At 38.4% G+C, this 130,705-nt stretch overlaps 6 protein-coding genes and 1 long non-coding RNA gene across 7 annotated transcripts in view; 3 read left to right on the plus strand and 4 right to left on the minus strand.

The window, feature by feature from the left end:
* Positions 1-4,503, plus strand: part of LOC140238693 (arylsulfatase J-like) — a 13,637-nt gene extending 9,134 nt beyond the window's left edge. The window contains exons 3-7 of the mRNA XM_072318593.1: positions 1,018-1,220; positions 1,993-2,200; positions 2,826-3,084; positions 3,635-3,804; positions 4,229-4,503. Of these exons, the coding sequence (XP_072174694.1) occupies positions 1,018-1,220; positions 1,993-2,200; positions 2,826-3,084; positions 3,635-3,804; positions 4,229-4,503 (1,115 nt within the window). The remainder of the gene's footprint in view (positions 1-1,017; positions 1,221-1,992; positions 2,201-2,825; positions 3,085-3,634; positions 3,805-4,228) is intronic.
* Positions 4,504-6,527: 2,024 nt separating this feature from the next.
* Positions 6,528-15,360, plus strand: LOC140238694 (arylsulfatase J-like). The gene is made up of 7 exons (XM_072318594.1): positions 6,528-6,791; positions 8,126-8,312; positions 9,049-9,251; positions 12,010-12,217; positions 13,764-14,022; positions 14,510-14,679; positions 15,086-15,360. The coding sequence occupies exons 1-7, from the start codon at positions 6,528-6,530 to the stop codon at positions 15,358-15,360; spliced, it is 1,566 nt and encodes a 521-aa protein (XP_072174695.1).
* Positions 15,361-16,493: 1,133 nt separating this feature from the next.
* Positions 16,494-28,214, minus strand: LOC140239163 (prohibitin-2-like). Its single transcript, XM_072319048.1, has 7 exons — positions 28,015-28,214; positions 24,542-24,703; positions 23,064-23,248; positions 22,557-22,647; positions 21,106-21,248; positions 19,138-19,215; positions 16,494-17,833 (listed from the first exon to the last, which is right to left on the minus strand). Exons 1-7 carry the CDS (start codon positions 28,139-28,141, stop codon positions 17,729-17,731), a joined length of 891 nt encoding a protein of 296 aa, XP_072175149.1. The 5' UTR covers positions 28,142-28,214; the 3' UTR covers positions 16,494-17,728.
* Positions 28,215-32,809: 4,595 nt separating this feature from the next.
* LOC140238695 (heme-binding protein 2-like) lies at positions 32,810-37,765 on the minus strand. The gene is made up of 4 exons (XM_072318595.1): positions 37,622-37,765; positions 34,883-35,012; positions 34,065-34,245; positions 32,810-32,987 (listed from the first exon to the last, which is right to left on the minus strand). The coding sequence occupies exons 1-4, from the start codon at positions 37,763-37,765 to the stop codon at positions 32,810-32,812; spliced, it is 633 nt and encodes a 210-aa protein (XP_072174696.1).
* Positions 37,766-44,152: 6,387 nt separating this feature from the next.
* LOC140239304 (ubiquitin carboxyl-terminal hydrolase 5-like) lies at positions 44,153-71,549 on the minus strand. The gene is made up of 21 exons (XM_072319177.1): positions 71,448-71,549; positions 68,437-68,562; positions 67,282-67,336; positions 65,780-65,901; positions 62,082-62,176; positions 59,996-60,231; positions 58,684-58,778; positions 57,010-57,146; positions 55,950-56,006; positions 54,534-54,611; positions 53,573-53,657; positions 53,082-53,204; positions 52,428-52,581; positions 51,529-51,709; positions 49,933-50,021; positions 49,330-49,437; positions 48,787-48,930; positions 48,118-48,245; positions 46,835-46,961; positions 45,992-46,076; positions 44,153-45,423 (listed from the first exon to the last, which is right to left on the minus strand). Exons 1-21 carry the CDS (start codon positions 71,547-71,549, stop codon positions 45,336-45,338), a joined length of 2,415 nt encoding a protein of 804 aa, XP_072175278.1. The 3' UTR covers positions 44,153-45,335.
* A 223-nt stretch (positions 71,550-71,772) lies between these two features.
* Positions 71,773-85,748, plus strand: LOC140238943 (uncharacterized). Its single transcript, XM_072318837.1, has 4 exons — positions 71,773-71,906; positions 73,188-73,557; positions 73,911-74,258; positions 84,420-85,748. The coding sequence occupies exons 2-4, from the start codon at positions 73,215-73,217 to the stop codon at positions 84,749-84,751; spliced, it is 1,023 nt and encodes a 340-aa protein (XP_072174938.1). The 5' UTR covers positions 71,773-71,906; positions 73,188-73,214; the 3' UTR covers positions 84,752-85,748.
* A 25,669-nt stretch (positions 85,749-111,417) lies between these two features.
* Positions 111,418-115,882, minus strand: LOC140239274 (uncharacterized). The gene is made up of 4 exons (XR_011901965.1): positions 115,786-115,882; positions 113,622-113,776; positions 113,189-113,320; positions 111,418-112,354 (listed from the first exon to the last, which is right to left on the minus strand). It is a non-coding gene; the product is annotated as an uncharacterized lncRNA (long non-coding RNA).
* Positions 115,883-130,705: the final 14,823 nt, after the last annotated feature.

Raw genomic sequence — 130,705 nt, forward strand, 5'->3', positions numbered from 1 at the left:
ATAATATAATATATATATATATATAGTCTTATCAACATTCTCCCTTTGATAGTGAGTTGTCAACATCACATCACGATGTATGAGTCTTTTTTGTCCATTATTTTTGTCGCCCTGCTCTTGAAATTTTGTGGCAGCATGCATGGCTGGTATAGTATTCATTACTAGGATTGACCCCCATACGTAGTTTGATAATGTCAAGAAAATAAGGAGAAGAAGTGGAAAAAGAAGAAAGTGACGGTACCCTTATTTAGAATGAAATACACACTTATAGGCTTTTCATCATAGATACAATTGACGTACCAAGGTTAATAGGGGCCGTCGCCTACAACCTAAACACGGATGGACGTTCAACCCCGGGGCGTTCAACATACAAAACGTAAACTTAAAGAGAAGGAAATTTGTGTCGTCGTTGTTGTTCGAAGTGCATTCATCCCTAACGAATAACCAGGGATCGAGGTGATCTCCCTGGGATAACCTTGGTAGGGACTTGTTGCTGTGGCAGCACTTTACAAGGACAGTGGACACCATGCAAGTGCGATGGTCAAAGACGTTAAATGAATAAAAGGATAAATGAATGAATAAATAGATAAATAAATGAAAATTAGATAGATGAATAAATAAATAAATAATAACAAATACATGAATGAATAAATAAATAAATAGATAAATAAATAAATAGATAAATAAATAAATAAATAAATAAATAACTAAATAAATAGATAAATAAATAAATAAATAAATAAATAAATAAATAAATATATATGCTGGGCGCTCATGATATCCGACAGCATCTTCGCAAAGAGACTGAGAAGCAGAGGGGAAAATATTGACATCGAATAAAGAGCGGCAGAGGCCTAGGGCAGCCACAAGAGACGCAAAGAATCCGAAATTTGGTTTAATATAGTTATTGGTACCTGGAGAAATCGAGATAATGAATGATACATCTACGATGTTATTACTGGATGTTCAGATGAATTGTTGAATTAATTTGAACTTGTAACTACCAAAATGCGTCAGGGCTGCTGCTCGGTAGTGGCGACCATTTTTCCCACAACGTGACGCACAAAAACAACGCGAGGGGCAGGTGCGGTCACGACTTCACCGGCATGGATCTTCGCGACGGCGAGACCAACGTCCAGCCCGACTACGAAGGCGAGTACTCCACGAAGATCTTCACGGAGAGGGCCCAGGAGATCATTCGTAACCACAACGCCGATGAGGTGAGGAAATTTGTGTGTGTGTGTGTGTGTGTGTGCGTGAGCGAGAGAGAGAGAACGAGCATAAAGAACAGAAGAGAGAGTATATCTAAAGAGAAAGAGAAAAAAAATAGAGAGGAAGTGAGGAGAGAGAGTGGGAAAGAGGAAGGTAAGAGGAGAGACAGGATGGCAAAGAGAGAAGAAAGAGATATGGGAAGAAACAGGCACACACTTTCTGTGTGCGTTTGTGTGTGGGTAATGTGTGTGAGTAAGAGAAAAAAGCATACCAAAGCAAAAGAGAAAGTAATATATAAGGAGGAGAGCGACAGAAAGAAATGAGAGAGGGAGACGAAGAGAGTGTGAAATGTAGAAATAAAGACAGAAAAGATATCAAAGAGAGATAAGAGAGAGAAAGATTCAAATGAAAACCAGAGAAGTGTCCCCACGTGAGAGAGGGAGAGGGAGAGAGAGAGAAAGAGAGTTAAAGGATTTTAAGTAGTATACGCCTACTTTTTGTATCATCATTTGTTTCATCTACCTATTTATTAATCGATTTATTCACTCATTTATTTATCTATTTATATATATCTATTTATCTACAAGGTACATCTATCAATCTATCTGTTTATTTATCATTCTATCTAACTTTCTACCTATCTAGATCTATCTATAAATCTATCTATAGTATCTATTCATTCATTTTTACGAGTTGGGAAATCATGGAAGTTGATGGTGATGATGTTCTTCAGGATTTGAAGGTTTATCTTCTCTGTTGTCATTTTGATTTGGCCCGCAGTCCTTGTTCATGTATCTCGCCTACCAAGCCCCACACTTACCGATCCAGGTACCGGACTCGTACGCCTACCCGCGAAGAATCATCAGGAATGGGGATCGCCGGTACTACGCCGGTATGATGGCGTATTTGGACGAGTCGATCGGAAATCTTACGGACACTCTGGTATCGGAGGGACTCTGGAACGATACCGTCTTTGTGTTTACGTCAGGTGAGAATAGATCACGTGCTGGGATCTTACGCATTAACCAGTCGAGTTGAAAGCCACATTTCTCTGATTTGGAGCTGTAATTAACATTGTAACTACATCGTTTTGTCTGTGAAGTGCATGTTTTTACATAAAATTGAAATATTTAAAAGAATTTGAAACCGACTTCGTGCAGATCCAATGACTTGATCCAGTTTCGTGTAATTGACTGCACCACAATTTCCAGACAGAATGCGATGGCATAGGCAAGAGCATCATTCATATTGTTACGATTAAACATTGTACTATAGATGCCACCATGCAGTCCTAATGACAATATGTCCGTTGACGATACTTCAGATCATTTTTGAATGCAATGACTGAGCTGACTGTCTTCCATTGTTGAAGACACTTAACAACACAATATGAAGAGAGAATGTAAGAATCATACGACTACACCCAACTTTAGGCGATGCATTCTTTTCCATAAAAGTTTGATTTATGGGCAAAATATGAATAAGATTAAGTTTAGCGGTAAATCAAGCAGGATCCAAGCATGGGCGTGAAGAGTTTCCGCATTAATGAGAATGACATCCGGAATTTTGATGATTCTTCCGTTGTCACGTCATTGCCAAATGATCTCGCTCAGATAATGGGGGCGTCGGGGACAAAAATGCAGGTAGCAACTGGCCCCTGCGAGGCAGCAAGGGCAACTACTTCGAGGGAGGGATTCGCACTGTAGGCTTCATCACCAGTCCCTTGTTGCCTGCCAGCGTAAGGGGCACCACAAGCACAGCACTGATGCACGTGAGCGACTGGTTTCCAACACTACTCGAAGGCGTCGCTGGGGCAACCATAAATGAGACAGAGCTGCAGTTGGATGGCATTAATATGTGGGACACTATCAAGTATGTAAATATCTATACAGTTACTGTTTAACAAATTGGAATAATACAATATTTTCATGATCGACGTCACTAAGATTATTAGATCTTTTAGTGGCTAGAGTCAATTCAAAGGCATCGATTTTCTGTCGGGAACAACTGTGATTCAGTGGATAATACCACAGACTTTTGATTGTCAGGTCGCTGGTTCGAGTCCACAACCATCAGCGGTTGCGTCTATAAGAGTAAGGCATCTGATCCTCACCTCATTACCTATCCTCTGAAGGGTACAACTTAAAGCCGTTGGTCCCATTGTAGCTTGGTCATGGACATTAAGCGCTTCTTTTAAGACTGGCCTTTTAGAACAGAGTATTTCAAACACAATTAGGAGCCTACATGTACAAGTCATCAATAAGCTTTCAATATATTTGTCATGATACAATCTTCGGTAACAATTATTGTATGTATGAAATTTGAAGACATTTTAGTAGAATAATCTATGGGTCCTGCAAAGTGACTATAGGTGAACCCGTGCGACTACACCAATAAAATAGTTGACGAAATCTTCTTTCAGGAGTGGCACGTTGGGTAGTGATGACCGCGAGATCGTCTACAATATCGACCCGCTGATGCAGAGGCCAAGCTCGATCGACTCCAAGTACGACAACCAATCTCTCATCTTTGACGTGGGCATCCAAGCCGCCATCAGACGGGGGAACATGAAGCTGATCACCGGGTATCAGGGTAGGGAAAAAATGTGATGAAAACCACCAAAATACAAACAATAACACAAATAAAAGGACATGGAAGAATAGTCAAGCGTATTCCTTGTGGAATACGTGTCAATTAGAAAGACAAACAAGCAACCAAATCGTAAAAATCGTGTAGTTTGTAGTATTTTTTAGTTGAGGATAGACCAGACATACTGTATCTTTAATTCACCCACTGTGATAAAAGCCATTAATTCAACTTCCGTCTTTTCATTTCCATCCATCTGTTCGTAAACATGATTGTCTCTCATCTATCTATTCATTGTATTGTGTTTAAATATATACTAGTTTTTTCTTCTTTTTTACCTCTTCAGCTCTCTATGTCAATGCAAGCCGTTACTCGACCTGGATGTATATACATTATTTTCATCATCAGTTTTATGTTTTTGTATGTTCAGCGAGCACTGACTGGTATCCTCCGTTCGAATCCGGTTTGTCTGACGTAAGTGCCAACGACCCCGCGGGGAAAGCCGTCTGGTTGTTCAACATCACCGCCGACCCACTGGAGGAGAACGACCTCTCCAACTCGATGGGCGACGTGGTAGACGATCTCCTAGGCCGTCTGTGGGACTACTACGACAGCACCCGCTTCGTGCATCCCGTCAATGAGCGCAAGGACTGCGACTCGGACCCCGCCCTCCACGGTGGTCTCTGGACATGCTGGGAGTGCTAGGAGTTGTTGTTGTTGTTTTATAGAAAGAAAGAAGGAGATCTCCGGATGAACTTCAGGCTTTTACATTTGAACAACTATAAATTAGTTATACCGAGTACAAAGTTTCAGAACTTAAAGTGATTAGGTTGAGGAATAAGAATGTTTTCAAAATTTACAACAATATATTGCAATGAACAAGGATGATGACATGGCAGCCTCACCATAAGAATGCATGAGTTGGGCCTAAAGGAAGCAGAACGAAAGAAGATGACGTGCATAAATTCTACACAGGTGAACATGTTAAAGGGGAAGGCTAGTAACTGATCAGTGGGAATCAGTGGAAATGAGGGGAGATGATTGTTCCAATCCTTATGGGATTCATTCAAGAGTTCATTGTATATCTATTGTGTGAAAATGATTTGCTTCAGAATGGTCTCATATTCAAGTAATGTGCAGTTTAATGCTTCCAGGTTAGCGTCCCTGGTCAGTGACGGGGCATTAATCTGCACATTACTTGAATATGAGACCGTTCTGAAGCAAATCATTTTCACACAACAATAGATATACAATGAACTCTTGAATGAATCCCATAAGGATTTGAACAATCATCTCCCAGCATTTCCACTGATTCCCACTGATCAGTTACTAGCCTTCCCCTTTAAGCAAGTTGTATTGTAATAGAATTACAGTGCTACACTTCTGAAATACGTGAGGCTCCATATGTTATCAACACTGTTCAGTGTAATTTGTTTAAACATTTTTAGAGTATTGTATCTCTGCTCAAGGACCTCAATAAATTCCACAAATTTATACACGGATCTGTGTACTACATGATGTGAAATTATGAAAATCGTTTGGAATACCCCGTTAACCTCAATTCGCCCTTTTTAATTGCCTATACGGGATATTGATATTTCCCGTGCAGATTCTTCGAAGTCGTCAGATTTTTTTCACAGCACAATACCAATCTTTAGTCCTGTCAATTTATAGAAGAATGTAGAGAAATTGGTATAGGCCTACTTCCTAGTTCTATTTAAACAGGACATCAAATAAGCTATATGAAAATTCAGTCTCACATGTGCCTGTGAAAAATTGATATTAGTTGCATCCTTCTACCAGTATTTCTTTACTAATATCATAATCATGAGCTGAAATGTAATTCATTGCACACTACATGCATAATCAAAATGTGATGTATACAATGAAAGTGATAAATGGATTTGCCCGTCTGTGGATGAATACTTCAGTACTTTCCCTTTCCTTAAATAAAAAGGATTTACATCGTAAATCATTTCAATTCAATTCATTTCATTACGTCACTGGTGTCGGTAGACTCGTGATTGGCTAAAAAAAAAAAAGAAAGAAAATGGTATGGTTTTGGTTGAGACCTGGCTTCAGGTTGTGTGTGTGTGTGTGTGTGAGAGAGAGAGAGAGAGAGAGAGATAATGAGAAACCTCTTATGACATATGAAAGAGCATGCAATTCCCAAAGGAATCAATTTGATGAAAATTGTTTTTGAAATGGCTGATATAATATCAAAAACAAGCAATCCTAAATAAAGGTGGGACCCACCTTTTATTATAGGATCGCTATGTTTTACTTTACTTTTAGATGTCTCGGCCATTTCGAAACTGATTTTCGTCAAATAAAATCTAGATCCCTCTTAGAATGATATACTCTGTAAAATTTTCATAAGTGCTTTCTCAGTATCTTGCAGAAAAAGTTTCATGTAAATCCTCATTCCCACCAATACTATACCATCCCTTTAACCCCCAAACAAAACAAAACATAATCATAGGATGTCGAAGCAAATCTCAAACTCCCTTGCGGAAACTCTTAATAGCGTATAGTTTCTGCTTGCATACTTTACCAGTCCTATATCAATGCGTCCGCTATAGAGTCCAATCGTTATTTCCCACAGTAGTCCGTCACGCTGTCGGGTTTGCATGTTTTACATCTATTTATGAGACGGACTTGAAAACACTCTCGAATTGCCAGTCGTTGAAGTTAGTCAACAGTCGGCTGCAAGAATGATGCTACCGACGATGTCGACTTCCACCTGCTTTCGAGTAGCCGTAGTCGCTACCATCGCCTGCTTCGTCGCCGATGCCGCCCCGCCCTCGCCGCACATCGTATTCGTGATTGTCGATGATATGGGATTCAACGATGTTGGTTACCATAGCAACGAGTCGGAGATTGAGACTCCCGTCCTAGACGATCTAGCCGGTCGCGGAGTGAAGCTAGAGAATTACTATGTTGCCCCTTTGTGCACCCCTACACGAAGCATGTTATTGACCGGTCGATATTTGGTGAGGAAATGATTCTCCTTCATATTAGGACAATATACGTGGTATAATTATAATGAAAGGTGTAGTCTATACTCACCATTGTGTAGATAAATATAAGAGCAATGGTTCCATGAATCTTATAACGGTAATGTGCTGTCATTGCCTTCTGAATTCTTATTTCATCTTCCTCGCTATTCTACACCTCCATTGCTGAAGAGTTCAAGATATGACATGTCGGGATATGTAAGTAGGCCAAAGCCGGTAATTCATCAAAGCAAGGGGTGTAATAGTATAAGCGAAATCTCAGTTTATTACTTCCGCGAAGGAAGAAGGAGGTTAATTGGTTTGTCTGTTTACAAGGTAACTCGAAATGTTGTGAACGGATTTAAATGAAACTTGCAGGAAAAGTTGATAAGGACAAAACAGATGACTCAATGTTGGTAGTTATCGGGGAATTTTTCTTTGGATCTTTGATCTTTTTACAGATAGGGCCAATGAACTTGGAAGCTGATGACGTAAACAAAAGGCTTCTATATCGGGAATATCTGTATAGGCCTATACGTTTGTTTGTTTGTTTGTTTGTTTGTTTTGCTCGTTTATTTGTTTTGTTTTGTTTTGTTTTGTTTTGTTTTTTTCATTTGCACTGCATATGCCATGAGCCGGTATGGCAGCCGGCGCTCTCCGCAGAATTGATCACAGCATGCGACATTGTATATCAGTAAATTTGTTTTCCCGAGCTGCATTGCCCGTTATTGGTAACTAAGATCTTCGTCAGCTATTTTATGTACAGCTAGAAAGTTCGCGAGAACTGCAAAACTTTCATGGATGCATATAGTGAGCAAGTGTATACTCTGTCAGCATGGTCAGTGTGAGCTGTCTCGAAGCTGCCAAACTGACATTTTATCATATAAAACAGATATTCCGCAGTGTTATCTAATCATGACGTCTGGTTCCGGGGCCAACTGTCCGTCATGCGTTCTATCTATTTCTTTTGCGGTCAGGAAACAAAGCATTGATTAGCTTGATTAACAGCGTTTAATTTCTGTCACCCTTCCTCGCCCAATATTGGCCAATAAATGTAGAAACACTTCTCAAACATTACTCATCTAAATTTGAAAATGTATAGGGCCTAAGTATACCTTGCCGCCATTAATGTAACAGATATATTATGATACGGGAGTATCACGTAATATCTTTTATCAGTGTATCGTTACAATTGAGATAGAGATTATGATGAAGTGTATAGTACATCAATGATTTCAATATGTCAAAGTTAATGAAAACAGGCTGAAGATTCAACTTTGACAACGATTTAATGCTAACGGTGACTCGCTATACATTATTCCGTCTGCTAGATTCATAATGGTCAGCAGCACGGCGTAATCAAACCGGTCATGCCCAGGTGCCTTCCGCTGGACGATACCACATTGGCCGATAAATTGACCGAGGCGAACTATTCCACCCACATGGTAGGAAAATGGCATCTGGGTTTTTACAAGAAGGCATGCTGGCCGGTGAACAGGGGTTTCCAGTCATTTTTCGGTGAGGGCGCTCATTATTTTTTTCTCCCCTTTTTGAACTCCCAGAACATTCATTCATCGTTGTTATCACCGACGTCGATGTAGGGCAATTTGTAAATCAGTTGCAATAAAAACATTTCGACGGAAGAATTTCATAAATTTGACTAATTTACGCAGTACCCGCTACATGTCATAAGGATTAAAACCAACACTTGCTGTCGGGCGGAAACTCGTAGTGGAAATGGTGCGTGTCCGGAGGTACGCCCATGATTTCTTTTACCATGTTTACTACTAAAACACTGATCAATTCAGTGCTTATTTACGTCGATGTTAGGCAATTTGTCAATCAGTTGAAAGTAAAAACATGTATTCAAAAAAAAAAATGAGAACAGAAAAGGATTGATTTGATAGATAATGCATGGGGCGCCAAGTGTCGCATGAGATCTTTCGTTACGAAATCAGTCATTTCGTCGACGAAAATAATGACTGTATTTCGTAACGCATTTCGTCGACAAAATGACTTCATTTCGTAACGAAATGAACATTTCGTCGACGAATGAGTATCTTTTTGGGTAGAATGAGCGCTTTATAAGAGTCTCTCTATTATTCATTAATGACTGATTTCGTAACGAAAGAGACAATGCGACACTTGGCAATGCTTGGCGCCCCATAGTAATGTATAAATGACCCAATGTTCAGTATCATTATTGAACGTTCAGATGAATTGTTGAATGAATCTAAACTTATAATGATGTCAGGGCTGCTGCTCGGTAAAGGCGACCATTTTTCCCACAACATGGCGTATAAAAACACCGCGGGAGACAGCTGCGGTCGCGACTTCACCGGCATGGATCTTCGCGACGGCGAGACCAACGTCCAGCCCGACTTCGAAGGCGAGTACTCCACGAAGATCTTCACGGAGAGGGCCCAGGAGATTATTCGCAGTCACAACGCCGATGAGGTGAGGCAATTTGTGTGTGATGTTTATGTGTGTGCGTGTTTGAGCGAGAGAGAACGAGCAGGAAAAAAAAAAAAGAGAGTAGTGTAGGCCTATAAAGAGGAGAAAGACTGAAAGGAAGGGAGGAGACTTGGAAGTAGAGGGGGAAGGAAAGAAGAAGAGAAACAGAAATAAAGAGGAAGAGAGAAGAAATAGAGATGGAAAGAGTTGAGCACACATACATTACACACTCATCTCGATGTTTGTGGTTTTCTGTGTGTGATGTGAGCTATAAGAGAGAGAGAGAGAGAGATATAGTATATATATATATATATATATATATATATATATAGTATGTATATATATATATATATATATATATATATATATATATATATATATATATATATACATACACTCAACCAAAAATGTAAGTTCCCCCTAGCATTTTTGGATATATCTCAAAAAGTATTTTACCAATTTTCATAATTCAAACAGGAATGGATAGGGAATTTTATTACTCATAATATGAATGGCATATCATTGCCACCAGATATCATTATTGGTGTGGAAAAAAAATGCATTTTATGTCAAAATGCATGGGGAAAAAAAGTTGCACTTTAGTGATTTGCATTGTCACCCTTGATCGGCCACTTCTTGGCAAATCTTTGACCTCTTCATATTCCTGAAACTTTGCTCTAAGCTTCCTTATGGCATTGGGCGAAACCCCTAGTCTCCTGGCCACCTCCTTAACCGGAACCCCAGCTTCAAGTAAAGCTATAGCTCTCCCTCTTTTACAAATTTGCAGACGCGGCATGATGCAAAATGGCCATAAGCACATTTATGTGATCAACCCAAATTTGAATTAAAAAGCACATGGCTTCGACCAACATTTTCATGTTGAAAAGGTCTATTGTTTAAAAAGTATACATAACATCTGTTCAATAGGAAAGCATATTGTACCTAAAGAAATTCCTGAGAATTACATAACAATTTAAAAAGGTCATTTGCTCACTTGCATAGGAAATGTACACAGTATGCTTCATCATGTGTATTGATATAACCTTAAGTGCAACTTTTTTTCTCCATGCATTTTGACATAAAATGCTTTTTTTCACACCAATAATGATATCTGGTGGCAATGATATGTCATTCATGTTATGAGTAATAAAATTCCCAATCCGTTCCCGTTTGAATTATGAAAATCGGTAAAATACTTTTCGAGAAATATCTAAAAATGCTAGGGGGAACTTACTTTGGTTGAGTGTATATATACATATATGTATATATATATATATATATATATATATATATATATATATATATATATACAGGGCTCGACACTAACGGTGGCCCGGTGGCCGCCACCGGGGCCACCAAAAATGAAAGTCGGGCCACCAAATTTCAAAAAAGGGCAAATTTGGTGGCCCGCCTTGGGCCACCAAACTTTTTTGAAAAGTATGTCAATAAATTCGTAACTTTTTGCGCCGGAAATTACCAATAAATTTGTTTAAAGGATGGATGAAAAGGACTGAATGAGTGCCCGAGAGTGAGTGTTGCAAGTTTGTTGGAGTTTATTTAGGAGTAGATATGTCCAACTTCTAATTCTTACTATCATAAAACTTAAATATTTGACTAATTAAAAAGGACTTTTAATGTTTTTTATTGTTTCTTTTTTCGGGACACCAAATTTTTCTCTCGGGCCACCAAAAATTTGAAATTTAGGATTTTGGTGGCCCCATCGGGCCACCAAACAAAAAAGTTAGTGTCGAGCCATGATATATATATATATATATATATATATATATATATATATATATATATATATATACACACATGTAGTATAATTAAGAAGAGAAGGACGACAGAAAGAAATGCGAGAGATAGAGGAAAAGAGTATGAAAGTTAAAATATGAAGAGGGACAGAGAGGTCATGGCGATGAGAGAAAAAAGAGAGGTAGAAAGAGTTTAAAAGACCCAGAGAAGTTTCTTACTTTGTGTATGTGTGTGTGTGTGCGTTTGTGAGAGCGAGAGGTAGAAAAAAAAAAACTATGCGGAAAATGACAATGCCTATCTACAAGTTGTATTATCAATCTATCTATCTATCTATCTATCTATCTATCTATCTATCTATCTATCTATCTATCTATCTATCTATCTATCAATCTGAATATCTACATTTATCTGTATTTTTAAGAGCCGGAAAATTTTATAAGTTGATGATGATGATGATGATGATGAAGGTGATAATGAGGATGATGATGATGCTAGAGATGATGATGATGATGATGATGATGATGATGATGATGATGATGAAGATGATGATGGTGTTGATGAAGAAGAAGAAGAAGATGATGATGATGATGATGATGATGATGCTAGAGATGATGATGATGATGATGATGATGATGATGAAGATGATGATGGTGTTGATGAAGAAGAAGAAGAAGAAGATGATGATGATGATGATGAAGATGATGGTGGTGAAAATGATGATGAAGATGATGATGGTGTTGATGAAGAAGAAGAAGAAGATGATGATGATGAAGATGATGGTGATGAAAATGATGAGGAAGATAATGATGGTGATGGTGTTGATGAAGAAGAAGATAATGATGGAAATGATGGTGATAATGATGATGGAGATCATGGTGATAATAATGATGAGAAAGATAATGGTGAAGACGATAATGATGATGATGATGGTGATGGTATTGGTAAACACACACAAACACAAGAATGAAGGTTCATCTTCTCTGTTGTCATTTTGATTGGCTCGCAGTCCTTGTTCCTGTATCTTGCGTACCAAGCCCCGCACTTACCGATCCAGGTACCGGACTCTTACGCCTACCCTCGAAGCATCATCGAGAATGACGATCGCCGATACTACGCCGGTATGATGGCGTATTTGGATGAGTCGATCGGAAATCTCACGGACACCCTGGTATCGGAGGGACTCTGGAACGATACCGTCTTTGTGTTTACGTCAGGTGAGAATAGATCACGTGCTCGAATCTTACTTGGGAGCGCATTAACCAGTCTAATCGAAGAACCACATTCCTGTGATTTGGAGCTGTATGTATATTGTAATGGTCTATCAAATTTAATGCTTCATGAAGTAGAATAAAACTTTTTTCAAGTCGAGACCTATTTCTGGCTTTTTCGCTGATCACGCCATCATTGTTTATCACATTCACGGAATTACCAAATGCATTTATATCGCTTGATTTGCATCTGGCGAAACATTATGAGCTCAAAGTTCATGTTTCTACCTAAACTTGAAATTTAAAAGAACTTGAAACCAACTTCGTGCAGTTCCAATGAATCGATCCAGTTTCATGTAATTGTCTCCATCACAATTTCCAGACAGAATGCGATGGCTTAATAGACACTCGAGGAAACTCTCGACTTTCCGAGATCAAGTCATGGCCCGAATTCACGAAGGTGGTACAATCTTGTCTATGGTTTAAACCATGGACAAAGACCATGGGGCGCCAAGTGTCGCGTGGCATATTTTGTTATGAAATCAGTAATTTCGTCGACAAAATGATTATTTTGTAACGAAATGGTCATTTCGTCGACGAAATGACTGATTTCGTAACGAAATGACTGATTTCGTAACGAAATGTTGTCATTTCGTTACAAAATAATCATTTCGTCGACGAAATTACATTACGAAATCAGTAATTTCGTCGACGAAGTGACTATTTTGTAACGAAATGACAACATTTCGTAACGAAATGGTCATTTCGTCGACGAAATGACTGATTTCGTAACGAAATATTCCATGCCACACTTAGCGCCCCATGGTCTTTGTCCATGGTTTTTGGTTTCAACCATGGACAAGATTGTACCACCTTCGTGAATTCGGGCCATGAAGCTCAAGATCGGTGCGTTCGACGAAGCGTGGAAGAGCGCGATGGCCGTTGCCTGGCATTCTCTTTTCAGCCGTTTTGGTTTTCAGAAATGCTCTTTGGCTTGGCAGACCCGGTCGCAAGTGCGAGTGTATTAATGAGATATAGACTGGCCTTGAGGGGGATACGAGTAAATTGCCGTCGCTAGAATTGTATTGCAGTACAATTCTAGTTAGGGCAATTGCGTCGTATCCCCCAAAAGTAGCCATTCCATATCATTATTATCACCCATTCCAGGCATTTTGAGCAGTAGCATAAATCATTTCAATGTAAACTTTCCAATTTACGGTAACAAATTTCCACTAGGCGCCATCTCAAACCCTACGCCACTGCGCTACACTACCATAAAAAGAGTAGCTTTAAATAATAAGCAGGATCCTAGCATAGACTTCCAAGTAGCATTTTGTCAAGGTCCTCTTGCTGTAGGATGGCTATAACGGGCAAGCGAAGCGAGCCCAGCCGAGCGCAAACCCACTCGGCTGGGCCGTCTTCTCCATTCAGCGAGAGGGTCTTGACAAAAGGCTAATACAAAATGCGGACGAGTTTCCGTATTGAGAATGACATCCGGGACCTTGATGATTCTTCCGTTGTCATTTCATTGCCCATCATCGATTTCGACCAGATAATGGGGGCGCCGCGGACAAAAATGCAGGTAACAACTGGCCTCTGCGAGGCCGCAAGGGCAACTACTTCGAGGGAGGGATTCGCACTGTAGGCTTCATCACCAGTCCCTTACTGCCTGTCAGCGTAAGGGGCACCACAAGCACAGCACTGATGCACGTGAGCGACTGGTTTCCAACACTACTCGAAGGCGTCGCCGGGGCAACCATAAATGAGACAGAGCTGCAGTTGGATGGTGTCAACATGTGGGACACCATCAAGTATGTATAAACTTGGAAGAATACAATATTGCCATGACGCCAAGACTAGGCCCATGTCTTGATGACTATCTAAATCAATTTGCACGCCTTGATTTTATAACTTCGAGGATAAACTCGTAGATATACATGTACATGGGGCGGCAAGTCTTGCGTGGTTCTCTTTCATCACTTTATCGACGAAATTGTCATTATGTGACAAGTCGATGATGTAATAGTCGATGATGGGCAATGGAAAATGACAACGGAAGAATCATCAAGGTCCCGGATATCATTCTCAATACGAAAACTCGTCCGCATTTTGTATTCGTTAGCGAAATTGTCATTCCTTGAAGAAATTACCGATTTCATGACGAAAGTGACCATGCGACATTTGGCAACCCATATACCCACCAATGAGCTTATCCCCGAAATTAACTTATTCTCGAAGTTAAGGATCACCGTCTAGAATTGAACATAACTACTAAATGTTAACGGAATCTTCTTTCAGGAATAGGTCGTCGGGTAATGATGACCGCGAGATCGTCTACAATATCAACCCGCTGATGCATAGGCCGAGCTCGATCGACTCCAAGTACGACAACCAATCTCTCATCTTTGACGTGGGCATCCAAGCCGCCATCAGACGGGGGAACATGAAGCTCATCACCGGGTACCAGGGTAGGAAGAGATGCGATGAAAACCACCAAATTACAAACAATCACACAAGTAAAAGGACATGGGAGAATAGTCAAGTGTACTCTGTGTGGAATAAGTGTCCGTTAGAAAGACAAACAGCCAAATGGTAAAAATGATAAAAGCGTGAATGTAGTTTGTGGTATTTTCTGGTTGAGGATAGTGCAGACGCATCTTCGTCCAATACGATAAAAGGTCAACTTCCGTCTTTTATTATCCATCCATACCCTTGTCTTTCTATCCACCTATTCATGTGTTTGTTTATCTACCTGTTTTTCTTTTCTTTCTTCTGTTTTGCTTCTCCATCTATCCATTTCACTGCAAGCCGTTACTGAGTGTTGGCGCCCCATACTTTATGTTCATCATCAGTTTTGTGATTTTGCATTGTCAGCGAACACTGAGTGGTTTCCTCCGTCCGAATCCGGCATGTCCAGAGTAAGTGCCAACGACCCCGCGGGAAAAGCCGTCTGGCTGTTCAACATCACCGCCGACCCACTGGAGGAGAACGACCTCTCCGACTCGTTGGGCGACGTGGTAGTCGATCTTCTCGGCCGTCTGTGGGACTACTACAACAGCACCCGCTTCGTGCCTCCCGTCAACGCGAGCAAGGACTGCAACTCGGACCCCGCCCTCCACGGTGGTCTTTGGACATGCTGGGAGTGCTAGACAAAAAGTTAACCTCAATACCCTTTATTTAATTGGCTAGACAGGATATTGATGTTTCCTAAGCAGATTCTTCGAAGTCGTCAGAATTTTGTTAGGAACTTGTCAGAGCACAGCACGTAATAATTTTAGTCCTATCACTTTAATTAGAATAGAAGCAAATAGCGAAAATGGTATAGGCCTAGTTCTGGACATCAAATAAACTATAGAAATTCAATCTCACATGTGTCTATGAAAACTTGATATCAGTGGTATCCTTGTACAAATAATTTCTTTACTACTGATAGGCTGAAATGTAATACACATATGTACATTGCAAACTACATGTACATGTACATGCATAATCGAAATGTGATGTACATAATGAATGTAATTGTGTGTTTGCCCGTCTGTGGATGAATACTTTCAGTACATTCCCTTCCCGTTAATAAAAAAGAATTTACACCATATCATGTTCGTTGCATTTTCCCAGTCTTGACTGGTTCGCAAGGCCGCCATACATTATTCACCTCTTACCATTATCTTTAATTTGTAAGTGTACTGGATATATTATTATGAAGCATACCAAAAGGATATCGGCAAAACTGGAAAAGAATTAAATAAGAGACTTTCTTTACGTCACTGGTGTCGGTAGATTTGTAATTGCCTAATAACAAACCAACAAACAAAAACTGTTTTCTCAAAGACAGATTTGTCATTACAGTGTAATCGCAAGTTAATTTTCTTTCAGTGTCATTAAAATTAGTACAGCGGGTTCCTGTCAAAACGAAGTCCTTGGGACTCCCAGTTTTCTTTCGTTATATCAAAATTTTGTTATAACCGCACAAATGAAAATATAAAACACAGAGCAAATAATGTTGGGACCGAATTTCTACTTCATTGTAACCACAATTTTGCTATAACCAAGTTCGTTATAATGGTAGTGCATTGTAATGTCATATTTCACTGAACGATTACATTTCTTGCCACTTATCACTTACAGGCCACAGTAGAGGCACTTTGTATCACAAGGACAATGATACAGAATGCTTTTCAAAAGGTTAAGCCACACACATCACACCCACAGTAATAAATTACATTATCTATGAAAATAACAAATCTCTGAAAAGAAAAGCAGCAGAAACAACCAGAAATCATTCCATAATACATGATGATACATTATTCATTTATTAACATGTATCTTTTCTTCCTCCTTTCATTTTTTCCTATCTCTTCTTTAGAGGCATTATGCACAGGAAGGTCAAAGAGCAAACAAAAAATTCTTTGCCACACGCTACTTGAATAATTTCTCATCTTCTCTTCCAATACACAATTTCTCCCCCTGTGTAACTAAAGGAAGTGCTTTGACATACAAACGAACACATTTGTCCTGTGATTTGGTCAAAGTTAACATAAAGGTGTGAACTTATATACATCAGAGGCTATGGAGTGGATGCAATGCAAACAAAAATAAGAGAACATTCCATAATTGATTTACGCCAAAAAAGAAAAATGTCTAAAAAGTCTTCAACACCTCATGTGTTGACATAATTATCAATTTCACTTCAAGCGAAAGAAAATGGATTCCTCGAAGATGAAAAATACAAAAATATTAAAAGAAAGGAATAAGGCTTGTGTTCTCTCTTTTTAGAAGTTTCCTTCGAACATGGTGAAAATGTAAGAAATATAATAACGCTGGAAATTTCCTTATAGAAACTGAAATTGCTATAGAATGGGAAATACTCTTTGAAAAAAATCAGAAGCAAAAACTGAGAATATACTTGCATGGCAGAGGAACAGCATGTGCTCTTTTTATTGTCTCCATGAATCCTGAGCACAGATACACACCAATCAACATCCAAGTTCAACACTCTTTTCCCCTCTAACATCACAAATGTAGACTGTTGACGTCAAGACATTATAAAGCATTTGAAATTCCTAACAACAAACCATTACCCCTCCCCTTTTCCTCAACCCTCCTAAAACCTGGCACATTTTGGAACTACCATGCACATCAAATACCACACCATTATGGTGGGGCTTATTGTCACATATGATGGAAGTACTTTTAATATACAAGTACTAATATCCTCTCTTTCAACCCCTCCCCATTCCACCCCCCCCCCCCCCACTATAGACTTGTCCAACTTGTGGTATACACCCTACACCTTGCAGGCACAGTAATGATGTTGTTTCGTGTCTTGAAAATACTTTTGGTATGCTGAATACAACGCACACATTTTTGGGGTACTCATTGGCTAATGTGGGAAAAATTCATAAAAAGGGTGGTGTTTGCTGTCAAATGTTGCAACAGGCAATGGATTTTGGATGAGAGATTGCTGGCATCCTCCAGCTGCCTCCCCCCACGGGTGGGACGATTACGATACCATCATCACTTCTTCTTGGTATCGAGGTTCTCGATGCTGAACTGCTTGTCCATCAGGTTGAGCATGAGTGAGCCGGCATTCAGGTACACGCGGTTCTGGGAGTTTGCAATCTGCAAGATTGGAAATAAAATAAGACACGCAATGATCGAATGGAAGAAACAGAGACGGAAAGACAAAAGGGACACAAACGAACATAAAGTCGCACACACCGATTTTGCGTGAGGACTGAAAATAAGTGAAATGGGTCAACCTAGCCGAACTTGACTTTTTCATATTTTCTGAAAGAGCGGGTCTTGTTTTACATTATGCTCAAATTTGGTATCATAAAACGGGCAGGAAAGCGTGTTTTTTTAAACGGCTTATATCGAACATTTTTGGTAGAATAGTGTGATTAGGTGTGTCTTTAGAATCCCTTTTTCATTTCTGAAAAACCTTGTCCACACTCTTCACTTTCAACTCTAATAACTTTTGAAAGGATAGTGCTACTGCTTTGAAAGTTGGCATTAATTATGGACAGAATGTGTTAATAAGGCATGCTTAATTTCAGTTTAATCTGATAATCCCTTCATTGTTGTTACTCTGGTGGTTTACTTCCTGTTTTTTGTCCCATTCATCACACAGCCAGCACGGTTTGGTAAAGATTAAGTGCTTGAATAGACACTGTACTTCAGAGCCTCTTTTCTCAGTTCACACTTTTCCCGAGTTTGTGCTTTCTTTCCAATATTTAGATAGGTTAGGAGAGTCCATTTTGATTTGAGTTATACATCATTTTAAAGCTTAAAGTCTGCTCTTTCAGAATCTGGTATTAACTAAAAATTCATGTCTGGCGACTTTTTGTTTGTTTTGAGGTGCAGGGTCACAAATAATGTATCAAACGAGCATCTCTTGACAAATGTAAAAGCAAGAATTACCAGAGCTCTGTGTTTCAACTCTTCTTCATTAACATATGCATTCTGAGTCTTGATATCATATGTGTTGTACAAAACCATAATACATGTACACAATGCGTGTGCAGTACACCGTGGCAAAACTTAGAAATATCTCTATTGATGTGCAGCATACACACATCTTATTATCTCCATCTAGTTTGAGAAAAACTCAAACTGGACCAGTTTAATGAGTTTAAAATGAAGTAATTAAAAGCATCCTCCCCCCCAAAAAAAAAATAATAATAATAATAAAAAAATCATGTAAGATTAACCCTTCTTTAGTTTCATATGTGGAGAGGCGTGATAAATCACACAAGGAAAACATTTCTTCAGAGATATTTGTTGCTAACACAGTGGCAAGATGCACAGCCACACGTGAAATAGACTCATACACACATGAAGTACAAGTTTATAAATGTTTCTACTTTATACAAAATTTGTCATGTAGGAAAAGAAGTAGGTGGATAGGCTAATGTGTCTCTTACCGTTCTGGCAATGCTCTGTGCAGCTCTGATCTTCCTCAGCTCCAGGTAACCCGGGTTCTGCGAGATCGCCTCTCCCAAGTGAGATTGAGAAACACGCAAAGGTCAAGGGGTAAACACACAGAACTTGAATGACTTTGTATGAATACCTGACACAACTTTCAAATGAAACCATACAACACTAGACCACGTCCTGCAAAAAGGAGGAGGCATTTGTGATGCATAATATGAATGCAAGCAGAATATGGGACGAGCAGCAAACACATAAAACAAAACCATTTTGACGGTCAAAAAAGGGCATTGACATGTGCATATTAAAACCCAAACATGTCAAATCTTCTGGGTCATAGCAAGAATCGCACCATCTAACTTCTAAATTTGTTACACTACTTTTCATAGTCTCTCTTTCAACTTAAAATCTTTATTCTTGGCACAAGAATGAGATGTTACTCTCTTCCACAACAGTTTGTCATCAGATTACCAAAGATGTGATCATGTGACCAGCCAAGAGGCACCAACTGACCACCACCAGTTTCCAACCCTGCCTACATTGTCTTGGTGAGTAACTTCTGAATTATTTCATCCACAACTAGCACTCCCCTTTTTTTCTTCTATAAAAAAACAACAATAAGTAAAATACAATGTAGCAAGTTATCTATCAAAATAATTTATGGTAAAAATCAAAGTATTTTTTTTTTTCAAACTTTATAAACCCAGCAGTCCAACCCTTGTTCTACTACCAACAATCAAATGTCACATCAATGTCTATGGACTGGACAGATCAATTGTTGGTGATCTCCAGCTTGGAGACTGATGTCCATCTGTCCTTACAATGAAGGACCACCGAGGATGCCTGGTCTCAACTGACCGCCGCCAGAGAGGGGTCGTCAAGCGCAACAGGTCAAAGGTCAATCATCAAGATTACAGATGGTCCCCCTGAAGTTTTCTTTTTATGTGGTACTCTGGTTTCTCCAGTGAGGGGATTACTGGTGGTGTCACATTGGGGCATTGAAGCTGGATTCACTTTGGGTTTAATCATCCCATGACACACTGAAAGCTATTCCTCATTAATGATGATGATGATGACGATAGTGACTATGATATTGATAATAATAATGATAATAATGATAATGATAATAATAATAATAATAATAATAATAATAATAATAATAATAATAATAATAATAATAATAATAATAATAATAATACTTATAATTATAATAATAATAATAATAATAATAATAATAATAATAATAATAATAATAATAATAATAATAATAATAATAATAATAATAATAATAATAATAATTATAATAATTATAATAAAATCATCCTGTCAGGAGTACATAGAGTACCAAAGTGTGATGTCATAGCCATTCATCACCATGGGAACCAGTTCTAAACAACCTCTCCTGGCCCAAGTGTTTTAATGCACCTGGTTTCAATCCAAGATCTAAGAAACGACTATGACATCATCACTTTGGTACTGTATTGGGAACACCAAAAATAGTTTGTGCTCAAGTCCAGAGCTGCCAATGTTGACTGTTTGCACCTCAAAACTCCAGGGGGTCCAAAGAGTAATCGGGGAGGATAATTACCATGCGGGTACATGTCAGATGCATCTCAATAGGCTATTATTTCCAAATCAAAGATGCTTTAATACTCTCTTGTAGTGACACAAACCCAACCTTTTTGACTGAAAAAAGGGATGATTTGGCTCCAAAGTAGGAAAGAGAGAGCAGTTTCCACGGAGTTGTGTGTGCTTGAATTACCAAGATAACTAGGAAACTCCTATTGAAACAAGAGCTGGGAATAGTAAAACTTTATATTCTTTCTTCCAAATTCAGAATAGTTGGGAGGTCTGAATGGCATTAAGAGATATTCCAAATTCTGGGGGGCCTACTGCAGAATCAGTGAAAGACTTGGCAGCTCTGACACGGCCATCTAAGGTCAAGAAGCCTAAAAGGATATCATGGTGGCGGCTTCTGCCTCTCCCTCTGCCTGGACCACTTTCTGCTGCCTCTCCTGAATGGCCCGCTCCACCAGAAACTGGGCCCGCTGGGCTTCCTGCTGGGCCACCTGCTTGGACTCCACTGCCGCTGTGTACTCAGAACCTGGTTAAAGGGGGGATACAGACATCTCAAGAGTTAGCTTTGTGGTTTGCTTGGGTGCAATTTATTGGCTGCATTGTTAAGCAATTAATTTTGAGGTTTCCAAAAAGTCATATATATCGTGTCAAATTCATTCAACTCTATGCAAATGAACTGATAGACCTCAGCTTGCCAAATGATGGCTGGAACCACAAATAAGGAAGGGGTGACGGCCCTGTAATCAACTCCAAAAATAATCAACATACCCCCACCTTGTGACTATGCACTGATATACAGTTAAACTCGCCTAAGTCGACGTCGCATATGTCGAATATTCGCGTAAGTCGATGATTTTAAAAAGTCCCGATTTTTCCCCATTGACTTACGTGTATTAATTCACTCACAAGTCGATCGCATGCGATCGTTGAACTCTCTTCGTGTTTGGAGGTCCGCTGGTACAGCTCTGTCAGCTGTCGCGCTACATACGTACGTACTGCGACTGGGCGGGCTGTGTATTGCTCCACTCGCAGTAAGGCGTTCGTACAGTACACATGCCTTCATTTACATGTACAGTATTGAGCTTGCAGTGTAGCTTGGCATTTGCAGCGCTGTGCAGTGGAGTGGTACAGATGAAGCTGCTGAGTTTTCAGAGCGGAAAGTAGGGGGAAAGTTACGGGCACGGGTAAATCAGAATTGCACCTCTACACGCATTTCAAGCCACGGTATATGGTAAACTGGAATCAATCATCGCTCAAACGTCGTTCATATTCACTTCCCCAAGGTTTAACAAGGGTGTAAAGTAATCGGACCTGTGCCAATACTAATGCACTGTCCATACAAAGTTAGCCGGGGCCCTGCTGGGTGACCCGTGCTGCAGCACACCGCTTCAGCTCTCGGCTTCAGAGTAGACAACATACATGTACATCATGTACGTGTGGTGTAACTGTAAGTCGATTTTTTTTCGACTTACGCACAGTCGAAAATCACCTAAGTCGATGTGTTTTGCTCAGTCCGGAGAAGATCGACTTATGCGAGTTTAACTGTAGTACTATCCCACTCAAATTGTTAACTTCAATCAGTGCATCTGTGAGACAACATTTCAGTGTCAGCTTCGGTTGGTTGTTTGGAGAGGGTTGAGATAGAGATACCTCAAAATGGGCTAAGGTGTAATCAAACAGAGGAAAACAAATCATGATGAACATCTATTAAGGGAGCACAGGCTAAAAATGTAACTCACTCATTCAGTAAAGAATAGTTAGCAACTAATGAGGAGACCTAAATTATAATGGCTTCATGCTTTGACAACAAAGATATGGTGGGACTGCAACTTACCAAAGCTCAGCTCTGTGATGGATACATCATCCAAGATGATACCGAAGTCACTGGCTCTGTCTGTCAACTGTTTCCTGATCATCAAACTCACCTAGAAATGACATTTATAACACATGACAGAAAATACAAGTCATTCAAATATTACAAACATACTCATGAGTAAGAGTCACACTGAAGAAAGATTGTGCAGCAGTACTGTTTCCAGTACTGGTTATTTGGTAAAAACAAACAAACAAACTGCCTCAGTATCAATATCTCCTAGAAAACAAATCCATGGCAGCCTGTCAGGGCACCTTTACTCTGGGTGAACAACATTCATCCATCAAAATCACAGAGATTCTGATGAGCAAATCAGGGAGATACTTGCATGTTACATGCCACTCAACTGGCAAATGTAATTTCTAAAGGAAGGAGATTTTCATGTTGGAAACCTTATCAGGGCAAGGAAAATTGAAGTTTTCAGGAATCCCCTGAAGAATCAGGGAGCACTTGGCAGCTCCGCTTTACCTGCTGACGCTGTGTGATGAGCTGGGAGGCGTTGAACTTGGCCACGACGCTCTTCAGCACCTCGTTGCAAATAGAGGGCAGCACCCTCTCGTCGTAATCCGTGCCCAGCTGACGGAGGATCTGCGGGAGCTGGTTGGACACGGGCCGGAAGAGGACTCGAAGGGTGATGTTGACCATCTGCAAATCTGCCCGGGGCATCAATCAAACCAGTTGAGTTAAATGGTATGCAAGGGTGTGAGAGTAAAATACTTGCAGAAAAAAGTCTGACAAAATCTGTAACTTATGAAAAAAGGTCTGAAGTGCATTAAACTGTGTACATTTCAATGCATTTGAATTGCCTATAAAAGTCTGCAAAGTGGGTTTTCGGCAGAGTAAAAAGGTCTGAAATCAGATTTACTTTGTAACTCTGAACTCTCACATCCCTGTACAGTATGTCCCCCCAAAAAATTACAATCGGATTTTTGCATTGATAACACCCAATATGATTAAACCGTCTAAATGCTACTTTAGGGTCTTAAAATATAACATCACGTGGATTTTTGTTAGCATGTCATGAGTCTGATTCTTCCAAGTTTATCACTTGGGTGCTCTTGGAACTGCATATCAATGTGTAAACACAATATGACATGCTCTACAAAAATCCTCATTTCTCTTTGACCACTGAAGCAAACTGAATGGGGCTTTCTGTAAGATGTGGGCAATGAGTCATACAGCTGTAGTTTCATACCCTGAAATTGTGTTTGGATTGATTCCCCATTTTTAAAGTTATCGTTGCAATCGTTGTAATTTTTTTTTTTTTTTTTTGAGGGGGGACATACGGTATAATTCGTTGATGACATTTAGTAGCAAGGACGGCACAACTGCACACATGTACATCGTATTCTCTTTCTTCCCACTTATTTTTTTTTTTTTTAAATAGCGAAAAATGTTAATGAAAACAACACTGTTTAAAAGAATTGCTTTATACACAGTGCACAGGTACTTTGGGGTTTCATCTCTCACTACAGAATTTTACAAAAATGCATTTTTCCCTCTCTCTCTCTCTCACTAATGTGGGCAGGCACTCAGGCAAGGGCCTGATAATATTCAGACAAATCAATAAGGTTGAATTGCCATAAAGAATGGGTCTTTCTATGGATCCTATGTTTCACCTCAACTTTAATGTAGAAGAAATAAAGATACTCCTGCATACATGCATAACTGTAAATGATAGTCAATGCAAGATATTTTCACAGTCCTGATGAAATTTTTGTAAAGTGGGATCAACAGACTTTTATGCAGCATGAAATTTTCACAAATTGCCAAGTCTGACATTAAATGCATATAGTGTAGAAGAAAACTTATTAGTGCATTTTAATTTTAAGTCATGGTTCTTGCAAAATTTTGGAAATAAAAATGCATGCAAACATTTCAGGTTGTACAGTAGTTTGAAACTCCATACTGCATACATCAAAGAAAAGGAAAACAGTTCTAATCACCTTTACTCCCAGTTGGGGATGAGATTCGTCTAGGCTTTGCCCTGATATCATAAATGATGGGCCACTGGAACCATGGTATCCTAAAGTGAAGACCCTCTGCATAGATTTGGTTCTGGACGCCACCGATCCTGCTGAATAGTACCGAACGATGACCTCCCTCAACTGGAAGACAGAAAGCAAAAACATGGAAATATATGAAATTTTCATGGCTATGTACAGATCAGATGTTATATTGAAGGGTGTGTACAGTTCTGGTCGAGGTGAGAATTTAGCTTTTAACGTTTTGCAAGATATTCAGAAACCACTCTATGCGAGATGTGAAAGAGCATGCAATTCTAAGGAGTATCCAAAGTTTATTTGATGAAAATCGGTTTGAAATGGCCGAGATATCCAAAAACAAGGTGAAACAAAGAGATCCTAATAAAAGGCGTGGCCTGTCGCCTTTTATTATTATCACTTTTCTGGATATCTCAGCCATTTGAAAACCAATTTTCATCAAATAAACGTTGAATCTTTCTTAAAATTATATGCTCTTTCATATTTCATAAGAGGTTTCTCATTATCTCACTTATGAATGTTCAAAACATGAATTCCCACCTCAACCAGTACTGTACAGCCCCTTTAACTCAATATTGTTTACATGTAATGTATCAAGCATTGGTATGGTGTTTGCCACTACTTCAATACTTGATTCACTTTCTTTGTACACAAGTAAAAAATAAAAGATAAAATGAAATAAATATCAGCGCACTATAGGTACCGGTACTGTACTCAACTTAAACCCCAAAGGAAAAGCCACCTATTGCTACATAGTGACATAAATTTATTTTGAATCTATACATAGATGTAGGCTTATCTCTTTTTCACTTTTTTTCAATTTCAGCAGAGGTATTAAAATTACATAATACCATGGCTCTCCTGAATTTAGAACTAGAGAAGCCGAAAATAACTTAGCCCCCTAAAACGCAGGATTGCCCTTCAACAAGTTCTTCTTGTGCGTGGTTAGTATTTTTGCGAACGTTCACCATCAATCATTGCCAATGGCAATGTGTGGCATGGTCTAACCCAGGCGCAGGGTGCTGTACATGTAACTAAGTTGGGGTCGCTGGTGGTGTGGAATACAAAGTAGGCATGGGGTCATGCTCGAATTGTCGAAGGCAGACTTGACAGGTGACATACAAATTTTTACTTTAGTTTCAGACTCAGACTCAGAGACATACAGTACTCTAGTCCAATACCTTAGGCGTAGGCCATGCACAACAGATGCATGTTTACTTTGATGTATACTTGGGACCTAGTTGGGTTACCCGCACCTCGTCATAGTTAATGTTTGGGCATATTTGAATCACATTTCGCCACTGAAATTCTTTGAAATCCAACTCACATACAGGAAAAATGCTGAAAATTCCAATGGAATCACAAGTTCACTGATCGATGTCGAAAATTTGCAGCTATCGTCGTCAAACGCGAACGATGCGGAATAGTTGTGCGCTAAGGAAGGGGCCCGCAACTCGTCACCAGCGCTCCCATGATAGACTTAGCACGTAAAAGACGTGTGCGGGTGACCGTGATGCTCCCATAGACATACACGTAAAAGATGCGTGCGGGGACAGTGGTGATACTTATGCACTTGTCAATGTAATGACGCACCCCACTACCCCCGGACATGGGTGCGTCATGGTCATTTTTTGACTGACCACACGGGGTGTTTGACGGACACCACAGTCACTTTTTTGACGGACAAAACGCTGCAAGTGACGAACACCACAGTCACTTTTTTGACGGACAACACGTTGAAAGTGACGCACACCTCGGTCACTTTTTTGACGGACATCCTCGGTACATTTGACGCACCCCCGAAAGTACTGAAACGATTTTTGCATACGTTTTATTCAAGCAATTTCATTTTCTTTTGGTTCGTAAACCTAATTTGTAAAAGTTTCGGCAAGTTTCCCTTACCCTGGCCCTGTAAGCACCGTACCGTCATTCACCGTACATCACGCTGCTGCATGCTACGATACTATAAGTATTCCATACATTTATAGTGTGTACTCTGTGCATGCAATCCATACATGACAATATGTGTGCAGATGCGCTGTGTGTGCGCGGCCATTGCTAGTCCGGTGGATGCATACTGCAGCGCAGGCACACACCACGCCACAGCATTCCCGGATCCCGCGAGTACACACAGCCCAGTCGCTGTACGTAGAGATTCGCACAGCGTACTAACAGCGTCGCGCGTCTCGTCGGGCTAATCCCGCTAGCAAAAAATGGCATGCGGCAGGCAGTTTCTTCTGCTGCCGCTTCTTTTACTGTCAAAAATTCGCCTTTGTCACCACAGAACATTATTAGAAAATGTGAGGAGAAAGGGTGGCTTTTAAATTATTTGCTTAATGCCAGATTCTGGCAAGCATTTTCCCGTTATTCCAAAATGCTTCCCGACTTTCATTTGCCGCGGGAAAACGCTCCCTGTAATTTCACTCGCAGTACGTGTATACGGTATTGGTAGCGTGCAAAAATGCGTGCAGTTTTCCATAGCAAGTGACGCACCCCTCGGTTCAGAATAATGCGTGTTATTTTCCATAGCCAAGTGACGTACCATGACGCACCCCTCGGTCAAAAATTTGACCGACAATGATGGGATTTTGACGCACCCCTCGGTCAAAAATTTGACGGACAAAGCTGGTAAAATGACGAACACCTGGGTCACAAATTTGACGGACCAAACGAGGAAATGACGCACCCATGTCCGGAGGTAGTGGGGTGAGTCATTACATTGACAAGTGCATTATTTATAACACGTATTCCGATTAAAATTTAAGATTTTATGCGAAAAACTGTTCGGTTTTCACCACAATTTGCTTGGTTGTGGTAGCCCTGCCAAGTTTCAAGCGTACTGAACACAGCCCCAGTCATAAATTTTTGTTTAGTGCACTTAAAACAATTTTAAGCGGGGTGACGGTATTCGGGCCCCTGACGAGAGGCGAGGCGAGGTGCGGGCACCTCACTACACTATATGATACTCTTGTCTGTGAGTCACGGGACTAGGCCTATAGTATATTACTAAAATCACATAGGTCTACTGACCCCCTGTAATAAATCTTCATTGAAAAAAAAAAAAAAAAAAACTGCACTAAGAACATGAAGGTTCAACGGTTCAACCTCCCGTGCCAAAATTCGTGAGTTCGAACGTTCACGAGTTTCACCTGTTCACAGTTTCACTGCACAGCAATGTGGGAAATTGCTCTATTTCACACTTGAGGTCACCTCTATGACATCTAGCTTACTCTTAAATTCCAGCTCCATCCAATCATTAACTAACGAAACTCTACGCATGTATTTTTATTTTCATATAACATTAAGAATCTACTTTTTGTACTTAGGTCTCAGCGATTGGACAAGGATGGTATGTGTGCTGTGACTGTGCCGTGACTACCCGTGAGTGATTTGCTTGCCCTTGAAATGAAAATTACCTGTGTAAACTGATTCTTTGACGCCGTACGCCAGAGCTCCGGCACCAAGTAATAATTGGACACCTCGGCTAAGTCCTGATGGACCTTTCGACAGCCTTCCCAGCATATCTCCAATCCTCTGAGCCATTTTGTATCAGTTTGAACGCAGCACCAACTGAGATCTATCTGTCGCCGCGAGTCAACTGCAGCGTAACACGGACACAATGCAACATAGCGCTAGCGGTCGTAGTCCCACACATGTAAAACTGCGTTATGTGCATGGAGGCACGTGTAGGCAATACACCAGTCTCGCAATGGTCATTAGACGGGCACACAGAACTATATAGGTAGAATGATCAAGTGGGGTCTGAAAGCATAGCCAGCGCACGCGATCTCCGCCATTTTGGTTAGTCTTTTGTTACGTCACGGCTTGCGTGCGCGCAGCAGGGTTTGCAGAGTTACAGCATAGCGCAGGCCTACGCTGATTTTTTTTTTTCTTTTTTACCTCCCCCTGTTCATCGCAAGCCGTGACGTAACAGAAGACTAACAAAATGGCGGCATGTAATGTGCGCGCAACTGGCTATAAAGCTACGCATGGGTTGTGAATGGGCTTGATCAATCTACCTATTTATATCTGTGGACGGGCATCACGTAACGTGTTGAAGAAAGAGCGCATGCGCAGAACAAAACAACCCCCCGCCCCCCCCCCCCCCCCTTCGTGAGCCTGGATTCTTTCGTCAGAAAAGTGTTGTTTTACATCATAAATAGGCCTATACTGTATACTCTAATTCTGTATTCAAACTAACAAAGTGCACATTTGTAGAATTATACATTGTGAACGAGGTAAAAACAAATGAAAAAGAAAGTATAGATATCTGATTAAAATGTCGTCTGAAAGTCAGGGAATTTAAGATCAAAGGGGATGGCTAGTAACTGATCAGTGGGAATCAGTGGGAATGCTGGAGGATGATTGTTCCAATCCTTGTGGGATTCATTTAAGAGTACATTATTATATATCTATTGTTGTGTGAAAATTATTTGCTTCAGAATGGTCTCATATTCAAGTAATGTGCAGTTTAATGTTTCCAGGTTACCGTGCCTGGTCAGTGACGGGGCATTAATCTGTACATTACTTGAATATGTGACCGTTCTGAAGCAAATTTTCACACATCAGTAGATAATGTACTCTTAAATGAATCCCACAAGGGGGGGGGGGGGTGTTATATAGCCCAGCGGTTTATCCAGCCCCCCCCCCCCCCCCCGGGCTGTTTTTCTTCTTTGTTTTGTTTGGAGAGGGGTGAGAGGGGGTTAGAGAGATTAGACCCCTCTTCTTGGCCTACTTTTTGTTTTCGTTTTGTTTTGTTTTCGTTTTGTTTGTTTGTTTGTTTGTTTTTTTGTTTTTTTTTTTTTGCTTGTCAGCGATTTTGGGGAGAGAAGTGGCAGCGAAAAATGTGAAGATTTGTTTGTTTGTTTGTTTTGTTTTGGTTTGTTTTTTGGTTTGTTTTTTTCGTTTGCTTGCTTGTCAAGATTGGGTGCTGTCCGTTATTCCGAAGGTTCGTTATTCCGGAGGTTCGTTAATCCGAAACACACAAATTCCCTATACCTAGAGGTTCGTTAATCCGAAAATGAAAGAGAGTTCGTTAATCCGAACATGTGGCGTTATTCCGAAGGTTCGTTATTTCGAAGGTTCGTTAATCCGAAAATGAAATAGGGTTCGCAATTCCGAAGGCTCGTTTATCCGAAAATGAGATAGGGTTCATTATTTCGAAGGTTCGTTAATCCGAAAATGAAAAAGGGTTCGTTGTTCCTAAGGTTCGTTGATCCGAAATGAAATAGGGTCCGTACCGAACCTTCGTAATAACGAGCGTTGCTTCGATTTCGGATTTACGAACCTTCGGATTAACGAATCTTCGGAATAACGAAGCTTCGGAATAACGAACCTTCGGAGTAAAGAACCTTCGGAATAACGAACCTTCGGAATAACGAACTGTAACCGTCATGATCCGATTGTCATTGGGTCACATTCCATTAGCATAAAGCTCAGATCTGCCCCATTATTGTTTTCTTGCTTTTACGTTTTCACGTACTCTTTCTCTGCTCCCTCTTTCTCTCCTATAATGTTTACTCTTCCCCTCCAATCCTAGGCTCTCCCCTCTCTCCTTTCCTCCCCCTTCACTCCCTCCTTCTCTCCCTTTTCCCCTTCTTACTCTTCCACTAGCTTCCCCCTTTCTTTATCCTCTCCTATGCTCCTCACTTTCTCCTCCTCCTTAATTAAGCTTCTTTCCCTCTGATCGCATCTTCACATTCGTCTCAGGAGCAGAGGCTGATTTTCATGTGTCTATGACGTGGGGGGGGGGGGGGGGCCTGGGGCTGCGGTGTCTCTTTCAGTACTCCGTTCTCCCCCCTGCTCCTAAATCTATTTCAAGCATCGATCCAGCCTTTTCTATTGTACTCTCGAGGACTTGCCCACATTTATTAATTGATATGACAAATTCCGTTGTTTCTTTCCAAATGTAAACCCTGGAAGATTGTTGTCAATGAAATGCTGTTTCTGTCATTTTATGATATCATTGCCAGTGGCGGATCCACCGCAACCGGCGCACGCCCCCCCCCCCTTTATTGTTTTGTTGAAACAAAAGAACTAAAAAGAAAAAAATGGGGGAGGGGTGCGTGCGCCCCCCTTTAATTTTGTAAACGCGCCCCCTCTTTACGGAATTCCTGGATCCACCCCTGATTGCCATAGTTACAATACATTATTTTTTTTTTGGACTAAACTGTCTTTATACACACACATACAGCATTACTTTATGTATTGATATTCTCTATAATCTTTCTCCCACCCTTTGTCTCTCTCTCTCTCTCTCTGCGTATGGCTCTATGTATCATGTATGTGTGTATGCTTGTATGTATTATTATAATTCTATGTGCTCACATCAGGTATCTCATTGGAGACTCTTTCTCGAACAAAGTTCTTTACATATTCTGTAAAGCGAGCTACAGGAGCAATAGCATAAACAGTACACGAGGAAATTCGCATGTAAACAAATAGCAGTTCCAAGGAGTTACAGGTGACTGGTATAGGCCTACCTCTTAAAGGGGGTGGCTATAGTAACTGATCAGTGGGAATCAGTGGGAATGCTGGAGGATGATTGTTCCAATCCTTGTGGGATTCATTTAAGAGTACATTTATGTCTATTGTTGTGTGAAAATTATTTGCTTCAGAACGGTCTCATATTCACGTGATGTGCAGTTTAATGCCCCGTCACTGTACAGGTATGCTTGCCTGGAACCATTGAACTGCACATTACTTGAATATGAGACCATTCTGAAGCAAATGATTTTCACACAACAGTAGTTATATAATGTACTTTTAAATGAATCCCACAAGGATTGGAACAATCATCCCCAAGCATTCCCACTGATTCCCACTGATCAGTTACTAACCATCCCCTTTAAAGTATGTACAGATTAATACTTTCACGATAACAACATCCCATACTCAGAGAGATACATACACTGTTGCAGCTAATAAGTTTTATTGCAAACTGATAAGTATGAGAAACATAATAAAAGAATACTATAATCAACTGCACCCAAAGACCTTTCTATTGGCCTATACCTTCGTGAAACAACATGAATCACGCAATTATCACAAAAAAAGACATTATCGTGGAAATATGAGTTAAGCTGCTCATTCTAAAGAAACACGGATGAGCTCTGTATGGAGTGGGTAGCAAAATAGCGAAGATGTATATTGTGTATAAAAGTAGCATTGAACACAGAAATAGCCTATTAAAGGTACAGTTTACCTTTGGGAGCAGTGATTTTAAAAAAATGTTTGAGATATCACATTAATAATTGATGCATGTGTAGGTCAGTAACGTATCGCAAAACATCCTACCATGTAAAAAAAATTGCGATAAAGCCAAAAATATAATGAGATATCATTATTTTTCTCAATAAACCATAATTGTAGATGGTTAAATCTGGAAACATGTTTATTAAAGCTATTGTTCACATTTTGTCTATTTAACAATACTCAACATTAACTATACTGATTCAAATTTTTACATTGGTTGTTTCTATCCCTAACTCACATTTTAGAATTATTTTGAGGCACTAAAGCCAGGTTTTGTTTCATCTGCAACTGGCAAAACAAAATGAATCATTCCCAATGGTCAATGAAGAAAGACATCCCTTGTGAAAAGGCATACGGTAATGTGGTACAAAAATTTCATCAATGTCGCCCTCTTTTGATGCGCATCAAATGTAACAACGTACTAGTATTGCATCACAGATTTTGTTGTTTTTTTTTTATTATTATTATTATTTGGTTTATGGAGGAAGCTCAGCGGGCGCATGATTTTTGGTATCTATCAAAATTGTCCTATGAAATTCTGCTCTACAGACATCTTTATCATGTTTATTTAGCAAATTGCTCTCTAAACATTCGATCTAGCCTTCGGTTGAATACTTTTTCAACATGATGCCTATATATCGCTTTATTTAAAAAAAAAGACAACAGGAAACTAGTAGTTGACGCCTATATACACGTGCTCCCTTTAGCTTTTTTTTTTCTCTGTGAGAGAATGAATGAAAAGTACTCCTACTTATATATATTTAAAAAAGCTAAATTTAAGTCCAAACTGCCGTGACTGCCCTATGTTATTTTCCAAACGGATTGTTCACCGACTTATTTTGACACATTCAATGCCCGGAAAGAACTGATTTACAGGCGCAAAACCGCACACCTTTTGCTTTTCGAAATCTACATTTAGGGCCCAATGTAATCATTGATTTTATGCAATGCAAACTATCAATCCTTTGCTGGAAACCACACTTCGTTGTGTCTGTCCAGCACCGTAAAAGGAGAATCGTAGCCCGCCGTGAAGTAGAAAGACTTCTCGAAGGTGCGGTTGTCCGCGGTGAGGTCGGCTCCGAGCTGATCGGCGTTCTTGTACCAGTCTTCTTCTTTCGCGAATCCAGAGAAGGAGCTACATATAGGTAATAAAAATGCAATGTTTACTTTTACAGAGATGATATCATGCTGTTTAAAGGCATAATTTACCATTTGCAGATGAAACAAAAAACCTAGCATTAGTGCTTTGAAATAGTTCTAAAATGTGAGTTAGGGATATAGTAACAACCGCTGTAAAAATGTGAATCCGTATAATCAATGTTAAGTATTGATAAATACACAAAATGTGAACAATAGTTATAATAAAAATGTTGCCAGACTGAACCGTCTACAGTTATGGTTTAATGAGAAAAATATTGATATCTCCTTATATTTTAGGCTTTATTGCCAAAATGTTATGGTATAGTGTTTTGTGATGCAACAGACCTATATGCATTTTTAAAATCACTGTTCATGATATCTTAAACATTTTTAAAATCTCTGTTCTCAATGGTAAACAGGACCTTTAAACATCGTCAGCATCATTATCGTTATCGCAAGCTATCACCAAGGTTGAGATCGGAAACATAACTGGAGCAACTAGTACATATTCGACCTCACTTTTTTTTTTTTTGTTGTTGTTATAGAGGAAGTAGTCTATAAAGATATAGCTAAATAGGAGATGAGGGAAACCCTATGGAATGAAGACGAGAAACTATAAAGTTTTTGTTTCAAAAATGAAGACTAATGATGAGGCAGCAACAGCAGTTCAGAAGAAGAAGAGGAAGAAGATAAAGATGACAATCAGCTAATGATGATGATGAACGATGCAGACGACGAAGGATGAGAAGACGAAGATGATAACGGATACTATACTGTGTATTGAATTGAACTGAATTAATCTTTTTATCCGTCAAAGACGTTGGAAACATTGTCTTTTATCAATTATTCTCGCCAGTAACGTCAAAGGATATCCGGCCATTACTATACGGGTCTTCGACATGTACAAACAAAATACACTGTCATCACTTTGTTCTCTCGTTGTAAGCGCTAGTTAACAACCTGGTTACTCGCGCTCCATCAAAGAAGAAGAAGAAGAAGAAGAAGAAGAAGAAGAAGGAGAAGAAGAAGAAGAAACGTTTTGAGATACTGGTTCATCGCTTTTAATACTCACCGCACGTAGAAGCTTTGCCGCGGAAATTTCTGAATGAAAACGTTCGTCTCGATAGGTTGCGGCGGGTCAGACTGCATATCGTGCGGGATGAAGAAATAGATGGTGAAGTTGGACTCGCAGGCCGGACCTTGTCCCGGGATGATACGCACTGCTACTGGGACTGTCATGGGAATCTTCTCCCCTGGTTACCAAAGACATCGAAGTTACAGAGGAATGAAAGGGGTTCACATCTCCATGCGAAATTAATGCGAAAGTTTAGACTAAGAAGGTGTCAGGAACACGGTTATACACAGATCGAGTTGGCGGATTTGATGCTAAGAAAACACAATGATAAAGATATTGTAATAAAAATGTGCAGTTAGGGTTTGGTAATCATGTCGACGCCGCGGTGGTCAAAGCATTTATAGTACAATGATTATCGTCATCATCATCATTATCATCATCATCATCCGGGTTCCTATATAGAAATACAAGCTGTGCTTTTGATTTAGGCTCCCCACTTTGGTTCCTATGAGCATTGTAGATGTACCTCACCATTTGTTGGAAATGTATATAATCAGAATAGACGTTTCGATTATTTTTGTATGTAAAAAAAAAGACAAAATGTTATTGTATGATGATCATTGTAACTCAGCTATATTTATTTCTTCATTCTGTGAACACAAAATGGAAATCAAATCAAATCAAATCAATATCGGCATCAATATTATCGCCATCATCAATCATCAACCGTTACCATCATTGGTATCATCATCATCATTGCAATCATCAATATCATCCTCCTCCTCCTCCTCGTCGTCGTTATGCGACATAGTTACCAGCTGTATTGTTCCCGCTGATGTAGTTGAAGTTGCGCTCAAAGCCCTCGGACACTGCACGGTCGTAGCTCAGGTCCAGGACCTCCGTTCCCACCCAGTTTGCCGCCTCGTACAGACGTTCCTCGTATTTCTGCGTTTGGATTGAAATCATAGAATGGCTATGATATGGCTCACATCATTACCACCAGTAAGATGTTCGTAAACTGGAGTTTAGGCACTGTTTTTTATTCAAGATTATGCATGTCGAAAATCACACATACCATAATAATAAACTAATAATTTTACTTGTATTACTGTGCTATTATATATGATGAATATAACAAAAGGCGAAACCCATTCAAGTGGGACGTTAAAAAAGTCAAATTACTTTCTTACTTTATGTCCTATTTTGTATGACATTTGAACATTTTAGTTTAGTTGAGTTTACTGTAAGCATATCAAAAGCAATTGGTGTGGAAAAGCTTTCAGTGAGTAGAGCTGAAAAACAACATCAAAAAGAGGAAAGAAAATCGAACGATATCACAGTGTGATGGGAAAGAATTATTCTGCCCTATACATAATTATGCAATTCATGATTCAGTGGCGTACCGTGGGTCAAGACATTGGGGGGGGGGCACCTCATGGCAGCAACATCAGAATTGCATAACGTAACAATAAATGCGAGCGAGCGGAGCGAGCGAGCTTGAAAATTTTGACATTTTACAGTCCCCAAACTGCCGTTTGTAGCTATATATAATAATATATTATGTATGTATATATATACATATATACATATATATATATATATATATATACATATATTTGCTTTGGAAATTAAGGGGGTTGCACCGGGCGCAACTGCTGGCAGTTGCTGGCAGTAACATCACGAGAATGGCATAACGATTAAATGCGAGCGAGCGAAGCGAGCGAGCTTGAAAATTTTGACATTTTACAGTCCCCAACCTGCCGTTTGTATAGCTATATTTTTTCGCTTTGGAAATTCGGGGGGGGGGGGGGGGGCGCACCGGGTGCAACTGCTGGCAATTACTGGCAGTAATTTCAGGAGAATGGCATATAACGGTTAAATGCGAGCGAGCGAAGCGAGCGAGCTTGAAAATTTTGACATTTTATGTTCCCAAAACTGCCGTTTTTAGGTATATTTTTTCGCTTTGGAAATTAAGGGGAGGGGGCGCATTGGGCGCAACTGCTGGCAATTACTGACAGCAACATCAGGAGAATTGCATAGCGATTAAATGCGAGCGAGCGAAGCGAGCGAGCTTGAAAATTTTGACATTTTACAGTCCCCAAACTGCCGTTTGTAGCTATATTTTTTCGCTCTGGAAATTAAGGAGAGGGGGCGCACCGGGCGCAACTGCTGGCAATTACTGACAGCAACATCAGGAGAATTGCATAACGATTAAATGCGAGCGAGCGAAGCGAGCGAGCTTGCAAATTTTGACATTTTATAGTCCCCAAACTGCCGTTTTTAGCTATATTTTTTCGCTTTGGAAGTTAAGGGGAGGGGGCGCATCGGGCGCAACTGCTGGCAATTATACTGACAGCAACATCAGGAGAATTGCGTAGCGATTAAATGCGAGCGTGCGAAGCGTGTGAGCTTGAAAATTTTGACATTTTACAGTCCCAAAACTGCCGTTTGTAGCTATATTTTTTCGCTTTGGAAATTAAGGGGAGGGGACGCACCGGGCGCAACTGCTGGCAATTACTGACAGCAGCATCAGGAGAATTGCATAACGATTGAAATAATGCGAGCAAGCGAAGCGAGCGAGCTTGAAAATTTTGACATTTCTACAGTCCAAAAACTGTCGTTTGTAGCTACATATATATTTTTTCGCTTTGGAGGGAGGGGGCGCCCGGTGCGCCCCCTGGATCCGCCACTGGTAGTCAAGGGTGTCGGTTTATGTTCATGATTGGGGGAGGTATGACCAGCGAGGGGGCGTCGAAGTGACCAAGCGGGAGAAGGATGTCCAAAATCTGCACTTTATATAGAGCATCCCCTAATTTGTTTGTGTTTGTGAGTGTGTGTGTTTCATATAGATGGAAAAGTTAGGAAATAGCCAAGGTCAAGTCTTATTATTGGCAATGCAAGGCATTTTAATATAGACTAGTATGTAAAGCAACACTGCAAAATCAATGATCAAGCTTTGATAGCAAAATAAATGTGTACAACCTACCAAACATCACATTGCGCAACATTGCAGCGACTCTTTTTGCCATTCCGATGTTCTAAGTACACTGCGCACATCCTGCTTGTATTCAAAATGCCAACCAGGAATCACACTGAATCACAATCTTTTGTCGTCTCCGGGCTTTTTGAACAATGTTTCACTATAATACCTCTTTAATTATATGGTTAAAAGAAATCTTAGAAAAATGTCTTTTTTCTTGATCATCCTTTCATGTCGATTTCAAAAGCAGTTTACTAACCCTTGAATTACCATTTTGGTAGGTTTTTTTTTTCTTTTTTTTTCTTTTTTTTTTTACCAGCGGATTGGGGGGGGGGGGGGCACGTGCCCCCCCCCCCCATGCCCCCCCGTAGTTACGCCACTGGTCACTCATAAACACGATAAACATCTTATGAATCCGTCTAGTCAGCAGGAGACATTTCAGGCATCGGAAACTTGACAAAATGGTTATGCTTGTGTTTGTGTTTTGTTCTGTTTACCTTACTTATATGATGGTTTACTTTAGTTAAATTTTTTTTATATTCATTTGCTGTGGATGAGTACCGAGGGTGCATACCTTTCCGACGAATTGGTCGTCGAACGTCGGGCAGTCAAGACCCTTACAAAAGGCTGGTCTCGCTTTCGTGGCGAAAAACACGTGACGCCCATAGACCCCCTGGGTTAGAATCACGGCCATCAGAAGGCACAAATTCCTGTTCATCTTTGTTAGTCTTTTGTTTTCCCACGAAGAAAAACCTGCGATCGGAAAGGATGATTATCTTATTGTAGCCATTGAAGTTTGGGTTTGACGAGATCGCAGTACATGGACAAAGCCCTGTAATGCATGCGTTCGGATCATGGTTTTGATTTGTTAATGGCGTCATGATCTTTGCATCATTATTACAAAGTCATCGTTCTTGATATCAGTCATTCATTAACATCAGAGATGTCAAGTTCAAAAAATTTTTATGAGTGAGATTTTCATGACTCGGCGTTTCGGCGCTCGCGCGCATGCGCACGCGAATGAGGAGGGTGTCACCCCTCCCATGGTATGGAGCTTTTTTGAATTATTAGCTCTTAATGATGCGATCTGGAGCATACTTAAGTTGACTATTTTTTACTAACTTTGAAAGACAAAAGGGAAATATACCTTCAATTGCAACTATCACTTGAATCCTTTGAGCTATGCTCCTTATTTTTGGCACAAATTGCAGACTTCACCCGATGCGTGAGAAAAATGGGTGCCCTGCGTGAGATCGTGAGACAGGCCCTAAATGCTTGAGTCTCACGCAGAATGCGTGAGACTTGGTAGCTCTGTAACATACCTTTATTATCATTATTACAACTAGTCAGAAATTGTGATTATGCCGTCACTGATGTCGTCATGCGATGTTGGCAACAATATCTATGTTAATATCGTCAACGATAACTGGCATGCTCAGATTGAATTCATTTTGACAAATTAGATGTACATTTCTGACATTACTTCTGCACGTACTCTAACAAAAACCTACAGGCCTATTACATGTATATGCAAATAACATTATATACGTCATCACTCATGTCAGGGACCAAGACTATTGCAAAGAATGCAGAATCCGGTCATCAAGGAGAGGGCATGCCAATCTGGACATTAAACTTCACAACGGCAACGGATCAATGAATAAAAGAAATTCATATACACAATTATGCTATCTAGTAGGACATGCCTGTAAAAAAAACTATACAAAGACTCGTGTCCTATTTTTGGTTTTAATTGTTCAAAATGACCAGTATGAATCTTTACAAACACTCCGGTCGAGGTCATTCTTCCGTTCTCATCTAGAAATGAAAACAACTTGGTCTTTAGTTCGTACTAGTGTTATTCTAAAATGACCATTACACTATCAGTCCTCCCATAGGTTCTGTACGGCAAAATGGTGATTGTGATTATCGGCATGTATAGACAGCATGGAGTTCAAACGGATGAGGATTATTATAGGTCTGTATACAATACGAGCAAAGTGAGTACGCCGGAAAATAAACTCTAAAGAAGAATAATATCATGAGGACGACTTAATTTGAAATGCTTCTGTATTAATCAATTTGTTGGCAATCATGGAAAGAACAGACTTTCAAACATAAGTTATCACATATTTGTAAAATTCTTGGCTATTTATTATTAAGCTGCCAGCCTGATCAAGAACAACATAATTTATCGCTACATGACAATTGTCGTCGCAGAAGTACCCGTAGTCAGTACAAAGGACACGGTACGAAAACTGCTGCACATTATCATATTTGCATCGCCTTCAATATAAGTCATGCTATCACAATAGAGTGAGCTTTGGGGAAAGAAAAAAATCAGTACATGCACATCAATCCAGAGAGGATATCATCATTGTGCTATTCATGACACTCTTCACGGCCCAGGGACTCGTGTACATGTGTAAACGTATGATTAGTCTAGCCTTCAGAATCTTAGAGTAATATATTACATAATTATTCCCACGACATTAGTCACTATAGCTCTTTGGTCTCCGAGAATATATTGGTTATGCATTCTAAAGAATACCTGCAGTGCCACCATGCGTTGATTGCCCGACCTTGGATCGTTGGACGAGTCCTGCTCACGCTACAGGACTGTCGATGCAAAAGCAAATTTCGGAAGCAGACTACATTTCAACTTATCGCGTCAGCCAGCGAATTAAGTCTCTAGTCCAGTATTTTCTACAAAAATGTATAGCGCAGAATCCTCATATTTCCATACTCCAATACATAATAATGTTATGCGGATACCGATTTTAACCCCAGGTGAAAGGTCTGTTTGGTATTATCATTTAACTGTAAACGCGGCGGAAATAGGCATTTCAGTACTATGGAGTTTATTCGACCAGCTGTATGGCAGTAGATTACCTTGGTTACTAGCTCTAATGGTTGCTCTGCAAATTAACTTACCTGTGGGTATAGTACGCAGTTTCCTCCTTTTGCGGGCTCACTCTTGCACGCCCGCGTGTCAATGTGGAGTGGGTTTCGACAATAAATACAAATTCGTGGCGGATGTGAGGCTTTTTATCGTCACAGCCAAGTGTCCATGAGGTCCCGCGATTGTTCATTTCCTTTGTGCGAAAAAGTGGTTTTTTTTTCCTTTTCTTTTTAACCGGCTGCAGTCACGTGCAGAATTTGGTCATACCCCCCCCCCCACACACACACACACTACACACACATAACACAACATACACGACACACACACACCAACTATAACCCTCATCCTGGCATACTTTTGAATTAACCATGTATATTCATAGATATTATTGCGTTTAGGTCAAGAAGCAGTAGTTTCGGCAATTTCATAACTGTGGTTCTGAGGGTAAATATTGGGTATATTATGACGTCATGAAACAAGAGAGGACCAATTGGCCAATGAACTTGAGTCATTGTGTGCGTGGTTTTTTTTTTCCCAGTTACACAAGGGTTTCGTAACTGAACTTTGAGCAAGGTCATCGTTTTCATAATTCTGTATACGAAATCATACCCACCCGTCCGTGGCATGATTTTTTTTTTCTTAACTGAAACTGTTCATACTGTTGAAATAATGCAACCGTACTAATGGTGGCATAAAAACGCTGGCAGAAGAAAAGATCAATTGATAGATTCATTATATCGAAGCACATCATTTTTTCTTTTATCATAAATTCCCGTTTATCATGCCATCATCAGTCTAATAAATGGTCGAAAGGCCTTGAGTTTGCGCTATAGGGCCTACAAGTAGCGCTATTCAAGTAGCCACCCTTAAATTATCATTATCATGATTTTACTTAATCTGCTTCTGTTCTTCACCTTGTCCTTCCAAGTCGGCGCACACTCCAAAGCTTCCTTTGAAGATGTAAGATGGAATCTGTCCAACATTTTCCGCATTTTACGTTTTACCAAATGAGTCTACTTCTACTTCTGGTTAAAAATCTACTTCAATTAGCTGATGATTCTCGCAGACTAAGTCACGTTGGCTTCAGCCGTTAGATGTTCACACAAAGTTCATCAATTTGAGCATTCATTTCATTTGCTGACGTTTCTGGTAAAGGTTTGTTTCTCTCAATTGGTCGAAGAGTCTAGCTGATGAACAAATATGTCATATCGTGAAATTATGTTCATAAGGACTAGGACGTATTCCTCTTGCTGCAATCATGGCAATTGGTGCTGTTGGTGAGTAAGAGTCGAAGAATGAAGCAGTGATATACGCAATTCCCAGTGTTGAACTTTTTTTTTTTTAAATCTTGGAAAGGACTGAGCTTGTTTTCTTTTTATAGCGCTGAACATCTATATTCGGCGTAAAGAAAGGTAATGTAATAAAAATAGGGTAATATTATGAATACTGTCAGCGGAGACGGATATGTTTACTCCGGAATGAAATTAAAAAAAAAAGTAGGGAGACAGAAAGACAATGAAAAAGAAGAGGAAAACAATGAAGGACAGAGACCCCCGCCCCCAAGTTGCTGACACAAACAAAAGATACATAAAAATGTGGTGAATGAAAAATAAAAGAATGAGACAATTTAGTATACACTAAAGATGGCAAAAGGGAGAGAGAAACACTCAATTGGAATTAATAAGGAGAAGAGTAAATTACTAAAGAAGAAAAGAAAAGGAACGGCGCTGCTGCTTGATCACTAATTCATGGACCTGCTGGTCCTACTGGAAACGGGTTGTTTGCCGTGGACAGCGTCTGCCGGTCAGCTCACCAGGTCAAAGTACCGGATATTATGAAGAAATGTACACATCATAATTCTCTTCCACCTTCCTGGTGTTATATCAACAATGATAGCTGTAATATGTAATCTCTCTCTCACTTTCCACAAACTACTACTACTACTACTACTACTACTACTACTACTACTACTACTACTACTAATTGTTATTATTATCATCATCATCATCATTAAATAATAATAATAATAATAATAATAATAATAATAATAATAATAATAATAATAATAATAATAATAATAATAATAATAATAATAATAATAATAATAATAATAATAATAATAATAATAATAATAATAATAATAATAATAATTATTATTATTATTATTATTATTATTATTATTATTATTATTATTATTATCATTATCATCATCATCATTATTATCATTATTACAATGATATACTTGTAACTGGTAAGTATGACCAAGTCCAACATACATACTCACAAACAAATACATCAGAGCAAGAAAACTATCAGGGAAAACCTTGTTTTGTGCAGTTTACAACTTAATGCATTTAATGCAATCAAGAAAAAAATACAAAGCACATTTCAAAAAAAAAAAAAAAATCAGAGATCATTGTATTAATATTGTTTACATTTAACAACATTTGTTTTGTTCAACAGCTAGGTAATCATCTGTAACTAACATCTGAAATGCTACTTCTGTCATTTTGAGCACTTTTGGTAACTTGTCAATTTTTAATTTCATATCTGTTAGGATCAACAAAAGAGTTTTCAAGCACATACATGCAGTACAGCAGCATTTGACCTTTTTGTTGATACGCAGAGTCGGAAACAGAGGAGTTTAATAATGTATGCACATTTCTTGAACACCCTGTGAGTGAATGTTTTATCCTTAATAATCAGAAAGCTCACACTACCTAGCAACAACTAACTATCACAAATGGGATTTGACTTGGGATTACATCGAAGATTCACAAACACTATTACTTTGATTGGCAGGGCCCTCTGGTAGAGCAGTGGCAACATGGAAGAGGCTTCCCCGGGTAAATAAGACCTTATTATCATTATTGATCGTTTGACGAAGCATCGATGAGTTCCATGAATATGAATACCGGTACATTTCAAGATTCCCCTATTTCATTTGAAGCATGGGAAGATTTCCAAGGAGATTTTGCCCCCGGCCAGGTAGTCAAACTGGTAGTGGAGAAGTTGACTAATGCCAGAATGGATACACTTGCTAAATATGTAGAACTATACAAAATTCCCACAATAGCTGATATTCTTGTTGAATATTCATTTTTCTTCTGTACAGTAAGGTACATACATACAAAATTAGATTAATGCACATAAAAAGGGGTCAATTTTAGAATTGTTTTCAACATGAAACATACACAAACAAAAAAATGCAGAATGTTTGGGAATATTACCCACAGTCCTAAATGTAGATTGTGATGTTGTGGTCTGAATGTAACTGAATATGATGATGTTTGTTAATTTTATATTTAATATGTATATTTAATACTTTGCTAAATTCAGATATTTCTCTGTAAAAGGCTTGTTATAAGTATTCATGCCATTGGTGTTTGCATGTAACTACAATTGTACAAGGTACACATAGCTCAGTCCAAAATTCAGTGACAATCAGTAACCAAACATCCACGTAATGATCCACAAATCATGAACATAAAACTCCTATGCATCTCTAACTCCAATATGGGTATCAATGCAATACTTAGCAGAAACGTGGGGGTGTGATTTGAAGAAAATGATGACCAGATGGCTAAATATGACGATGCAAAATTGCCCCAAAACACAAAGCATTCAATAGAACTCGGAAGAGTATGCATCCTTTATAAAATGTGGTAGGACATTGGACACTTTTAGACATGATTTATTTGCACAGTCCTGTTGAAAGTTTCATTTGGTGACATATTTCTATCTTTTTGGCATATTAACTTGTAAAAGGCTACAAGCAAGCTATCTTCTCCAGGTACATGATTAAATGAAAATGCAAGAAGAGCATTACATAGTTGTAAGAGGAGCCTGCATAGTGCTGGTATTGTCGAGCATTGATATATGGATGAAATCTGGCTTTCATATGAAAATTTGTGCATTTTATTCCTATGAAACAAACGACTAGCAATCTATTCCACTTAAATTTCATTCTTTTATAGGTGACAAAGTCACTCCTTTATGTACATCTACTCATGCATTCAACAGAATCTTATAATAATCTTTTTATTCCAGTGTAAAACACAGATGTCATTTTATTAACAGTTTTGCTGTTCTTTAAGAGTCCCCTGCCTTAGTTGCATTCTCAGAAAATACAATCTGGTCAACAACCCCCCTCCCCCCCCCCCAAAAAAAAAAAAAAAAAAAATGATGTTTTCTGTCTAGAAACAAAAGGAGGAGTTCATAGCTGAATGAGGCATGTGAATGCCTTGCTTGAAAAAACATGAAACCCACAAGCAGCTGAACGACACATGCTCTACAGTTCCCCCATCACACATCATTCATTAAACCCGTTGAAGACGAGTCCCCGAGTATACTCAGGCAGGTGTCTTTGGGAAATGCATGTTGTAGCAATATCAGCCCGTTCTCAATGGGTTAACAATTCCATATTTCAGAAGCATCTAGCTTGAACCATCAGGTTTGTAGTTAGTTAGTTAGGTCTGTGTCAGACTCCATGACCCTGGGCATTTCATGGACTTCATTCAACCACACCTCCCCCCCCCCCAACACACACACATTTTTCTCTCTACTTGAAGACAGATGTACATGTAGCTGTATGCCCATTTTTACCTATACTGTACGATGATCTACCCTTTATCAAAAATTTAATATCACTCATTCATGACAAGGTTTCATAAGTTATTCAATAGAACAAAACATTTGGTAGTGACGGATGGAAAGATGACACTGTTGCACATATGACATTCTTGCACTAGTGACCTTCTTGCACAGATAGACATACAGTGTACATGTACACTTCTTCTACTGAAGAATGGGTTACAAAGGCAATCGTTGAAGAAAATTGTATGTCCAGCCCCAGCATCTATCTAGAAAGGGGGAAGGGTGTCACTCTATGAACCTCTTGGATCTCCTCTGGGGTACGATGTCCAGGCAGAATTTTCTGTGCTTTTAACGTGCTTGTCTACACGGGTGGATCTCAGCTTGTCAGAAGCAGAGGGAAGCTCGTGACACCAGCACTTATCTAAACTGGCAAATCTCAGCATGTGGAAAGCAGAAGGACGCTAATGACATCATTGCTGCCAAATACTTCCAATATCTCCTGCTTTTTACGCAATGCGAGAATAGCATTCCTTTGTCGTGCGAACCTGAATGCCTCCACGCTGCAATCTCTGACTCTCTATAGAATCATGCATTGAATAGGAAAGGGGAGAGGTGGGTCTAACATAACATTACAAAAGAGCGCCAGGCGTTGCTGGATGTGGAACAGATTTCTGCCCACAGACCAGTAAGGCAGCTCAGCACAAGAATGTCTGTTCTTTGCATAAATCTGACCCTGATGGGGTTCAACAGAAAGTATCACAAAACGGTGGACGACATCAACGATGGAACGTTAAATCCTCTTGTAGACATAGAGGTAGCCTAGGTCCCTAGGCGGGTTTTCAGACTGAGCCACTTTCTCGTCGTTGAAAATCACCCACCTGTATGAACGATATGAAAGTGATAGGATAGCACACAAATGAAGACATTTACATCAACTCCTGGCATTACTGTCAGACAGCTTTGCAATTTTTATCTCTGTTAACAGCAAGTCTTTCATCTGTCCTTTCTAAGTCATTTGACAAAAGCACTTAAAATATCTCTTTTTGATCTAAATATAGTTGCCAACTTTGGAAAACTCTGGAAATTCCCCTCAGATTGCTGGAAAAAAAAAAAAAAAAACTGAAAAAAGAATGCTCTCAAGTATAGTGAAAATGCACAGTAGTTCATAATGGGCAGAACATTGCATACGGAGTAGTGTAATAATTCCAATACATTTGTTTTCAGCCTTCCCTGACGTTTTGTGAGTTTTCCCATCATATAAGGGTTATGTTGGGTGATACAAGTTGTAGTATGATCAAAAACATGAATTTCAGTGAAGATGCTTTTAGTCAAGATGTTCCATATTATGTTTTCTTTCTTTTTTTTCTCTCTCTCTCTCTAAAAAAAAAAAGAGAGAAAGAAGAGTACCAGAAAATTTCATACAGTAAAAAGTATAGAATGACTCACCTCCCATCCTTTTTAATATGGCACACATAATGACCACATGATGTGGATGTTCCCATGTGGCTGATGAACCCATACAGCTCATACTCTGTAAAAATAAGAAAAAAAAATCATGACAGAAAGTTCCATAACATCACAGTGATGGAAGATCCAAGGATACACATTGCACATCAGAAATTCACTGAGAGTCACTACAGAACAAACACAGCGAAAGTCAGGAGATAAATAAAACTGTACACTCCGGATATTATATGCAAATAGCATCTTGTGTTCTTTCTCTAATTTTCTCTACTTCAACCCAAGTATAGTTTGTGAAAAAAATTGAACATGAGAATAATTCTGTATAAAATAAACACGCCAAGCCATCACAGCTCTAAAACTTGTTTAAAGGTGCACAGTCCCGGTAGTGTAGAGGGCGCTGTTGATGATACTGCCGATCACCGTTAGCATTGATACGAAGATTGCCGAAGTCGAGCTGTCATCAAGAGTAAAGCGCGTAGGTGTTGCTAAGTAACGTTGCCTTCTCTGCGCATCACGCAGTCTGTAGTAATGCCAGGGTGCGTGCATATGTGCTTCTTATCATGAAATCACAAAAGAAGTTTGCTAAAGCTGTCATCCCCCTCAGCTGAATCATGAGCCGAACAGTGATCGGACCACTGACTAAAGTGGATCGGACTTCTTCGGACTTGGGGAAGTGGGCCACAGCGTAAGCGCCAAAGAGGAGTCGATAGCATAGGTCTCTATAGGAAACTTGCGCCGTACGCCCGCGTACGCATTTGACTAAAACACCGGGACCATGCACCTTTAAGTTTCTTCATCCATCACCAGTGTAATTTGTTGACTTACTTCCACTGCCATCCCGGCATTTTGGCTCTCCCGTCTGAGCTCCATCCCCTGGTCCCGTATCCATAGGGGACTCCAGCTCCTCTGGATGACTGAAGAGCCACTCTGCTGCTCTCTCGAGGTTAGAGTTCTGTCGGGCAAAGATTGATGAGGACAAAAATACATTTTTTGAGACTGTCACTATTAACAGAAAAGTGATATAGAGAATGGCATTAACAGATGTGTATTTTCATAAATACTATCATTATTCTATTCAATTCAATTCATTTATTTTCATTCTTCTTCTTCCTCTTATTTTTGTAAGTATTGTCTTCATTATTATTATTATCATCATTATTATTATTATTATTATTATTATTATTATTATTATTATTATTATCATCATCATCATTTTTATTTTCTCTGTACACTGATTTTCCCTAAAAGCTAAGTAATAAACAAAATTGTCATTCATGTACAGTCAACAACATACACACCAATTGTCTCAGAAACACTCTGAAATAAGTCATTACAGTGGGAACAAGATATCTCCTACACAGTAGAGCAACATTTGACCGCCCAAAACTGACACCTAAAATGGACAGCCATCTACCACCCTCATCTTTCATAGCAAAGATGTTCATAGCTACCAACAAAGAAAATATAAAACAACTTCAAGGACGGTCACTCTAGCCTTCACACTGGTAAAAGATCAAAAAGTTTGGTGGGGTGGGGGAAATATTCCTAGTTTGAGCCGGAAGTTTTGTGGGAAGTTTGCACTCACACTGGCAAGAGATGGCAATCTTAGAATTTCTTGATCTTTTGCCAGTGTAACCACGCCTAATGACTTTAAAGGGACTGTACAGTACTGGTTGAGGCGAGGATTCAGGTTTATAACACTTTTTGGAGAGATAATGAGAAACCTCTTTTAATATGAAATATGAAAGAGCATGTAATTTCAAGGAGGATTCAACATTTCTTTGATGAAAATTGGCCTTGAAATGGCCGAGATATCAGAAAAAGCAATCATAATAGAATTGAAGGCCGTGACTTTTATTAGGATCTCTTTGTTTTACGTTGTTTTTAGATATATCTCAGTCATTCTAAAACCAATTTTCATCAAATAAACTTTTGATTCCCTTCAAAATTACATGCTCTTTAACATTTCTTAGAGTGGTTTCTAAATATCTCGCAAAACGTTACAAGCTGAATCCTCACCTCAACCAGTACTGTATAGTCCCTTTAATACTGGATATGAATTTGTAGCAGCTGTGACTGGTGAAGTCGAATGGCAGCCCTCAACCTACCGTTTCCCTGAGTGCACGCAGGGCCTGGTCCCTGGTGAATCCCATTACTGTGATCATGGCGACGCTCTCCTCGTTCACTGGCTGGTCTGCCTTCTGCTTCTGGCCGAACTCGAGCGGCGCGGCAAAGTCTGTTTCACAATGCAGATTAAGATTTCACAGCAACTCAACATTAATAAAAAGTGCAAGCTTGCAAGATGAACTGGATTTGAATGGTAACAGTATTTCATCAAAAGATGTTCTTCTGTGTAAAGTACAAATTTTAACTCATGGGGGGAGGGGGGAGGTAATACATGGTGACTCTGGATGCACTGTCAGGAGGCTTACATATCAAAGAGTGAATCATGCTTATGTGGAACTTTGAACTGGATAATTGTACATTGCACTCCATTACACAATACACAACATTTCCAGTCGTATCTGGGCAATTATCCCGAGAGGACAATTACCCCCGGGCTAAATACTGGTTAATGATAAGGTTGGAGTAAAGGTTAGGGTCTAGTTTAGGGTTAGAGTTTGGGTTAGGGTCAGGATTAGGTTCAGGATTAGGATTAGGGGAAGGGAAAGGGTCTGGGGTAATTGCCCAAAGGGTCTGGAGTAATTGCCCAGGAGTAATTGCCCTAGACCCTTTCCAACTCATTATAGTGGACATATTCCCACAGGTGTCCTTACCGGGATCGTTAGAATGTTCAAAGACCCAGTTCATGGCAGCTTCTGCCCCAGAGTTGTTGGTCTTGTAGACCGCTCTTCTGCATGCCTCGAGGGGAAAGCCCATGTCAAGGAGCGTGTTCACTATTTGTTCATCTATGAAAGGCTCTGTCGAGGTAAAGAGAGAAAATTGACAGAATGACAGATATGTAGAGAAATAATGTTGACAGATGGATGGACAGATGGACAAACAGTCAGACTGAAAGTAGAATGCTACAATTATTTGTTAGGAAAATATATAACATTCACTCATGATGAAATTCGTGCATGGTAATTTGTTCTCTGATTTTGTTTCTAATCACCTGAATCTCATACGTATTGTGATGTTATTTGATTTTCCAAGAATAACACAGAACTTGATTCAGAAAGAATGAAGGTAATGTTCTATGACTAAAATGTCGCCAATTCCCTACTGGTCTGGGTACAGCCCATCAGCACTAATATTCAAAAATCTTTCTGCTTTTTTTGTTGCTGACATGATTATCGCATCTTTGTTCTGATAAGTACCTGGCTCAGGAGCGGCTGCTTCCTCCGGTAGCTCCGTCTCGTTGGGCTGCAGTCCCGACCCCCGGTACCCTGTCAGATCCAGTTCGTCAGGCATGTCAACCGATACATCTACACGATCCGGAAACAAGGTTCAAAGAAACGATGAGAACACAAAATGTCAATCAAATTCACACAGGCGAATGACTGAATTATTAAACAAGCACATCATCAATATCTTGTAAGAAATAGACAAAGGACATGATGAGTAATTTCATTATTATTTGCCTTGACTGCATGTACCATTTGGGAGATACTGTAGAGGGTCAAAATGTGCATACTAGAGAAAGTTCTTTGACAGATTAAATGCACTTGTTCATACTATCATGAAAATATCGTCTGTTGACAATGAGAAGGGCGTTAAGTGGTCTTGAACACTATGGGTTTTGTGGCAACTTAACGCCCTTATCATTCTCAGCCGACGATATCATAGTTATATACAATTTACAAACATTACAACAGACCACAGATACTTGTCATTTGTAGAAAACAGTTCTCACACATATGTTCTGATTTCATGACTGCAATTCTATGTTTGAGATCAACCACACTTGGTTTGCATCTTACCTAACTTCTTAGGCACCCAGTCATCCCCGAGCATGAATTTCTTGAGTTGAATAATGAGAAAGTCTGGAAATGAGGCTAGTTTGGTTGACCTGTCAGAAGAAAAAGAAGACAGTAAGATACCAAAGAAGAGGTGGACATGATTGGAAACCATTCTTAAAACAGATACACCATACGTATCTGAATTGCACATTGTACATTTGAATGGTACTTGAACAGTCTCAAACTTATATCTCATATGAAGTGGGGGAGATAATTTCTGAGATCATGACCAAGACAATGGAAGCCTGGGCAGTACAATTTGGAGCATGTAGTTCAAGATGTAATTTGAAGGTGATCATACACAAAATACACCTTCAGAGAGTCATCTTTATAAATCTCTCTCCACATCTGCATCTTTATTTCTATCTATCTACCTATCTATCTCTTTCCATCTGCATATCTACCTCTGTCTGTCTACTTATCCATCCATTTGACAATCCATCAATATCCATCTATCTATCCATCTATCTATCTATCTATCTATCATATATCTATCTATCTATCATCTATCTATCTATCTATCTATCTATCTATCTATCTATCTGTCTATCTATCTATCTGTCTGTCTATCTATCTATCTATCTATCTGTCTATCTATCTGTCTGTCTATCTATCTATCTATCTATCTGTCTATCTATCTGTCTGTCTATCTATCTATCTATCTATCAGATATCTATCTATCCATCCATGTATGTATGTATGTATGTATGTATCTATCTATCTAAAATCAATCTATCTATCTTTCTAGCTAGATAGCTACAAATATCACACACACACACCCATGAACACATACACATTGCGCAAGAGGAAGTTGTCACAGATTAACAGGAATGTCTGGCTACGCCTTAACTGACCGTCTCTTAATCTTGGAGACAGGCAACCCAAATGTAGCCACGAGATCAGCGGGCGTGTGCCCACCAGTCTACTGTTTTTCTCTGTCAGGTCCTGTATCACAGAGGCTCACAGCTGTAGAGTCTGTGACGTGAGGATCGACAGGCCGATAATCCATCTCAGGCCGATAATCCATCTCAGACGATGAAAAGACAAACTTATTTCAGAAAGCATGCTACGCAAATATTAATGAGAGTTTTTGAGGAGTGGGTATTACCTTTATCGTAATCAAAATCAATCTTAGGCTGAATAACAGAATAATCTGTCTACAGTTAGCATACAGATTCTACCACAGGCAACAGCACATATGCATGTATGTGTGAAATATAACTTGAGACACACACACACACAAGCATATACATACACATACACATGTAACTGAAAGAAAATTTTTAGTGTACATATGGGTGAGACATGCCAGGTTACAATGTAGTTTATCAAATTTCAAAATACCAGCTCTGCATTTCTTGATACGGTTTGGCAATCAAAAGTTTAAACACGTCAGACCTTGACATTCTATACCAACTCTGATTTTACTGGCACTTTTTACTGATATTTTGGTATGATATTTAATGACTGTACAGTCTGTACTCTTGTCCGTACACTCAAATAAAGCATGGTTTGGAGCTGCTCGTTGAGGTCACCGATCTAACACCATGCCCTCACCTGAGTGCTGTAGTCTTGGCCTTGATGGCCGAGCTGTAGAAGTCTTCCACCCGCTCCTCGGCCGTGAAGTTCTCGAGACACGACTGAAGACTGATGATGGGCCGAACGATTTCCTTGGGGTCTATCCTCTCCTTCTTGGCCTCCTTCTCGGCCTTCTTGGCCTCGTACGCCGTTACCTCGGCTGTCAAGGGAGGGGAGTCAGTGTAGGGATGAGCTAGTTATCAATCCTGAAGCCATGTAACATAGTTTGACTAACATATAGTTTGGCTAACTTGGTTTCAGCTGCTTGCAATGTGGCGTACATTCTTTTGTTTCATGCTTGCCTAACAAAGAACCTTACGATCTGAGCAGTTACATTCACATTCTGCACACTTTGCCACTTCACTTTATATACATCCGGTGATGCATGTCATAACGTCGCTGGGGTGACAAGACCTATATCTGAAATTTTGGTGAAAATGACCTTTTTTTTTTATTAACGGTCAGATACGGTAATCACTTTAGTGATGTCCTGTCCAAATCCTAGCTGTCTAAGCCCAAAAATGAAGCCACTACGGCATGTCAGAGGAAAGGTTATCCCATTTAATATAGTGCTTTGGCTGCCATGTTCTTTTTGCTCTCCTGAACATTTGACATTTTGTAGATACGAGGTCTCATCACCCCAGCAACGATAAGCAGCTTACTTAGGTATCTTTTAATTGTCCAGAGATATTAGAGACAATGCAACATTTATTTTTCAACGACAAATTTGATGTCATCATAATATACAGGGTGCTCCACGCAAGTAGCCCAATATCAGTGTACATCTAGAGAATTGTATTCATAAAATTGAAAATCATACCATTTGTCATACATGAACATTGGGAATTTTGTGTGATGAGGTCACTTTCTAAACCCACCTAGATTCGTGGCAGCCTCCAGGGGGACGGGTAGAGCGAGGAGGTAGTCCTTTCTCTTCTTGTAGGAGACTTGACCAGACTGCGAGCACTGGACGCGCTCCTCCATCTCAAACTGGACACTGTCGCAAGGGTTCTCCTGCCCTCTACTGTTTCTCTTCAGAGAGTAAAACCAGGAGATCCCGTTCAGAATCAAAATATAAACCAAATTTTTTCTCCCTCCCCCTCCCAGTTTTGTTTGCCCAGGTTATGCGAGGAGATTTTTCTTCCACTGTTTCCGGTGGTTAAAGTGAGGTAATGCGAGGAACAATTTTCGGTGGAAACAGAAAGAGTAACAGAATTTGTGATATGCTGGAAGTCTCAAATTCTTACAAGAAGATTCAGCACGTTCTTAAATTGATCATTATTTAATTGATCCTGGTTCATGGCACTTTGCAAGTTCTCTTGCTCAACCCTCCATCAACGTGTATGTCATTGCACAGTAGAAACAGTTCAGGAAGAAGTAAAATACAATGTATGAGGTGATGCAGCCTATGCTGGTGACAAGGTAACGAGGGGTCCAGTAGAAACACACTCCATGTTGACAAGCCATTCACAAAAGTTTTCATAAAAATTGTAGACTCCATGCAGAATTTTCCAGGACACTTTCTTCCTCACCTCAATTATGCTGAAGAGATGTAGTAGAAACTCCTGAGCGTCCTGCTGTCTGTTAGTGGCGAACTCTGGGTGACCCCTTCCCACGAGGCTCTTGAACATCCTAGGGGCAATGCCCTTTTGACCCTGAGTTCAACACAAACACAAACACCAGCACCAAGAGGAACTCAGTGATAGAAGTTAAAGACAACCTGTCCTTAGTAAAGACATCTGGATGTTTTTAACCCTATCAAATTTACAAGCCACATCTATCATGCACTACAGCATTAGCATTTTTGAGAAATTGATCATGAGAGAACTAACCCTAAACAGGTCGAGCATTTTGGCTATGCTAAATTGGGGGGGGGGGGGGGCTAATTCCACCTCTCCCTTCTCGGCCATCAGTGGTGCGATCGCGACAAAATTTGGCACATGCGACACCCATGTAGTAATCTACAAGATCATGTCTTAAAACTTTTTTGATTATCAATTTCTAAGTGTGAAATGGGTCTCACCTTGGGCGCTGTCTGGTCCCCACCCTCTTCAGTCTTTGGCTCTCTTGAGTATTCCCCCGATATCAAGGCAAAGCCAAGCTTGGCCCTGAAGGCAATTCACACAAGAAAACAAAGTTCACTAGAGAATGCATTAAAACACCAGATTATCAAAAGACAATAGAAACACATAATTTCTGTAAAAGTAAACCATACTGCATCTCCTGTGCCTAAATGGCCATGAAATCGGTGCATGCAAAACTAAATGTACTAATCTATACAAAAAGACAGACTCGTACCCCTGCACATACAACTTGTCAAACATAAGAACACAGCATATTCATACAGCATAAAATGCTACATGGCCTCTTAAAAACGCCGTAGTGTGGGGAGACGTGGGTGGCCCGATTAAATCTTAATTCGCTGCCCACCGGGGTACATTCCAAAACCACAAATAGTGCCCATCTGCGAATATGTGCATTGAAGCGTGTGCTTATTGGCAACAGTCAACTGCAATTGAGAATCTTTGGCTGTGTGTGTACAATACTTACTTGGAGATCAGGGATAACACACGGTACACAATTCTTTACAGGGATTCTCAAATACATCCGAGCTGAACCTGCCTTCCCACTCCATGGAATCAAAATCACCACACTACCAGGGCCCCGTTTTATCAAAAGATAAAATCGATTTTAAATTTCCTTACCACACAGGCTGCCATAGACTTACAGTTGAAATCAAATTTATGATAAATTTCAACTCTTCATAAAACAGGGCCCACGTCTTCAAAAGATTTCAGAACAAAATGCCTCCAGCGACACATTGATGGCCGAGGCATAAAAAGAAGAAGAAGAAAAAAAGAAGAAGAAGATATCAAGTATCTAGGTTGTAGAGACAGAGAGCTTGGACGGATATTGCTGCTTTGAACAGAGATTTCACAACTTGTCGCAGGTAAAAAGACGAACCGAATTCACGTTTAACTTACATTTGTGTGTTGAAGTCACCAGTTGGATCTCTGGTAGAAGTTCCTAATGCAAATATTTGTTCTGATGCTGCTGCGTATCTGGAAGGAGCAAGATACCCACAACACTGAGTATTTCAAGCAACTTGTCGAAGTTTTCATGAATCAGGACTTCCTGATTATTCCTAAATGGTTAAATTCATGATCGTGGAGTACAGTCCTGAACAGAGAAATGCATGCATGCACTTCACATTCATGTTGGGATCAGAGTCACTATTTTTGCCTGTCTTTAAAGGACAAGTCCACCTTCATATACATACGGATTGAGAGAATGCAGCAATATTAGTAGAACACATCAGTGAAAGTTTGAGGAAAATTGGACAATCCTTTCAAAAGTTACGAATATTTTAAGTATCTGCGCAGTCACTGCTGGAAGAGAAGACTACTACAGTGTGTGATGTCACATGTGTACAACTATATAAGGAAAATAAAAAGAGAATTTCACAAAACTTTACCTTTTGAATAAAGTGCACATTTCTTTGACTTGTAACTGACATATGTTAAGGGTAATAATATTCCCCCTGCCTTCTGAAAGAGAGAAGTCAAGTGTTCTTTTGTTATGCGAGAAAAGTGAAAATATGTTGAATTTTCTTTATTCTTTCTTTATATCGTTGTACTCATGTGACATCACAAGCTATAGTAGTCTTCTCATCCAGCCTTGAGTGAGCAGAAACTTCAAAAATTCATATCTTTTTAACGGATTGTCCGATTTTGCTCAAACTTTCACTGATGTGTTCTACTAATATTGCTGCATTCACTCAACCCACATGTCTATGAAGGTGAACTTGTCCTTTAATGTTGCAAATAGCACCCGACTCGCGAAATTCGCAATACTGAAAACCTTGTGAAAAATTTGGCGTATGTAGTACCTAACAGGGTTACCTTTTGTTTGCAGGTAATAAAAAAGATCTACTTCTTTTGCTAAACATGATGTGCCTGGATAACTGATATGGTGACTTTAACAAGACAAGGCAAAACCAAATGAATCAATTTTCTCATACAGTACATGAAATTTGTGATACACGTACCAAGGTTATGTAGGGCCTACTCCATAGATTAAGCAATGATACATATGTATCAGCAAAGAGTGGCATCTTTCAAATTGATATTTTTAGTATCTTTCAAAATCCATGGAGGTAGAGGATGACGATTAATGATGTACTGTATATCAACATTAGCATATCAGCTTGTTAGATGCATCGATCACATGTTTAACACTCCTGTACCAGAAATGGTGCATTTTGTAATAAATTAAGACATGCTAGAAGGCAAATTGAGGCGCTTTTCACCTTTGAAACAACCCAAATCTGACTGGACTCACTGTTACAGGAATATATCGATAATCAAAAGTAAATATACACGAAGTCATGATAATCTTACCTCGTGATGAAGTCTGGAATACTGAAAAGGACTTGCATCACAGAATTTAAGTAGCAGCTGCAAACCAAAGGAAAAAAAAAAAGAAGAGAAGATTTTAAAACAAAACTGAGAGATTTAAATGTATCATTTATGATGTGTTTGCAGAATACACATACAAATAATGATTACATCACACAACATGTACAAAATCTATCAAAGCTGGAAATCATATCTAGTAAAAGTTATATACATTGTATCACTCCAACAAATAGGAAGGCAACAGGGCAGAATCTCACAGTGGATCAATGCAGACTTCACAGCCAAGAGTACTGCATATGCCTGCCACTTAATTCACAAGTATAATCCTTTGCTAATTGGAACTTGTGAGACAAATTCACAAATGGCTAAAGTTCGCAATCAAGAATGATGGAATGAAAAATAAACATTGTTATTAATATCTATCCTTTTTAGGAGAAAAAAATTGTGATTTCCCACCTAGGAGAGGTACAGCTCATTTGTGTAATGAGAGGTGATGTTTTGACAAGTTGATAATTTAGCTTTAACCTGTCGACCCGCAAATTTTGCAACAACAAGAAAAACAAAGAAAGAAACACACATCAAAATATTCTGTACATATGCATGAAATATGATGGAGCAGAAGAGTATGTCATGTGGGAATTTTTCATCTGTCTGCAATTATCAAGTTCTCTGTTTCTTGCAATCTAAAATATTGGTGCACTGCTCAGATGCACAAGAAAGAGCCTCCTCTAAAGGAACTGACATGATAAGTGGTCTTTGCTCCTTTTCAATACTCATTTTTGATTTAACCCATTAAGGACAGACCGATTTTGCTACAACACGCATTTCCCATAGACACCTGCCCAAGTATACTTGGGGCTCGTCCTCAATGGATTGATATGATAAATTGTGTGCCAACCAAGACTGGTGTTCAAGATGTCAAGTTAAGTTTTTATACTAATGCGACTGATTGGCTCACTGACTGTTTGTTTAGTTACATCGATGAAGGGCACTTTGTCAATCGTTGGCGAAATTTGGTGTTGCTGTAGTCAACGTCACTCACCTGTTGCCGAGGTTCTTGAGACCTGTTAGTCCAGGTCCAAAGAGAGGCTTGAGCTGAGAGCCGGACTCCTGGATTGTGTCCCACTCTGCCACCCTCATGTTCAGGTCTATCTCCAATTCTGTCATAGTCTTGTCGGTCTGTAGTCCATCGGAGAAAGAGAGATTGAAATATGGAAATAAATAGGCAGGAATTTATTATAACACCATCCTACAGCAGCATTTTTGTGCACCACTGACACTCTGGAATCTGTTTCGTCCATGCCTGATGGGCAAAGAACAGTTGTGGTATCAAATCTCACCATTGTCACTGTTAGATTTCTGCATTTGTATGCCCATGTGTTGCAAATTCATGAACAAATTTAAGATATTGATAACTATAAAGCTCTACAATATTTACATCCCCTGCAAATGCAAATTTTACTACACAGAGGTGAATTTTGTTTTCTTTCACAAAAAAGAAGAAAATTAACAGTACAAAATGCTTTCTGTACACCATGAACTCTAAAAACAACAAAAACAAAATTAGATATTGTACTTGACAGTTTTGCCGTAAATAAAAATTGTTTGGAAGCAGACATATATCAAAATATTTTCTTTACAGTAGTTTTACTAGCGTAAACCTCTGTAACGCAAATCACAAAAATGAATTCTAACTTCTTCTCTTTTTTTTTCCCTTTCTTTTTTTTTTTTTGGGGGGGGGGGGCGGTAGTTAATGTCCATATCTAAGAAAATATACAGGGGTCTTTCTAAAGGTACGTAGCTGTGCTGATGGTTCCAAAAGACCTTTGTCTTCTAAACCCTTACCATGCTTTATTTACTAATCATTATATCCGACAGCCACGACTTCTCCACCAATCAGCACTTTCTGTATGTACTGAATCTTGTGGTAAAGTGAACAAGGATTACGTAATCCAGTAGCAGCAGTTATATCCCCAAACTATTCATGGGGGGACTGTGGAACTGCCAACCTTTTACGTGGCCAGGCACTTAGCTTAACTTGCCAATCTTTTCCATCAGCATTTAGAAACTAATCATACTTGACTTTATGGTGGTGTAGATTTAGCAAGCCCATTATGCGCATCATTGTGCCTCCGTTCAACAGGAAGGCCATGGTAACACAATAGGGATTAAGGGGGATTAGGTAATCTCTATTCATTGACAACCACTTTCCAGATGTCTATTAAAGCCAATCGGTAAAGATAGCACTGCAGCATGCATGCTAATTGGTAAAGCAGAAGCAGAAGTACAGTAAGGGTTTAAATCTCAATAGTGACTTGTCAAATTTTACATTAGAAAAGTTTCAAGTTGGGGGACTAGCTAGATATTGATAAATAGCTTGCCAAGTTAAAGCCCTGAAAGTGGGGGGGGGGGGGGGGGAAGGTGGTGAAATTGAATTTGCTGCCTATTGGGGGCATTCAAAAACCAAAAATACATGTAGCGCCCGACAGTCACATGTCCGCAAATATGGGCATCGAAGCGTAAAGCTCATCATTGGCAACAGTCGACTTCAGTCGAGAGATAGAAATCAGTGATAAAGCTGTACACAATTTGTTACAGGGATTCTCAAATATATCCAGACAGGAGAGCCTTCCCACCCCATGGTGTCCCCATGCTAAACGGGTCTTGAAGGGTAACGGGTAAAAGGTTAAATGAATCACTGGGGTAGTGCTGGTACCTTTTCCATCATCATCATGTTGATGCCAAAGTGGGCGAGGTGCTTCGCCAAGAAAGGGTCCTCTACCATGGCATCTTCGTCGTATGAGTAAACATCTGCAAAAACAAAACACACAGAGTTAACTTTGTCAGTACCATGGGTGACATGTTTTCATATCATTCCACTGGCATTCTGAAATGGTGGGGTTAAAAGGATTAAGAGAGGTATTTTGAAATGTATTTCAGGTTAACCCGTTGAGGAAGAGTCCTGAGTATACTCGGTGAGGTGTCTATGAGAAATGCGTGTTGTAGCAAAATCAGTGCGTCCTAAACAGGTGAAGCAGTGTATTTCTTGGGGGTAGAGACAGAACACATTAATTTCTAAATACTGAAGTTATGTATCATGGCCCTTGAAATGATACACTACAGAGACAAGCTACTAGCAGCATCCTATGATACAGAATAAATCATGGCAAAAGACAACCAAACAAACAAACAAACAAAAATGGAGTATGGCCTACTACAGGTATACTTTTGACTGAATGCATGAGACAAAAATACCTGTACAAGCCCAGTTTAATACATAGTGTTAGAAATGATAATATGGACCCTAATAGAACGGTTGGATGAGAGGTATCATGTCATCAGTCTTTCATTTTGCCTATAGGCCAAATTTTACTTTTCACTGTGCATTAGTATACTAATGACAGGTACTAACGACCGTTCATCTGTAGCTGTATTGCCTGTATATTACACATGCTTTGCAATTGTTTGCATGGGCAGTTCAATAAGCTTGGAGCTGATGCTGGCATGAAAATCTTGCCAAAAAAGGCTGCCATTGATTCTAAATCATGTGAACATTTAATAAAACAAATAATGCACAATACAAAGTCAGGATTTAGTCAAATTATCAACCCACTGCAACATTTTATCGATTCAAAACACACTCAGCTTTACCTTGTGCCTTTCACACTACTGTAAAAGTGGATATTTTCGTGCGAGTAATTTTTTGCGCTTGGCCGGGTAAGAAGAGTTTTGCATGTTTTTAATTCCGTGGAATCAAGACATCACGCACAGGAATACATGGTAAGCAAAAATATTCGCGTGCTTTTATTTTCGCGCTAGTTTCTGGTTGCGCGAAATGCGTGAAAATTTCAACACCACAAAAATTTCCACTTTTACAGTTTCCAAAGTCGCTATCGGGTGGAAAATTCTACTATATAAATGCCCTGTATAATTTGGATTATTTGTATTATCATCACACAGAGTTGATAGCTGTTGAACATCATCAACTGCTAACAGAGAAAAGTATGAAATAGTCTGCCGCTTATTACCAGCTCCGTTGGCCGTGATTGTCCCCAGCTTGACTGCGAGGGGGTACTTTGTCTTTTCATAGTGTTCGACCGCGTGGTTGTTGCCGCCGGTGCCGTCAAAGTAGCGACGACCGCAGAGGATCATTCCGTCGGTCAAGTTCATCCAAAGGTTGTCTCGGAGGTCGCACATGCAGCACTTCCAGCCCTTAGGGGGCACCTTCACCCCATTGTCCAACTGGAGCAAGTTGGCTGCATGCCTAGAGTGAACAGTCCGTGGGAAAGATATCTTAATCTATACACATATTTCTTTACAATCTGATTACAAAGTGGATTAAATCAGCATCGGTTTGCTTCTGTGGCCGATTACAATGGCAAGCTGTAGCTCATTTTGTATGGTTTGTAAACTTCTCTCCTTTATGACAAAGACGTCTCTGATTTTAAAGACCAGCTAGACAATGCAGTTTGTTAAATGCTGTCTGAAAATGACCTCTCTATCGCATTGTTCGCCCCTGCAACCAGAAATACATACATTGTAATCACCAAAGTGGTATCAATCTGAGACATATTGTACCATGTGAAGAAGAAGAAAAAGTGCTGCTTTATGTTGTTCCTTTTTTTATGTGATTGATGTTTTCTCTCACACCACAGAGGTTTGTCTTATTCTAAGCATGGAGCTACCGTAGCTCCATGTTTACTTGGGCACTGCAGTAGGGTACCATGTAACTCAAATAACGTAACTGACCATGTAAAAGATCTAAATAGCTGTACTGAAGAATCAAACTGACATCAGCTGTGAGCCAACTGTTGGGCAAAAATGGCTGAAAAGTTTGCCAAACAAAATAACCTTTGGCATTTCCCGGTGAGACTCCTATACTCTATTGGTGCACAAACACTGAATTGTAATTTCCAACAATCTTTTTTACTCACGAGACTTGCCAGTGCACCTCTACTCTTGCAACATGTGGACAAATCACAGCCAAGTACGTGAGCCCAGAGAATTATGGCGTCAGCAGATCAAAATCTGGTTATCTCATCAAGACACTCTCAAAATGTTGTGCTATTTTTGGCCATTGATGTGAAAGACATATGAACTTACATTTCTCATAAAATGAGTGTGTGTGTGTGTGTTCTTTAAACCGAGTATACTCGGGCAAGCGTCTATGGGAAATGCGTGTTATAGCAAAATCAAACCGTCCTCAACTGGTTGATATCACTTTACATTCTTGCAGTCCTACTTTGTACCCAATGGCTAATCTCAGCACTGAATCTGATTAGGAAACATTCAAAGTGTGGCTTCTTACCCTCAATACTGTAAAACCAGAAATTTTTGCGTGCATGGAACTTTTGTGAATTTCGCAAGGAGCCAAGCAAGATTTGCAAAAGTAAAATACACACAAAAGGTTCTGTCTACACCTTGTATTGAATGCCTGCGGCAATTGGGAGAAATCTCCTGCTACGAAAAAGGCCATCAGTTCCAATTCGAGAAAGTTTCATGTCGCAAATGTTTCTGGTCTTGCTTCTAATAAGCTATGCCCCCCTCCCCACTCCTCCCCATCCCCCCCCCCCAAAAAAAAAATGACAACTGCCATGCATTTAAAAAAAATATATATATATATATCTCATTACAATCTGTAACTATATGATGGCAAGTAATTTGATCTTAAAAATATATAGCTCATGTATCGCTGTATTGGTCCATTTTAATTTGTTGCATACTTACAGAAGAACAGATGGCAATGTTTAATTGATGGAACTAATGTTGATTTCCACCAACATGAATTCATACTTTCAAATCAGCTCTGACGTAACCTGAGCATAATATTTTGTGTGGTGAAAATCTCAAATGAGCTTTCCATAATTTGTTGTTATAAAGATACTACCATCTTATGTGCACACAAATTCACAAATACAACACAATACATTGTCCATAAACACAAATAACAGAAGCAACAATAATCTGATCTAAATCGTATGCACAGACATTGAAATCTTGCATTCAGAAGAAGTCTTAATACTTCTGTGAACATTTACATGCTTTCAAGCAATCACTCTTGGCTAAAAACTAGACAGCCGCTCACTGCCAAATCTGACCTTTGACTCCACTTACTTTGAGATGATCTTTGCATCCCCCTCCCAGGCCTGGATCTGTTCTGTCTTGGAGGCTGAGTTTGCTGCTAGGATTCCTGCAACTGAAAGTTGCACCTGCAGAACAGAATTGATAAGTAAAAGTGCAATTCCATTGCATGTTGAAGCTGAATTAAAAAATGGAGTATAAAAGAGTATAAAGTTTCATCCCATTTGGACTTGAAAGAAGAGAGATGCACAATTTTGGACCTTCTCCTGCGTCAACACACAGTGGTAACAGTTGCAACCACACTTCTACATTAGCTGAGGGAATAATGTTATCAATTATCAAATATATCTCTCATTGGCGTGCCCTAAAAAATATCCTGAATATAATCATTTTGGTTTCCAATAGAGAAACTGTAACTCTCACCCCTTCAAAGTAATTATTGTTAGGTTATTACAACACAACAAAAGTTTGAGGTAAAGGATATCAAATTGCCCTTACTGTTCTCATGTCCATAAAAGGAAATCAGTGAAGATTTGCATGTGGGTCAATGGGAAGTTTTGTGAGGCTGTGACATCATTGCCTCATCTAATTTGCATATATGTGACTGCTACTGATGTCACTGCTTCATGGGGGGGAAAAAGTAAAATCTTACAATTCAATACCTTCCGTATTTTAGGCTAAAAATGAAATCTCTGCCATTCTGTTTGTTTGAAGAATACTCTAGTCATAACTCTTTTTGAGTGTTGATTGGCACAGAAAACCCAATAGCATTGTACACACTGTAAAACACCTCTGGCACAGAAAGGGGTAAAGCAACTTGACCATGGTGTGGCATAGCACTTTAGAACCTTTGAAACCATGAAGAGAGATTTTAAAGGGGCACACCAGGAGTAACCTGCAACCTGTTGCAATCTATGCCGTTTTCCTCCAAGCCTTTCTAAACCACTCTTATCCAATTACATACTTGAATTTAAATGATTCTGAGATAATCTAAGACCTACGTGTATGGAGATTCACTTCTTAACCCATTCCATTGGGAGAACCTGGTGGCCTGTGTGTGAAGTTTATGGGGATGTCAGAATTTAGTATCGAACGGGTTAAGTGCGCCCTGCAGATTGGCAATAAAAAATTGAAACTGATCTTCTTCTTTGTATTCTTCCGATACTGTGAGAACCTCCTTGGAGTATACTCGCACAACTGATGTGCAGTACAAAATGTTTTCAGCTTAAAATTATTTTTTAAACTGATCTTCTATTCAATAGTATGAAAAAAACAAAAACAAAACACTGACAGCCACCAGGGATAACCAGGTGGCAGTGTTGCTGCATGAGAAGTAGTAGATGGCAGGTCTGATTTCTGCTGGTTCCGTTTCTGACATGTTTGTTGACCCGTAGGAGATGAGTCCTACGTATACTCTATCTAAATTTCACTTGTACAGAGGGGAGACAGCTTGAAGAAGAACTTATACATCATATCTTACCCCCCTGCTTGATAATCTCTTGCTTTCGTTTCAGACTTAATACTCGATTTGAAACGTGTAGTGCTCTGTCTGTTCTGTCAAGCATTCAAGAAAATCTGCAGTGTTTCATAGCGTGAGTCATGAGTCTGCAATTTGCTGAGGTAGTGGTCATGCAACTGGGTCAGGCTGGAAAGTTAGGTTTTAATTACTTTTGTCTTCCTGTACGTGGAAAATTCAGGTGACACTGTGGCTTATCGATTACGTTCACATACTCCTCAAATTTTGCCCTCTGGCAGGAGAAGTGGATTTTAGATCATACAATGCTTCCCATCGTAGCAGGATCGCACACTAGATACAATCGTATCCGCTCTGCAAGGTCAAGCCACTGTCACCCAGCGAGCCACGGCGGAAATCAAGGCAGGATACGGGCACACCGTCACATCCTGTTTGGATCAGCATCTCACAGCATGACCAGCAAGACAGCCTTTATTTGCAAAGGTGATGCTGGTGGGTGGTGGTGGTGTGGGGGGGAGGGGTATATATATCTCTATTTTTCAAGCCTACATCAGCAATAAATACCATATTTGTATCAGCTCTGCATGACTAACTTCTGCAGTGGACCATAGTGCCTGTCTCGATGTAAAATGCACTGTGGCATGGTGCCAGCATACTTAAACATACACTGAGTGGCAACAGGCAGGCAGGAACAGTGGATAGGTATTGACGGTGTACCATGATAGGCAAAATATTGTAAGAACATTCTTATTATAGAACACAACAGTCAGTCAGTGTGTGTCTGTGAACAAATGCTGACTAACGGTTAGCTTAGGAATGCCAAACAGGTCTGTTCATGAGGAAACACTTGCAGATGCGCCAAGAACTGATACATTTCCGTTTGAATGACGTTGCAGATATGGAGGGTAATAGGCCTATCTTAACGGAGGAGACCTCACCTCCACCAGTACGACTCAAGACCAATGGCTTGTGCTCTCACCAAGAAGGTAACTTCAGGTTGATATCTGAGATGTCTCCAAAAAGGGTCACAACATATTCAACCTTGGGTCGCAGGTCACCGCTGGTCTCCACAAGGTTGCGGAAATGTTCCGGAGACTTCACAGACAAAATTGTGACCCACCACGACAAAAGGATCCGAAAGTCGCTGACAGCTGAGGCGAGAAAATCGAGTTTAAAGTCAGATCAACAAAATCAGTCAAAACCATAGAATTTCTGCTTTGGGAATAATGTTGCAGTCTAATGTTTCGTCTATCATCTGCCGAAATTTTGAAGCTAAATGACCAAAGGAAAGGCAAGAAAATAACATTTTTCTGGGCCATGATTTTCTGATTTTTCAATGAACACGAACTTGTCTGAAGATTTGGATTTAGCGCCGCAGATAGACTCCGCCGCTAGCAAAGAGGGAGTGATCTAATTGGTCAGTGCGTGGCATCCTGGTTGCTGATTGGTTGTGTGTAGACCGCTGGCGCTAAGATTGAATGAACATCACGGAGGTTGCTATGAGCAGACCTTCTATTGTCAAGAGGTGAAAACTGTCTTACCTCCCCTTGATTACGATTGCGTCGGAAAGAAAACTTTGAAGGCAGTTTTCTCGAAACGCTGATTTCCTAGACCATGTGACATGGTCTGATAAAATCACTAATACCTGTATCTCAGCAACCGAGTAATTTTATGAGTTGTGTTATATATGAAATTAAAGCAGAAGAGTAAGGGAATAATGTCATGCCATTTTCAAAAAATCGACCTCCCTCAACTTTCAGATCCTTTTGTTGTAGCGGGTCACAATCAGTCCCCACCACATGGCCATGCTAAAGGAGACATCACATAGACATCACAGAAATGTCTCTGAAACCATTAGCAGACTGGAAAAAGTCTACGAAAATATTGAAAATTTTTAATTCTCTTGTGACTCCCTGGACACCAAGAGTCTCCGGGAGACGTGAAGACTTTTTTGTGACCAGCAAGACTGGAGTTGCCACCAGGTCACCGCCTAGTCTCCACGCTATGAGATACCTAAATAAGACCTGCATTCCCTCATGTACCGTACTCTTGAACATGTTGCAGCAGCCGTGTGTTTTCCTGCAATGTTTGTAATTGTCTTTGCTAAAAAAAAAAAAAGAAAAAAAAAAAAGTTAAAATAATGTTTTGTGCATGTTTTTTTTTTTTTTTGTTGCTGTTGCCTTATTCCTGTGTGTGCGTAGAGCAACCAAACTGAAAGTCAATCAGCAGGTGTTATGAAAAAGTGCAGCATGTGTACCTGGAGAGGGAGCTCTGCATTTGGCAGCGGGAACGTGGTGAACTCGGGGAGGATGACAACGGAGTTATGCTCCTCGTACTCGTACTGATTCTCATCTTCCACATCGAAGCCTCCGGCGACACCTTCAAGACAAGGCAGGAAAAAGAAGACATCGAGAAAATGGCAGACAAGTTCTACTCCATGCAATTAAATACATATTGACATTCATGGCATGGTGAATGATAGCATCCCTTACTACAATCTCTCTATAATCATTGAATCCTGACTTTCACTGAGCTTGCTTGACAGTAAAATTTCATAGGCCGATGGGGCCTCAACATACAGGTATATTATAATAGGGCTGTTTTATACAATGTACTGAATTTTCCAAACAGATCAAAATACCTTATCTGTGAGGTATAATCAGTTCTTCTCAATTTTTCATACAGGCATGTTTTCTCTAATTGTCTTTTTTTTCTTTTATGAATATTGAACTGTTTGGTGCTTTCAATTTTTTTTTTTTTGACAGTACGTTAGTGTTGGCATGTTATGAATTCCAAGATTACATTGTATCTTGACACTACTTCTACTATTATTATACCTTCTACTATAACTTCTACTATTACATGAATGTATTTATTATGAAGAGGGACGGAAAGTCTTACTCATCATAACAGGAAAAAAACACATATCAATAAACTTGAAAACATCAGTAAATTATCCTATTCTTCACACAAGACTGGATAATTCATAGGATATAATCTCAACTGGCAAACAAGTACACTGTATTCTCTTGTATACAGAGAGTTTAATACAAATGTACATGTTGTATGTACAGTTGTATATTGTAGTTTGGACGAGTGATGGTACATAATGTATTTGAACTTGAAAGAGAATATACAGCTGTACAATGACCCCAATATAATGAGCCAACACATTGCATATGACAAGAAATTGAATATGAGAGAAAAAAAATAGAATTCATGTGAAGCTATCAAGCAGGCATTTGACATACGGCAAGGTGTCCTATGTACACAAACTATGCATTCAATAATCATGCCTATCAGGGTTCCTGCATGTTTTACAAAAAATAAATTCTCTGATTTTTCCATGACTTTCCCATGGAAAATCATAGAAATCAAGGACTCTTTCCAGACAATTACTTCATGAAAACCTTTGTGGTTAGTAGTAAACAAATGAAAATCTTCTACTATATAGTAGTGTCCATATAAAGTTACAGTGTGTATACCACCCTACACTGTAACACTGTCTGCAGCAAGCAAGTTAGCCCGATTTTATTTGATGAAATGTTTTCCTCAAAAATAAAATTACATTGCAAAAAGAAGAACATCAATAAAAGGCAAAAATATACACAATTCTAAAGTATCATGGCTTTTCCATAATATATACTATATAATTTTGCATTTTGCATTATTTTTCCAGGCCAGGAAAATTTTTTTTGAAAATTCCATGACTTTTCAAGTTTTTCATGACCGCAAAAACCCTGCTATATTTTGTCTTACCAATGGCAAGTCTTGTTGGTTTCTCTTTTTCCTTTTCTTCCTCGGTCTTAGGTTTCTACAGGAGCGAAATACAAAAATAAATGCATCCAGATTATTAACAACGAAACTGCAGAACAACAAATTAGACCAAGATAAAGCCCTCATTACATTGTTACACTGTAGTCTACATAAGGACCATCTGGCAGTAACAAGCACATCCTAGTTAAATTCTATATCATGAATGTCCTTACTGAATATTAATACATGCATACTATATTGCAGAAAAGATATGCAAGTACCATCATAATCATTTATTTTCTATGCTAGTTTATTACAAACAAGTTATTACTTATGAGGTACTTTATATCAGGGGTAACACTGCTGTATATCAAATGTCTGATTTATTAATAATAACCATGATTATCATTTCTCTCTTTGAAACTTGGGTTTGATGGTCTGTGCTCTGCTGAAATCATGCCTTGACCCTCTTCAAAATTCAAAACAGGCAAAACTGATCTTACCCTGCCAAGTGATAAAAATTAAGCACCTTGAAATTTAAATCTTGATGGCACAAAAAGAATACATGTAGATAAAAAAGAAAAAACAAAAACTTTACTCCAGAGGCAATCATACTACAGAGAGGCTCAATAATTTTTTTGAATAATGGAAAACAGGGCTGCACACAAACCCTATCTTTTTCTTCTTGAACTTCTTCTTCTGGTCTGACAAGTCCCTGTAAGACCAGTATATACCCAGTTTTCCACTTTTACTGTTCTGAACCTAAAATCTACTGGCCCTTCACATTCATGAAATTCTTGTATCCAGCTGATGAACACTGCATTTGAATAATTCAGTGCTTGAATATCTACATTGATGTAGAGGGAAAATTGTCAATCCATTGCAATAAAAATATTCACTGTTCCTGATCATTTTTTTTTTCCCTGACTGACCCCAACAATGTCATCATTTTTTTTTTTCTGCTGCTCATGTCAGACCAGACAATTTGGCAATTCCTGAAAAGTTATTGGCCTGACGGTGATTTTCACCAATCTGGGACCATCAGACCACTGCCAGTATTAAAGTGTTGTGGAAAAGTAAAAAAGACCACCCCCCCAAAAAAAAAAGACACACGCACATATAAAAAAAGACAGGAAACAAGATATGTCCTGCAAGTACCTTTTTCTTGATCGTCTTCAGATGTAGGAAAACACGGTTTTTGGTGTTTTCATAGTATCTGTAAACGTAGTCCTTCCCAAAGCCAAGGAAAGTATTCATGCACACATACAAGCCTGTCTCATGCTCCTGAAACAAATAGACAGACAAATACACAAACAAAGAATTACAGTCAGATGAAATATAAAAAATAAATGGCAAGATAAAGATCATGGCAAGGATGTCATACATACGAAAAAATGAAAACCTACAGCTGTACAATGATACATTATTAACCTCAGCCATATTGCATCATTCTCCCAATGTACGTCCAGTTTTCAAAAGTCACAAATTCTGTATGGTGGAAGAATAATATCTTTCCATATCTTTTTTATACTTGAAATCTTACAGTAATACACCTGAGTATTTACAGAAGAAATAAAGAACTAACCCTACATCACTCGAAAAGATGTTCCACCCACTTTACATTGAGAATAACAGTTAGAAGTTTTTATTTGGATTCAATTTATTTCACTACAAATCTGCAATGTATGAGTACCGTTTCCCCTTCTATCATAAAAAAAAAAACTTTCCAGTTTTATTACAACCATACAATGTGCATTAACTACTTTGTACTTTATGCTCAGTTGGACAAGCAGATTTTCAGATTGTTGCAGAACACTTGCCCAAACATGAATTTTTCTTGCCTCAAAAGAAAGTGCAAAAACATACAAACATACATTGTATTTGTAAATGAAAGAAAGATTTCATTAGCCAATGAAAGCAAAAAAGTGTAGCATGTTCTTATTGTTGCCTGTGATTTAGCCACGGTGTATGTACATTAAATGTATGATTATGATGTATGTACCTGTAATTAAGTTTTATGCGCATTCTATTATTAAGTAATAATGAGCGCTGTGCTATTTGAGGCGTGCCTCTTTGTGCGTTGTCTGAGCGCATTGCGCTCAAATCTTAGTATTGTTATGTCGTTGCTAAGACGTGAGATTCTACTAACGCATTGGGAAGAATGAGATAGCTATCTTGTTTCATACTCACGCTCTCTCTTACTTACTTACTTACTGGTCAATATTCAAGGCAGGAGATGATCCTATAATTTCCCGATATTTTTATTTATTACGAAGAGAGCTTGCCGCAGTTTTTTCCTTCAGAGACACTTTCATTTCGGACTTTGTTGTTCATCATCACGCGATTTCTTTGATCTGTCTGGCAACATCTCATCTCATATCATCTCATCTAATCTCATCTCATCGTTTCCTGACTCTTTCTGAGGGCTCCCTCATCACTACCTTGTTTTCCTTGGTTTCTCATCTCCTAGAACTGTTACATCACTATCGCTATTTCTACTGTTGCATCGCTACCTGTTGCATCGTTGCCGGATCGCTATCGTTTATCACCGTGCACTGTCTCCTACCTGCAATGAGGTTATTCCAAAGACATTTCTCATCAGAGCCTGATCTCTCCTGGCCACCCGTTCGTATATAGATCTATTTAATAATATTTTCAATTGTAAAAGATTAACATTCCATTGCCTTATTTTTAGGGGTTATTAATAGAGCATTCCTACAGTGTAAAGTGATCTATGTTAGAATTTAATTAGATGAGTGTATATTGAAGTTCTCAGAGAGTGTAAAACGTGGTCTCTTATTTTTATTAGATTTATTTTGAATCTCAATTCAATTATCAAGTACTCATTTTTTGTCATTGTTTACAAACATATATAATTTCAAGTTCAGGTTTAGAAATCCATTGGAGAATCTGATATTTTATTGTTTTAATAATAAAAGAACATAATCGATTATCTAATTAATTCCTTTGTTTACATTTGTTGATATTTGTGTTGTCCCAACCGATTACTTATAATTTTTGGAGGTTAGACACGAAAGAATATGTATAAATATATTGGGTAGTTTCAAATTCTCCACAAAAGAATAAAAATTGAAAATAAAAAAGCAGATATGAGATTGTATTTCCAAAACAAAAATGGATGAAAGGAAATCTGAATAGGAGGGAAAGAAAAAGATTGACAGGTTGAAAAGAGATAAAGAAAAAAATATATATATTAGATGGAAAAATATGAAGAAAGACATTGGAGAGGAAAGAAAACAAAAAAGGGTAAATGGAGGGAAAGATAACCAGAAGGAATCAAAGAACAGATAAACAAAAAATGAAAGTGGATAGGAAATTGACAAAGTTATAAAGGGTGTGTACAGTTCTGGTCGAGGTGAGGATTTAGCTTTTAATGACATGTTTTGCGAGATATTCAGAAACCACTCTATGAGATGTCAAAGAGCATGCAATTCTATGTGTAAGGGGTATCAAAAGTTTTAATCTAGGAGACAATGCCCAGAGACTCCAACTCTCCCGTTTTCGACGGGAGATCTCCCGCCGAAAAACCATTTTTGCAAAATCTCCCGTTCTCCCGTTTGAGATTTAATTTCTCCCGCCCTGGCTCTTTGTCTCCCGTTGGAAAGGATTTTTACATATATATTTCTATCGTATCTTGAAAAAATAAGCCTTAGATAGCACCGGAGAGCATCTAGATCCCTGGGAATTTCGCGTTTCGCACACATCAACTTTGAGTCTCCCGTTTGCTAGGGGTTTCAGGCGGGAGAATCTCCAGATCAGAAGGTACTTTGGGTTGGAGTCTCTGAATGCCACGGACGTTCTCCATAGGACCATATCTCATGACTGTGCGTTTACCTTTAGGAGCCTAGTACAATTTGTACTAGTAACATTGCAGACCCGACCCGGCCCACATGTGAAGTGCAGTGCAGTGTTATAGTGCACAGTGTGAATGTGTGCAGACGCAGTATGTGTGTGCAGCTGTGCTGTGTGGTGAGGTGTGTGGTCGATCTACAACACATCGTGACATAGCTGTCTGTGCGTACAGCGGCGTTGAACGTTCGGAACAGGGAGTAATTTTATATGCGATGCTACGAACAGTTTCTACAATGTACATCTGCGATGTAAAAAAAAAAGTAATAATTTAACACACATATCCAGAGATAACTCACCGGATTGGCGAAGCAGTATGCACATTCGTCTTTGTATACCTTCTCCCCACCCTGGGGTATGCGGATTCGATCAGTGAGCCCGTGGAACTTGGAGGCTGCCATCTTGATTCTTTGATCTCGTATGAGCTGGCCTGAAATCTCGCCTAACGCGATATGTTATACCACAACGTTGTTCTCTGATGACGTTTGCTAATAAATATTCATTTTTCACTTTGCTGCTCTTTGATTGGATAAAATACTTTTGAACGGTAATATGCAAATTTTCTGTTTTCTGCTTTGAGTTGACGTGCGCTGCTGTTCTCCTCTGCAACAAAACAGAGAAAATAACACATCCCCTGGAATCAGCAAGTCACCTGGGAAGTGAATGTTGGTTGATTGGCATGCCGTTTGCTTCATGAAGTTGTGGAGATCATCATCAAGTTCCAAGACACCGCTTATTTTCGTCTTCATTTCGGTTGAGTGAGTAAAACCACCTAACGTTGGAACGAATCTCGACGAAAACCTGTGTTTGTTAGTGTTGGCATGTAGAGCGTACAAGGGAACGTATAGGAGATGTGTGTGTGTGTGTGTGTGTGTGTGTGTAGTGTGCGCGCGTAATGCAATGACATGACTCACAACTTGATAATGTTCTCCCTGCCCACTATTGACTGTTGGTATACAGGTGCGGTAAAATGTTTCTAGAATTACGCCTACTGCATGACAAAGACGACATTGTTCATCTAGACGAGTGAGTAATACTATATTCTCTTATGAATGAATGGTATGAGGGTCACCTCACATTGTGGCTGCGGTAGTTCTACTGGACAAGAGCCCTCCGTTTCCTTCTTTTCTCCACGCACTGCGCAATTACATTTCTCCTCCTACTGCGTAAAGCTGGTGGTTGTGTTTGGTTTTTCGCGGCCTTCCATGCATTGATTGCTTTGTCTGCCCAGAAGTTAGGCGTAGCTGTTCAGAAGCATAGGGGTGCGCCGCTAGCTGCATTTCAGGCTTTGACTGGTTTCTGTGCTGTGCTCATGTGGACACGTTGTTGTGTGAACGTCCACGTCCCATAGCCGTTTATACTCATATAGGTTTAGATATTCTCTTTCACACTCAAGCTGATTTGATGACACGCTATGCCTAATCTAGGATTCACAAAGGTAAAGCTACAGCCTGCACAGGATATATTTATAACATTATTTTTTTTTTACAACTTTTTTAAAACTTTGTTTTGCTCATTTGTGTGTGTTTTTGTGCGAATGTCAGAATTCATTATCAATTATATTTTCTGATTTTTTTTTTTCTGTTTGTCATGCCCCGCCAAGTTGTCAGTCTTGAATGAAAGATCGATACATTGTACACTAACATGTTACAGATGATTGTTTTTTTTTTTATTTTGTATGGAAAGTTCTCACTTCGGACATTTTTTAACACCGTTTTTTTTTAAAACCCATTTATTATCCATACAAATAATCCTTATCATAACAAGTGATTGATACTTTATATGAAAGCCAAAAAACTTGGTTTATTCATTGATTTATTCAGTCGCATGCAAGTGTTGCTGTTTGTTAATTGTATTGTAATTTGCCCGGGTAACCTATTTACAAGTATGTTTAATAACTCATTGTTAAGTGGTTATCTAGAATGTAGCAAAATTGTTTCTAACTTCGTATGTACTAACATGTGTATGTGATGTAGGCCCTACCATCAATGAAAATGTCAATATTCTGTTACTTTATCCCATTTTCCATGAAACTACAGATAAAGCGCCCAAATCTGCGCCTCACGATGGGAATGTCAGGCTCAAAATCAGCAGCGAACGGCGACAGACCTGAAGGGGAGGACGAGTTTCATACCCCAGTGACGAACCGGCGAGTGCAGAAGCTCATTGACCCGCGGTCTCCAACAGATGACATCAACCGTACACCGCTCCAAAGGGAGGTGGATTTTGAAGACCCGCGGTCCCCGACCACCAAAATCGCCAGGACGCCCATTCCTGACGATTCTGATCCAAGGTCTCCATCCGCTGGAAGAGAAGTTGGACCGTTCGTCTTCCCGAACGCCTCGGAAGATCCGCGATCACCATCGCGCATCATTGCAAGGACGCCGCTCACCAAAGATGCGCCAAAAAGTGAGGAAGTCTATCTTGGATTCACTTTGTTGGCATTCACCTGTAGTGTAATCTTTTTTACTGTGGGGGGAATAAAATAATTTGCTGACCAAAGATGCATCAGAAAGTAGTTTCTCCAAGATGTCTTTCACTTGAGTCTGTAATCTAATCACCATTTAATATTATACATGGAAAGAGTAAAGTGCATGTAGATATTCTACTAATTTCTTGCAATTTAGCAAAGACAGACAAAGTTTAACAAACTTTTGTTGATATCATTGTTTAGGTTTTTTTTTTTTCTGTACATTAAATTTGCCTCCAGGGCAGCAATGTTGTATAATGTAAGTTGTATTGTATTTTGTTTTTTTCTTCAGATGTAAGTGTTGAAGAGGTTCAAGTACATCAGCCCGAGGGTGGTGACAGCACAGAAAATGCCAGCAATAACAACGACTCGCAGGAATGCCCAGCTGGGGATCATTCCCCTTCGCAGGAAGCGGATTCGGAAGTATTCAAGGTTGAAACAGACAGTGTTAAATTGGTGGCAGATGATGAAGACAATGAAATTGAGAAGTGTGCCAGTGAGGCAGAGGGACAAGAGGGACTAAATCAAGCAAATACCCCAGAATACGAAATGGAATTGTCCGACATGGTGAAGAAGCAAACGATAGCCAATGAGGAGGACGGAGACCGGGACCATGCCACTTTGGTTCTGTCCGACAGGGGTAAGGAGACATCCTCGTGATGTGATACATTAGCAGGTATCTATCAAGACATCATACAATTTTTGTTTCATTTCCACTGCATGATGTCACAGACAATATTTATATTTAACCGATTGAATCGGATTAATTGTATCGTACATATTGGGGGGAGGGGGGTGAAGAAAAATAGTTACAAATAACAAATGAGAGGAATTTCAAACAAGCAAAGATTACTGCTCAAAGCACAAAATACAAAAATGTAACTTTGTGAATGAGTGATGTGATGTGTGCTCTAAGAGTCAACTGACTTGGATGCATGTGAGTATGTGAGATCATCATTTGGATATGAGTAGTAGAGGCTATTATAGCAAAAAAACAAAACAAACAAACAAACAAACAAACAAACAAAAACACACAACCCGGATTTGGTGATCCTCATGGTGTTCTTTAAAGAGTGAAACCTGATGTTTCCTTTAAAAAAAAAAAAAACCATGTACAGCTGTATGAAAATAAACCTATACTATAGACAGCTAGTTTATAACAAGATGGAGCTGTTGACATTAATTATTTCAGTGATTTGTCTTTCAGACATCCTAGTGAATGTTATTGATTAATTTAGTTATGATGAAGCCCTTTTAATACAAGTATAGTAGGAAACCAGATTAAAGAATCATGTCCAGGGTCAAGAGTAATGGTGGGGGGGGGGGGGGGGGGAAGACATTATGGGAAAATTAACATACTTCCTTTGCATTGGAAAGAAGAGGAAATACAAAGTAGAGAATTACATGTACTTTCAAGCTTTCCTTAGTATTAAAAAAAATAAAAGAAATAATTATATGGCTGCAAGGAATAATGCTTTACACAAGTACACGAAAACCCGAGACTTAGATGACATTGTTTGAGAGCATCTGTGTTTGTGAAAAAAGAATTTTACAGCTGTATTGTGTAGCTTGTCAGTCAAAACATTTACATTGTAATATGAACATTGTAGTTCACAAGAATATGGGATGAGGCTTTACACTTCAATGATGAACTGCATTGAGACAAACATATCCTGGAACATTGTATGATCAAGACACATTCCTTAGACTGAGCATAGTTGTCATCAGCAATCATGCCTCCTTTCCACTGAAGTCGCCTACCCCCAAGATTCCCCACATCCATATAAATCCAATTATGCCGGCTTACGCACGATTCCTCAAATCCAGCGTGATGCATCAGTGGAGATGGTTCCCCGTGTTGTGACTGCTCGGGTTTCATAAGACCGCCTTGATCCGGACGTAAGGCTTCTCATCCGAAGGCCTCAGCTGGTTGAATGAGAGTTTGATTGATTTGATTTGTTTTCTCAGACGGGAGGGCAGTGGAAGCTGAATGCCACGGCTGATGACAAAATGCGTGGCGAGGATTCATTCTTGAGCTAGAGTGAAAGTGATAGATACGATATTGCAATTCCTTGAGTAATCTGATGTATTGATCTTGACTAATCATCTAATATTGTACTGTATGCATACAATGTGTACACACTTGTACAGAAGCATTGAATTTGCTGCACAGACTTCAAATTTGTTTTATTCTACTATAATTCCGACATCATGCTGAACTTTATAGTTCTGTCTCATTAAAGGCAATCCGTCAGTCTTATTGATTATTGCAGGGCTTTGTCGCAAATGGTTCAAGCGAAAACTATTTTGATGGTGTCCTTCTTCCTTTTTAATCAGTACCTCTTCTCATCTCTGACTGTATTTTTTTTTTTCTGACTAAACAGAACTCACAATTTACTCTCATAGACGATTTTACCACACCTATGAGTATGTAAACTCTCAGAAGGGACTTTTGATTGCCATTTACGTTCAGAATGAATGTGAATACATTGTAGAACAAAGATCTTGTGGCACAGAGAATCTAGGAGGTTGTGATTATTGGAGAAACTATACAGTTGTGCACTTTTTAGAATTCACTTCATGTACAATGTCAGCACGAGTGGGTTGTTTGTTTGTTTGTTTGTTTTTCCCTTTGCTCTTTGTCTTAGAGAAAAAACCCAACTCAAACATGTTTGTTTGTTTGTTTGTTTTTTCGCTAGCCTACGGAAATGCAAGTTAAAGTAGGTTTTTGTTTTGTATACTTGAAGAATGCGGAGAACATTAAAAAAAAAAACAGAGAGAAAGAAACCTGTTGACTACAGAGTATACCATACAGCGTGTCACCACAGGAAGTGGATCATCAGGAAATAGATTGAGGAAGACCTTCCGCATTGATGGCCACTTTACCAGGCCATCCACTCTCTTCCCCGCCCGGTTCGGCCACGGGAGACAAATCCTTGAGAGAAAGAAAGATTGAGACGGAAACACGAAGCTGGAAGGAGGAGATTGGGGGGGGGGGGGGGAGGGATGAAAGGAAGAGAGCGATAATACCAACCGACTAGACGCTTACAGTAGAAGCGTCTAGTGGGTTGGTAAACTATCACTGGCTTTCTTCCGGTATCATCTATAAATAGCACGGATGGCAAAGAGCAGGAATTTGCCACTGACGGTGCCAATGGATGCAGTGCAATATAATGTACAAGTCTACTTCAATGCCACATTACCTCATGTGGCCTTCCTCACACATGGATGCATAATTGGGTAATCAAACTCCAAGCACCAAGCTCCAAAATGTACACAATTGTACATTTCATGATGAATGCACGGAGCAAGTCCACCGTACGTACATCTCTGTGCCAAAATTGTTGAGCTGCAGAAACAATGTTTGTGTGTCCAGCGTGCAGTAGAGTCATTGATGCAGCTTTAAAGTGCAGGAATTTCAAGCTCAAATTAATTGAATCTAATATCTTTTTATCTTTGTAGATTGAATAATCTGTTCAACACCATACTTGACCATGGATGGTCCCACTGCTACAGAAAGTAGGGCCCCCACACCTTCAGTAGTCATTTTTAACAAACTTGCATGGTGTACATTTATACCATACACACAGTACTTGTACAAATGCATGTTGTACTGTACAATGTACAAATGTTATGTGTCAGTACCTTCACTATACAAAATCTAAGCTCATCGACCGCACATTGGCTGAATGTTTGCAACATAAAGATTGTATGTTTGTTTGTTTGTTTATTTGTTTTTTGCCTTGTAACAGCCCAAGGTACATTATATGCAGATTTTCAAGAGTTCGGAGCAGGACATTGTAACTCTACAAAGTACATGTAGCCTGGATCTATGCAATGTTGGGTAGTTTTACACTCCTGTGAAGAGGTATGAATTTTACTGCTGTACGTGTAGATGGAAGGTTGACCATCGTCATGTTCTTCAGAAACACCTTCAGCACACAATAACTTTATTATGTATGGCACTGACTCCCGAACACTATATTCATACGTACAATGTACCGTGTCCTACATGTGTACATCTGTCATATCAAATGAAGGAAAACGTGTTCACATGATATTCCAATGTCTCTATCTCAAAAGAAATTGAAACTGGTCATTGGCATGGCCTTGCTGCTGTGATCAAATACGAGGGTCCCTGCAAAATGTTACAGGGATGTGAATCAAAGGGTAAATTCAATCTGTCGCCTCTCTGGACACCTCATTGTACCAGCAAGTTAAACATGACATTTTGCAACATAGTATTGAGATTTCACTTTCACCAAGGCTTTGAAGCTCATATTCACAGCTGGGAAATTTGTGGGGATTTTCAGATTCTTACATTCATCACTGCATGATAATACTCTGTCTTCTGCTCTGTGCAGTATACCATCAACATTCATGGACACATTGAGCTTTGCGATTTAAGATCGAATGCAAAAGGTACATTCTCACACAAGAGTTAATAACTTCCTGTATCCCAATGCAAAATTTAATTTAATTTGCCTCCGTTGTACTGTAAACACACTGGCAAACAAACAAACAATGTTCATTGAGATTGAAACAGAGACTCTGACCGAACTTTTATTTATTTGTTTTTTTTACGTAAAAAGGATTTTTGATAAAAGCATCTAAAGGACTCGGTTAAATGCAATAGCTATTGGAACACAAAAATACATGCCCTGTCTATTATCTACACATGTATGGTGGCCACTGAGTCAGTGGAAAATGGCTCTGTTGTACACATTAAAGGGATGGTACAGTATTGGTAGAGATGAGAATTGGGCTTATAACTTTTTGCAAGATACATGTACCAAGAAAACACTTATGATATAGTACAGAGCATACCATTTTAAGAGGAATTCAAAGTTTATTTGATGAAAATCAGGTTTGGAATGACTGGAACATCCTAACACAAAGTAAAACAAAGCCATCGTAATAAAGTGTGGGTCCCACACTTTATTAGAATCGCTCTTTTTTGGATATCTCAGCCATTTCAAAGCCAATTTTCATCAAATAAACATTGAATTCCTCTTAAAATTTCATGCTCTTTCATATTTCATAAGAGGTTTCTCATCTCACCAAAAAATGTTAGAAACCTGAAATTAGGTGTCAACCAAAACTGTACGATCCCTTTAACACTCAGTACATTAGAGAATTGCAAATGAAGAGACTGCAATGCATTAGTGTTCTCTTCCCACCTCCCCCTGGTGTTATTGTTCATTTGCCTACAGGAGCTTGCAGATATGTGCAATGCACGTGTGTGTGTGCGTACGGTGTACATGTATGCACATTGTCCACCAGAGTGGGGCCTTTGATATGCCATTCACTGAAAGGTTCTCATTGTAATTGAATACAAAGCGAAAGAATTTTAGACTTCTTTCTGTTCTTCCCACTCTGTCTGTCTTCTGTCTGTACAGTGTATCTATTTATCTTCATTGCATCTCTATACTACAAAATATCTCTTTCTCTATCTCTATCTACCTACACTATTTTGTACAAATATCCATCGTTGTATCATACTCTCCCTCTCTCCCTCTAGCAATCTCTTTGTCTCAAAATATCCCTTTGTTATCAGTTGAAAGCACTTTGGAACTTGTAGTTGACACAGTCCAGATTTTTGCAAATACAGTCTGTCATTACTGTATGGTTAAACAATCTCTGTTATTTCTGAATTCATTGTGACACTAGTAGCTTTATATTCAGCAGGTGTACACTGTACAATTCGTATTCTGAGACACTTTGTACATAACAAGCAACTTGTATTATCTGAACATATCGCTTGCTACACTGTAAGCGTACAAATCTCCAGATTGATTTTGAAATCTGAAAGCAGAATTAAGCAAACTAATTCTAGTAACATGCCACATGTACATACTTGGACAGTGATAATAGAGAGTGGAAATTACAATTTATTGTTGGATGAAATTCAAAGCAACTCGTCTCATCTTCTAATCTGCATACAACAGAAATACTTGTATTTCCAACATCAGAAGTTCAGAAATTATTCATTCATGGACTTACAGTGTATTATGAACTGAATCCATGAACTGTATGACAGTGTTTCATCAAGTCTTGTCAGGACTAATCAAGTCACATGATTAAGAATAGCACACTGTCCACCTTTGTGCAGATTATGTTGACGTCATTAATTTTGTAGCTAGCCGCATGCTTGACATCAAATTAATTGACTTAATCATGGTCTGTAATATTGAACGCTAGTCATGAAGGCTATGTAATGAGATGTACTCTACATACAAACTGCCATGTATATCAAGGCTTTTCGAGATAAAACTCTTTATGAAGTAGTGTAGCATGCAGTTATCTGATCACATCAAACATTGATCATTGTTTGTAGATTCACTTTCGGTTGAGAACTTGCAAAGCAAGCAGTCAACAAAGTTTTGAAATTAGTTTTAATCGTGATGTGCTTCAGTTCCGGTGCTATATGTACAAGTGTAGCCATATGATCAGCTCTGTCTAATATACATTGTACACGTAGTATAAAAATCAACTTATAGTTGCTTGCGTGGATTGTCCCCAATGTTTACAATTCTAATTCAGAGTGTCTGGTGTGTTGTCTCTCACTGCTGTTGGGGCTGTACAGAGTGTTGATTTAAAGATGCTATGTATACAGTGTACATAGTATCCATCTAAAAAAAAAAATAAAAAATAAAAATATTCTTTGTCTACTGCATTATGTATTCTGAAAATGGTAATTTGCAGCATACCAAGAAATTTTCTTTGTTACAAACTCCTACATATATGTATATTACACTTTATTTGTGCAGAATTTTCTTTGTTAAAAACAGATATTTTCATTGTTTTGAGGACAATGATATTGAGCCAAATTCATGTTTTAACCCGCTGTCAAGTAACAAGCTGAATGAATGCAAGTGACTGTTGGAGTCTTATCAAAGATGGAAATTGGCTACTCATTGAACACTGTGAGCGTGGCTTGAGTGTGTCACAGGCACCAATGTAAAATCTAAAATGTTCCACAATGGTTCCAATTACAAATTGTGATGTAGAGTATTAATCAATCACTCAAGCAGTTTCAAGCAAATCTGTCTCTTGAACAGCTACATTGTAGTTACCAGGCTCTATAAGTCATTGTTTAAGGAAACAGGCTCATGAAAGAAAAACGGAATTGCACTCCCGTATGTGTGTGTGTGTGTCACTGTGTGTGTTGTTTCATTTTGTTCATTTCTTTCCTTGAATACCATCAATTCATCAGATGACAGACTGTACAGTGTATTCAGAGAGCTCAGTAACCACAGCATAGCCTACTCACTCGTTTGGTATTGACTGACGTACATGTACAAACAATCAGTGTACCGTATGTGGGATGCATTTTCAATGCAAATCATATGTCAACATACCATCTATTCCATTTCACAAAGGACATTAAAAATCTGTCAGTGCACAGTATGATGCTGCGATGTATTCTCATCACCAGATAGTGTACTCAAGCACTTCCTCATATCTCTAAAATTACAAAAATTGTAAAAAGTTGACTCATCAATGACACACATGGGGCATCCCGCAGTACAGTCCAAGAGTGTGCCTTAATACAAGTTACAAGTTTGGAGCTGAATTTTACACACACATGTATTTAGCGTGGGAGTGACATCAATTATGAGTTTCTTTCACTTTCATTTTCTTTTGTAGGGAAATGCTGAGTGAAACCACGATGATAACGATTAAAAACAAAAAGATATGCTGTGCATTGAGGTCATTATAACTACAAAGAGTTATTTTAGGATACATGTGACATGCTGCATACAAGCACAACAATCACGTGTGTATTTGAATAACACCGTAGAGAGCCTAGATTCATCATCTCACATGGCTTTGTGTGAATATGGGATGGTTACAGGTAGCCGTAATTTGATTTCTCTGGGGCTGCCCCACAGTAGGCTTACAATCTTTGTAGTATCGAAAAATAGTTGCTGGCTTGTTATGGGGCAAGCATTAGTACATTGTTTCATTTTATGTTTCTTAGAATTTTCATGTTCTGTATTCATGGTGAAAATTTTACTTTTTTCAAACAAAAGCATAAATGTGTTCATTTATCAGGCATTATACATTGTAGCAACTGTGAGTAAACATGCAAACCATTCATAATACTAATAATGGACAGTTTGCTCACGAGTGCAAACTTTCACTTCTCGGTTCTAATTACGTGTTATACATTGTACATTGTGCCATTGTACCAGTATGAAAGTTAGATATACAGTGTAGTGTGGGTGAAAATATGGCTTAATTAGATAAAGTGACTCTGTTTCTGAATGAAGTCTTTCCATGCCATTCTGTGGTCGTGTATTGGAAGGACATGCTTCTGGGAGATGAGCGCTGTGTGTGCGTCCAGATCATTCCTCTAAACATTATACATCTCCCCCCCCCCCCCCCCCCCCAAACACACCCTGCAGCAATGATTTCTAAAATCTTGAATCCATTTCTTTATATTTACTTGAAGGTTGGTCCCGGCATTCAAGGATTATTAGAACCAGAGAAACTACATCAGGGGAAGAACATGAAGAGAACAGAAATATTAATTACTAATTAAAACAACTTGCAACAACTCCCAAGCTGTAGATAAAATCAGACAAACAGCTTTCTACTGTAAGCTTTCCTGGTATCACACACAAAGACTTTGCATGACAATAAAGGATTTCTTTCGCAGATGGTTTCACAATGTTCTGAGGAACCTTGATTCATTGGGCAGGTTGCGACATTCCCATCATTGTTGAATTAGTTCCATGCATGATTAATCCTCCACTCCAGCTTGGGGAGTTCTCAGACTCTTCCATTCTCTGGCACATGATAATCTACAGCACAACTGTTATAATTTGTTGACGCCTTCTTCTGTTTTCAAATGACAACTTATCTCGATACAATTCACACTTGCGCAGACTACAGAATGTATATTTTCCACTCTTTTCTTCCTTGTGTGTGTTTTTTTTTGAATGAATAGAGATCTGTTCTGTAGCACTGAAATTCATCGTCTTATATGGAATGACGACAACTACAATTGTAGAGTGAACAATAGAAAAGTGTCAGAAGATTATACATTGTACATCTAGGGAAAGTGTACAGCATAAAAAGTATGCTTGATGTCCATGTGAAACTTAACAACCCACTTGACGTGATGGAAACGATCATAAATGAGGGGATATTTCTGTACATTGTACAATGTACATTACTGTATCTATTCTGTATACTGTATAATGTGCACCTACTTCTTGGACAAAGGATGTGTTTATAAAGCTTGGATGCAAACTCAGAAAAGAATAGCTTGTTTGAATCATTGTTAGAGGCAAATGTGGAGGACATCGTGCTTTCAGTTGACCTTGCTAGAGCTGTCGTTATTGATGGTGTTTGCCTTTAAAGGGATGGTACAGTATTGGTGGAGATGAGAATTGGGCTTTTAACTTTTTGCGAGATACCAAGAAAACGCTTATGATATAGTACAGTGCATACCATTTTATTTTTAAGAGGAATTCAAAGTTTATTTGAAGGAAATCGGGTTTGGAATGACTGAAACATGTATCCAAAAACAGAGTAAAACAAAGCGATCATAATAAAGTGTAGGTCCCACACTTTATTAGAATCTCTGTTTTTTGGATATCTCAGCCATTTCAAAACCAGTTTTCATCAAATAAATGTTGAATTCCTCATAGAGTTACATGCTCTTTCATATTTCATAAGAGGTTTCTCATTATCTCACCAAAAAATGTTAGAAACCTGAAATAAGGTCTCAACCAAAACTATCCGATCCCTTTAAGTGGTCAGTGGTACACTGTATGTTCTGATTGAGGAAGTACTGTACTGATGTTCAAATCATAAGTACAACACTTTACGTCAATGTCATTATCTGATAGATTTTTCATCACCATGTCATCATATTCAGTGATGTTCTGCATGATTATTACACTTTGTAAATGCAGTCTGATTTCACTGTATTTCACCACAATGTTCTCTTGATTGGTCATGAGTGTCCACTTTTGGAATATTTCTTATTATGTGTACAATGTACAAGTTGTACATGTACATTGTACAGTAGTACTGTTCTATGAATTTGTATCTATGGATAAAAACGAGATTTGTTGGGGGAAAAAAATGAACAATCTTGGAAATTCAAAGTGTTTTTTTTTTTTCTTAATGCTCCTGTATGACCTTTGGCTTTGGGAATCAAGAAATACAGGGGATTTTGTTTGAAATTCTTTTTTGATTCCAGTGTTATATTTTGCCATTTATAACTGAATTCATTCCCAAGAGCACTCAAGGGGATGTTGGGGAATACTCACTGACATGGACAAGACTCTTGAGATACTTGTGGCTTGTTAACCGTGGCCTTTTCATTAAATCCACTTCAACTGCACTTGTAGGTGTTTAAATGCCGCTGCCCAGTGAAGCATTGAATCCTTGATGAGTTTCAGTCAGACTTGACTGACCCTTATTTGTAGAGGGAATACAGTGTATCAGCGTTGAATAGCATCTTATGTTTGCTGTTTGGGGTATAGAGCAAAGCCTAGCAAAAAGCAGGCTTTGTGGCATTATCATGAGGTACTGTAGCTGTGAATTTTGGGGAGACTATAGATTTTGAGATGGCAGCCTTGCCTTTGTACACCAGATCAATCTCGGGTGATTGGAGAGATCGTTATTAATGCAGAAACAAGGGCTAGTGAGCGAGGGCTACAGTAAGTAGTGTACTAGTACGTTTATATGCAATGTTGCAGATTTACCACAGAATCATACAATGTATTGATAAATCTATGCGAGCTTTCTTAACTCCGGTATTGCATGTTGGTTTTTGCAGAGATGGTCTTCCTGACAGAACTTCCGCCCTCTCCCGTCTCCAGTAAGGCCAAGAAATCCGGCTTCCGTCGCTCCCTCAAGGAGAAATTCCAGTCTTCATCCTCTTCTCACCAGCGCTCTCCGCTCGCCACCAGAAATCTCATCCAGGATTCGCCGGACCCCAGCGAGAGGACGACCGCCGCCCGGAAACGGGAGGGGACAACTTCTCGCAAAGTAGGTGTGGCCTTCCAGAGGCCAGGGGCGGGACACCTGTCGAAGGCAGACAGGCCGCGGTCACATCCTGTCCAAGTGGTGGGGAGATACCAGCCAGTACTGGATAAAGAAAACTGTTAATTTCTGAGTGGAATTCCAGAGACTCCGTCATTTTGAGAGCCAAATATCCATAGAGACAGAGACTAGACAACTGGACAGCTTCATCCAAAATGGCTGCCAGAGGCATTTCTAGTTGTTTCATCATGATTCTGTGGCTACAACTGTACTTATGATATGCATATAATCCGAATAAAGTGTGAATGTGACACTTTGAACATCATCCACAAGAACGTGACACTTCACTGTGACACTTCACTGTATAGTCTTGTACAGTGTACAAATTGTTTTTTATATACAGGATGTGCTGTGTGACAACTACCTTGTGCAGTCATGGAATATCATCCGAGTAGCGTTGTCACCATATCGACACAATCAACTGGTACTTTGTCATCCGATCTATCAATAAGCAGATTGGTGAACTGTGAGATTGTGCATTAATTTGTGTGCTGTAGAAAATGACTCTCAGGCTCAATTCATACATTTTTTAGCTGTTTCCATTGGTGTCTGGTTTGATGATCTGACTTGTGTGCATCAGAAGTTTGTGTTGCTGATAAGAATCATCTACAATAAATGTGGGTAGCGTTCACACCGCATGTTCTTTTCATATTCACTGTACAATGGCATTGGTAGCAGTGTCCCATAGTTTACTTACAGTAGGTGAAAATGTGTCACCGAGGGGTATATTGATGGTATGGGTTGAAATGGAATGGCATACAATATGAAATTAAAGTTAACTGTGTTTTTTTTTTACATGATGAGTTGCAAACAGCAACAAAGTCACAAGAGCACCTCTCCACTCAAAATATGATGCTATCAAAAGAGTCCCTAAAAGTGACACCATACCCTGGTTGCACCCTTTAATGCCTCTTTGAGTCTCATTGATTCAGTGAAACATACAATTGTAAAATGCAGATAATGCCAACTGGTGTCATTTTAAGATTCACCATGTCCTCAGTTCTGGGGTTGAATTCAAATCCTTCATGAAATTCGTTAATATTAAGCTCTATACAGTAGATGTAGCATGAGTAGGGGCCTTGTAAATACAAAGATCTACCCCACCCCTATGCTATATGGTATTTGTGAATGATCATGGCACGATCTGGCAAGATAAGTCAGCATTTAATCTCAGCTAAATCTGGTAAAAGGTCAAAGACAGTTGTGAAGATTGTAGTGTGTAGCAGTACACAGTATAATCACTTTGATCTTCTGCCATACATGTATCATCGGACCCAGGACACACTTTCCCGACTGTAAGCAGGAGTGTATGACTTTATGACACGAAAAATCAGCAGTATAGGGCAGAATCTGGTGATGCGGTGAAATTTACGCCATGATTATATCTACTTGTAATACATTTTCTTTTCAACTCGTGTCTTGGGAGATTCTGAAATCCTCATTTTGTTTAAGACTCGCCCGTCTCCAACGAGCAGTTGGTATTGAATGTACTTGTAGCATTAACCCGTTGAGGATGAGTCCTGAGTATACTTGGGCGGGTGTCTATGGGAAATGCGTGTTGTAGCAAAATCAGTCTGTCCTCAACGGGTTAATACCCCTCTGGAGATTTTGAAGTAACTTACACAGTAACTTGCTTTTTATGGGATGTTTAACAGGGAAATAGTGTTGTACAATGCATCAAGTATAGTCAAGTATTTTAGGTTTAAAACATGGTGTTTCCCTATTCTTGAGAATTATTCTGGCTAATGGATTCAGTCCTTGTAATATAATACAGTACATATTGTTGTACATGTATTGTTTGAGCCAGGAATGTGGCATTATCAGGTCTATGACTCAGAGAATCGAGTCATGGTGTTGTCATGGGAACGGGTGACTCACTGTAATATCATATCTTGCAGAGTGTGGTTCTTTTGTGGATAATTTTAACTTGGTGTAGATATCACAGTATTCTCTGTGTAATTGTTAATCAGTACATTTGCAGCACACTTGTACAAAGTTAATACAGTCACAGTATTAGATTGCATATCGTTTGCTTTAAAGTGTTACTGCGAGATGTAGGCAGAAGATTTACCAACACAGTATACAGTACAATGAATCGATTATATGGTCCTGAGGAGTTGAAACATCTAGGACAAAGTTGGAAGTTTACTGACTCACATGAAGTTTCCGACCATGGAAAGCTGACAGACGGTGTAATCACATTCCTTTTGGGTGTACTGTACATATTAATTACGGTAATAGTGCGTCATATCCATGGAACATGGCGTATGTGATGACAAAGCCAGTAATGTCATGACATGGCCCAAGGAGCTAATTGTGAAGTAGAATAATTCTGCCTTTGGTCCATACAGTCATATGCAGTGAGTGTGTGCCACACAGTGTGCAAATTTAGCCTTATTCCATCATGTACACTTATGGTTTCCCTGCACTATGCATTTCAGGTACCATCTTGTGGAAAAAATACCACTGGAACTCCAATGTAGAGCAAATATCTTTATATGAAGAATATGAATCATAGAATTGGAGCTTCTAATGGAATGGAAGGAGAGTCTCATTTTGTTTCAACCAGAACTCTTTAATGGGAACATGGCCCAGATCTTGAATGAAGTAGCTGATATTTTTTTATTTTTTTTTGTAAACAAACTTGTAATGTACGTGTAGGTGTATAATAGTGCCTTGATGAAGATGTCACTTTCCTTGCAGTTGCACAATGTTGGAATTTAGGGAAATAGTGGTGTGTTGTGAAAATTGGAGTGCTTTGGTAGACAGGCTAAATCCTTCTCTGATAGTGTGCACAACTGATACCCTTTGCTCACTCCTTTTCTTTTTTCCACTTTTACAATGTACTTCATATCCATTGGCCTTATCACAGTCTTTCTTGCAAGCACAATGTCCTCTATTTTGCAAGCATTTTAAAGAGGCAATTCAAAATGAGTTTGTGATGCTAGCAGCTACTTGTAGTGTACTGTCTGAAAGTCAATGGTGGACCCCTCAATTAACTTCCTGTCGAGAGCTGAAGACGGGGAAGGTCATCAAAACACTGATGCTTTTACCACACTTTGTAATACACAGCAAGAAGTAGTTAGTGAGCTGTATCACTGTTGAAGTCTATCAAAAAATCCTGTTCACACTCATGATCTGAGCATGCTTAAACTGTTTGTATTAAAGCCCTATCCACACCCATATATGAGCATGCTGACATATCACTATTGAAGTCTGTTGGCACCCATTTACACTAATCTTATGTGCATATGAGCACACTTTCATATTACGGTTTAAGTCTAGATCAAAACCCTGTTCACACTCATTTGATACAAGCAAGCTTTCATGTCTCAACTGGAGTCTATCAAAACCCCTTTCACACTCATTTGAATACTTGTAAGCATATGGGATCATTAGAGGTAATTGGGTGCGATGAGGGTGATCCACAGAGTGATAACGGCCTTTTGCTACTGATGAGGTTGGGATAAGTGTAGATGTGTACATGTATGTATTCCATGTCATTTAATAGAGAGGACAGGGAGCTAATGGCATTGGTCAGTTTACCGCCAGAGAGTCATTAGTGTTGGCCTCGGTTAGGTCATCACACTTTGTTAAAAGAATGATGTAGACAGTAGTTCTATTTTGTCACAATGTGATGTCATGTCTTATTGTGCAGACAGAGTCATACGTGTACATGGCTGTGAGTAGATGTTTATCTGATAACATAATTGAAAATGAATGTACATGTACTTTCACTCTGTATGTATGACTAACAGAGTGACTTACACAGCAACGCTTTTTGCGGACAGTGTTAAGCAACATTTACTGAGGCAGGCAAGTGTGCTGTGTACATGATTGGAATACAGTGTACTTCAATGACTAGTCGATCTCTACATTTATTTAACTTACATCAAACATTAAATTGATACAGTGTATACAGTTACAAGCAGTCTTGTGCTGATAGTGCAAACCTGCATTTGGCGCTACATTATACATGTTGCTGTTTATCGTGCCTATTCATGTAGAGTACACCCATTTGTGCTGACATTTTAATTCTGATATGTAATCATTAGTAGCACGTAATTTTAGTGCAGGGATTCCCAGCTTTTCATTTCCACCCACAGTATTTAAGCATCATATTGTAATATGTGAAGGAGATATGGTGTAAAAAGGAAATTAGTCGCTACATCAAGGAATCAATGTCGGCAGTACACTTGAAAAGGAATGTACAGTAATGCATGTGCACATAAATGACAGACACAGGTGATTCACTTGTCTTCGTGCACATGTCAGAACAGCAAAGTTTGTAGACCTCTCTGTTGTACCATAATGAACCTACTATCAGAAGAGTGACCTGAGTTTACATGCATAACTGTACAGCACACTTCCTGGTGGTCTGCGAATTATGAAGCCATGGTCTGCGTATGCACATGTGCCACACAGGAGGAAGGAAATAAACCAAGTTTGTAACACCTGGATAGCATCCTGTTCCTTCAAGTACTTGCGAATGTAAAAATTATGAATTTTTAAAGCCCCAGTTTAGACTCAGTGTAGTTACTGCTCATGAAAATGTTCGTCCATGAGATTATTCATTAGATAAATAATTGTCCAAATGGCACAAGCAGGTAGTAAATAATGTATCTGGTTCACTTTCTTTTTGAGTGCAGACTTGTAAACTTTGAACAACACAAATATACCAAAGCAAATTTCTGAAAATTGTTCATAATACAGTAGGCCTACATTACAAGCACCAAGACAGACTTACAAAATTACGAAGCTATCCAGGTTATTTTGTATATATGCTTATTTCTTTCTTGTCTTTTTGATATGTCCAAAATTGTAGAAATTTACAGTGTGTTTTGGAAAGTGACATCAACAGTTTTTATATCAAACTAAAATAGCCCAAGTGTCTCTTTGAAACAGTTTACTCACTCGCAGACTGGCAGGTTTAAAACAATTCTTATGTGACTTGTAACTCTGACTTTGAAGGACGTGGTGCCATGCTGACCAGATGTTTAAGACCTACTCCAAGCTGCATATTTTATTGTCGCTGTTGGTTTGTTGTTTTATTAATTTTTTTTGTCTGTTTATACGATATCCTTGCTTTCTCCTCTGTTGCTCTACTTGCTGTTCCATCATGTGGAAAATTGCTGTTGGATCGTTCTCAACAGCCTCCCCCGCTCCCCCTGGTTTTCTGACATTGATTGACATTGATTGTACAGTGTATCGCAGACATCAGCACTGGGTACAATCGAGCTAGCTTTGAATGTGGATAGCTGTTCTCGTTACATTTCGTTGCTGTATGAAGTGGTCAATTTGGTTTTTGTTGTGTCATACCTGTCAAAAGATGTAAAAACACCAAGAGCCTTTGATCTAAAACTTTTAAAAAATTTCTGCTTCTTTGATTTTTTTTCTTCTTTCAAATAGGATGTTTTCCCCATGAAAGTGTGCACTTTGTCGCGACTAGTGTGCAGATTTATTCTGATCAACCAGCGCATGTTATGTGCCTACTCCGTGTATGTAACATTACATTAAAATATCACTTGTAAGACACCTAAAGCCCACCTTATGCCACACAGTCAGACTGGTCGCACAAGAGAGACAACCTGGGTCATACAACCAGTTGTGCAACTCGACACCACACACTGTATGCGATCAGACTGCACAGCTAGGCTTCTGACCATTCTGGCTTCAGTAACAGCATGATTGGCTGCAAGCCAGCGACTGGTCTTGAAAATTCGACCTGACAAATCTCTCCGATTGTCGTGATGACCCAATTGCACGACTGGTAACTGGCAAGACCGGTGACGTCACACTTCCGGTCTTCATAAGGTTGTACGACCAGCGAGTCGTAGCAAAATCGTGTAGTGTGCGGTGGCCTCAATTCACACTTGGCTACATGTGAACACCAAACAAAGATTTGATAGCTAGAGCACAAACATTTTCCTTGAAAGCCCTGCTTCTGCAAGATCAGATAATCTGATTATAGTGTTTTTCTCACCTTGAATTCAACAAAACAAACATTCCGATCACTTACATATTCTCAGAAATTGTCCAGTACTTTTAACAGCTGATGTTTTCTGAATTTAGCTTTCTCCAAATCTGCTAATTACAAGTTAGTTTAAAACAGCTTCATGGATAAGCAAATGTGATTTTCAAAGAAATGTGATTTTCGAAGAAGCGGCACTGTGAAAAAACATGTAGATTTGTTAGGGCAGTCATGAATGTTTGCATTTAATAAACAAGGGAATTAAAAGGGAGAAGCATTATTTTGGAGGGAAGCTGTTACTCAATACATTGAATTCACTTTGTAGGGAAAAGCTGAACAAGACAAGGTGGAAAGGGGGAAATCAAAGTTTGGAAGGCAACAGCTGCTTGTAAATCGAGGTCACAAGATATTGTGTAATCCAAATTAATGTCATCCTATTTTCCAGTCCACATTTCAATTGGAATCCAAGAAGTTGCCTACAATTCCGGCAAAGCAGGGGACCGCATTGAAGACATGATTGTGATAGATAGTGAGCGGAAATGAAAGATAATACGAGTCCAGGATTTGGAGTTTTCTGATTGGCTAATACCGTAGGTGTTTAATGGGACTGATTTTGTTTTTCAGATTGGCCTTCAGATTTGCTCATGTGTTAAGCAATAAAACCCGAAGAAAGCACAGTAAATGGGATGCAACTGTGCATGTAATTGGTTTCATTCATTATGCTAGAGCATATGTACGTGTAGTATGTACGTGTTTCACCCCCCATGTTTGTTTGTAGAATGTATGGTGTACAATGTATTGCCATGTATGCCTACTGGTACACTGTATTTCATTTCTTTGCTTATGTTTTAACCCCATACTTAACTAGATATTGCTGCTTTTATATTTGCCTTCTTCTGTTTGTGATATTATACAATGTAGTTGGGTTTGTTTTTGCATTGAGAAGTATATAGATTTACACTGTATTTTCTTTTTTTATATACACTATGTTATGTGTAAAAATTGATTGGGTATAATTCATAAAAGAGAATAGCACTTGCATAATCATATCAAACACATATGATCTGTTATGTCCCTGATAATAAAGTTAATAGTAATGCAGTGTTCTAGTACATTGTACTACAATTAGAATTAAAACGGTTTAGTGCCTATACGGTGTGCTGTATGCAGTGTATGAGGCACTCGCTGCACAAAAGTGTACCTGTACTGGACTGTGTACATCTACAATAGTATCTCCATGTCCATGTGCATTAACGAGTGCAGAGTTGAATTGTGATATTAAGATGAGATGAATACAATTATAAACTCTTGCTTGTACATTGGTACCTTTCTGGTTTACAAGGTTTTCATTATTAGTACTATAGTTGATGTGGGAATGTGTGGTGTATGAAAGATAGATGTGTGTGGGGGGGGGGGGGGAGGACAGGTGTGTTGAGAGAGACAGATACAGCTGTAATCAAAGAGATACGAGAGAAGTGTATGTACAGTATACAGTGAGTGCACCCGTGTTATAACGCACATGGTTATAACGAAATTCTGGTTACATTTACGAAGTAAAAATTCAGGCTGCAACATTATCCGCTCTTTTTTATTATTATTTATTTGTTTGGTTATAACGAAATTTCGATATAACGAAAGAAAACTGCCGGTCCCGAGGACTTCGTTATATAACATGAGAGTCCACTGTATCACTTGTACAAGAGAACCTCGTTATAATGAGCTGCTTGGGACTTGAAATTTCTTCCTATTACAGTACACTCCCGTTATAGTGAACACGGTTGCAATAAAATTCCGGTTATAAAAAAGTAAAAATTCAGGCCCCAACATTATCCGCTTTTTTATTGTTTATTTGTTTGGCTATAACGAAATTTCGATATAACAAAAGAAAACTGCCGGGCCCGAGGACTAATTCGTTATAACATAAAAACATATGAAAAAATTTCATCAGGTTGGTAGTATAAATAATGCAAAAATTCCTTTTTTCCAACCTATTTTTTGTTGTTTCAAAAATAATTTTTTCGCATTATTCGTTCATAAGAGAGAGAGAGAGAGAGAAGTTTGATGGGCTGGGAAATGATAGATGCAGCTTGGAAAGATTGAATACAGTAGAAACCCAGTATAACGAGATCCTTGGGGACCAAGACAATTATTTTGTTCTTTATATCAGATATTTTGTTATAAGTACTCAATAAAAAAATACTTTAAAAAAGGAAATGAATTCAACGGGACTAGAGAAATAGATCATTAGTTTGCTATATCAGGTACATGTATAAAAAAGTTGTTATATCAGGGTCCCGTTTTATCAAAAGATAAAATCGGTTTTTATTTTCCCTACCACACAGGCTGCCATAGACTTACAGTTGAAATCATCTACAAATTTAAACTCTTCATTAAACAGGGCCCAGATCTCTTTATAAGGAGTTTCCACCGTGAGACTGTATAACGACTTTCATTCGGTTGGGAGAGGGGGGGGGGGGGGGCGATGGCAGGATCCCGGGAACGATCAGATGAGAGTTGTGAAATACACGTACAATGTATGCTGAGAAAGATAGAGGGATGATGTCCTTATAGGTGAGAAATCAAATTTCAACCGTAAAACGAATGTGGATTTCGGTTGGAAGACTGACGAGCCGAACAAACTACCGGTGACAAGAGGATGATTATGTCCACGACCCAACCCGACCGACGCAGGATGATGAGTTGAGTGAGATGTTTACGTTTGGACATAGTGTGGAAAGAGAGTGTAGAATGGCTGGTGATAGGGAACGTGTTTGTCTTGAGGCATCAATATTACATACAACAATGTACACCCACGGCAATCATTCTCAATAATAAAATCAGCAGTATCTATTTTGAATGAGACGTACATGTATGATTATGGTCAAGTCACGTATAACTACATTACATTGCCTAAATGTGTTTACAGACTCGTGCATAAACAAACGAACACACAGGAAACAATATTCAGAGAATAAAACTATTCATTTATTCTCTGAAAAAAACATTTTACATTTTCCTACACTCTTCGTCTGTCATGCTCAGTATTACAGTCTTCTCCATGATCACGTTGACTTTCATGAAAATTACAGCCAAACAAAACGGAAAGGGGTTTCTTTTTATAGTGTTCGTGTGTGTGTCTGTGTATGTGTGTTTGTGTAAGTGTGCGTGGATGTGCGGTTGTTTGCATGGTAACCGCATAATTGCGTAACTAGAATTATGCATTATAGATAACTCAATACAATGTACATGTACACTGATTGAATTCAGAAAACTAAAGAACGATGTATTGCATGAAACTATGAGGCAATCTTGATTGGGGCAGACAGGAATAATTAGAAAATATACAACAACAACAACAACACACACACGCGCGCAAGCACACACACACACACACACAAAATAAAATAAAATAAGGGAATCCTTACTCTGGAATGTCTTCAACCGCCGTGCCCAAGGCAATAGACCGGCTTACTAACATTTGATATCAAATTTAAGGATGTTTAACCCGTTTTGAAGTACATGTATTAATAGTAACGAGCTATATACAACCTCCAAAACACTCTTCAGTACTTGGAATCCTGTTTGCACACACATGTAGTTGTCATGGTTGTTGCTACGTCAGGCAAACCCTCGGGCAAGCTTTCAGATTGTCAAGAAGAATCATTATCAGAAAGCCATGCATAAAAATGTGAATACAAAATTGTATAATTTATCAGTAGGGCCCTACTTGTAAACCAGTCGATTTCGGGGCATTTTCTCCACTTGCAGTAATTGATCACGGCTTACCGAAATGTTCAAATAATAGTGCTTACCTTTACAATGATGGTTGACCACAGTATTATAGCGTCAACAAAAGCATGCAAACGGGATTCCACCCATTTACAGATGTAACTGCACTTTTACAGAAACAGGTAAATTAAACGGTTCATCACGATACGTCACGTAGTACTGTAGTACAGTGCACTCCCGTTATAACGAACGCGGTTATAACGAAATTCTGGTTACAACGAAGTAAAAATTAAGGCCCCAAAATTAATCCGCTCTGTGTTTTTTTTTTTATTGTTCATTTGTTCGGTTATAACGAAATTTCGATGTAACGAAAGAAAACTGCCGGTCCCGAGGACTTCCTTATTACGAGAGTCCACTGTATAGATATATCCATAAATTTAAATAGCTCAGTAAATTGGCCTGTTGAGTGAAGATTCAAGGCGGAACTCCACAGAGACATCACGATGGGCTTCCGATGAAAATTAAAGGGGCTGTGCGATGCTGATGCATGTTGACTTGTATAGACTCATAATACAATATACCGTGCATGATAACTATTATATGTCCATATCAATATCTAAATATGTGTCATACATTCTATAATAATCATTCTTCTTTTTTTCACATTACTTGTATAACCCCACAAAAAGAAAACAACTTCAAAACTGTTTTCCAGTGACATCATCTGTAATTCATTGTGATTCATTGTGATTCATTGTAATTCATTGTAATTCATTGTGATTAACAAAAGACATTTTCATGAAGGGAAACATGAAAGATATGCTCACTCTAGGGAAGGTGCATTCCAGGGTATTTTGTTAATCATTTATTAGTGAGGCCTACTTTACCAGTGGTTGACAAATGAAAATATTTATGAGCTTGTCCAAGTAATTTTAAGAAAATGGTTATGAAAATACTCTCACCTATCCATGGCATTATTGATGTTCAGGTCTGATGTGTATGAATATCACGTATTTTATTCTTATGTAGGCTTATATTATCAGTGTTATTTTAATTTCATTTATGAGTCTGATGTAAAGCAACCGTATCAGCCTTCGAGCCGCTGGATTATTTCATATTTGCACAATAAACCATATTGAATTGAATATGACACGCATAAAGTAGATATCCGTTTCCATTGCAAGTGGGATGTTGAGGAAATGAATCAACAGAAGTCAACATGCATTTGTATTGCATGGTTCCTTAATAATCAAAATTACCATGGGATTTTGGGGCAAATTATTTGTTGTACAGGGCCCCATTTTGTTCTCTCTTCTTTTTTTAAAACACAACAACAACCATGGGATCATGGTACACACTGAATCATTAATTCGTGATTGCTCTATACCTCGTGAGAAGCACAAGCTGTATTCTGTTCGCAATGTTTTATTCAACACCACTGTACTACTGGGATGATATCGGAATTGTTCACCGTGGCTAATGCTCCTAAAACACTCACCATGCTCACGAGAATGAGATAACTGCCACATTGGTATTCATTGTAACACAACTTGTCGCCAAGGAGACTCGCTCTGCAATCACGTGACTAGCATGTAGATGCCAAGGTAAATTTGACCACCTGGAATTCGTGCCGAGGTCAAGACGATCGGTGTAGCGGCGTTCCATTGACGTAACTGGTTGATCGATTTCAGAGCCCGTTTAACATACCAGAGAGCCAGCAGACGACATCTCATAACAGCGATGCACTAGACCCTCTGGGTATGCATGTTTGTTCGTTTTTTTTTTTTTTTTTTTTTTTTTTTGTTCTTTTGATTGTTTGCATTTACATTGCTTCTCAAATCAAAACAAAGTAGAATTACATTGCTTTAAAAAAAAAGAGAATGAAAATAAATGAATTGAAAAATTGATATTGAAAAGATTTGAACAGAAAAGAACTAAATTACACAGAAGCAATAATGTACAGTATATAATCCCACGTGATATTACAGCATAATCATTATGAAATATTAATAGTTAATGTTAAGGAGACCGTCAGCATAAGCATGGCTTGACGTTGTTGACTAGACTGTCTGATCTAGCACGCAAGAAACTCGTTGTCTCTCATCTCCAGGAATAGCAAGAGCAATGGTATTGTGTGATACCTCTTTGGTAAGAATAAAGCAACAAGTGAGGTTTTGTAAGAACAAGTTAACTATAGTGATAGAGGTATTGTGAGAACAAGGCAACTAGTATGAGGCAGGGAGAGCGCCATATTAATAGTGGTCAGCGATCAGGAACACAGTGACCTCACTCTTGACTTAAAGGGCCCCTAAAATCTAAATGCATGTTGATTAGTGTTGATTTATGATACCCTCAACATCACTTTTGCGGTAAAACAAATATCTGTTTTATAGAAACATTTAATATATCTTAACGATTTTTTTCTTCTATTTTTCTTCAGATTACTTGGGAACGCCCACAAAAATCCTTCTAAACCAATCAATATTAATATTCTTGAGATGACATCATCTCTCAATCATTGCTAATGTACTGAAATGTTTAACAAAAGACATTGGAATGCACCTTCCCCTCGACTCAGCATAACTTGCATGTTTCTGTCATATTAATGTGACTATGAAAAGACATGTCGAGGGAACATGCAAGTTATGCTGAGTCGAGGGGAAGGTGCATTCCAATGTCTTTTGTTAAACAGTTCAGTACTTTAGCAATGATTGACAGATGAGGTCATGTGAGGAATATTGGTTAGGAAGGATTTTTTTGTGGGCGTTCCCAAATAATCTGAAGAAAAATAGGGAAAAAAAATCGTTAAAAATAAATGAAATGTTTCTAGATATTCGTTTTACCGCAAAAGTGATGTTCAGGGTCATAAATCAACACAAATCAACATGCATTTAGATTTCAGGGGCCCTTTAATGGCCTCATATAAGCACTACACATAACGTCTCTATTACTGTTTTAGACCACTCACAGGCATATACATGTACTTGATGGAGTATAACTCTCGTGCAGTGTACTGTAGTGTACCAAGTTTTACAGAACCTATTCTGTTACATACAATCATAAATAATTATCATAACAGTGCATACCATTCGTGTTAGTAATACGTTCAAAGAGGACACTATAGCCAATCAAATCAATGAAACCAGATTTTTGCGATTTGCTGCTGCTTTTCTTGATTCTATGAAATTTCTTAATAATTCATGTTATTCATTATCAGTGAGTCAAACAAAGTTAAGCCTTTAAGGCTTGTTTACCATTCGCATCTATTATGTTTATAGACACTCCCTGGTGAGGGAGCATAATGTAACTGTAAATAACGTGTTATGCACTCATTTCCAATGCTAAGAATCAATCTGCATACATCAGTCGTTGCTATGTTGGGCAACCTTTGGGTAAGTTCATCTCTGTTTGTAAGGAGTTAAGTATTGCACATGTTGCAGAGCTTTAATATACACAGATCTTATTGCAAACCAAACCAGTCTACATATTTTTGAAATTGATAAAAACTGCTAGACGCTCTTGAAATGAGTAACTCATACTGTTGCAATCCCTTTACAGACACATCGCCTGTGAAAATTTCATGCCCCGGCTAATAATACATTCTGGCCTACTGAGCCTCGGTTGTGATAAAACAAGACGTGTCATCCGATATCAGCCTGTGTCCAATGTGTATATAATAACCATCGACCATAACTAAGAGGACTGACGAGTCCAAATCCTCCATTAAACAAACATCTATTTCAGTATAAGAAAGAATTTCGCATTTGCTGTCAGCATATGTATGTCTGACAAGCCATATCATTACAAACCGTTCAGGCCAGCCTCCAGGAAGCTTTGGTATTTTCTTGTGGCCGTATTATGATTTGTATATCTCGTAATTATCATCATAATCATATTTTTATGGAGGCCTACACACATAATGCAGTTGACAGTAATAAGATTGTACATGTACTCTTCTCGATTTCTCCCTAGCCATACGTGATTACAAGACAGTTCTTCTTCTATTTTTTCCCTCTAGATTTACGATTAGCAGACAGAATGTTGAAGAGAATGGTTGAAGTGCATGATTGAAGTGAGCGAGGCACACGGTCAATGTTTCATACATGTTTTATCGACCGGAGGCAGTCTGGTTGCAATGTGACATTTATACTTCATGCTGTGATTAATCGCCGTTTAATGCTGAAACCACAGAAACTCAATCGAGGGCGTGATGATCTCGCCTGCCGTATATTGTGTGGTATAGCACATTTCACATTAACTCTTTGTGGGCCACTATTTTCAACACACAGGTGACATTAAATGTACTTGTATTGCCCAGTGGTAATGAAAGTGTTAATATCCGACTGATAATCATGCTGGTGCAAGGGTAACGTGGATGAATATAGAGCTGTGAAGATTAAACTGTGGGCCCCTTTGTCATTGCGAATGCAGCTGTATAATGATGTCACGCCCTCTCCTACTGTTTCTAAATTACTGTCGAACTGAAGAATACCTGTGGAGCTGAGATTTGTTACAGGAAATTGTACTCTTCTACCTCCTACCGGACTCAAGCACCACTTGTTCTTTCGCCCCCTGGCAGCGTGATAATGAACGTGCGTCCCACTTTGTGGAAGCGGGTTGGACTGTTGACAAGTACTCCATACCGCGTGAACATTTCCATGTGGTGTGACCTTTCCGTGTGGTGTGAACACCATCATCCTTTTCGTTGCTTCCCTGTTGCTTCTAGACGGATTTCACACATGCTCATTCTTCTTCATTTTTTTTTTTTTTTTAAGGAAACCAAAACCCAAAGAGCAAGGTGGATTGAGTAAAAGCAGCAACATTAGTAGAACACATCAGTGAATGTTTAAGGAAATAACGGACAATCAATGCAAAAGTTATGAATTTTTAGAGTTTTGTTGTTGGAACCGCTAGATGAGAAGACTTCTAGTGGTTGTGACATCATGTGTGGACAATAATATATAGAAAATATAAAAGGAATTCCACCAAAAAAGAAGATTTTTCATGAAAATTACACATTCCATCAACTTGATACTGACATTCCCCCTGCTTTCTGAAAGGTGTTAGTCAAGTGATCTTTCATTATGCTATATAGAAAAGTGAAAGCATGTTGAATTTTCTTTATGGTATTCTTTAAATGTTGTCCACACATTGCCATAAACTCGAGTAGTCTCTTCATCAAGGGGATCCCACGCACCAAACTTTGAAAATTCTTAACTTTTGCATCGATTGTCCTATTTTCCTCAAACTTTCACTGATGTGTTCCACTGATGTGTTCTACTAATGTTGCTAGCTTTCACTCAATCCATATTTCTCTTTGGGTATTGGTTTTCTTTAATACCATGAATAAGTATGTGATACATCAGTGCTTTAATACATTCTTTCTCTCATTTTCTACAGTATCTAAAAGAAAATATACCTCCATTTTCCTCCAGTATCAGAAAGGATAGTCAATATAGCACAGAGAGGAAAGGGGTTGTGTAGATAAACGCACGAATTTCTTCATGTGCAGAGCTGTTATCATAATGCTGCATCCATGCACTGTACGTTAATGGACCATTAAGCTAATTATTGCTCGTCAGCGTCATGGCAACTCTCGCTGGTTCGCCTTATTGAGACTAACGATGTATGATTTATTTGATTAATTTAATCGATTGGGAACGTTCCGACTTAAAAAAAAAACACTACAAACAACAACAAACACTGACAGTCATGTGATAGTCATGTGACCCGCGTTTATCACGATTCAATAATTTCTCCAAGGCGCTGGATTCCAGAAAGCGCTGATTTTGCTGACTTGGTTGTAACAACCAACTGTGAAAAAAAAACTTTGAAGTTAGGAAGATTTTATTTACTATCATGGGTGGCAATGTGTTGGAACCTCTACCCCACTCCCATGGCTTTAATCGTACGGTCTTTTCTATGCTATTGGTTAGTTATTGTTATTGATAAGATTGTGTCAATGGGTGCAGGAATTTTGATTGATCAGGTGGTGGTGTTTTTTTTTTTTTTGTTTTTTTTTTTTCGCCCAAGGTTGTAACATCACTTACCACCTTTGCAAGCCGGAGGTATATATTTTAGTCCGAATCACACTCATACAATGTATTTATCATTCTTTTCTTTTGAAGAGTCTCGTTAAACGTCAGTCGCCTTCGCTTCTCATCGGACAGGAAACAAAATGGATATAGTCACATGACCTTATATGTTATCTTGTGCCACGCCTCACCTGTGGACAGAATGGCCAAGACGGTAGATCTTTCAGTTTCTTGCCTCCAAATAGTTATGCAGCAACTTTCAGTTTCTCTGGCCCATAGAGGATGTCACAGGATAGAGCAGTCATGATATCAAAGTTCAAACTTCACAGTTCAAAGCTGAAACTTTTTTTTTCCCATCAGAATATACAGAGTAGTCATTGACATTGGACATAGGACTATAACTCAACATTTGAATAATTCACATGAAACAAAGATAATAGTATGGTCATGTTTATATGATCAATTCAAGAAGAGACATATCAGACTCACTCATATTTTCTGCACAAGCACACACACAACACACACACACACTCACAAACACGCACACACTTTTTTTGTTTTCAGTGATCTTTTTATTAATTCCATTTCTTTTGAAAATATAACAGTTTCAAAAAAATACATATCTTATACATAACATTTGTCATGAATGTACATGCATGTATGAAACATATTCCAAGAATAATCATTCAATTCATTTTAAGGCAGAAATCAAGCAGGAGAAAGAAAATAGGATGAATTATCCGGTCAATTTCATTTTAACTAGAAAAAAAAAATATATGCAATTGTAGGCAGTTTAGCCAAGCACTAAAAGAAGAACAGAAAATGGAATTTCTATTATATTAAAAGAACAACAGCAACAAAAGGAAAAACCACCCTCGTTCCCACTTTCCCACCATACCCAACACACACACACACACACACACACACACACACACACACACAAATAATAATCATGACGGAATGGTGAAGAAAAAGCAGGAAAATCATCAATGTCTTCCTCGTCTTTTTTTTTTTTTTTTTTGAAGGGCGAAGGGGTGTGAGGGGATGTTTTTTTCTTTTCTTTTCTCGTTTTTCTTTAGAGAAAGAAAGCAATGAGTCTGAGCTCGCTGCCTGCGTGTGTATCGTCGTCATTTTCCAGAGTATAGCCCCCGAGATCTCCTCTTCCCTGGCCGCCGCGTTTAGTGTGTGACAGCGCCACCAAGCGAGGCGTGAAAGTGAGGAACAACCAATGCTGCTGGGACGATAATCCATCATCCACTCCCCGCAGTATCACACCGTGGATGAACATCTCGTCATCTCCATCTACTGATGATCCATCCCCATTATAGTCTCTGTCGAAGTCGCCTTGAGGGGTATTCAGCCTCTGGTGGGAATCTTGTTTGCTGGCGGGTGAATGAACGGGAGACGTTTTGCATCTCCCCCCCCCCCCCCCACCTTTAAGTGACAACTGTGTGTATTGTGTCTGCTCAGAGAAGATGAATTGTGTCTGTGTGTATTGTTTATGCGTGTGCGTATGTGCGCATGTGTCTGTGTATGTGTGTGTGCGTGTGTGTCTGTGTGTATATGTGTATGTATATATCATAAGTATTGCATTTTATTTCATTTCACTTATACAAGGAGCTATAGTTCCTTGACTTATATAATTCCTTTAGGCACGGCACATAAAGTATTATTATACTTCAGTCCGGAGACTGTTCTTCCGCAGGTCCGTGATGCGGATTATAATAAAACGTATAATTATGTATGTACGTATTTGTATGTGTGATCATGTGATGTATAAATGTTTGCGTGTATGTATATATTATGTATGTAGAGACATTTATATTCGTATGTAAGCCCCTGTATATTAGGTATATCGCCATGTTATCGCCATGTTATATATATATATATATATATATATATCTTTTTTCATCTGTTAGGTGGATGAGCAACAAAAAAACCGTTATTGCAAATCAGGCCGACTTCAGCTGAAAAAAAGTAATAGAAAGAAAACTCTGGGTTTTTTTTTTTTTCCTGAGCTGGGTTGCTCCGGAAACCTTACCTTCATCTTTGCTAAGTTATGTCCTCTTCAATTCCGTTGTGTATAATTACGGCAATTTAGGCACTACTCCGATGGAACTTTTTGTGTGGTTACATCAAACCTGCTTGTAATTTCAGTGTTGGCATTGAAAATAAAGTCATTAGCGAGACTGCGTTGCAAAATTAATGTTTTGACATAAATAACTATCAACATTCAAACGACATTAACAGAAGGTAACCATGGCAACTACAGTAAGAACCATAACAAACACTATATTGCCACGATTGCTGCAGGACTATCCACTGATTAATAAACTGTTATACTATTACTTACCCACAACTGTCGTCACTTTTCCGCAATTGGGCCTACGACTAATAACGATGCCCCACCAGTATACATGGTACATGGTATACGATACAGATTCTATTATCACCATAAAACTGACGAGCATCTACTTGGAGAAGTGATCTTACTCCTTTGTCAGTTACATTGCCAAATAATCATCACTTTGAAGGATCAAACTTTATAATTGTTTATTTGTTGTGGTAAAATAAAATTGAAGGAAACCTGTCCCTAACCTCGCAATAAATGTCGGTGATTCATGCACACAATCTTGAAAAGGATTAGCTTCCTTTCACACGAACCACATCAAAGTAATATCAATCTGACACTCTATATTTTAGGTTGTGATCTCGAAAATCCACTCGTGGAAGCTTTCAATGGACGTCTGGCGTGTTACTCGTCATCAACTGATGATGTTTTGGCGACGCGGCCGGGCGAGATTTTATGATTGATGACCGCGAAAGGCGGATGACGCGCGTCACTTGCACCCTCGTCGGGAGCGAACATTCCATCCGTCATTACACGCGACGCAATACATCAGACAGTCATCAGGCCTGCAAGTTGTAAAATAGACTGATAGGCATTGAAAGCTGGGGCTTCGGAAAGGGTCTTAAAGATCGTGTTTACCTTTGGGAACAGTGATTTAAAAAAATGTCCAAGATGCGATTACATTTGATGCACATGTGTAGGTCTGTTGCATCATAAAACATCCTACATATAAAATGTTTGCAATAAAACCTAAAATATAAGGAGATATGAATATTTTTTCTCATTAAACCGCAACTGTAGACGGTTTAGTCTGGCAACATTTTTTATTATAACTATTGTTCACATTTTGTATATTTAACAATACTTAACATCGATTTTACCGATTCAAATTTTTACAGTGGTTGTTTCTATCCCTAACTCACATTTTAAAACTATTTTAAAGCACTAATGCTGGGTTTTAGTTTCATCTGCCAATGGTAAATTATGCCTTTAAGTCCCTTTTCGGCCTCAAGAGAATGACTGTAATGTGAAGCTGTGCAATGACGGCCATGTAACGCTTACAGGAGATATTTTGCTACATCCCAGTTACAGGCATTCGGGAGATGCCTGATATAATTCATGTGAAGTACTACCACATGCTCAGAGCCTGGCCTGCATGGATCCGTCATTTTTCACGAGACAAGCTGCAGTGGATAGTCGCTGTCGAACAAAACATCTATTCTATATTTAATGTAGAATTGATTACTTTATGAAATATGTAATTCCTTTTTATTTATCTTTGTCTGTGTGTGTGTGTGTGTGTGTGTGTGTGTGTGTGTGTGTGTGTGTGAGAGAGAGAGAGAGAGAGTGTGTGTGTGTGTGTGTGTATAAAACACATCCACACCCAATTAATGTACATATAGGCTCCGTGACATTAACTTGTTTTCCACTGGTGGCCTAGCTGTTGAGGACGGTTTGATTTTGCTACAACACGCATTTCCCATAGACACCTGCCCGAGTATACTCGGGACTCGTCCTCAACGGGTTAAGTCTCTAAATCTGAAATTTTGGCCGCCCGAAAAAGAAATGTAAGCCACAAATAAACAGAAACATAACAATCCATTTTGAATCTTAGTTCAGTTCAGTTCAGTTCAGCGATCAGTTTATTGTTGCCCGATCGGGCCAGCAAAAGATACACTTGGTGGCTCAACACAAATTTTTAGTGGCCCCTGGCCATGACCGGGCCACAGCGCAATGACGACCCCTGCACAAGTATGTTTAATCGTGGTAGGTTACACAATTCATGTGAAAGTTTTACACCTAATCGTTGGTTTAATACGTCGCAGACACAGAGTGTTCACACTGAACATCACAGGAAGCGGAAGAGCATCATGATCCCTCTTCGGTTCTGTTTTAAATTCATCACAGTGGTCAAAACTGTGTTAAAAGGTAGAGCATCTCATTATGGAGATGGGGTGACTCACGCAAGGTGTGTAAGGACCCTATATACTTGGAGGAAAGAAAATCGTGAATCTGCCAGATGGTAAGCCACTACATGTTGTGACAGTCTAGAAAAGGTAGGAGTAAAGAAATTTGTGACGTAACAGTCAGATGATAAAAATGGAAAAAAAAAATTAAATGAATGAGTAAATGAATGGATGAATGAATGAATGAATGATGACCACTTGCAGGTGTAAAGCATTCTACGGAAGTTTGTAAGTGCCAGCAACTTTATCGCGCTCTAGGAGACATGAAGACAAAATACAGAGACTCCAACTCTCCCGTTTTCGACGGGAGATCTCCCGCCGAAAACCCATTTTTGCAAAATCTCCCGTTCTCCCGCTGGAGATTTGATTTCTCCCGCCCTGGCTCTGTGTCTCCCGGTGGAAAGGATTTCTTACTTATTGCTATCGTATGTTGAAAAATAAGCCTTAGATAGCACCAGAGAACATCTAGAACCCTAGGAACTTCGCGGTCCCGTGTGCTAAAGGTTTCGGGCGGGAGAATCTCCAGATGAGAAGGTGCTTGGGGTTGGAGTCTCTGAAAATATAGTCATTATCTCGCCTTTGTTTTGTTTTGGGTTTTGTTTGTTTGCTTGTTTGTTTATTAGATGCTAGGTGAGTGTTGTTGGGCCTTTTTTCAGATTCCGAGAAAGGGAAAATGTGATACATTTGGTCTTCTCGACATCTCGGGTCCAAAAAGGTGATGAAATGTGATATCAAATGTTGTCTTCTTGACTTCTCGGGTCCGAGAATAAAGGCAAGAAGACGAGATCTCGTTATCTCGTCCTATATCTAGTTCGATGTCTTGACAGGGAGAAACGCGTCAATGACAGAAATATTCTAGGAGAGACGCCAGCGAAAATTGGCGTTTGATGTCGAGATAGAATCCAACGATATCAAGCTAGATATCAATGGGCTTCGCCCCGCCCATGGGAGAAAGGGTTTCTATCAAACCAGAACTCAGAAACTGTAGATATGATGATAACCCAGCTCATCTCATACAGACACCGAGAACTTTATTGTGTCTACAAGCATTGTGACTTTTGTATCTTTATTCACTGCAAAAAGTCAGGTGTTAAACATGAAACACCGAGATGGTGTTAAATTCCCGGCGCTCATTTGTGGTGTTAAATTAACACCTGTGGATCGGGTGTCACTTCAAAATGTAAAACTTTTTGTTTTTAAAGATAGGTAATTAGTTACTGTTCTTCTTGTTTATTTTGAACTTCAACAAGACGAACAAGAACTTTCCGATAAAGTACTTGATTTTTGAAAAAAAGTTGTGAACACATTTACATCAGAATAACACCAGTTGGCGTGGTTGGTGTGGTCTCCTAGCGGGACAGTGCGGGTGTTATATCATTGACATTAACACCAGCAATATCAGATCAACACCATTGAATTGTTGAATTAACACCAGCGCAGTGTCAAAAAATATTACCACGAATGGTCAGGTGAACACTTTTCAACACCATGGCAACATACTTCTACACCTGTCGGTGTGGTCCTCTATTGACACTTGATCGGTGTTAGACTTAACACCCATGGTGCTAAATCTAACACCGCTCTTTTTACACCATTAACCTATTTTGAAAATCTTATCAAATAGTAAAGCCTTATAGATCCATTTGCACTGTGTAGTAATATAGAGACATCGCCCCCCCCCCCCCCCGGCAATATGATGCAATATAAATTCGTGTAAGATTTCTTGATAAATATTTTATGCACATTTTTTTATGCAGCTCATTTGTGACGATAATCAACACGTCGAAAGGAAGTAGTTATCGTAGATATCGACTCAGTGGGTGTAATTATGCTCAATGGCGTCCTTGCATTTAGTGTAAAATTATGTGCGCAATTATCGAAGGCTTCACAAGAAGCCGTACATACGTCATGAGAAAAAGGTTATAAGTATTCTTTGCGTGATTTCTCCTCAAAATGGTGACATGAAGGACACTTCCTTTGTAAGATGTATAACAAGTGAGGTTGAGACACAACTGTGTTTGATAAAAATCTATGGCATTGACCGAGGATTATTGACTGCGTGGTGACGTATAAATCGTTGGGTCATCGCTTATCGCATCACTTGATCAATTGCATGCTGTGAGGGTGCATGCCATTAAAATAACAAACATGACAAAGAAACAATTAATGCGGCTATACACATTATTCCACAAGGTCTTGGCGTAATATGTAATTACGAGATGATGACGATGAAGACTCAAACAAGATATTACATTAGAAAATGATAATGATATTATACTATGAGCAGTGATGAAGTAGATTCATGATCCAAATAATGTGACTAATGTGTAACAAATCTATTGAAAACACTCTGTTTGATTTATGTCGGTTTTACAAAAGGAAAGGTGATATTCATTGATAAAGATAAAAATCGGTACCAAAGTACCGAATGAGTCAAATTCGTCCCTGAAAATGGCAATGTGTCTTGGAATAATCATAAAAAGAGTAAGGAAAGAGTAAGGAAATGTGGAATGTTCTGAAACATAACTTCAAGAATGTTCCTTGTTGCGTAACATGTGAGATGTAATAGCTGGAAAGGTTTTAATTTGCTCCATCTGATAATGTTTCAAAAGGGCGCTTCAACCGTTTTGCGATCAAGCTCATTGAAAGTTCTAATATATATATATATATATATATATATATATATATATATATATATATATATATATATACATATATATATACATACATACATACATACATTTATATATATACAATACGCACGGAATTTCACGACTGTTGTCTATGATGCTCGATGAGTTTATTGACTTTCTTAATGAGGACAGAAGGGGGGGGGGGGTTGCTCCTGCATTGAGGATAATATTCTGTAGACAAACTCATCGAATCCAAATTATCAACCTTCACGGGCTCCATTGCTGGTCACATAGCATCAGCGATTTTTCTCTCTCTCTTCCGATGTCCTTGTGTATATACGTTGTAATCTGTTTATCGATTCGTTGCAAAGTAAACTCGAAAATAAGCCACGGAACAACTCATCTGGGAATACAAACCTACCTGTTGAATTGATGTTTACCACTGAGGTTCCGATGTAATTTATATTTAAAAGAAATAAAAAAAAAAACTCATCCAGTACCAGAATTTTTGACGGAAACAGACTTTACTTAAAGTAAAGTCATGTCTCAAACTATCATTCAACCAATACGAGCAAGTAACAACTATATAACATCAAAACTGTAAATGAAAAAAAAAAATCTTTTCAATAACCTATTCTTTTGCTTAGATTTAGTTATTGGTTAATTATTCTAAGCCAACAATTTTTAAATGCATAATATTGTGTGTCTTTGTTTTTCTTGTTACGTGTAAAAATCATTCATACAGTGGCATATTTGGGGACATATAGGGTGAGCTAAATTCTAGGAGGAAGAATTGTATAAAAAGAAAACGACTACTCTCTTAATTTCTAGGATTTATTTTTAAGTCCTAAGGATTTATTTCTTTAAGTCCTAGCGGACTGTAGATACGGACAGAACCTTAGGACTTAAAAGTAAGTCTTAGCTAGGATTTAAAAATTTAAGTCTATGTTCGACTTAAATTTCAAGTCTATAGGATTTATTTTTTAAGTCTTATTAGATTACATTTAAATCTTTCTTAGACTTGTTTTTAGAATAAATCCAGCTTGGATTTAAACAACGAAAGACTTATTTTTATCCTTCCTTGGATTTATTTCAAATAAATCCATCATGGATTTAAACTAGGACTACTGAAAATGACAGCCAATTGATGCACTTTCTTCACATGTAAAGGTCTATTTATTTTAACAAAATCAAACTGATGCATTTTTCACAAACATCGATAAGTTACAAAATATAGAGATGATTGTCATACACATGTAGGCTCCAGAAAAAATGAAATACATGTACGACATGATGAAAACAGAGCATATTTTGCAATAGTCTCAGATGGTCACATCTTCACATTCATGTTACTGATGCTTCTTTCACTGTGTTCTGTAAACAAGTTACTAGACGACTGGAACCTTCATTGCCAAATAGATTACTTTTTTCACTTTTTTTTTTAATCTTGCAAAATGACTCCATACGACTCGATTCACTTTCATTTTATGTATTTCTTTTACTGGTGAGCATTGTTAAGTCGTAAGATGGAAACTATGAACAAATATAAGATTATATATGAATTCTAATAACTTAAATTTTAGAAATGATGCTGTGTAATAAACAATACAGCCTCCATTAAATTGACGTTTAGATTTACACGCTTTGTACGTCCCATGCATGCAATTTAAGGAATTATTTGTTTTTTTTTTTTTGGAATGATGCATAGTATAAATTTAATCAAGAGGGAAGTAAAGGCCAAAATTAGTGTAATCAAATTAGAAAAGAGAAGAAATTTCCCTACACAGAATGGTGTAAAGACTATGAAAATCAGCTACGAAATAAGGAAGATATGCCTCTTTTCAATTTCACACATTTCCAGAAAACAGATCTTGTCCAGTCTTTATGAACATCCAAATGAGGGAATTGATGTCATTCCTTCAAAATATTTTTACACTTTTCACCTGCATGTATTTGCATATTCATACGGACTAGTCAAGAAATGTTTTCTGAAAATGTGTTACATTTCCTTATTTCTTACCAGACTTTCCTAATTTTTCCACTATTCCGTAAGGAAAATTTACAATTGAATCCAAACTGTATTACATACAACAGTAGGGAGCAAGATCTATGTAAACTCTGAAGTAAATTCACCTTAAAACCTTAAGAAGTTCAAATAACAATTAACATTCTAAACTTACTTCTAAAATTCCTTGAATATCGATTGTCTGAAATGGATTTACATAAGTACATTTCCATACTGCATTTTGGTAGACAAAATGTTTGACAAAAGAATATACAAATTCCTGCTTAATCTATTGATATTTAAGAATCCATCTCAACTGATGACAGGGAACCATCTCAAGAGACTGTTCAAGTGAGATGGACCACTAGTTTCTTAATTACTTTGATGTCATATCTCGTAACAAAGCACTATGTTGAAGTGATGCAATCTGAATTTTTAACTAGAATTATCACTCATTGTGATTAATATACCCCCACCCACAACTGAGGGAATTAGCTCAACCAGAATTATTTTTTCTTACTTTTTTATAAAGAAAAAAATTACAATGGCAATGCACTGTTCCACCTCTCAAATCAAGTGCTCAAAAACTGAGTGAGCAAGATAAATAAACTGACGATTTCTATGGTTTTTACTAAAAATTGTGTAACCATGGCAACACAATGTTGGACATTAAGAAAAAAAATGAAGTTTGCACAACTATAGGCCCTATATCATAGCCGTCATATGTGCCAAATTTCAAGCTAAATGCTAAAAGGGTGAGGGGTTTAGTTGAATTCACATTAGTGTATCATTTTCATGCAAAATATACTGTTACCATGGCAACACATTTTCCACACTGACAAAAGATTTTTTGCACATCTAGGTAATGTAGAGGTAACATGTGCCAAATTTGAAGCCAAAATGCTCTAAACAGAGACAGGAGAATCGAAATGTTTGTATGATTTTCATTGAAAATGCACTGTTACCATGGCAACACATCGTTTAACAATGATGAAATATGAAGTTTGCATATTTCTGAACTACAATGGTTGCATGTGCCAAATTTCAAGCCAAATGCTCAAAGACTGAGGGAGTTACCTGAATCCAAAATATTTTTGTATGATTTTCATTCAAACTATGTTGTTACCATGGCAACACAATGATCAACAATGACGAAAGGTTAAGTTTGCACATCTACGTACCATAGTGGTCAGGTGTGCCAAATTTCAAGCTAAATGCTCAAAGACTGAGGTTGTTACATGAATCCACAATATCTTTGTATGCATTTTAGTGAAAAGATGCTGTTACCATGGCAACGCATTGTTCACCATTGATGAAAGATTAAGTTTGCACATCTATATGCTAAAGTTGTTGCATGTGCCAAATGTCAAGCCAATTACTCAAAGAGTGAGGGAGTTAACTGAATCCACAATATTTTTGTATGATTTTCATTCAAAATATGCCGTTACCATGGCAACACATTGATCGACACTTACCAAAGAATACGTTTACACATCTACATACCACAGTGGTCTTTTGTGCCAAATTTCTAGCTAAATGCTCGAAGACTAAAGGAAGTTAGCTGAATCCACAATATTTTTGTATGTTTTTTGGTTTAAAAAAAGCTGTTACCATGGCAATGCATTGCTCACCACATCGTTTCCATATCTATATACCATAGTGGTCATGTATGCCAAATTTCAAGTCAAATGCTCTAAATTTGTTTAAGGTGCCCATCTGCGCTGAATCTATCCTTCCTCATGGGTTCAAGCACATACTTTGGCTGGAAAACCAAAGTTTATTTCTTTATATAGAGAGTTTCATATTAAAGTGTTTAGCCACAACGTCATAATGAAAATAGCAACAAATCAGCGCTCAATAAATGTGATGGACAATGGCTCAACAACACTGTGGGAGTGATGAAAATTAGGTAATCGTTGAATAATTACAAAAGTGTTCAGGGGAACTTAAACTTTCTTCTTTCAATTTAAATCAATGCGGATCTGGCATTACTTTTTTTTTTTCATCATCAACCAGACATAATATACAGAAAACAAGCCAAAGATGAACAATAAATAAATTGAAACTGGACATGTATAAAAACTTGAAATATTGTTTAAATGTTCACGTAGCAATGCAAATGCAAAAGTGAGGCACACACATACATGATAGTACCTCTAAAGGAAACATTGCGGCATTAACTTTCCTTATTGTGTTATTTTCATTTAAAAATGCACACAAAAAAAATTACAAGGAAACTTTACTACAACCAGGGCATGACAGATATGCTTCTTGTGTGCATGGATTTGTAGCTCAATATAAATGGAAAAGTGAGGCACACATAACATAACTCAATATCCATGAGTCAAACATTACGCATGATAGTATCTTCAAAGGAAACATTGCAGCATTTTACCTGTGTTACTTTGATTTAAGAATTCACCGAAAATTAAGAAAACTTTGCTGCACATCAGGGCAAGTCAGATATGCTTCTTGTGTGCATGGGTTTGTGGCACAATGTCGGAAAATCTTACTAGCATCATACACTGACGTGTTCTTGAAGTTCGTGGCTATAATGCCCAGAACGAAGCCCTCACTTGGGATTGTAGCAGTACATGAATATGCCGCCACAAAATCAAAGAATGCTTCAAGCACCCAAGCATATTTGACGATGAAGACACAGTGGGCTTTAAAGAGTCTGTCAAATTCTTGCTTCCGGTCATCTCCAGCCTGGACTTAGTATGGTCTTGTCCAGGATGAGAAAATACTGGATGTACGTCTAGTCACTCCCTTATCTGACTAAGCAGGGCTGGCTGAAGGTGGCATCTTTAGCATCACTGAACTTCGCGCTTCTCGCTCGTGATGTATACGTTTCGCGTGGATCAACTTGGCGTTTCCCGTTTGCTAAGGCTTTCAGGTGGGAGAATCTCCAGATCAGAAGATGCTTGGGGCTGGGGTTGGAGTCTCTGCATCAGCAATGCCATGAACATTGGTTCCTACCTGAAAAGAGATTAAACATGTATAGCACTACTGATATTTCGAACTAAATTTCACTTGAATCGTTTGAGCAAATGACAAAGGCTACAATTATTATCAAATAAACTTTGCATCACACAGAGGGAAGTTAAGTTCTCAGTGAGAGGGCACTCTGGAGGGAAAAAATATTAGAATATGATTTTACATATTGATCTTAAATACAATGTACTAATAACATATTCATCACAAAACTTTTAGTTTGTGATGTACAAGTAAATATTTCTGATATAATTCGGAACATATTATTTTAAAACATTATGTCTCATCTGGTAAACCTCAAAGCCTTGAAAAAAATTCCCAGAAATCAGATTACTTTTTGCCATCATCGGGGTGGGGCCTACTTGATATTTACATGTTCCAGACTCATAAGATATTTGATGTACATAATCAAATCAATAGAAGTCAGCATGCATTTTTAATCCGTAATTTAATGAATTTAAAAGAAAACTGTCAAAACATGGTAGATACCCCTACACAATACTCATTGCTGAATGTTCTAAAGTTTGTTTGAGAAGAATCGCTTCAAAAACACTGATATATCAGAGAAGAAAACTTTGCATTTCTCACGACAGCATGAGAAATTCAGATTTTTAAATTCCACCTGTTACTGAGTACATGCAGATTCTACACGAGCCTTGCTTTGTAAGATACGAAGCTCAAATATTCTTCTCTAAACATGAGCTGGTACTTAAAAGCCCAATGAAACATGCATATTGATAATTCTCAAAATTGGAAGCTCAATGATTTGATCATAAACTGATTTCAAGTCTATAAACATTAAGCATATACTGTACTTACAGGCACATAGTCATTCTGCACCAGGTACTGCTGGGCATCCCTCGGGAGCATGAGAGGTCCTCTCCCTTTCTTCTACATGGGGATGTTGGGTCTGTGAAGCATCGCTGCAAGTAGTGACATTCCACAAAATTCCTATAGAATGGAACACAATACAAATTTTTTTTTTTCAACTTTAAGTATTTCACACATTCTCTTTAACATATTAGATATGACGTATTGTATCAGCTCTGACAATCCCTAACATTCAGTTTTCGACTTATTATCAATATCAGTCTATGAAGAGCAAACTCGTACGCATTCACTTTCCTGAAAGGTGTAATAGCAATGAAGCATAAACAAATGAGTAAGTTTTACTCTTACACTTTGGACAGAAATTGTTCCAGTAATTATAATCAATGCCACAAGATCTATGAGGATTGGCGGAAGGACTTACTGTCTCCATCAATGTCTTCACATCTTCTTACGATGTCTTGCAACTAAGGGTAGTTTCGCTTGGCAAGTGCAAGATTCTATTGACGTAAAATGGCCCCCATCTGTTCACCATCTCCTGCACTTTTCTCGGTACAACTGGGCAAAGTCCGCATTGATCTGAAAATAAACACAAAAACTGTGAAATATCAGTGATAAGGAAGTGGAAAATGAAAAACAGAAACGCTTTACAAAAAAAAAGGAAGAAAACAAATATGCTTCGGGGTTATAAACGGTCGCCATAGCCACATTTCTAGATTTTTATGTAATTAATTATTTCTTATTGGTCTCGAGGGTTGTATTTCATGCTGGAGGAAAAAATGAGACAGATATCTCTGATTTTTGTTTCAGATGTTTTTATCGTTAAAATCAATTTTTAGAAATACCAGGGATGTCTTGCATATCTAAACACCAAGAAGGGATAGTCCTGACAGAGTACTCCTTGGAGTACAAATTATACAAATAACAGGTAATTTGCATTCCCTTCATCTTAAAAAATATTAAAAGTAAAAAATTAAAAAAAGGCCTCATATATTGTAAAACTTCACTACATTCTCTCACTGGTGTATGTGATGCTTAATGCCAATGTGTAAGAATGTATGTTTACACATTTGGAGACAATATTACTTCCTGGAACTATTTCTTTTTATTTTAACTGTCATATCACAAGCGGTGCACCCATGAAATTTAAGCTGAATTATGTATTTATTTTGGAGCAAGCGCCATGAGCGCCTGACTTGGCGGATACCGGCGCTATACAAGACTTCATCATCATCATCATCATACATCTCAGCCAGAAGTGTAGATCTGTAGAATTTTTAAGTCTAGATCCTTCTACTCAAACACAGATCACCACATTGATTATGCTACAAAGAAAAAGACTGGAGTAGAATATCTTTATCCAGGTGCGAAATCTTGTTCCATTGCACGAGTTAATCCCATACATTATTTGTTTCATACAACGCCTTCAACAATAACACTAACAGACGTACAGGTTGTACTAGTTCAAGAAAGAGTCTTGAATTCAGTGCAGAAATGGCAACCATAAGGCCTAGGACAGGTGTCCAGGCCTACTACTGAGTGGTAGTAATAATAGTAGAAGTATTTTCATGGAATGCAAATCAGTAGCACATTCACATAGAAATACATACACATGTACGCAGCCGAGTGCAAGTAGCATTGAAGTTGATTATTCCAGTAAAATGAGTGACATGATGCACGCTTGATAGTAAGAGTGTTGAGTGCACACGCCAAAGGTAATTGTTTATTGTGACATCAGACTCAGTAGACCTAGTCATGCAATGGAACAGAAACTGTTTATTAATTGTAGACCCCCTATTTTAATATGGGAGTTAATGGAAATTGGTGATGTCAGCCAATATGGCCCATGCGATAGAAGTTTTTACAGTTCAGAGCTTGACGCCACTGCACTGGCATTGCAACATTGGCGCCCTAAACCCTGGGGCGCTCATCACACAGGGGGCTTCGTGTTTGGGCTGGTCGCAGTTCTATTTTAGCGCCCATAGGGTCTACGTACTATTGGTGGCCTATCAACACAACGTTAAAAATAAAACCCATCTAACAGCATATGCCCTACATTTTATCACAGCATAGGGCATGATAAGGCCTAGAACTGTGCCTTTCTACGTAGAAATTGATAAATTAAACCTTACAAGAGTGTAGGAAGGGGTGAACTGACACTAACTTGTTACTGTTACTCAGTGTTAGACGACAGTTAGGCCTACGCTACAGAGTGTTATGCCCATAGCTTTACCTTTCAGTCAAGACACCAACATCGTAAATCATTAGGTAGAATGGGCGCTTTATAAGAGTCCCTGTATTATTACACTTGTACTTGCAGTTTTACCGAGATAGAGCCCCCACAATACTAGTATAACGTTAGCCTACATGTAACTTGTTACAATGTTTGGATAGACACATTAGCCATGAACAGCTAACGTGAATAGCACTGGCGCTTCAGGGATGGACAGCGCTGTATACAGCGGCAAGGCTCAAACTCGCCAAAAATGTAGGGCGGTTAGTGCACATCTTAACATCTTTTATCTTTGGTTACTGAGTCCCAGAGTTATCAAACACATTCTTGAGCATTCATACAGTAATATGCTCACCTTTAAGCAACTTGGGCAAGCTTCCGTCAGATCATGCCCTCAAAAAACTCCGGCCTGCATGACTTCTGCCTTCAAGACCAACTCAACTGTTCGAGTCAATAGCGTTTGCAAATGGTCGATGGTAGGTACAAGTACTAGGCCCTATAGTACATGTACACTGAATGTGTGTGTATGAGTACGCTATCTAGCATCGCATGAAGCAAAGTGACGGCCAGCGCCAATTCCGGTTTTAGGCGGTTCAAGATAGCGCATGACGTCATTTACAAGTCATCTGATTGGTTGAAAGTTTAAGTCCTTGTTAGATTTAGATTGGGAACAGCTTCGACACTCAACTTTTAATCGAAGCCACCTAAAATAAGTCTTAAAGACTTAAAATATTTTAAGTCGTAAGAAAGATTTAAAATTTAAGTCCTAGAAATTAAGAGAGTAAATCGTATAATAGTTGTGTAAAAAGAAAACGATTATATCGCCAGCTGAGAACCAGAAGGGCACTAATTGTGTTCTGAGATTTGAGCGTAAATTAAAACGAAACAACCAATTTTCATGAAACAAAAAGTGGATAGATTTACAAGCATTGCTCCAAATATCGGGTAAAATAACGCCTCTGTGGTTTTGATTTTTGATATTTTAGTATTTTAGTGAAAATGGAGATAATCTAAAATTGGTACCATAATTATTATCGTAGAAGAGAACGAGTCCTATAATACCAATAAATCAATACTCCCGAAAATTGCGATAAAGCCCTTCTGGTTCTTAACCAATATAGATATATCATTTATACGTTGTGAATTTGCCCTCAACCTATCAAAGTACGATTCTTTGCTATATAGGTCCCTACTAATTGACTGTCACAGATAGTTTAGTAACGTTTGATGAACAGAACGATAGGCACATTCAATTAAGAGTCATCAATCTTTGATGACATAAGATCTAAGAAAGTACATCCCGGGAAAATTAAACCTTCACATATTTCGTCGGAATAGTGATGTTATGTCGGTTCTCCGCACTCGCCTACAAATTAGCCGAGTTGGTGCTGACGACCAGTCAGAAATATCTAATTTGTTTGTGAAAAAAGCCAAATTATGAATTTGTTGCTCACCCATCAACTTCAATAAATAACTTAAATAAATAGATGAATAAATAAATAAATAAATAAATAAGTAAGTAAATAAATAGATAAATAAATAAATAAATAAATAAATAAATAAATAAATAAATAAATAAATAGATAAATAGATAAATAAATAAATAAATAAATAAATAGATAAATAGATAAATAAATAAATAAATAAATAAATAAATAAATAACTAAATAAATAATAACAATATCAACAATAATGATGACTAGGGTGGAGAATATAAGATATTTTGTTTGCTTTCTTGTCAAGAAAGAAAGTTCTGTGGAACTTTGTGCGTATGAATAATAGATCATGCAGTTTTTGACTCGAGAAGGCCATGATACAGTGTATAATCACCTGTCTAGTTTACGTTGTAGGGGTTAATACACTGCTCTGTTTCGTGGAAACGTGACGGGACATTTGCAAATTTCAAAACCTTTTATGTTTTAAGTGAATGATTTAGATGAAATCGCTTATCTGTTGTTTGTTTGAATTTACTTTATGTCAAGTTATCTTGACATCGTGTTTTTTGTGTTTTGTTGTTGTTGTTGTTGTTGTTGCTGTTGTTGTTGTTGAAACCTTTCTGTGCCGTGTAGGGTCCTGGCCAGTGTGCACAGCACTATGCATGTATAAGGTTTCCTCTGCTAATCGGCACTCAACGTAGAACACACACAAAAAAGGGTTAATATTACGGCGATCAAGTACGCCTATTACCACACGATTACAAAACCAATCAAGAAGCATCGTTCATATACGATACATCCGATATTGTCCTCTGAGTATAAGATAGGCAAAGAGAATAGAAAAAGGAACGAAGTTCAGCTTGCCATAATGATACAGTCATGTGCAAAATTCCATAATAAAAACTGCCAGTGTCCCCAACTTGATTGCTTCGGTTGATTCAGTTTCGGTCTGTTTTTAATTCTTCACTTTTACAAATGAAACCAGCATGACAAAATGAACAATGTTCACGTTAGAAAACAAGAGTACTTAAAGAACACTTAAAAGAAATGGATACGATAACGTGTAAATTTTACGATCATACATTTCATGGTATGTTATATTCAATTAAGGTTTAACAGTACTACTCTGGATGAGGCCATTAACGATAAGTAGTTTTCTTGACTGGGATAGCGGTCTCTGGGTGGTACATGTATATAGTATCCGTTCATTCTCCCGTATTTTTAACTGCAGGAACAAAGCACACAAACATAAATTAAAAAAAAAACTTTACTTCGAATATCTTTATTAGAAATATCATTTAGACGAGGACAACTATACACAAAGGGAATAGTGCGTATACAAATCGATTAAATTCCTGCGTCGAGTTGTTTTGATTGCAACTGACTGAAAAATTGCCCTACATCGACTTGAATAAGCACTGAATTGATCCAGAGCAAAGATCAATTCAGTGCTTATGTACGTCGATGTAGGGCAATTTGTCAATCAGTTGCAACAAAGCGAATTATCTTATTAAACATGACAGAAATAGTTCCCCAGTTTGTGTAACTTCAGTTCAGTTCAGTTGCGCCTGATATCCCAAGTTATCGTTATCTACATACGTAAACTTTTCTATTCTAGTTGATTTTCTCTCTCTCTCTTTTAATATAGTATTTCCAAGGTTGCACAGACCAAGCAATATTGTTAGCAGCGCTCTCGTTGCGCTATACAATAATGCGCCCTCATTGTCATGAAGACGGCCACATGGGGGCGTTACTCTTGAATTGCGTTCTGCCACCGTTGACGCCAATGACCCAGTGATGAAATCCAAGCCTGATGGAGCCTTGAGTGCCGAGTCTTTCACGAGTCTCCCCATAGTGATGTACACACTGTCCAAAGTCCATGTCATAGAAAGGGTTAAAGTACAATTCTGCACCGTTTTCAAGACGGCTTTGAAATACAAAATGGATCCCAGACAAACAGAACTTCATCATAATTATTTAGCGAAGTTAGAAAGAAAGTTATGGAATTTAAATAGCTTTCACCTTTTTTTTTTTTCACGAAACAGTGAAACTATGGGCATCCACGTACGACGAATAGAAGAAATGGTGATCCCATCACTCGTGCACAGTGCATGCTCCCACTGACTTTAATCCACTTTTCACCAAAATATATTTTTACATGAAATCACTCAAAAGAAACTGTATCCAAATAATTTTTTTTTTGTTGCTTATAAGTTGTAAAATTTTAATGATCACCTTTAAAATGAAAGGGGTTTCAACTGTTTGTGAACAATACAACAGTTCAATGAGAACATTATGCTTTATTATTAAAAAAAAATCTTTTTAAGTATGAGCTTTCCATTTTTCCATTGATGATAATAATCGCAATAATAATGATAATAATAATGATGGACTAAATCAATATCAAGTTATCATTGATATTTCATACTACAGTCAAGATCGGGCTCTTTGTTCATGAAATCTTTGAATCTTTTAAGCCTTCTACCACTTAAAGAAAACCAGAACTTAAATATTCTTGTGGATTGGGCAAAAGCAGCAGTAATAGAAGAAAACATCAGTGAAAGTTTGAGGAAAATCGAACATTCAATTCAAAGTTATTATGAAAAAAAGTTTCAGTGCCGTCATCGCTGGATGAGGAGACTATACTACACGTCATGACGGCACTATGGACAACATTATAAAGAAAATATTATGAAGAAAATTTTACATTTTACATTTTTACATTTTACATATTTTCACTTTTCTAGCACTTTGCTTGCCTCTTTCAGAAAGCAAGGGGAATAATATTACCTTTAACATATGTCAAGAACAAATTGAAGAAGTGTGTACTTTCATGAAAATATTAGATTTTGTGGAATTATCCTTATATTTTCTTTATTTTGTTGTCCATAATGACATCATAAAGTGTGTTAGCCTTCTTATCCAGCGATAACGGCACCAAAACTTTAAAAATTGATAACTTTTTAATCGATTGTCCGATTTTTCTCAAACTTCAACGCATTTGGTCTTCTAATATTATTGCTGCTTTCAGTCAATCCACTTTTTTATTTGGGTTTTAGTTTCCTTAACGTCTTTGTTCATTTAAGCAGTGGTGGATGTAACATTCAAACTTTTTTTTTATCGGAGAAACATGATAAATCGTTTTCCTGAAGGAAACTAAACAAGGAGGAAAGGGAAAATGAATCAGGACAATGTTTTTATCAAGGGATATGAGAGATGAAAACATGGGCTGTTTCTAAAAGGAAATCTACCGCAAAGTAAACTATTGTCTGAATTCCGTTAATTCCAGCAATGCGGGGTCACAGATTAATTCATCGGTGAAGTTATGAGGAAAATCGGAAAATCCGTTCAAAAGTTGTAAATTTTACAACGGTTCGTGACGTCATAGTAGTGGAACAATGTAAAGAAAATGTATGTAAAGATATTCACATAATTGAATTTTCTAGCATAATGAAAGGGGTCTTGACTTACCTTCTTCAGAAGGCAGGGGTAATCCTGGTAATAGTATTACTTTTGACACGAGAATTTTCAGTAATTTGGCAGAGGGAATGTATACTTTACCTAGAAGAAAAACATTAAATGAAACTATAAATTATATGACGTCACGAATCTTTCTAGCCTTCTTATGTAGAAATGAAAGCAAGTGAATTTAATCAAAACTTTGTCAACTCATATATGTTTGAAAGGATTATCCGATTATTCTTTCTTTTTTTTTTCAATGGTTGCATTCACTGAATCCAGACAATCCATTTGCTTTGGGTAGTCAGGTTCGATTTTCAAAACCGATATCTAGTGTAGCAACAAGCAGTTAAGGTAGCTTTGAGAGAATAATATGCATGTGTTCTGAATGTGTACACAAGCTTTGTATAGGGAAGGACTAAGGGAGGCGGCGTCTCATTAGTTGTTTACCATCCAACAAAATAAATCATGTAACCATGGCATTCCACCACAATCGTGGTTTCGGTGTTTTTCTTGTTTCCGGTTTTTCTTTTTTTTTTTCTTTTTTTTTCTTTTTTTTTTTTTTAACTGAATTCTGCCTTATCTTTCAGCAAAATCAAAATAATGGGAAACTTTGGGGCATGAAAATATCAGAATTTCAGAGGAGTAAAATGGCTATTGTCCTTTGCAGGTGGAAATTTACCGGAAACTTAAAAATGTTTGGAAAACCCTCATGGTTCTCCGGAAGTTTGATGACGGTGTGGTTTTTTTGTTTTGTTTTTTTTCCTGACAAGAATTCATTATTTCTCCTCCCCCTCCCCAGAGGCCTCCTCTCTCCCTCTCTTTCTTTCTTTATCTATCTATCTATCTATCTATCTATCTATCTATCTATCTATCTATCTATCTATCTATCTATCTATCTACCTATCTATCTCTATCTATCTATCTATCTATCTATCTATCTATCTATCTATCTATCTATCTATCTATCTATCTATCTATCTATCTATCTTCCTATCTATAGATCCATCTATAGATCTATGTATCCACTATCAGTAACGTTGCATTAAGAAAATAAGTTTTGCTTTAACTAATGAATCAACATCTACTCATTTGAAATCACAATCATGTCACAACATGTTCACCCTTCCGAGGTTTATGATGTAAAAAAAAAAGAAAAAAAAAGAATGAATATAATTAAACAAAATTTAGACTTGCGATTGTAAATTTAGGTTCGGGTGAGTAACGTTGTGATAAAAGGACATGAGAAAAAGTAATTGGTGTCTTTAAACAAAAAAAGTTTGCTAAAATGTAAGACACTTCCAATAACGTGTCACATTAATTCCAATTATAACATTATAACAAATGTTCTGGAAATATTTCTAGCAGTTCGACCCATAATTTTTCAACTAGACCCAAAAAGCATGATTAGTCGCATTACGGTGATTAAAGGTACAGTTTTTTCCAGTGTAATTCTGCAGGCCATTTCGCCCCTGTGTGTATTGATTGAATATCACACGACTTTGTATGAAATATGTAAGGAACCCCCTGTAATTTACATTAAAGGGAATTCTGTTGTCTCCAGTCCAACATGCTCATGTTTTTAATGATGGTTAGAGATCTCGTAAAAAAACAAAACAATAAAAAACGAATAATGAATTATGCTAAATTTGAAAACTTTAATGATTCCTGAACACCCACCCATGCATGATATTTAGGTAATACCTAATGAAGAGAAGAGAATGAAATGAAGAGACGCACTCTCTTTTTTTTTCTGTCGTGTCCTCCCTGATCTATCTATCTATCTATCTATCTATTCTTCTGTCTATCTTTCATCTATCTATGTATCTATTAATCTCCCTATCTGGGTATACAGTTGTACCAATCTACCTTTTTCTAGAGCGCAAGATCCTTGAGCAGAGCGGCAAAACAATATACCTGCGACTTGGTCTCGCGTGTCTGCCGGAACCAGCACTTAAACCGCAACCTTTCGTAAACTGTCAACAGACAATTAATTCATATAACATGGATACACACTTCCTTGTGTCACAGTAATTGCTGTTAACCTAAAAGCACCCAAACATATATACTAATATACTAATAGAATACACGCACATTATACATTCCACGCATACTGGCGTTTTGTGTCCCATAAATGGCATAACACACGGTTGTTTGCTTCTTTGTTTAAACGCATCACAATAGATTGTCATGAGAACACCTTTACGGTTTTCCCTTACTTAACCATGCGAGACATCCGACCGGAATTTAAAACAAAGAAAATTTTACACCGTTTTACAAGAACATTATGCTAAAGGTATTAATAGACCTACAACAAATTCCCGCTATTGAAGAAGATACGGTAACTACAATCATCGAACTGCATGATTTATACTCATGTCAAGTGAAGACAGTTTTGTTTAATGTTACAGACAATTAATTGTACCACAATTGACAGAAAGAGATCTCTGCTTTATTCCTTCGATAGCTTCCTTTCCTGCAAGCGAAACTTAGTTCATTCGACTGACAGGATTTGTGATAGTAGAATTTTTTGTGAAAAGTAGACAAAAAGGAAGAAAACGATTGAGCTCACTTAAACGGTGTTCGGCAATGCACTCATTAGCAAATACGATGATTGCTTTATTGCCTAAGAGCTTTTTAGGTGACTTTTGCCTGATCCAAGTATCCTTTTTTTTAATTCGTTTAGGAGTGACAACCCCATTCCTTTTCCCTTATGTAAATGATCGGTGCAAAATCACTTTATTTTTATTTAACCCTATTCCCACCAGGGGGGGGGGGGGGCAAAATGGCCCCGCCCCCTCGACGTTTCGCTTGATTATTCCGCAACGCGTGATGCTCTCGCCGCGACATTTTATGACTTTTTTTTTTCAAGTATCGCGCAACTTTTGAGACCAAATTTGTCGCTCCCGGGCATACCGTTTTGAAGCCACGCCCCTTTGAAAAAAATTCGTCGACCCAAAAATTGCTTTAAAAACATGATTTTGTGTACAAATCCAATGTAAATTGTGTTTTTGCAATTAATTCATATAGAAATAGATATTTTTACTTCCAGTGGCTGATAATGATTTATTTTAGCCTGATTATGCTTTAAAAAGTTTCTGCGACAAATTTTGACGAAAAAACAACAAAAACAAAGTGTAAAAAACAAAGAAATACATAAGAAATTCAACAAACAATAAAATACATAAGAAATGATTATGAAGCTGAATTTTTGCTTCAATATTATTGTTGAGGATATTAAAAAGAATATGTTCACCACCCCGGTGGTTTCAAGTCCCTCAAAAAAACCGTGTGGTAATAGGGTTAATGGAAAGGAAGCTCTTTTGAGTTCTCGAAACCATTCCGATAGGTATTATAGTGAAAATCTCTGTCAAGTGAAAGGGAGAATTGTATAATGACACATATACATGTAATTTCGTTTATTTCGTTTCATTTTATTTCATTTCAAACACATATGAATACAACATTTGAATACACATGTTGTATGACGTCATCATCTCACTTATTTGCGTTATTTTGAGGGACAGTGTGTGAAACGTTCGAAAAAGTAAATAAATCTTCTATTTTGTCTCTCGGTCTGACGTCTATGAAACTTTTACATTTTTGTTCTTTGTGTACTTTATCTATAACAGACCCATTGAACATGGAGTGAGTGGCCCACTACTTTGTTTGGGTGAATTATAATTGGTTATTGCATGGGGATGCCAAAAACTAAGAGAATGGCTGTCTTTAAGAGAGGAAAAACATTCCTTAATGATTTTACTTGATTTTTTTTTTATTTCTTGACTATGATAGCTTTGCGTGTTAGAGGCAGTTTCGTTGTATATCACTTCAGATAATAATTTATTACAAATCTTCATCCAGAAGAGAATGAAAGCGAGAGGCATGAGTATATTGGCATACGCTTTCTTTACCAATGCACATGAACCCTGCCAACAAAACATTGATCACTGACGCCGAGCGTCTGACCGTGCAGCTGTTCAGCTCTTTGAGGATATTCCGTTTGTCGTTTTATACTGAACGTCGAAACTCGTATTAATTACTGATGATGAGAATGGAGAAAAGTGAATTCAGGCCAGTGAGAAAAAAAATTAAAATATTAACAGGACAATGGCAGTCACTGCTCCCTCAAATTCCTGCCAATCGGTGTTTTTCCTTCCACTTCTAGTAAGACCTTCGGTCGTGTCGCATAGCGTCATAACTTCCCCTTCTTTCTTTCCATTTTTCATGAGGCATTGCAGCTGGCTGGTATATCACATATAGGAATTGTAATTGATTCATGTCTTCCATTTTCCGACTCTTTCCCCGTGTCAGTGGAAGTTGGAATGTTTAAACCCTAAAATTATGTCGTATTCACATTATCACTCCCATGTCAAAATTGCTATTAGAGCAGCTGCTAGTGTGCAGCATGTGGTTACTTGTTCTCATGTTATCATACACATAAATTTATGTGAGAAGAATCTTCTGTACCCCGAGTATTAATATTCATTATTTTTTGTTTATCCTTAGTTTGGTCTTTAGTTATACCCGTGCTCCTCATCCTGTTCTCCACACTAGGCATTTGTTGGGACCTACACTCAACAAGCTTTGCTTTTTAGTAGGTTCCATCGTATTTCTCTTTGCATTGTTTACTCTGATTGAAAATGACACATCGACAGCTATGTACTATGTTTGTATTCCTATTTTTTTTTGTGTGTATATATCCAAGCTGGACATCCTGTATTATTATATTTTGTTATATTTTATGTATTTTCCATCGAGAAATACGAAAATAAAATTGAAATTGAAACTAGGAGAAGTTGGAAAAAGAAGTTTGAGCTAGAGAAAAAGGAGAACATACTAGGACATAAGTAAGGTCTACAGAAGAGATGAAAATGATATAGTAAGAGTGTCAAGCCCTTCCTAAAGGCAAAATGGTCACTCCTATATGTTCAGAAACGCAATTTTGTAACTTTGATTCAATGATATCAGAACGAATGTTAAATTTCCAGTATATGAAGGCACGCAACATGCAATATGTTTATGAACTTCCTCTCGTACCATATTATTATGGCCTGAAAATTGCCAGAATTGCAGTTTCGACATCTTTTCCTTGTTGGATAGGAGTGTGAAGTAAGTATTGTTTTCATTTTGTGCACTGAATTCAACTGAATTATATTTTTATTGTGTCTAAAGGACATTAAGTTCGCCTTCATAGACATACGGGTTGAGTGAATGCAGCAATATTAGTAGAGCACATCAGCGAGAGTTTGAGGAAAATCGGACAATCCGTTCAAAAGTTATGAATTTTTGAAGTTTCTGCTCAGTCACGGCTGGACGAGAAGACTACTATAGCTTGTGATGTCCATAGAGCTGTATTTAAATACAGCTCTATGGTGATGTCACATGTGTACATCGATATAAAGAAAGAAGAAAATTAAACATATTTTCACTTTTCTCGCATAACAAAAGAACACTCGACTTCTCTCTCTCAGAAGGCAGGGGGAATAATGTTGCCCTTAACATGCGTCAGTGACAAGTCGCAGAAATTTGCACTTTATTCAAAAAGTAAAGTTTTTATTTTCCTTACATCGTTGTACGCATGTTGTAACAACCGTAGTTATGGTGTAGTCTTTTCATCCAGCAGTGACTAGCATGCGCAGACACTTTAAAAAATCATAATTTTGGAACGGATTGTCGGATTTTTCCCAAACTTTCACTGATGTGTTCTACTAATATTGTTGCATTCACTCAATCCACATAGGTGGACTTGTCCTTTAAAACCAAAGTACACTTACAGTGACTATCTGTCATTAATTTTCAACCAACAGTGTTACGCTTCAATGAGGGCATGAGGCTAGAAAACACTTCTTTACCGTGATGGGGGTAAAATTCAATTGCTTTTTTTTTTTTCAAAATTATTCCTAGGGAAGTAGTCTGATTTCATTCTATAAAAATCCTATTGTCTTTTTCTTCAGCGAGCAAACGAGATGAGCAAATTTAACAAATTAAAGTAATTTTAAGGGTTTAAAATTGCCCTCAGAGGCTTTGGCGTTAAATTCCGGCTTCTTGGTTCAAAGTTCAAAGTTCAAAGTTCAAAGTTTATTTCATTTTTCAACAAAAAAATATGTTTCACTTCATTTTGTAACAGAAAATAAGGTAAGTAGAACATAGTGAAATAAAAAGATTATAACGATTGAGGACCTAAAGTAATCATACATTGTATTGCAAGAAAGAAACATAAGTGATCAAAGCGAAATACATGTATACCGTTGTTTTAAATGCGAAAAATGGAGGGACCCACTAAAAAGACAGAGCTTGTAGTATGTGGGTCCCTCTGGAGAAGAACATGAACGAAAAGATCCTAAATTGAACCGTCGTATATACAAACAGATAACAAAGTGGAAGAAGTCTGGAAGCCCACTAGAAATTAGATTAACAAATAAATACATTTACATAGACGCGAACTAACATAAAACAGGACTAGACAGCAAGACAACTACTAAAGAAAAGGTTGTAAAGGACAAAACGGGATGGACAAGACTGACGAACTGAAGACAAAACAGCAGACAAAATAGCAGACCTGACGGTGAAATCATTCAGTAACTCACGATCATAGCATGAACACAAATCATCAATGCAAGAAGTGCTAAATTCCAATAGTTTCGATTTTCGCCATTATTAAGAATAATATGTTCTTATACAGTTAGGAAGCAGATGTTTGATGTAACGTCACCCATTTCAAGACTGAATAACGAAAAAAAAAAATAGCATACAGTCAGACAGAAATTTCATATATCTATAGTTTACATTTCAATTGAAAAGGAAATTCTGGCAGTGCGTGCATGTCGATTATTCCACATCTGTAATCACTTTTTTCCCTTCTTGAGTCAGTGCATGTTTTTCTTTTTTTAAATGTACCTTATGTAACACCCCTTTTCATTCGCTAATCAAAATTATAAAATTCAACTAAAAAAAGAGGCCGTGTTCGCGCATTATTACAAGAAGTGACCATTTCGTGTGAGACAATTGATTCTTGATGAAACTGTTCATTAAAGTCATAAGCTTTATGGCAGCTGTTACGTTTATCAAAAAGTGTTGATGCAATAAGACTATTGATAATGTTTGAGCGTGTTTTGTTCCTAAAGCTATCGGGCGAAACCCTTACATTCCGAGCAAGCACTTTCACATGAGTTCTTGCTTGGAGAAGTGGGCCCCGATCCTGCAGCGGCAGCCCAAACAATCTGCCAGACATGATGGCGCGAGATTTCCTATGTTCTTGACTTTCATTCAATGTGTGCAAAATTTCAGAGATTTGCTTAATTACAGAGCAAACCTGATCATGTTCATGTCATGTGTGTGGATTCACGTGTCATGTCACCCTATTGTCCAAGATCCGAGCATGTATTCTTTGGTCACTCATTCCTAAAAAAGGCGGAAATTATATAAAACCTTTGCCTCCTCTGACTGTCAGAATAGATTTTCAACAACGGAGGGTGTTGATGTTTAACAGAAGTGAAATTTGGCGCAAATTCATTAATTGTGTTCATTTTACTGAAAGTTAGTGCATGCGCTAACTTCAGAGCGTCACCAAGAGTGCCACGTTAAAGCCAAATTAATATCCAGGGGCAAGATTAAAGCCCCCCAAATTCAATATGCATTGTTTCTCATCTGTGTGCTCACTGAAGCGTAACACATCGGGATTTTTAATAATCGAAATGAAAGCGGACCGACACCCCAAGAATACTTCAATATTCAACCCAGAATATAAGCAATTCAATTTTAGTCTATACTAGCGTAAAAGGGGTGTTTCCAGCCCCTCTTGCTCATTGCAGACGTAAGATTTTGAATGAAATTTCATAGGATCATCATGATATAGATTTACTACATTGACCATAAACACAGTGATATAACGTTATTCAGATGATTAACAGTGCCCAGAATCAGGGCAAGGCAAAATTGCATAGATATAATCAAAATTATAATCATTTGCTTTATAATGTGCTCATTCATCCTTGAATTAACGAATATTGTGTGCAAAAGTCGTAACTAGCTTCTTAAAACATTAATTCAGTTCTCTTCAAAAACAAATTTCCACTGGAAAACTATCAAAACTGCTATTTTGAGCATTTTTTTTTTCACCTTGCACGGTCATTCAACCGTGAAAGTTTGCACCCTACATTGCCCAAGCCATATGGTACGACAGGAGGCACATACCTATACGTTGCGTACTTTCATATGCTAGAAATTTGAAATTCGTTCCGATATATCATTGAATCAAAGTGACAAAACTGGGCTTGTTGATTTAAAAAAGTAGCATTTTTAACTTTAGGGCATGCTCACTGAAGTGTGACCGAATACAGGGAGAAGTATAGCTGAAAAGTACAACCATACTTTTCCTTGTATTCAGATTTCCACAAAAGGTTTCTGGATCAGAACTTACAGACGGTTTTTTTTTTTTTTGTGGAGAACTTATTTTTTGTGTTGTGTTTGGAAGAATAGGAAGAAGAAGAAGAGGAAGATGAAGAAAACAAACTTTGGGGTATCGGGGATGGATCCTTGCAGTTGCTTTAAAGGGACTGTTCAGTACTGGTTGTGGTGAGGATTCAGCTTGTAACGTTTGCAAGATGTTTAGAAACCACTCTATGAAATGTTAAAGAGCATATACTAACTAAGTGGAATCAAAAGTTTATTTTATGAAAATCTGTTTTGAAATGACTGAGATAACCAAAACAAGGTAAAATACAGAGATCCTAATAAAAGTCATGGCCTGTCAATTTTATTGGGATCGCTTTTTTGGATATCTCAGCCATTTCAAGACCAATTTTCATCAAATAAACGTTGAATCCTTCTTGGGATTACATGCTCTGAGGTTTCTCATTATCTCACCAAAAATGTTATAAACCCGATGCTAGGTCTCAACCAAGACTATACGATCCCTTTAACTAAATATCTCCACTTAGCACTAATTCTGTCACCAGTTTGTCAGCTTGTAGTTTAGGCATGATAGGTCATCGTCACTGCCCCACTGATCAAAGGTAATTAGGCATCGCGGTAGTTCGGCTGAGCATCTCTCATGTGAATTATGAAAATCTTGCGGTTAGCGGTAGACTCCTCTACTGAAGTCTTTCATTACCATAAGGCAAACTGCAGCTTGCACACAAAGTCAGGAGCATTATTTTGAGGTGGATATTGATGACAGGCTCAGCGCGCACCTCCAGAAGTGCCCAGGTGAACTCGTGTCTTTTTCCACCAGCAGCTAGACAGTAAAACAATCAGCGGATCCGATTAACAACACGCTGATGGGAAAATAGGTGCCCCACCCGTCGTTTGTGACAATGAGCTATGAGACCACTATAAAATGAGTCTGTTTATACTGGATACATTCCAATACTCTTAATTGTTGATAATCATTATGTCTGGCAATTCTCAGGTAAGCGCTCATAGATGTCGGGAACAGCATTTGTTGTAGTGATGCATGAACTTGGAGAAGGCCTTACGTTGGTAAAATAAAAGGTACGAGACGATCTCTCCCTCTCTGAATCCGTGTGGCTGTTTCGTCACTGTGTTGTCTTGAAGAACAATGTGACGTTGCGCACATGCACAATGTGGCGTAATGATTGGCGAATGGGCAAACGAAAAAGTTCGAGATAGTTTCACACGTCCGGAGGGCATGTTATTTTACGCTCTGTTTACAATCTCTGTAAGACAATAGTTGTTTTTGCCTCCACCTTCTGTTTCTGTTAACTTTCTGTTGACCTTATTGTCACACACAAATGCAGTTTGAGTGGTCATCTATTTGAGAGAAGATTTCGTATCCATGACCATGATTCATCCAGGGAGGTGTCCTCCCTGATTCATCCAAGGAATAATAATGGTGTTGATAAAGCAATCCATTGCAGACCACTTAATCGTGTCTGTTTGATCGCCGAGGAATCCTGTTTCAACAATGGCCTTACCTAAATCATATTCGCAATAGAAATATGAGGACAACTTCCTTCCTTGAGAACCATCGATGAAGACAGAAAAATACCTTTGTAAAAACATGGACGTGGAAATACGAGCCCTGGGTGGGATTGCCGTGTCCGCCGGAAAGAAAGTGTGGTTTTCGGACTTGTCTTGGATGAAAGTGGGTGCATTTCATTCAATAGGAGTGAACGAGCGTCATTTCCGCCAATTTATTAGTTTGCAGGCACAAACCCTTGTTGGTCGTATAGGAGTCTGCATGCGCCAAGACTAATACACGCACCACTACACTGCAGCCTCTCTTGGGAGAAGCTTCAACACAGGGCCTACCTATGGGATCGACCGGGACAGTGCCAAAGTGGTGCATGTAGTAGTCTTGGCGCAGACTCCTTTACGACCAACAAGGGTTTGTGCCTGCAAACTACCAATCTATCT

This window comes from Diadema setosum, chromosome 15 (genome assembly GCF_964275005.1).
Source record: "Diadema setosum chromosome 15, eeDiaSeto1, whole genome shotgun sequence".
Taxonomy (NCBI): Eukaryota; Metazoa; Echinodermata; class Echinoidea; order Diadematoida; family Diadematidae; genus Diadema; species Diadema setosum.

Coding starts and splice junctions, on each gene's coding strand:
- LOC140239304 (XM_072319177.1), bottom strand. CDS start 71,549: ATGGCAGCCTCCAAGTTCCACGGGCTCACTGATCGAATCCGCATACCC. Junction 60,232..62,081: donor GATGCAAAGATCATCTCAAA/GTAAGTGGAGTC, acceptor TGTTCACTCTAG/GCATGCAGCCAACTTGCTCC. Junction 46,077..46,834: donor ATGCCGGGATGGCAGTGGAA/GTAAGTCAACAA, acceptor TTATTTTTACAG/AGTATGAGCTGTATGGGTTC.
- LOC140238694 (XM_072318594.1), top strand. CDS start 6,528: ATGTCGACTTCCACCTGCTTTCGAGTAGCCGTAGTCGCTACCATCGCC. Junction 14,023..14,509: donor AACATGTGGGACACCATCAA/GTATGTATAAAC, acceptor ATCTTCTTTCAG/GAATAGGTCGTCGGGTAATG. Junction 14,680..15,085: donor GCTCATCACCGGGTACCAGG/GTAGGAAGAGAT, acceptor TTGCATTGTCAG/CGAACACTGAGTGGTTTCCT.
- LOC140238695 (XM_072318595.1), bottom strand. CDS start 37,765: ATGAACAGGAATTTGTGCCTTCTGATGGCCGTGATTCTAACCCAGGGG. Junction 34,246..34,882: donor CAGCGGGAACAATACAGCTG/GTAACTATGTCG, acceptor TTTGGTAACCAG/GGGAGAAGATTCCCATGACA. Junction 32,988..34,064: donor CGGCAAAGCTTCTACGTGCG/GTGAGTATTAAA, acceptor ACCTATATGTAG/CTCCTTCTCTGGATTCGCGA.
- LOC140238943 (XM_072318837.1), top strand. CDS start 73,215: ATGGGAATGTCAGGCTCAAAATCAGCAGCGAACGGCGACAGACCTGAA. Junction 73,558..73,910: donor CACCAAAGATGCGCCAAAAA/GTGAGGAAGTCT, acceptor TTTTTTCTTCAG/ATGTAAGTGTTGAAGAGGTT. Junction 74,259..84,419: donor TTTGGTTCTGTCCGACAGGG/GTAAGGAGACAT, acceptor TGGTTTTTGCAG/AGATGGTCTTCCTGACAGAA.
- LOC140239163 (XM_072319048.1), bottom strand. CDS start 28,141: ATGGCTCAGAGGATTGGAGATATGCTGGGAAGGCTGTCGAAAGGTCCA. Junction 24,704..28,014: donor CAAAGAATCAGTTTACACAG/GTAATTTTCATT, acceptor TCTGTCTTCCAG/TTGAGGGAGGTCATCGTTCG. Junction 19,216..21,105: donor AGGCAGAAGCCGCCACCATG/ATATCCTTTTAG, acceptor TCTCAATCTCAC/TTGGGAGAGGCGATCTCGCA.